This window comes from Peromyscus maniculatus, chromosome 3 (assembly GCF_049852395.1).
Source record: "Peromyscus maniculatus bairdii isolate BWxNUB_F1_BW_parent chromosome 3, HU_Pman_BW_mat_3.1, whole genome shotgun sequence".
Classification (NCBI taxonomy): Eukaryota; Metazoa; Chordata; class Mammalia; order Rodentia; family Cricetidae; genus Peromyscus; species Peromyscus maniculatus.
Window position 1 is genome coordinate 146,403,876 of NC_134854.1, and position 144,179 is coordinate 146,548,054.

General features: G+C 41.3%; 1 protein-coding gene, 2 long non-coding RNA genes and 1 pseudogene across 8 annotated transcripts; 2 read left to right on the forward strand and 2 right to left on the reverse strand.

Annotated features, from left to right (window-relative positions):
- The first annotated feature begins 48,932 nt into the window (after positions 1 to 48,932).
- Positions 48,933 to 76,411, forward strand: LOC121826220 (scavenger receptor cysteine-rich type 1 protein M130-like). Of its 5 annotated transcripts, none has more exons than XM_076567931.1 (17): positions 48,933 to 49,108; positions 50,175 to 50,258; positions 51,206 to 51,538; positions 53,290 to 53,613; positions 55,678 to 55,998; positions 56,727 to 57,047; positions 59,617 to 59,931; positions 60,022 to 60,336; positions 60,970 to 61,065; positions 61,149 to 61,463; positions 64,458 to 64,778; positions 69,648 to 69,959; positions 70,317 to 70,346; positions 70,522 to 70,629; positions 72,105 to 72,194; positions 73,217 to 73,353; positions 76,196 to 76,411. In XM_076567931.1, the coding sequence occupies exons 1-16, from the start codon at positions 49,078 to 49,080 to the stop codon at positions 73,342 to 73,344; spliced, it is 3,444 nt and encodes a 1,147-aa protein (XP_076424046.1). In that variant the 5' UTR covers positions 48,933 to 49,077; the 3' UTR covers positions 73,345 to 73,353; positions 76,196 to 76,411. The 5 variants fall into 5 exon arrangements, with proteins under 5 accessions (XP_076424046.1, XP_076424047.1, XP_076424048.1 ...); XM_076567932.1 differs by having other exon boundaries at positions 51,218 to 51,538; XM_076567933.1 differs by having other exon boundaries at positions 48,934 to 49,108; positions 73,300 to 73,353.
- Positions 76,412 to 95,462: 19,051 nt separating this feature from the next.
- LOC143272519 (uncharacterized) lies at positions 95,463 to 105,942 on the reverse strand. Of its 2 annotated transcripts, none has more exons than XR_013050159.1 (3): positions 105,233 to 105,942; positions 102,106 to 104,031; positions 95,463 to 100,727 (listed from the first exon to the last, which is right to left on the reverse strand). It is a non-coding gene; the product is annotated as an uncharacterized LOC143272519 (long non-coding RNA). The 2 variants fall into 2 exon arrangements; XR_013050157.1 differs by having other exon boundaries at positions 95,464 to 100,727; positions 103,912 to 104,031; positions 105,233 to 105,717.
- Positions 105,943 to 123,526: 17,584 nt separating this feature from the next.
- LOC143272522 (uncharacterized) lies at positions 123,527 to 125,336 on the reverse strand. Its single transcript, XR_013050161.1, has 2 exons — positions 125,228 to 125,336; positions 123,527 to 124,053 (listed from the first exon to the last, which is right to left on the reverse strand). It is a non-coding gene; the product is annotated as an uncharacterized LOC143272522 (long non-coding RNA).
- Positions 125,337 to 129,764: 4,428 nt separating this feature from the next.
- Positions 129,765 to 130,480, forward strand: LOC143272247 (TGF-beta receptor type-1 pseudogene; annotated as a pseudogene).
- Positions 130,481 to 144,179: the final 13,699 nt, after the last annotated feature.

Genomic DNA, 144,179 nt, shown 5'->3' on the forward strand with positions numbered 1-144,179 from the left:
GCCAAATAATACCTAAGCAGGTGGCTCTTTGGACTTCATTTTCCTAGAGAGTTTTTGCTAGTTTTAGGTGTTGGTAATACTGATCACTAAGCTTATTCTTAAGCTTATATTTTGGATAATTGAGAGAAAATGAATTTTCTTCTTGTCTAGAGAAAGACAACTGAAGTCTGTACTCACGTGTACTTACAGAATAGTTTGACTGGATAGTTTATAAACCCTTTTCTATTTGGAGCAAGTCACTAACTGGTTACATTCAACAGTCTGAACAGAGTGTGCCTAGTTTAGTTTAGTTTTTATTTTAAGCTGACTGACCACAGCCTGACTGAACTTTCTGAAGGAGTCCTTAGCTTTGGAAAGTTTCTGGCTTTCCCTGGGACTTTGTGACCTCCTGACCCAGTCAGCAAGGGCTTCCCGGCAGCAATCTGAAACTTAGGGCATCGCCCAGACAGGACAACAGCTGGGGAAGAGGCTGAATTCCCCACTCAGAGTTCTCCAAAGGCCTTCTGCTAAAGACAGTGCCTCCCCAAGAGCTTTGGAATATTCTAAACATATTTGTCATTCAAAGTTTTGATTCTAATTGGAGGCAGGTGGAGAACCACAGGGCACAAACTTTTTAAAGACTGTAATTTTCACTTGCTGTTGGGAATGAGAGAAAGTGAGGGTAAGAAAATAAAGCAATTAAAAGTTTTCTCAGTAGCTGTGAAGGGCGGCCCTGAAGGCAGGCAGCTTGCATCAGTTTGCAGAACAGGGACACTCCTGGGGAGCCCAGCCCAAGGCACAGTTAGAAAGTCGGAGTTTGCTTCAGAAGTTTACATCACGATGTCGTGCTCTACTCTGTTTCTTAAGAACTATTCTCCTGGCCCAGGGGAGACTTTCTAAGTCTGCTCCCTGCCTTTCCATAGCTCATGGAGGTGCAGGCCCTGCTTTGGGGGGCACATGCCATATTCTAGCCTTCCACATCACTGGTATGATCCTTAAATCAGAACCTAGTGGTTGCATGCTGTGGCCCTTCCAAGCCTGTGTCCACTGCCTCATCTGAGGTGTCCTTCTCTCTCCATATGCACAGAGTTACAGACACCCCACTTAGCATAGGCCCCAAAAGGTCAATCCTAGGAATTTCGGTATCTCATGTCAATTAGTTGGTAGGAAATACATTTTTCTAGTTAAATCTGCTTATTCCCAATATTTCTTTAAAGTCTGGTCCTCTTGTACAGAGTATTTCATGTTTCTTCATGTACCATGAACTGGACAAAATCTGCCTCTAAAAAACTGGTTTCCTATGAACTTGAATATCTGCTTCTAAAGGTATTTTTCTGTGAATAAAAGCTATTAAATCAGGGCTGGAGAGATGGCTTGGTGGTTAAGATCACTGACTGATGTTACAGAGGACCTGGGTTCAATTCCCAGCACCCACGTGGCAGTGCACAAATGTCTGAAACTCCAGTTCCTGGGGGATCTGATGCCCTCACACAGACATACATGCAGACAAAATGCCAATGCACATAAAATAAAAATAAATAAATCACAAGAAAGCCATTAAGTAAGATTAAAAAAAAAAACAGCCATGGATCGCGTGTGTCCCTTTATTCTTCTGTGGGAAGCAGTGATATTACTGCCATTTCTAATTGTGCTGCCTGCCACAGCTGCTGGGACTCGAGTTACCAGGAAGTGCCTCTGTAAACTGAGCAGGGCTGGAACAGAGACCTACCCCTAGCTGTAGATTTTCTGTGGACAAAACACAATAGGATGTTCACTTCCAGCACAGAACGTGCATTTCTCTTACACTTTTCAGTGTCCAGTGGAGGACGTATCTGCATGACACTTTGAAACCATGACACAGAGTGTTAACTTAGCAGAGGAGGATGCTCAGAGAAGGGAAGTAAATTTAAAATACAGAAGGGCACAGAGAAAACTCAAACGTGCTTCTCTTTGATCCATAAATTGAGGGGAGAGCAACAGTAGATACAGAAAAATCATGAAAACTAGGTTGTTTTCCGAGTCTTGTCGATAGTGCATGTGCAGGTGACAGATGTATGTAGCTTCCATATTAAATAAATACTTTAAGTGTGACTATTCATTGACAGACTTGGAAGTTGAAGTTGGGGATATAATTCAGTAGGTAGAGTGCTTGCTCGGCGTGCACAAGGCCCTGAGTTTGATGTCCAACACTGCATCAACCAGGCACCATAATCCCAACACTCAAACGTTCAGGCCAGAGAACCGTAAGTTCAAGGTCATCCTCGGCTATACAGTGAGTTTGGGGCCAGCTCCAGCTACACAAACCTTGTTTTAAAACAGAAGAGGTTGCAGTTCAAAGGACTTGATTTGTTTGACTGATGGCCGAGGTTATTTGGAATTATGTAGATTCAATTCAGGCAACACTTTCTCACAGGCCAGCCTGTCTCCAGTGAAAGCCAGGTAAGTGGCTCCATCCTGTCTCGAGGTCAAAGTTTCCCAGAGAAAATGAAGTTTTAGAAGCACTATTCCAGATTCCTTCCAGCTCTGTGTGTACTGACTATTCCTCTATAGAGAAAGGCTCTGCTTGCTCTGGATATATGAGACTGTAGAGCGCCGTCTCAACCCCCTGTCCAAACCCCTGCACAGTCACATATCCACTCTCCCCGTTTGCCCCCTCCCCCTACTTCCCTTTTTATTTATTTATTTATTTATTTTTGACATTTTCTCTGGCCTGTTTAGCCCCACTCACTCCCTTATTTGTAAAGGGCCGGCCTAGCCCTTTTCTGCAAGCACAGTGATGGGCACATCACCTCGGTGCAGGAGACGAGCTACTCTTCATTTTGTCCCCAGTATCTGAAATAGGGTGCAAACATTTGCCAGCTTAGGATGAGGAGGCAGCAGTATCAGTACTGTTTCTGCTTCTGCGCTCCAGGAATGCTACGGATTGGAGGTAGTACCCTATTGGTGAAATTATTTTGGCCACTCCACGTAGTTAAAAGGATATTTATTTAATGGTGTAACTCACAAATTAAGTGAAAGATAGGTCGCAGGGTCTGGGGAAGGTGTATCACAGTCCAGCGGTGTTCTCTGGAGCTCTGCTTGATTCACCTCCACGGCTCAGGGTCCCGGCACAGAGAGAGCACACAGAGAGAGCACTGGCCCATCCAGCTCTCTGGTCTCCAGGCGCCTCCCCTGGCCCCGCCTTGTAGGCGTGACAGTTGCCAGAGTCTCACTGGGGGTTGGAACTTCCAGATCCAAGCTGGAATGGCTACCCACTACAGTACCCCATGCCTGGATAATCAACACTGAACTGCAAAACTACCTTTTCTACCCAAGGAGTTTAAAGGGGAAGGAATCACTTATGCATAGGCCCATATTCTCTAGACCCTATGTTAACCTGTGGCTTTAAACTGGATAAAAGAAGTATCACTGTTTTCAAATTGGGAATCTATCTACCCAGCCAGCAGCTGAGGGGCTGATGCTAATCCAGAAGCCGGAGGGGGTGGGGAGGATAAATCACTGAAAGAACAACTCAGTAAATACTAACCTACAGTGCTTCCTGCCTACAAAGTCTAGAATTGGTATCAGAACAATGCCAAGCCTGCACTCCTTATTTATAAATAATACATGTAGAAAGAGCTTGGCAATAGGTTATGAACAACACCAGTTGTCTTTCTTCCATGGATTTCTATGAGGTCAACCAAAACATTGGTGATCAGTATTTTTAAATTTACAAAACAGTACTAAAGTAGCTCACTGCTAGGAATCCCACAAGAACAACAAGCCTCTCTACCATAACATGTATGCAGAGGAGCCAGGTCAGACCCCTACAGGCTCCCTGACCTCTGTGAGCCCTCATGAGTCCTAGTCAAGTGATTCTGTGGGCAGTGTTCTCGTGGTGTCCCTGACCCCTCTGGTTCCTCAGATCCTCCCCCCTCCTCCTCTGCAGGACTCCCTGACTAATGTTTGGCTGTGGGACTCTGCATCTGCTCCCATCAGTTGCTGGATGAAGTCTCTATGGTCTCTGCTAGGCTCCGGTCCCAGAACACTCCGCAGGCAGGACAAGCTGTAGATAGAAAGTTTTGTGTCCCAATCCCTCCATTGAGGCCTTGCCTGCTTACAGAAGATGACCAGTTCAGGCTCCAGACACACAGGAACTTTTGACATAATAAGACCAACTGCAAAAAGGTACTTCCCTGAGAAACATCACAAGCAAGACTGCTAACACTAGCAATGGGCCAGGACTGAAGTCCAGTGTATGTTTCCCACTATCTAGGCTTAGATGCAGATCAAGTTGATTGAAGGGATGTGGGATATTGTCATGATTGAGAAATACAGGAGTCCCAGCTCTGAGGTAGGTAGAGTGCTTGCCCCGCAGGCTCAACTCCTGGGTTCCCACCTGCCATTGCAGAAGTATTAAATAAAGACATTTCAACACTGTCATACATTGGACAACACTTGAGGTGGGTGTGCTGGGGGAAAGGGATTGAAACAGCAATCAAGGAAAAAAAGAAGCCACTTGAAGCTGACAGCACCCTGGGCACGCTGACCAAGGCCACCAGAAAACACAGCGGAAAGATAGTTAGGGGAAACTACAACAAAACAAACTGAAATGAGTAGTATATACACTTAAATGTGGAATAAAGCCCCCAAAAAGGGTGCGGAGAGTAGAAGCGCCCGGTGTGACTCTAACTCCCGCAGACAGACAAATAAGGAAAAGCAAAGCTTGAGAGGAACTAAAACAAGTTGTTTCCTATATGTTGGGATTGGAAAGATGCGTTAAACTTGTCAAATACACTCAAGCTTCCTTTCGTTATGTTAGCCTTGTTAGTTACGTTAAACATTCCTGAGTGTCAGCAGCGAAAAGTACAAACCAAGTCCTGCAGGTGACTGAAATCGGAAAGTTGGGAGGACAGAGAAGAGGAGACTTTAACAGTGACCTTTCGCTGATAATCACCTCCCTCCCAGCCCCCAGCATGCTCTTTGCCTCAGACCGCCCCGCTGTACCCCGCAGGCCCGACCCAGACCCCTCCTCTCAGCTGGCCACTGGGGGCTGCTAGTCTACCCAGCTGTTTGCAGTGGCTGTGTCCCATGCGAGGGGACTGGCATCCAGCGGAGCAGCTCAGCGGGGCACCTGGGCTTGCCTTGGCCTCACTGGACGGCCATCTGGGCAGCCCCCGTCTGGGAGTGTGGGAGGAGCTGCAGGACGTGGATCCTTCAGGCCTTCTAGGTTGTTCTAACACGATCTCAGCTGTAGTTCATACAGGAATCCAAAGCTCTGGGCTCTCCAGAGGCAGGAGGATCCAGCGAGTTCAAGCCGGCCCTAAGGGCTGTTGGGAGAAAACCAAGCAAACACTGACATTCTGTGTGGAGCCCCCACAGGCCAGTCTTCCTACACCAGCGGAAACAAAGCTCCATCTGGTGGAGGAATGGAGGACCAGACAGGAGCTTCTATACCTAGTATTTCTCCCCTTTCCTTCTCTAGCCTCCCTACTCCTCGCCATGGCTCAGGATCTAGCCTAGGGTCTTGCACGTACTAGGCAAGGGAGATTGAGAAAGGCAATCTCTAGCTCCAGGACAGCCTGGACTACATAGATTCTGTCTCAAAAATGGATAGATAGATAGATAGATAGATAGATAGATAGATAGATAGATAGATAGATAGATAGATAGATAGATAACATTAAAATCAGTGTTATTTTAATGACTCAAGGGCACAATCGCTGTATCTAAGTGAATCTTACAAAGAAACTCGTTGGCCCAATGTTTAAATTGGGGAAGGGGGACCCCAGTCTCCGGATGCAATTGATTATGAGAGAAATAATTATGTGATTAAAGGCAGTCCTAGGTAGGAGAGAAAGCCACGATAAGCTGACAGTTAGGGGTGTAATCATCATACATAGGTAATGAAGCCCCCATACAAAGTCCTCCTAAGTGTATGAGGATTCCTAGGTGGCTGAACATGTGAGCCTTCCTGAAAGTGGTATACCCAGAAGGCACAGAAGCTCCACCATCTCTCCCTTACGCACCTTTCACGTGGCTGTTTTTCTGAACCTTTGGAATATCCTGAAGTGTTTGCTTGAGTTGTGTGAGCTACTTCAAGCTGGTCAGCGGTATGTATAGACCACTACCTCGGGCTTTCGATCTGAAGAAATGCAACAGTTTTGCAAACCGGGCCTTCCACTGGTGGATCCAAGGCGATCTCAAGGGAGACATTTTCCGAAATGGTTTGAGTTAGGACAGCTAGTCGAGTAGGTATTTGCTGCAGAATCGCCTGGCATGAGGAAGCGCCCTTCCATACCAATCAGCAGATGCTTGACTCTGTCACCTTTCTAACACCTTCTCTTTGGGTACCTTCTGAGAAACTAATATGCTTTTGCTTTCACACCAAACTTGACGTTTCTTGCCTGTGATATAGTGTCACGAATAATCCGGTCTCATGACTTCACACTGCACAAATTGGGGTAAATTATTCTTTGAACAATAATAAAACGAAAAGGGGCAATTTTATAAATTGGGCACAATGGTGTTTCTCTACTCGAAAGGCTTCCCAGGGTGATGAAGGAGGGATGTGAGTTCAGGGATGGCTAGATTTACAAAAAAAAAAAAAACACCATCTCAAAACAAAGACCAGCCACCAATGGTAGTGATGATAAACCAACAGAAGTTTGAAAACAGAATTCCAAAGAAGTCAATTTTACCAGTTACTCCAGACACATTTGTTTGCTACTGAAAATTAAAACAACCCATCTAGATTTCTTTCTCTGGATAGCTGCTATAAAAATTGCAGGGTTTTTAAATGTTTTATTGTTTGAGAATTTCACGATAAATAAAAGGTTTTGATCAAATCTACCCACCAAACTCTCCTTAAAATTTTTCCCATAGTCTCCCTGTTAGGATTCGGCCATGCTCCAGGTGCATGACTGCACATGCGCAGTTCAGGAGTTAGACAAGGGGTCTTGCATCTTACGTCATCAGTGTGCGCTGGTGACTAGGTGCTCGTGGCATGGTCACGCAATCTGTGCATGTGTAGTGTAGCTCTGTAAGCCCACCTGCGCCTTCAAGAGCCGTGACTCAGACCCCACCCTCTCTCTCTGTTCTGTTCTGTCTCCCCCAGGCCTGGTTCTTCTCCCCCACCTTTCTTCCTCCTAATAAAGCTCTCTGCTACTAGGTAGTTGTGGCCGTGCCTCGTGACCTTTTCTCGAAGTAACCAGCGCCATTTATCATTCATTTCACTCTCCTCATCACTTTCCCACTCCCAACCTCCTGAATTCGCTTTAAAAACCCACTGAGCCCATTCAGTATGTGCATGAACATAGGGCTGTCCTCTGGAACATGGGCAGCCCATCAGAGGCAAGCATTTGAAAACAAAAAACTTACTGTCCCTCGCAGCAGCCATCCACTGCCTGTAATAGCTCCTCAGCTAGGGGCAGGACTTGGTGATCCCCTCCCCATCCAGGCTGGACTTTCACCTGGCTGGATCTTGTGTGTGCATCACAGCTGCTGTGAGTTTATGCATGTAATGGCCCAGTCGTGTCTAGGAAGCACTACTTAGAAGCAGCCCTCTACAACTCTTGCCTCTTACAATCTTTCTGCTTCCTCTCCTGTGATGATCCCTGGGCCTTGGGGACAGTAAGTGTAATGAATATGTCCCATTTAGGGCTGAGCAGGCCACAGTCTCTTATTCTCCTCACTTTAACCAGTTGTGGGTCTCTGTATTGATTGTCAGCTACTGCAAAAAGAAGCTTCTCTGACAAGGTGGAGAGATGCTCTCATCTATGGGTATAAACGTAAGTATTTAGAAGGCAGTTAAATACTGAGCCCATTTAGCAATCAGAAAATGGTTGGTTGCTCCTGTAACAATTCATGCTACTATCAAGCCAGTGGGCATATCTTGCCAGGCTGGCTGTTATTGTGCAACAAATTTTTTAAAAAGCGTTTATGGGTACATATTTTTCATTTCTCTTAAGGAGATAGGTAACAGTGCAACAGCAAAGTCAGACAGTAGACATTTCCTTTTAGTGTAATGTTTGAATACCAGAAAGCCTAGTTACCTTTCCTAATCATTACATCTGACCAAACCAGTCCACACTCTCTTTATGCACCTTCAGGTACTGTGTTTTACAGCAGACCCTGGGCTACTAGAGAAAATGTGAATACATAAGACATATCGGTGCTTTCATGGGTCAATGTAAAAAAAGATATCCATATTGTTCAGCTATACAGACTATGTTTAAGCTATTGATGACAAAGTAGGAGAGATGCTTAGGATTCATTACACCCCAAAAGTTAGGGACTCAAAAGGGAATTACATCAGCACTGGGTTGATTCACTTGTGTAGGTCACTCAGAACTGCCACCCTGTGGTGACAATCTTGCAATGACTTTCTTATCTGCAGCATGCAAGAAAGAATAGTGTAAAGTTTGGGCCGAAATCAACTGCTTATCACAATCACTCTCTATTTTCTCATTCTCAGAAAGATACCATTCATGATAAACTAAAAAACTACAGGTGCACACTTCTTTCTTAATAATGAAAGAAATGATGAGCTGAATTAATTGAGATATTGTACCCCAAAAAAGTACAGTAAATCCTCAAATCTACTGCTTAATCATATAGTCTTTGGAAAATGGTATGATAGTGCCTGTCTGTATGAGTGCCTGAGGCAGATGGACCACAAGATAGAGGCCTGCCTAAGCTCCTCAGTGAAGTCTTGCTTCAAAAGTCCAAAGAGGAAGAGATCAAAAGAAGTATTTGAGCGAGGTTTGGCTATGTAGCATAGTGCAGAGGGCTTGTCTAACATCCGAGGACCTGGCTTCCATCCTCAGCACTGAAGAAGCACATCCCAGGGGAGGAAAGGTGTATGGGAACCAAAGTGTACTGGCTTATGAGTTGTTTTACCGGGACAACCAATGCAGACACTCATTAAAAAAATCCAGTCTCCCTTCTCTGAGGGCCTTAAGTGGAACTTCCTCTGTTGGACACTGTGCTTGGTGAGTTTTTCTTACTGAAAGGCACAATTGCAGAGACTGTGGCTGCAAAGCACTTGAGGTTCATTCTGAGAGTGAGCCCCTGTGCCAAGTATGGACTGAGCGACGGCTTGTCACTGTAGGCGATCGTAGTGAATGTGCGCTCCGGCAGCGACAGCTCTGGAGGCCGGGGATTACAGTATTATACTGGCCCTGCTTCCAGCTCAGGTTTTCTGCAAACATGAAATTGCTCTAAAAATAAAGACCAGGGGGGAAAAGACAGAGCTTGCCTGCTGTGGGGGCACCTGCCTATAATCCCAGCACCCAAGAGGTGGAGGAGGCAGGAGCATCAGAAGTTCAAGGCCAACCTTGCCTACATAGTAAGCTTGAAGCCAGGCTGGCCTACAGAAGCGTCTCTCTCAAAATATAAATAGTAAATAAAATAAAAAGAAAGAAAGAAAAGGAAGAAAGGAAATAGGATACAGCCCGGCCCAGTCTAGATACGTGCTCACAATAGCAAAGGTCTAGATTCAGTCCTCAGCACCACCAACCCCCAAAAAGACATCCAGCAGTGGCTGATTTCTTGAGGATGAAAATAGAGAATGTTTCCTCTCCTCTAAACAGTAAATTCTAAAAATAAAAGAAACCGAAACAAAAAAAAAACCACAACCAAATCAGACACCTACCCACATGTTTAGCATTAAAAACTGTTGATTTGAATTCCTTTAAGACCACTGTCAAAGAAAGAAAGAAAGAAAGAAAGAAAGAGAGAGAGAGAGAGAGAGAGAGAGAGAGAGAGAGAGAGAGAAAGAAAGAAAGAAAGAAAGAAAGAAAGAAAGAAAGAAAGAAAGAAAGAAAGAAAGAAAGAAAGAAAGAAAGAAAGAAAAAGACCACTGTCTCCGTTTATCTTTTCCAAACTACGTGGAAATGAATGAAAAACCCACAAATTCACTTAAAACATTATCAAGTAAAACTTCTGTGGTGATAATGTGTTCTCCAATATATTGTGCATACTAATAATACTAATAAACTTATCTGAGGTCAGAGAACAGAACAGCCACTAGATATAGAGGTCAGAAAATTGTGGCACACAAGGCTCTTTGCTTTTACATATGGGATTCAGTCTTCATGGTGGCCTCTTGGAGGTCCCCGAGATCTGAGCATAACACTATTGATTGTGAGAGAAGCTGAAAAGTCTTGCACATGTGTTGCACAAGCATGTGTGACTGTCCCTCATGACAGATTCCATCTTGATTTGGTCAAGTGTCCTATGGGGTTGGTAGAGCCATGGACCAGCAGATGCCGCACTGGTCCTCATACAACTCACCTCATACAACTTACCGAGGGCACCTGTTGCTTAGGAGATACTTCAGTCTTGTCTGATCTTCGCTCCCTGCCAATGGCAACATCTGGATCCCTCTCTGGAGGGAAAGCTACCTCCGACCTCAGATAAAATCTTTTTACTTCTGTTCTGGGCCTGGGGTAGATCTTCTGGTAGGGGGAAGGGAGGTTAAGACCGGGGTTGAGTTCAGTTGTGAAGGTCCTTTATTAACTTCCTGCATGTGAACCCACTGAAAGAGACAATGGAGACTCACTGGCGAGGTGTGCACTGCCTCCAGGTCACTACCCAACACTCAAACAGGGCCTGCTCCCACGCATGGGTACAGAGAACCTGTGTCAAATGAGGACCTCCAAAGATTAGGCTTAACTTTTACATCATTTTACCCCTAAAAAACTTCCCATACCTCAACAGCAACGTTACCTATATTAATGTTTGTTGATGAATGAAAAATATTCAGTACTCATCAAATTTCATCACTTGCATACACATTTTAAGTAGATATCATGAAAAGGAGACTAAGTAGTGTTGAGACTGAGGTAGAATCAAGGTTATTGGATCTAAAGCAATTAGAGGTCTTATTTGTATCATATTTCTTGTTACAGAAGACAGAATAAAATTTAAAAATCAAATCAGGAGTGACTGAGATATTGTATTTTGGGTCACGAGAGGCAAGTCAGCGCTTGATGGGGTGGTCCAGGGTGTGTTTGCCTTCCTGACTGGAATAACTAACTTGCTCCCATCTCCTGCAACTTACGACCCAGAATCCCAAGTTAGTTACAGAATTCAATGTAGATCCCAACATCCAGGTTTCTTGCTATTTTGGGGTTTTGCTTCCTTGGGCCTTTAGAATTTCCCTGTAACTTAGTTCAATATGCAAATTCTACACTCAGTGTTCCTTGGTAACATTACTCGACAAACACCTGAAAATTTGTCCCTGATACTTTTCAGACAAGGTTGGGAAGAGAGATTTCTACTGAAAGGGCCAGGAGCTGGTGAGGAAATATCCGTGTAAGTCCAACACCCTGACACCACCCTCCTCAGAGGAGTCAGCTGCCAGCTCAGTGAAGGTCCACTGAGTGGCCATGGTCCTTATACGTAGAGGACGTTTATTTATGCTCCTCTTTAAGATGGCACCAGACATGGATAAAATTATTGATGCTATTTACAATAAAAATACATCTGGTTCCGGTGAGCCCAAATTTTGTTACCTCCTGTGGTAATAAAATCTATGGTGTAATTAAATTAATAAAACTTTACTTCCTGTAAAAATACAACGTTACGCAGATACAGTGACTCCTTGTTGCATATTATTTACTGTTAGTTGTCTTGACTGAGAGCACCTAAGCCACCTGTGGAAATCACTTGTGGTGCTGCTGTGAGGACCAGCCTTCAGCAGCTCAGCGACTGAGCCATGGTGTTGGTGGACTAATCATTCAACTTGACTTTTCTATCTGAGGGAGTGAAACTTAATTCTCTGGGGCTGGTGAAAAGGGAAAACACACACACACACACACACACACACACACACACACACACACACACCTTTAGGATCTCTCTATCTTCACTTTTTTATTACCTCTATCAAGATGTATCTCTTCTGTCTTTATTGATGTCTTCCTTCTAACTAACTTCATTTTTTTTCCCTTACAGCTCATATACCCCAGCAAAATCTTTAAAGCAATATAAAAAATCACAATGTGGTTACAATCTACTTTTTCAAGTAAATGATTACAATGAATACAAGTTAAAAACCAGAATATTTTCCATATCCCTTATATGATTAAACATTTTATGTATTACAGGTGTAAAACAAGTTGTCCCAAGAACCCACATACATTCATACTCAAGCAACTTGTTATAGATTAACAGAGTGTGAGCAAGCAAGGTGTTTTTCTCAGCCAGTTCTTTTGCTGGCAGGCTGCATTTCACAGTTACAAAGAAAGGATCAATCACTTTATTATTTATCTCAAGAAGTAATCTTATAAAAATCTTAAAAGAATCACAGATGTAAGCTCTTATACATGAAAAAGAATCAGTCAACTCTACTTTAGATCCATTCACCAACAGTCTCTTTCATTAAAGCATATCAAAGAGCTGAGGGCAGAAATGAGTACAAGGAATTAATCATCTCCTTTCCTCACCAATCCATCCTAGCAAAAAAGCACATCAGCCAGCAGTAGCCAGGCTACCATTGTTCCCACTCCCTGACCTCAATGAGTCCCTCACTCAGCTATTGAAAGTATGCCTTTAAATTGTTTTCCAAGATTTTTTTTTTTTTTGAGACAGGGTTTCTCTGTGTAACAGTCCTAGCTGTCCTGAAACTCACTTTGTAGACCAGGCTGTCCTCAAACTCATAGAGAACCACCTGCCTCTGCCTCCCAAGTGCTGGGTATAAGGCATGTGTCACCACCCCCACCCAGCTATTTTCCAAGGTTTTTTACCTCAAAACCATTAACAAAAAAACACCTTAACCTAACTTTAAGTCATTATTTAAAGCTTTGTTTCAGCTATGATGCACACTGAAACCTGTGAACACATCTCCCAACATTAAGATTAAAAGAAAAGAACTTGGACTAGCTGGGCTTCTGGGACTCGATTGCTTCTCTCTCTCTCTCTCTCTCTCTCTCTCTCTCTCTCTCTCTCTCTCTCTCTCTCTCTCTCTCCCTCTCTCTGTTTTTTGAGAGGGGGTTTCTCTGTGCTGTTTTAGTGCCTGTCCTGGATCTCACTCTGTAGACCAGGCTGGCCTCAAACTCACAGAGATCCGCCTGGCTCTGTGTTGGGATTAAAGGCACATGCCACCACTGCCCAGCCTCAATTGTTTCTCTTAATCATTAACCTAAGCCACAATCTATATGGCTCCTCAAGAGAAACTAGTTGTGTGACATTTTCCTGATCTTATCTTCTATCCTCTATAGCCCCTGCTTTAACAGGAGCAGGGGCAACACTATATCTTACCTTTACCTGTATTAATTATCCCACTAAACTAACCTCTATCATAATCCCTTACTACAATTGTTAAAAACCCTTAATCATTAAAATTCTATTTAAACTAACACTATTATTGTATAAAATCATTACTTCAGTTAAACAGTACAGCTTAAGAGGAAATCATCTTCATAATAACCCACAGGTAAAAATGCCCAGTAGAATAGGCTATTTCCATGAGATAAACACACTACATTAAAGGCAGTGGCAATCTCCCCATACCCATTCACACCAGGCCAGATACCAGAGAAAAATGGCAGAGGCAAACATGTGAAGGCACAGCAGCAGCAAGAGACGTTCTGGAGCGGAAGCCCTCGGGGCCTTGCCTATCCGAGATTCACCCATCAGTGCTTTGCTTCCTGGTGGACCAACCTCCCAAACTTCAAATGCCGCCTGCTGCTCCTCTGATATGGCCACCAGCATGCTTGTTTCTCCTTCCCATCAGTTTGTTCCTTGTATATGGAGGGCATGCAGACACAGATTTGTCCATCAACATTGACCCTGCTTTTTGTTCTTACTGTGGTATAAGTTTTTCTGGCCCTGTGGTGTGGTTCACATTGACATTTAGTTACATAGCCTCTGTGAGGTTTACAATGTAGAGAACAATATCAAATACCGGCCAGACTCCATTATTTTTAAACTATTTCTTAAGCTTGCAGAATAGACAAATCTATAATTTGTACCTATTCAAAGCATTGTTCTTATGTGTTAAATTTTTGTGTGCATGCATACATGTATATACATGAATATATAATGTCATTGAATCTATATTTATATTCTCTCTCATTCCAGTTACAGCCCATTGTTGTATAAGATCACAATCCTTTTCTCATTCTTTGGCTATCTCATACATACCTTATCCCCTGATAGTGTCTTTCTTCCTGATATTTCCTGAATCTTCACACAATGACTTCTTTGCTAAGAATAAAACTCATGAAAAGTAAAATAGTAATAATTTGGATATTGTTTGTGTTTCATTAAATGTGTATTTATTTGTTTAAAAGAAACTGAAAAGAGTTTACATTTATATTGAAAACAACATCTTTTAAGAACCTTCAAATAATCCCATAGCCACGTTTGCATGTATCTGCACATAACATATTCCTACTTTTGTAACATTGGTAGACTCATACTGACTTTCTACCAAGTGTCACCCCCTCTGGTGTCCAATCCCTCAGGAGCAGCACTGTGTCCACATGATGTGTTCTTTGCTTCTTTGCTCTCCTTGGTCAGATCAGTAGGTCACAACAGGTGGTCAACAGGAGTGCTTACCGTCAATGGCCTTCCTTCATCCAGCTGGCCCAAGTCCACAGTCTGTTGTGTGCAAAGGCATCCCTGTACTTTTTTTCTTACTACTGTTGTGTCTAATTTTTGTATGTTTTAGTGTGGGCATCATGGGCCCTGGCCCCCGACTGTGAGTGGCTGCCGCCTTGCTTGCTGACCTTGACCAGATGTCCTCCCTATTCAGATTCCCTGCCGGTCTCCTTCTCACCTAAGGATCACCAGAGAGCTTACTGGAGGTTCTTTGTTCCTACATCCTGTGTTTGGTGTAAACAACTTAGATGCATCCTGTATTTGGTGTAAACAACTTAGATGCAAGAATGTAGAACATTGGGTCTAGAATGTAGACCATTGGTAGCAAACTTCTGCCCTCCGGGGATCCTCCATTTGTGTTGTAAGCCTGTATTTAAGGTTTCTTCCCTCTTTCAATAAACGGCATTTGGCATTCAGCCATGGCAAATGACTGGCTGTCTCTTGTCTCTATTTTTAATCCGCAGCCCTTCACTCAGACATGGTGAACGGGTATCGGTAATGCGGGCATTACCGATACAAATGGAGGTCCCACCAAGATCTGAGAAAGAAGGAACGAGCTGATGGACACTCTTGGAAGGCTGGCCGGCATTTTACAGGTGAGAGTGAATTGAAATGGGTACAGCTAGCTCACAGTCAGTTAGTTGGACTGTTGAAGCAGGAAGGCACCAAAGTTAAGTAAGGGCAAGACAGCTAAAGATTTTAAATAAAAAAGGAAATCTTCCCAATAGAGAAGAGGGAAGGAAAGGAAATTTCCCGTTAGAAAAGGGAGAAAAAATTTTAATCAAGAAAAAAGAATTTTCCCTGTAAAAAGGGGAAAAATTTTTGAAACTAGGCCTAAAGATTGGGGCCCTGTAGAGGAAGGATGAATGAAAGCGAGAAGGCTCTTCCCAGTGGTAATGGAGGATGTAAAGACTTTTTCCAGCTGTAGAGTTTTCAGGATAGCTGAAAACTCTTTGAGTTTTTTCGTCCTGCAAGTACAGAGCGGCAGCATCTGAATTACAAAGAATCGGCAGGTAGGCCTCATTGCTGCTGACTGAACAGCAAGGGAGCCCAGAGGTTAGAAGTTTTGCTGTCTGTTTACTTAATTTGGGTTCAAATGTTTTTTATTTTTCCCTCAGAGTGGGAATAATTCAATATTTAGGATCCCTTCGTGGGAAATGTTTTTCTGTTTACCCTTATGGTGGGAATAACTCGTTATTAGGTAGTCCCTTCATGGGAGTAGGAAGTTTAAACGTGAGTTTGTGTGTGCGGGGCAAGCCCAGCGGCTGTGGCAGACAAAAACTGTGTCACTAGGGGTCCTGGGGATACTAGAGGATTAGGGTCTTTTCCATAAGGGTCACTGCACAGCAGCCTTCAAAAATACAACCGATAAAAATCACTTGGAAAAGTGATGACCCTGTATGGGTGGAGCAGTGGCCCCTTACTAAGGAAAAATTGGAGGCTGCGTATGCATTAGTTAAGGAGCAGTTAGATGCTGAACATATCATTCCTTCCACTTCACCTTGGAACTCACCTATATTTGTTATTAAAAAGAAATCAGGAAAATGGAGGCTATTACAGGATCTTAGAGCTGTAAATAAAACCATGCTTCTCATGGGAGCAACACAGCCTGGCTTGCCTGCCCCTGTGGCAATTCCTAAACATTGGCACTTAATTGTGGTTGACTTGAGGGATTGTTTCTTCACCATTCCTTTGCATCCCGAGGACAGTCCTCGCTTTGCTTTCAGTGTTCCTTCAGAAAATCTTAAGGAACCTTATCAGAGATATTAGTGGGTGGTATTGCCTCAAGGAATGGCCAATAGCCCTACTATATGTCAAATTTATGTGTCTTTGGCCCTAGCTCCAGTTCGAAAAGCTTTTCCAGGTGTTTATATAATTCACTACACGGATGATATATTAATGGCTGCTAAAGATAAAATCTTGTTTTTGATGCCTTTTCTAATTTACAAGAGGTTCTTAGCCTGGCTAATTTACAGATAGCCCCAGAAAAGGTACAGGTATCTTTTCCCTATCATTATTTAGGTCATGAATTGTTACGCACGGGCATATGCCCACAAAAGATTACTCTGCGTACAGATCAGCTACGCACACTTAATGATTTCCAAACCTTTCTGGGAGATATTCAATGGCTTCGGCCCACTTTAAAAATTCCAACAGGTCAGCTTCGCCCCTTGTATGATGTCTTAAAGGGCGACCCTGACCCTTCATCTCCCCGTAAATTAACAGCTGAAGGACGTGTAGCCCTACAACGTGTGCAAGAGGCCCTGGAACAGGCTCACATGCAGTATATAGATCTTAATTCTCCCTTATTGTATTTGATATTTTGTTTTACTCATTCACCTACTGGAGTGTTTTGGCAAACAGGTCCTATTTCTTGGGTACATCCCCCAGCTTCTCCAGCAAAAATCATCACTCCTTATCCACAGGCTATCGCTCAGATTATATTTAAGGGAATCAAGATCAGTGTTCAAACTTTCGGTAAGGAGCCAGATATTGTGGTGACCCCATACGCCCAGTCTCAAGTAGCATGGTTGCAAGCTAATGATAATGATTGGGCCATATTGACATGCTCCATGCAGGGTCGGTTTGATACTCACTACCCCTCCAATGATGTGTGTCAATTTTTTAAATTGCATCCTGTTATATTTCCCAAGATAGTACAAATGACTCCTATTCCTAAGGCCCATGTGGTATTTACTGATGGCACTTCACGTGGTTTTGCTGTGGTAGTTTCTGGTAACATAGTAAAGAGAATAAAAGTCCAGGGCACTTCTGCCCAGGTGGCAGAGGTACAGGCACTGTTGCTTGCTTTACAGATGTTTTCTGATGAGAATGTAAATATTTATACCGATAGTCAATATGTGACACATGCCATTATGCCTTTGGAGACAACAGCCTACAAACCATCCATTTCTTCCATTCATAAATATTTATTGCAAGTGCAAGGACTTATATGGTCCCGCTCACATAACCTTTATGTGGGCCATATTAGAGCTCATACTCAATTGCCTGGACCTCTAAGTGAAGGTAATCAGAGGGCTGACGTCATTACTCGTATGGCTGTCACATTAGTCTGTTCTGCCTTTGATAAGGCTACTCAGTTGCATCAACGTTATCATCTTAATGCTGGATCTCTCCATTATCATACAGGCATAACCAGGGAACAAGCCATCCAGATAGTTAAATCATGCCCTATTTGTGTGGAATTTTTACCTGTTCCTCATTTGGGAGTTAATCCTCGAGGACTTTTACCTAATCATGTGTGGCAGATGGATGTCACACATGTGCCTTCCTTTGGAAAATTACAATATGTCCATGTGTCTATTGATACATATTCTTCTCTAATTTTTGCTTCTGTCCATTCAGGGGAAAAGGTTAAGGATGTAAAGAATCATTGTCTTCATGCTTTTGCTTACATGGGAGTGCCAAAAAGCATAAAGACTGATAATGGTCCCGCCTACAGTAGTAAGGGATTTTCAAAATTCTGCCAAGATTTTTCTATTGTTAATAAGACTGGTATTCCTTATAATCCTCAAGGGCAGGCTATAGTAGAACGCTGCCATTGTACCTTAAAAACTTATATTGCTAAAGTAAAAAGGGGGGAGCTAAGGGCTCATCTCTCCTCTCCACATTCTATTCTTTCCCTTGTTTTATATATTAAAAATTTTTAATCGGTGGATTCTGCTGGAGTATCCGCTGTAGATAAGCACTGGAGGGCTCCTGTTGCAAATCATCCTCTGGTGCGATGGAAAGATCTTTCTACTGGCACTTGGAGGGGACCTGATCTGGTGTTGGTGTGGGCCCGGGGATCTGTTTGTGTCTTTCTGCAGGACAATGAAGTTCCTCTTTGGTTTCCTGAATGCTGTGTGCGCCCTGTGGCTGCTGCTGAATCCCAACATGGCAGAGACCTATTGGGCCTTCATAAAAAACTCTCCCCTTCTGATGCCAATGGAGATTGAGAGCCCAATACGGCCAGCCTTGGCAACATTATTGTAAGCTTAGGAACTGTAGCCATGTGGTTGGATTCTTCAGAAGGTAATGTATGGTAACTTTTTTCAAAAACGTTGAGAATGTATCACACCTTGGAGATTAAGGATAACTCTGAAGGTCAATGAACTTCATTTGCTAACAGTAGCATGCCAGCTAAGCCTTTTTCACATTTTGCAACCCCCCTCAAGCTTGTGTAGTACCTACTTTTCAGGAATGGCTCTGTGCAACATTTATTGGCTTCCTGAAATTCATCTAGCCTTTTTGAAGATACCTTAAAATTTGTGAGCCTGAATGTAGCCATTATTGAGACCATTAGTTCTACTCCTTGTTTGCTGTTTTTGTTTTTTGTTTTCTTTATGTTTCTCAGTTGTTCTCGTGCAGACCTGCCAGCCTAAGTAGTGCTAGGATCAAGAAAAATGGGCCTTGGTGGTTCATGTTCTTGGAGCTGTGTCCATGCCAGTGGACCGTGGCAGCTAGACACAGATGATGCTCACACACATCATCTGACATCGCTGTTGCCGTTGTTGCTGTTATAGCAGTGGTGGCCACTGCTGCTATTGTTTCTGGGATTGCTATTTCATAATTGGTTACTACAGCTAGCACAATGGAGACCCTGGCAGCAAAAGTAGCTACCACAGTTATTTAATCTTTCTTCTTTTTGGGCATGATAAATTTAATTCCACTATTATATATTAAAATTGGCTTTGAAAGTTGTAAAATTATTAAAACTCAAGTTCCATTTGCTTATGGGATACCACCTTACAAGGACTCCAATTTGCAGTAGTAAGGCTCGTTTAAGAAGGGAATGGTTCAATTGCCTTTAGCCTGCTGGCTATGGGTGGGTTAGGACTTCTGTTGGTCTTTTCTGTGTCGCACAGATTGCAAGCCCAGTGCCACTTTGAGATCTTTGGCAGCAGTCACTCTACAGCTCATGTGGTTGAGTCTGTATGATAATGAGTATTCAGAGACGGGTAATGCTTGGGGGGGTGGCCATCAACCTAAGACAGAGCACTTGTGTGGCCTGGGCAGGTGTCTCTATGACGGGTAAGGTGGTCTGCTGACGTCCCATGCAACCTAAGTCAGAAGCTCATTTAATAAAAAGGGGGGACCTGTGGGCGCCATGGGCCCTGGCCCCCGACTGTGAGTGGCTGCCGCCTTGCTTGCTGACCTTGACCAGATGTCCTCCCTATTCAGATTCCCTGCCGGTCTCCTTCTCACCTAAGGATCACCAGAGAGCTTACCGGAGGTTCTTTGTTCCTACATCCTGTATTTGGTGTAAACAACTTAGATGCAAGAATGTAGAACATTGGGTCTAGAATGTAGACCATTGGTAGCAAACTTCTGCCCTCCGGGGATCCTCCATTTGTGTTGTAAGCCTGTATTTAAGGTTTCTTCCCTCTTTCAATAAACGGCATTTGGCATTCAGCCATGGCGAATGACTGGCTGTCTCTTGTCTCTATTTTTAATCCGCAGCCCTTCACTCAGACATGGTGAACGGGTATCGGTAATGCGGGCGTTACCGCTACATTTTAGGTTGGTATAATATCGTGTTTATGATATACACTTGATGTTTTAATTCACATGTACATTGAGTGATCAACTCAGGGTGGTTAGCCATTCACTGCCTTCAATTTTACCATTTTTTTTTTTTGTGAACACACTCAAATTCATCTCTTCTGCTTCTGAAATATATAGTTTTGAGTATATATAGTTTTTCACTCATAGAAAAGCAAAACGTATTCTTCCCCACAAATAACCTTTGACCCTTCCACTATTCAGTGACTCTAATCTGCCCTTATTTCCTGAATAAGGGCAATGGCCAGTGGAAACAGACAGGAATTTTGGGAAAACAGAATGAGGAATGTCGTGGGAGCGCCAGAGCCTCACTCATTTTCCTTTAGAAGCTAGTTTGCTCAGGGAGCCCTATCAACACTGTGTATCAAACCTCTTTGAACTGGGTTCCTGTCACAGGCAAGGAGGAGCTTCACTAATGGGGAGGAACCTCACTAACAGGGAGAAGCCTCACTAAAGGGGAGGAGCCTCACTAATGGGGAGGAGCCTCACTAAAGGGGAGGAGCCTCACTAATGGGGAGGAGCCTCACTAAAGGGGAGGAGCCTCACTAAAGGGGAGGAGCCTCACTAATGGGGAGGAGCCTCACTAATGGGGAGGAGCCTCACTAATGGGGAGGAGCCTCACTAAAGGGGAGGAGCCTCACTAATGGGGAGGAGCCTCACTAACAGGGAGAAGCCTCAATAATGAGAAGCCTCACTAAAGGGGAGGGGCCTCACTAAAGGGGAGGGGCCTCACTAATGGGGAGGAGCCTCACTAATGGGGAGGAGCCTCACTAAAGGGGAGGAGCCTCACTAAAGGGGAGGAGCCTCACTAACAGGGAGAAGCCTCAATAATGAGAAGCCTCACTAAAGGGGAGGGGCCTCACTAAAGGGGAGGAGCCTCACTAATAGGGAGGAGCCTCACTAATGGACCCAGGACCGTGTACTGTATTTAATGATTTATGTGTCAACGAAAGCTTCAAGAAGTAGGTTTACCTTACATCATGTATTAGTTAGGGTTTCTATTGCTGTGATCAAACCACGACCAAAAGCAACTTGTGGAGAAAAGTTAACTTACAAATTCCAGTCACAGTCCACTGTGGGAATTCAGGGCAGAAATTCAAGGCAGCAACCCAGAGGTAGGAACTGAAGCAGAAGCCATGGAGGAACATTGCTTACTCTTCATGGCTTACTATTTGTTTTAACACCCCTGGACCATCTGCCTAGGGTTAGCCCCACCCACAATGGGCCAGGACCTCCCACATGGATCATTAAGAAAATGCCTCACAGGTCTGCCTACAGGTTAATCTTGTAGAGGCATTTTCTTTTTTCTTTCTTTCATTTTTCTTTATTAAGAAATTTTCTACTCGCTCCACATACTATCCACAGATCCCTCCTCCTCTATCCTCCCACCCCCCAGCCCTCTTTTCCAAGCCACCCCACATCCCCACATCCCCCAAATCGAGGTCTCCTATGGGGAGTCAACAGAGCCCAGCACACTGAGCCTAAGCAGGTCCAAGCCCCTTCCCTCTGCACCAAGGTTGTGCAAGGTGTCACACCACAGGCAACGGGTTCCAGAAGCCTGCCTGCCCTTAGACCAGGGACAGATCATGATCTCCCTGCATGGAAGCATTTTCTAATTGAAGTTCCCTACTTTAAGAGACTCTTAGTTTGTGTCAAATTGGCAAAAAAAAAAAAAAAAAAAAAAAAACCTAGTCAGCACATATTATGTCTCAAAACTTGCCAGAGATCTGCTCTGGCAGGGTTCAGGTCTCAAAGAGGAGATGTGGAGTCAAGAGAAGGGAGGGCGATGGTGGGATCTGAGGATGAAAAGGTATTGTCGCCCACGTGTTTATTGCAAAAAAGAATGCACATTTTATACTCTATAGTTGTACATAGGATTAAACGTGACTTTAAAAGGGACATGTGAACTGAGTGTGGCTCCTGATCAGGGATTTAGGAAGCTAGCACTGACCTTGACAAGTTAACAGGCACCAGTCACATGTTAATGAAAGGGCCACAAGTTCCCATTGCCAGAGTAAGTATTTGTCTCTTCTAGCAGGCAGGAAATTTCTTCAAGCCCTTGAGGGAATTCAGACTTTGTCCAAATGCCTGACCTTGGGAAAAGGACTTGGGGTGGGGAGGTGGGGGGGGGAGGAGGGGAGGGGCAGGAGACACTGCATTATAGAATATTGCAGTTTTTATATGGCTTCATTTATCCAAATAGCTAAAACCTAAAGTAAGCAAAGATGAAACTAGACAAATATTACTGTGAACCTGAGTAGACCTTAGGAATTTATAAATCTTGATTATCAAATACACCTTATCAAGCCTATGTTACTTATCATTTCCTAGCAGCTTGGTGTTAACCTGTATGGGAGTAGGTAGAGTTATCACTCTACAGTGGTGGGGATTTTTCCAAAAAATTATTTGTTTAAACAGGCTGCTGTTTTATACATTTTTGTCCTTCAAAGCCCCCACAGAATTTCCCAAAGGGAAAGGTATAAGGAAACTCTCATAACACACGGTGAGAATCACTAAAAATGAAAGTAAAAGGTGCTGGAGAATTGTGATCTACAAAGTTGAAATGCTGGAACTTTGTCAAGCAGCAATGGTCATCATGCGGTCCACAGTGAAAAACTCAAGCAACTTCCCACATATATGCTGTTTATAATTCAAAAGAAGTCACATACTAACCGTTTCAAGAAACTATGGAAAGTGACCATTCTGACCTTTTAAGTCATATGTAAACTGGGGGGGGCAAAACAGCTTGACCACACACCTGCCATGACAGGCCTAGGGGCCCAGACACAACAGCCATGACAGGCTTACTGGAAGGCAACACCCAGATCCAGGAAAAGCCATAAGCTGACACCACCCAGGGATCCACCCAGAGATGGGCCAGCTTCTAAGGGGAAGTCCCTGACATCCCAAACATTCCAACCTTTAGATAAGATTAGATAAGATCAATGGATGCCTCTGAGCCTAGCACACATATATTTTTCCTTTTTACCAATATATCCCTAGATAAATGTCAGCCAATCAAGGTCCTGACCCCTGGAAATGCTCTCACCTCAACCTCTGCTATGATAGAAACTCCACCCTGCCCGGCTTGGGGCTCTCTCCTCTCACCACTGCATCTGACAGATGGAGAGTCCATATGCGATTCAGTCTCCTTGGTGGTCTTTTGGGGGTCCCTGTAATCTGGGTATAACACAAGCCATGGCATATTCCATTCCCAGCATTCAAGAAAGGTTGTTCTGGGCTGGAGAGATGACTCAGAGGTTAAGAACCATGGCTGCTCTTCCAGAGGTCTTGAGTTCAATTCCGGGCAACCACATGGTGGCTCACAACCATCTGTAATGTGATCTGGTGCCCTCTTCTGGCATGCAGACAGAACGCTGTATACATAATAAAAAAATAAATCTTAAAAAAAAAGGGGGGGGACTGCTCTGACCAATTAATAAGGTAGCAACCTGGTATAGGCCAATATAAACCAACAATCCAACTCAGATGTACTGACTTAAATCTGGTACCCCATTTCTACACATGAATATATTCTTTTTTTTTGGGGGGGGGGCGGGGGTTCAGGACAGGGTTTCTCTATGTAGCTTTGTGCCTTTCCTGGAACTCACTCTGTAGACCACGCTGGCCTCAAACTCACAGAGATCCGCCTGCCTCTGCCTCCCGAGTGCTGGGATTAAAGGTGTGCTTGATCAAAGACAAGATAATGGAAGAATATACATTAAATTAGGGGATAATTTTCTCCCAGCCATTTGGTAATGTCCAAGAGGCTAAAGGATTCATTTTTTCCAGTTTCCTATGTACAACTGAAATATTACAAAACATATGAATTTTGCAGCTAAGAAAATGATGCTTTAAAAACATAAATGTGAGGAAATATCTGTGTAACTGAACACAGACGTGCTATCTACAGATAGTAGTGATGCCGTCTCACAGAATCAGGTGGTCTTGGCTGATGGAATAGATGTCAAGTCAGATCTCAATCACACTTGGAGTGTGTGTCTCTCTTGCTTCCTGGTTTTGAGTACAGAAGCACTGAAGGCATGATACTTGGTGTGGTCACACCATCTTAAAATCCTGAGTGGCAGCCCTGAGGACACAGGAGGAGGTTAGAGTGGACAAAAGTGACCCTCTCCTAAAAATATAGAATTGGAACTACAATGTTATCTCACAACTGTGAGAGCCAAAGTTACATTTTAAGTTTTAATTTACTATGCCTAAGAGATCCATGAAACAAAATGCCTCTGATCTGCAGGCCCGTTGCCCAAGGACAAATAGTTCCAGATATACTGGAAGCTGTTGTTTATGGGAGATAACAAGTCGCATGTTTTCACTCCCCTAAACAAGTTTGTTTGGCCCATCTGCACCACTAAAGCAGTAACTGTTTAAAAACAATATGGAATAATAAAAATAATAAAAATTTTGGCTTCCACGCTCACATTTGAATACTTAACATATATTTTTCACATTTTGTACAGGAAAGAATTTGGAACATTGAAGGGTTGCATCAGACCCTATATCCCACTCAACTCTGTCCTTGCAAATGAATATCAGTCCACAGTATGGTCGGAACCAGAATGAGTACCTTAGCCCAAAGTCATAGCTCTTAGATTATACAAGCCTTCCCCGAATCCTGGAATCCTCCACTGCCTAAATCTCAGTTCCATATTCATTTCTTTGACCTGTTTAGGAAGAAGTCACAGTCCTCATTTCCTCATTCCTTCAAAACATACTTCCCCCTCACGCCTACCTTCTTCTTCCCTCACTGAGGGAGAGACAGAGGCCAGGGAGGAAGGCCTGGGGAAGGAAGAGGAGCATGCAAGAGATGAAAATTCAACCACAGATTCTCCTAAACAATGCCTCAGCATTTCTTCTCATGCTCAGTCTTGCGGACTCCAACAGGACTTGCTTCAGCCTTGCTGACACACTTGCAGCTTTCTCCTACCTCCCAGGGCTCTCTTCCCTGCCCCCTGACTTCATCATTATGAAACAATGCCTGGAACCATGTGGGTTTGCATTCTCTGAAATTCACACATCTAGCTGTTGTGGCATTCTTGTGCCTAACAGACAAAGAGGTTGAGTAAAAGTTCCAGTCAGAAGCATTTCCTTTGAGCAGCCCACAGCTGCATAAAAGTTGACCATAAAAAAGCAACATTTGTTACTGAAAAAAGGATGTTTGGGGCCAGGGTAGTTTTGATACTTTAGATAGCAGGTTATCTATTCTTTAAATTTGTGTGTGTTTTTCTTCCAGAATTTTCCCTTTATACTCAAAAGATATTCAAATTTTATGTGTAGATATTCATTATTTATTTCCCAAAGTAAAAGGTTTCTTTCCAATTCACATATTTAAAGTATTTTTCTACACTAAGAAAACTTGTAGTATTTTAGTACATATTTGGCTTCTTATTTTATCCCATTTATTACATACTTAATAATTACATACAGCTTCTTTCTTAGGCTGTATCGTTAATCTGTGCCTCCACAGATCTTCCCGTCCTCTTCCATGGGTAACTGAAGTGCTCAGGCTTACCCCTCTTCATAGGCTAGTTTCCTCGGCTGTCAATTATCTTTTGGGTTTTCTGTAGTGAACATTTATTTTGCTTTTGCTACAGTGGTTCTAATGTTCAAAGTTTTCTACCTTCATAAAGCTCACATCCCAACTCTTGCTAGTGTGTCACCAACTTTCCATAATTGTTTATACTTCATTAAAGGCTAGGAATCTGGAAACCAATTTAGGATGACAAAACATCTAAATAAAATGCTCCCCCCCCCCCCCCCCCGCTTTCCCCATTTTGGGAGTTGCTTCATGCTGACATTCCTTTTCTTATGCATTGATAGCTCACACATATAATCTTATTCTTATTGTTCACTCAGTCAGGGTATGTGTGTGTTTGTGTACATATGCATACATGTGTGCATGTACATTCATGTGCATCTGTGTGTGTGTGTGTGTGTGTATATATGTGTGTGTGTGTGTGTGTGTGCTTACTTCACCATGTTTACAAATGAAGGACATTCTGATTAGCACTACTTCTGAAACTCTAAGTTTCCGAAAAAAAAAAAAAAATGCTTTTGCTGCAGCACAGTTACAGGTAAGTCCCAGCCATGATTTTTTGCATGTTCAACTTATGGAATATTTGGATATTTATAACTCATTTCTATTCTCTGAAGAAGATATGGTCACATTCAGTGTATTCTATACCCCTGATCAGTTATTGATATTATCCTCAGAGAGATTTCAAGGTGATTGCTTTTAAACAAGAGACAAAGAAATGTGGATTCTTCAGGCTTATTAGTAAGTGTAGGTACAGACACTTGTTTCTGAAGTTGAGGAGAGAGTGCCATTAAAGATTGCCATCAGTACCAAAAAGGATTCCTGAAAGACATGGCATTATGAAACAGTTACAGTAACACAGGAATACCACATAATCCTACAGGACAAGCAATTGTTGAAGGATCTAATCGCACTCTGAAAAAGATGATTATAAAATTAAAAGGGGATATGAAGGACTCCCAGAGATAGATTACATGCTTTGGTAACTTTAAATTTTTAAAATGTTAATGAGGCAGGGATAACAGCTGCTAAGAGGCATAGAAAAAAAAAAAAACTGCTGAATTGAGTCAGCCTGTGTACTACAAGGATGTTTTGACATCAGAGTGGAAATTAAGGAAGGTGTTATGTTGGAGCTGAAGTTATGCTTATGTTTCTCAGAGAAGCTGTGGACACCATGGAAATTAATAAAACTTAGACATGAGCAAGAGAAGTCTCTCAGATGCCTTGGTGCTGACATGGATAACACAAAGAAAGCCTTTGCAGCAGACAGCTGATGCTCCTGCATGGGGACAGCTTAAGAAATTGACTGAAGAAGGAGAAGCAGTAGTGGGCTGGCTAGGGAACCTTTGAGTGCTACAACTTTGTGCCTTGCTGTGCTGTCTGTGGTGACCGTACAGGTGACAGGGACCAATCATACTTACTGGACTTATATTCCCAGTCCTCCCATTAATAAAGGGATAAATTGGGGCAATATGGATATTCCTGTGGTGGTCAATGAATCAATCCTCTTGGCTACCCAGTCCTTATGACCACAGAGGACCTGCTAAGCCCAAGGAAGAGGGTAAGGAAATTATAAATTATACTGTTGGAGTGCAAGAAATTCCTATTTGTATGGGTAATGAAACTCACTGTCTAAATATAACTTTTCAAATTTGGCTATCTGTAGTTAAACATAATACTACCCAGGATTTTCTTAATAAATTTTATATGCTTCATGAATCTAGTTTTAGAAACAGGAGATTAATGTTACTAGTTCCATACATCTGTCATTTTGTGAGATGTTACCAACGAGGGGTCCTACTGGGTACATTGGCAGCAATGTAAATGTGAGAAACCTCGAGTGCTTGTTAATAATCTCCCACAGACACGTCATTGCTTGGGGCCCTCGTGGCTTCCCTGGAGGAAAATATTCTCACTCGGAATTAAGCTGGCAGCAGTATAGTTTGAATAGAACTATGGAAATTAGCTCCATTGTTAATGAACCTATCCAATGGCATGGAGTCGGGATGTCAGGTCCTATGTTACAGTTTGGCAATTCAGTTCATACTAGTTTGTGGAAATTAGCAAGTGTCTTACACCCTCTTAGTATGGAAAGGAAAGGAAAGTTAAGCATTAACGGTTGTAAGTACACTTTGTTCTTTAGATTAAAGCCACACATTATTTTATTTTATTTTACAATACCATTCAGTTCTACATAACAGTCACAGATTCCCTTGTTCTCCCCCTTTCTGCCCCCCTCCCCTTCCCCCCAGCCTACCTCCTATTTCCACCTTCTCCAGGGCAAAGCCTCCCCAGAGGACTAGATCGACCTGGTAGACTCAGTCCAGGCAGGTCCAGTCCTCTCCTCCCAGATTGAGCCAAGTGTCCCTGCATAAGTCCCAGGTTTCAAACAACTAACTCATGCAACGAGCCCAGGACCTGGTACCACTGCCTAGATGCCTCCCAAACAGATCAAGCCAATCAACTGTCTCACCTATTCAGAGGGCCTGATCCAGTTGGGGGCCCCTCAGCCTTTGGTTCATAGTTCATGTGTTTCCATTTGTTTGGCTATTTGTCCCTGTGCTTCATCCAACCTTGGTTTCAACAATTCTCACTCATATAAACCCTCCTCTTTCTCGCTAATTAGACTCCCGGCACTCCACCCGGGGCCTAGCCGTGGATGTCTGCATCCAGATTCCTCAGTCCTTGGATGGGGTTTCTGGCACAACTATTAGGGTGTTTGGCCATCCCATCACCAGAGTAGGTCAGTCCTGGCTGTCTCTCGACCATTGCCAGCAGTCTTTTGTGGGAGTATCTTTGTGGATTTCTGTGGGCCTCTTTAGCACTTTGTTTCTTCCTTTTCTCATGTGGTCTTCATTTACCATGGTCACCTATTCCTTGTTCTCCCTCTCTGTTCTTGATCCAGCTGGGATATCCCGCTCTCTTTCCCTCGACCTTCGCCCTTCATTGCTCCCACTCATGTCCAGGTTGTTCATGTAGATCTCAGCCATTTCTCCGTCATTGGGAGATCCTCGTGTCTTTCTTGGGTTCCTGTTTTCCAGGTAGCCTCACTGGTGATGTGCGTAGCAGTCCATTCATCCTTGTTCCACATCTAGTATCCTCCTATGAGTGAGTACATACCATATTTGTCTTTCTGAGTCTGGGTTACCTCACTCAGGATGATTTTTTCTAGATCCACCCATTTGCCTGCAAACCTCATGATGTCATTGTTTTTCTCTGCTGAGTAGTATTCCATTGTGTATATGTGCCACAATTTATTTATCCATTCTTCAGTTGAAGGGCATCTAGGTTGTTTCCAGGTTTTTAAAGCCACACTTTTGTAGCATGTTTACAATTACCTTATATATTATTGAAAGGGCCTATACAATGGCACCCTAATAACTATAGTATCACTTGTGAATGCTGTACTCTCTGTATTAAATCCAGTATATTATGGGATGTCACTTCTGAAAGCTTATATATTCTTAGAGCAAGGCCAATAGTCTGAATGCCAGTGAAGCTGTCGAGGCCATGGCAAGACTCATCTGTGCTGATTCTAGTTCAGAAACTTGCTGAAAGAATATTAAGAAGAACATGTCAGATGACTGGATTAATTATTGCTGTGGTTACGGGAATTATTGCATTGACTGTTATTGCTGCAACAGCTGGATTAGCCCTTCATGAAGAAATTCAAACTGCTGAATGTGTTAGTTTGACATCAGCATTCTGCAGAACTTTGGACTCAACAGTATAAAGTAGCTAGTGAGGTAGTTGACGAAATAGCTGACTTGAAAAGCTGTGTCACTTTCGGGAGAGAGAAACTTTGAAAGAACAAATCAAACTAAAATGTGATTGGAATATTACTTCTTATTGTATTAAGGTTTAATGAAAACAAGTACAACTGGGAAAGGTTAAAATGCATTTGTTGAGTCACCCTAATTCTTCTCAAGTGATTTATGATTTACAACAAGAAATTAAGTTGCCTGATGTATCTGGGATGGATATTATGGCAAGCCTTGCAGATACCATAGCTTCCTTTAACCCTGTGTTTTCTTATCCTCATGATTGTTATGCTTGTTTTTGCTGTGATAACTATACTGGCTTTGAAACATATTCTGGCTTATCCACATAAGAATATGGAACAACATGATAGAGAAAAGACTGTGTTCCATGTGACATGAACAATTATGTCAATAATAGCGGACGGGAGATACGTGTCCCACGGGACTAAGCTCCCTGGAGGTCCCTGACAGAGTGCCCGTGTTATGCCTCCTTCTCGAAGGAGACGTGCTTCACAGATCATGAGCTCCCTGGGCTATGTGTTCTGTATAACTGCTTTTCTGATAATGTTCTAATTAATCTATAAAACACAGCCAAAATTAATGAATGCTTGGGTTGTGAACTATGAAGGAAAGGGGAAGCTGGACATGGACCTTATTTAGATATAGCAGAATGAGCTATTCCTTAAAGACCTCAAGCCACTAGATAATAGAAAGTATAATAGTTCAGGCACTTCTAGGGAATGAACACTCATCCACTGGGAATCCTTTAGGAATCCCAACTAAAGTGATTTATGGCAGAAAACATTATCTCATAGGAGGCAGATGGTGAGCCCCTCTGTTGAGGAAGTTCAGCATGGAAAACTTAAGGACTACAGCAGAACCCCTTCCCCCTACAGGCATAAAAGTACAAGAGTCCATATTCCAGCAGGTAAAAAGATTTTATATTAGAAGAGATATATGGTAAAGAACTAAAGAAATACTTAGGGAGGATCTACAACATCCAAATTGGCTAAATGGGTCATGAGAACCAGAAAAGTAAAAATGAATTATAAACTAGCAAGCGGCTGAGATAAAGATGAAGGACACAGCTGCAAGAAGCCTACCCAAGTCTAGGGACCGTACTAAGTTTAAAAAACACAGACTGCTCTTTTGGGTATTAAAGTTCTTGTGGGTGAAGGGATATGTCTAGCACCGATTAATAACTGTGTTCTTGATGTTTTTTAAAGATGATGTAATTGAATTATTGCCAAGCTCTTGTTGTTCCTTGTATGACTTGATAGTTTTCTTTTCTGTATATAAACTACTGATTTGCAAAAGTAAAATTGCAGCAGATTCAAACCACTTCTGAGTGTGTTGTCTGTCTGTCATTCGCCGAATCCTTGCCTTCCTGACTACCCAAGCTCTCGTCCCCCTATGGTCGTGGTACCCCCGATGGGCCAGTCTGTGGCAACCGTGTGGCTGTATAATCCTCAATGTAATTGAAATAGCTTAAACAAAGGGGAAAAATCTAGAAGAAAAATTAGTAGAGTCATTGTATCTAGGGTAAACATTAGAATGAAATAGTTGTTTTCACTGTATCTAGAGTAAACATCAGAATGAATAGTTGCTTTCTGGAAGTACTTTGACCTTGAAGAAATCATTGTGGAAGACAGTTATGGTTTTCTGCTATCTGTAGACTTATTTTTTCTGAAGCAGCTTTACAGCCTTTGCATGACTTTGGTGATAAGACCATTCTGGCACACCTGGATATCTTGGATTGCTGGATGCTGCAAACAGTGCACAATAAGAACTAAAGTTGCAGAGGTGTGATGCTTTCCTTTCAGATTAGATCAAGGGCCTTGGAATTCGAAACTTGTTTTACCCCCAAAACAGCTTTAGCTAGAGTTTTTCTCTCCAGGTCCCGCCAAGCTCTGGCAGTCCTATAGCCCACTTATAAAATAAACATACAGCGCTTATATTATTTAAACTGCTTGGCCATTAGCTCAGGCCTACCACTGTCTAGCTCTTACTCTTATACTCAGCCCATTTTTGTTAATCTATATGTCACCACGTGTTCCATGGCTTTATCTGCTGCCTTAACATGATACTCCCTGGACGACAGGCTGGTGTCTCCTCCTCTCCGCCTTCCTGTTCTCTCAATTATCCTTTCTGCTTGTCCTGCCTATACTTCCTGTCCGGCTACTGGCCAATCAGTGTATTATTTATCAATCAATCATCCACAGCAAACAGCTTTTGTGTAACACTCGATAAAGAAGCCTCTGCACAGCTGTTAGGGGGTCAATTTGTAGAAACTCTTCCTCCCTGCTGCCAGAGACCCTAAAATTCATCTTGGAGTGACCCTTTCTTTGATCATCCTGTGCCACACAGAACCCCTGACAACTTTATCCTTAACCAGTTTAATATATGGAGACAATACATTTTAGGTAATTTTCTCATCCCCAGAATGGTAACTAAAATTATTTGAGTCAAAGACCTGAGCAGTGAGTATACACATAAGTTTATATAAGTGAACATTTTGTTGAATATCTAGATTTTGCTTAATCTCCCAATTCTCAGTTCACTTTACATCCCATCACAAGAATGAATAATAGATATGATAAAGGGGATAAGCTCGCTGTTACTCTTCTACATTTGCATTCTTATACCTGCCCAGGAATGGTACAACCCACAATGGGATGGACCTTTCTACATCAATAATTAATCAAGAAAATGCCCCTACAGGTTTGCCTACATCTTTAAGGGAATTTTTTTTATTTCCTCTTTAATGGAGTTTTTCATTTCCTCTTTAAGGGAAATTTTTATTTCCTCTTTAAGGGAGTTTTTCATTTCCTCTTTAAGGAAAGTTTTTATTTCCTCTTTAAGGTAGTTTTTCATTTCCTCTTTAAGGAAAGTTTTTATTTCCTCTTTAAGGGAATGTTTTATTTCTTCTTTAAGGGTCTCTATCATCTTCTTAAAGTCATTTTTAGGATTGATTTCTTCTGTTTCTTCTGTCTTGGTATGTTCAGGTCTTGCAGGTGTAGAATCACTAGATTCTGATGTTGTCATATAGGTCTTTATGTTGTTGCCTGTATTTTTGCACTGGCGTCTACTTATCTCTTCCTCTGCTCGGTGCAGGCAGTGTCTGTGTCTGAAGGTGCCTCTCTTGTTCTAATTTTTAGTCTTGGTTCACTAGGAGTTCTTGGTTAAATTGGTGCTGTTGGGCTCTGTTTCTTTGGGAGCAGCTTAGTCAAATCAAATCAGTGTTAGTGGGTTCTGTCTCAGGGAGCAGCTGTTCCCAGTTCGTACAGGGTGTGCTTATGGTTTTTAGTGGTTGTTAGGTTCGTATGTATAGGGTTAGGTTTTTTTGTTTTTGTTTTTAGTTTTTTTTTTTGGTGGGGGAGCAGGTAAAGGTAGCCGTCTGGTTGATGGGTAGGGCCTAGGGGCTAGAGACTCTTGAATACGTATAATGTGGACCAGTCCAGCCAAACGTAGTTGTTCCCTGTCTCTACAGCTAGGTCAGATAACCACATGCTTCTGATAAATGCCCCCATTGCCCAAATTCCCTCCTGACCTTTGACTAGTCAGGGTCCTGACCACCTGTGCCCAATTTCAGCTTGAAACAGCTATAGAAGAGCATCATCCCTGCCCCCCCCCCAAAAAAAAACAGGCTAAAGGGCTAAGTCCAAGAAAAGCCCCTGGCATAGGGGACAAATTGGCTACCTAATGCCCATTGATATACCAGGAAACTGGACCCAATATTGTCAATTGATATTTATTAACTAAAATGGCTCTGCAGTAGGATAAGACACTTGACCTTCTTTCTGCAGAACCAAAGAGGTATTGTATGGCCTTATTTCTATGTAAATCATTCAAGATTATAATCTGGCTGTACTTAGAGATCAGAACTACAACTTTAAAAATGATAATAGAGCTTTAAATTGGTAATAGATTCAGATATCACTGCCCATGGCTTAAAAAAAATGTCTCTCCTTACTCAGGGTCTATTTGGGCCTAGGCCTTACATTCCTAGGTAAATTTATCCTTGGTAAATTTATCTATTCAGATTAACAAAAGCTAACTTAGAGATTTAAACCTCTAGAAATTTTAAATAAATGATGACATATGTTTGATAAACAAGATGTATATCCCATGATGGAGTTTCTGGTTCCCCAAGAGAATCCTTTTCTCAAAGGAAACCTTTTCTCAGAGTTGGGCCACACCCTGACTCACAAGCCCCCTTTGTCTGGTTCCCATTTGGCCCTGGGAACTTTCCCTTGTCACTCTTCTTTGCCTTCTTGGGAGACAGTAAATCCTAGCCTTATGGAGGCTGCTAAGATATGGGAGACTTAGGGAATACTAGCTGATAGTCAGCCATTCATACCTAATAGACAGGTAGTCCTCAAATTCTCAGAGATCTGCAGAATATGGCATTTTAAATGTTGATCAAAAAGCTTATTATATCAGACAGAGACTCCCAGATCCTTACAGTGACCCAAGGTCTCTGAAGAAGATTATGAGGCATCATGATGTCTCCACCTGGATGATGGCAATGCTGACCTCTGGGCAAGATGCCCCAATGTGACACCTGCCACCAGGACCTGGCCCAGACTGTGGACAAACAGCAGGACATTGGAGAATTGACTGCACCCCTTTTGCCTAGACAAAATAAGATCGGCCTGCCCTATGTCCCTCTTCCATGGGAAAAACTCCCACCTTATGGATCTGGGGACTAAAGATTGATGCTGTTCTGATACTTCTACCTCAATGATGTAGAGACCTGGGTATGGACTGGTCCCTGGAGACCTGAGTATGGACTGGTCCCTGTCATTTTTAACAGATACAAAAGCTACTTGATCTGCACTCAGATATGATTTAATCCCTCTCAGATCTCTGATTCCATTTGATGACCAGGCTTTGCCTTGGCTGCCTTCTCAGTTCCCTATGTAAATTCACAGGTCCCCCTCTCCTAGGGCTACTATTAGATCTAGACATAATTTACCTTGTTACCAGATCAAATAAACTCACAGAACAGATTTCAGTGTAACTTTTTACTATTGACTGCTCTCAGTATATCCTGGTTTGTTTATATGTAGATAGGAAAGCTGTCTCACTTCTACTGACTCTGATGATGTTTAGGGAAACCTTCCTCCTCCTTTACTCACTCAACCACTTCCATTCAGTAAATATCTTCTGGTTATAGATTTTAAAACATGTTTCATTGGGCTTAAGCCCAGGAAATGTTCATACCTTTTAATCCAAAGCCATAAGCCTTTTGATAAATCTATTGCAGCTGTCTGACAGACACCTGCAGGTTCCTGGGGAAAGTTCTGCGACTATATCAAGAAATCTGATCTGATGAAAACGTAACAGTTTCCAGAGCCCATTTTGACCCCACCCATTTTCAAGCATATTTTGCAGTTTCCCTCCTCCTGCCTGGGCCAAGGCTGACCTGTAGCTAGAGTTTTCCTTCCTGGCCCACAGTCAGGACAAATCTCTCTCACTCGCCAGTCCCACAGCTGCTCAGACCTAACCAAGTAAAAACGGAGACTTATATTGCTTACAAACTGTATGACCATGGCAGGCTTCTTGCTAACTGTTCTTATCTCTTAAATTAACCCATTTCTATGAATCTATACCTTGCCACGTGGCTCGTGGCTTACCGGCATCTTCACATGCGACTTGTCATAGTGGCAGCTGGCAGTGTGTCTGACTCAGCCTTCCACTTCCCAGAATTCTTCTCCTCCTTGTCCCGCCTATACTTCCTCCTGCCTAACTACTGGCCAATCAGTGTTTTATTTACTAACCAATCAGAGCAACACATTTGCCATACAGAACATCCCACAGCACTGACCCATAGAGGGTCCTCCCGATATGCCAGCCCTTGCACCAGCTCCAAGAAAGCCAAACACCAACTGAGGATGCCAACTGGGATGGATGCACCCCCACCTCCAGAGAAACAGCAGATGTGATAGCTCCTATACTCCTGATTTGTTGTACCATTCCTCCAAGCTCCTGGAACATCACTGCTGCAACCCACCTTCTCATCTCCCTCAAGGAACAGACAGATCTCCACAATGAGAGCTAACTGAATGCTTCTTCACTCATGCCTCCAGCCATGCGTGACTCCCGGCTTCACCCTGCAGTTAGCAGGAAGCAGTCTTGAGAATTTGGTGCCCTCATCCCGCCCCCCACTTGCTATCAATAACTCATCTTTTTATAATAGTCAAAATGGAGGAATGCTAGCATTCTGACCCCACCCTTGGGGCCACCCTGTGTCCCGATGTAAAAGCCTCCTTTAAGGAAAAACCCCTCCCTCCTCTCTTCCATGCCCTTCCCCCTTCCCCACCATGAGGTGTACACACCTCTGGTTTCCTTCCCTTCTCTCTTTCTTTCTCCTTCTTTCTCTATCTTTCTATCTCTCTAGTATAATAAACTCTCTCCACATGGACGCAGTGCCTGGGGTGTGAGTGACATGCCACAGCCCTCCACATCTGCATGGCATGTTTCCCTCAACCATGGGACACCTTGGCCCAGCCAGCCAGGGCCTCCTGCGAGCCACATCATTACGGTGGTTTTCTGTGATGGTCTGTGTCTGCTGCAAAGGGAAGCTTCCTTGATGAGGGATGAGAGTTAAGCTTCCCAAGCAAAGATGGCTCACAAACCTGTTCCATGCTTGTCTAAATGTTCCAGGCTGCATCTTCTTTCCTTCTATACTGATGATTTAAGACCCTGAACCTCTAGGTGGCCATAGTCTGGCAGATCTGGACAGTGAACAACACTCTGGGTCTTGGTTTTACTGAAGACTTGTCTGAGGGTCTCTGAACACAAATTAACTTCCTGATCATCAAGTCCACAGGATTCTTGAAGTTTCTTTTTTTAATATCTACATTTTTGAAAAATATGGTTTTTATTGTGAATTAAAATATGACTACATCTTTCTCCCTCTTCCCATTATCCCTTCCACGTATTTTAATAGTATTCTGTTGAATGACCATCCTAGATTTTATGGGAAAAAAATCTTTTCTTTGATACACACTTGTTATAAATTTTTCACTGCTGTAAAAAAAAGTACATATTTATATTTTAACATATGCCTACTTGTTTCCTGAAAGTCTATACTTACGACAGATTCTTAAATATCTTTGGCTTGCACATGTAATAGTAAACACCTGGGGACATAATCTGTGGTCAACATTTTGTACTCATTTTTATCATGAGTGAGAAAAAAAAGGCTGAGCTTTTCAGAAGTGACTGGATGTGTTATTCCTGTGTTTTGCAAGCCTCAGCTGCTTTGGAAAAGGGGAAGAACATTATCCTTAAAATATCCTTTAAAGAAAATCTCTTTGTGAAAACACTCATCTCTATGCTGACAAAATATAAGGAAAAAAACTTAAGAATATGCATGAAGTTTATCTACCACTTTAGGAATTCAGTATAAGATTAAACATGCTTGTGACCTAACATATTGTCCCTTTCACTATAGAAAATATTATTTCCATAAGCAGGGCTTATTCCTCCAGAGCAGCCTTCTCGGGACCACACTGCTAAAGCCCGATGAGAAGGAAGTTGCACTTGCCCTTCAGGAGCCACATCCTCACCCCTCAAGCACTGGCAGCACAGTGGTCTCTGAACTCTGCCCAGTTATCTTTGCCCATTGTTACTGGGTCTTTGAGGATCCCAATATTGCTGGGTGTGTGGATTGTCCCTTCTTCCCGACTTCTTCATTCTAACCATGTGTTCTTCATGCCAGAAATCCATTGTGCAATTAGCCTCATCCAAGTTCCAAGCATCTTTATACACAGTTTTCTAGCGCTGACCTGGCCTGTTGAAACGGAAATGAAAATGGTGGTGCAATCAAACTGGCATGCTTCCAAAGCTCACTGTTCCACATAGCCCAGTGTTCAGGAAGACGTTCAACCTACTTTACCCTCGATGTTCCTATCTGCAGGAAGCACTTGATTAGCAACCTAACAGGGGGCCAGCAAGATTAAAAGAGGGCTCAAAAACACATGCCACAAACCCTGAGAGAAGAAGGGGTCCTCTGCGAGGACCAGTAGACAGGTTGACCTGAGTCCCACAAGAACCTTAGCTTCTTTCCTGCCCTCCTGTTTTTTATATGTGAGATGTAATCTTGGTTCCTGGGGCTATGATTTTTTGTTATTATTGTTGTTGTTTGTTTGTTTAGACAGGGTTTCTCTGTTTAACAATCCTGGCTGTCCTGGAACTCCCTTTGTAGACCAGGCTGGCCTTGAACTCACAGAAATCCGCCTGCCTCTGCCTCCCAGTACTGGGATTAAAAAATGTGTACCACCACCACCCTGCAGTCTGTTTTCTTATGCATTCAAACTCTGGTGTTTTGTTGTTGTTGTTGTTGTTGTTGCTAGGAGGGGAGGGATGGAAGTGTCCTGAAGTATTTATTTCACAGTTCAACAGGCTGATGGGTGACCCTCCCATGGGGCTGTCTCAGGGCCACCTTCCTGTTTCCCTGGCCTTTCTCTCTTCCCTAGGCTTCTTCCTACCTTCTCCCAGTCAAGCTGCTGAAGGCTGCAGACAAGAAAACTAAGGAAGCCACCACACTTGCACTTCAGCAACTATAGGCAGGAAGTAGTGGGTACAGGAGGTAGTGGGTGCGGGAGGTAGCGGTGCGGGAGGTAGTGAGTGCGGGAGGTACTGGGTGCGGGAGGTACTGGGTGCGAGAGATGGTGGGTGAGGGAGGTAGAGGGTGCGGGAGGTAGTGGTGCAGGAGGTACTGGGTGCAGAGGTGCTGCTCTGGCTTCAGCTGGGAGGCTCATCCCCTGCTGCCTGACCTCCACAGGCAGGAGGCTATGCATCCCCACAGTCAGGCTCCCGCTTGATTATGGCTGCTTTCCCACAGCCTCCTTGGGCAGCCAGGGTCACCTTGCTCCTACCTGGAAATGCTGCCCCTTGCAGAAGTTGACTTATTCTTAAAATTTTAAAGAAAAAGTCTTATGCTTTGTAATAGGTTTTCTGTATCCCAGTAATAGGTGTCTCCACTGACACAGTAAGCCAGATCAAGCCGAACTGAAAGAGTAGAACAGGTTTACGTGAGCAAAGCAACTCCCAGGTGGGTTTTCCAGTTCCAGAGATTAGGGCCAGAGAAGCCACACTCCGGAAACTAAAGCAGGGAGATTACATAGCCTGTAGCCGGGGTTGGTGATGTGTCCACCACAAGCTGGGTTTATGATATGGTCAAAAGCTGGAATGCTTAGGTGGGGACTAGGGCAGCTGGAAACAGGGGAGGAAGTTGCCATAGTCACTAGGGATGTGGAGCTGGGCTCTTTGGCGCCTTTTTGTTGTTGGAAATTCTCTGAGAGGGCGGGTTTGGAGAGAGAGAGAGAGAGAGAGAGAGAGAGAGAGAGAGAGAGAGAGAGAGAGAGAGAGAGAGAGAGAATGGGGCTTTCCACATCATGCAAGGGGAGAGCTGGAGGTTCCAACCAAACACTTTGCAATTTTTAGAACTGTTTTCCAGACTTAATTGCTTTTAAGGAGTAAGATGATCTCTGAAATGTCTCTTCCCCTCCTGCATTCTCTGTCCACACTGGTAATCTGCCTTCTTGAACAATTACAGCACCATCACGCTTTACTAAACCAAGATATGTGCCGTCTACTATGACGCTGCATTATTACTGCAGCTGGGTTCCTCTGTCCACATCTCATTTTGTTTTTAAAACTCAAAGCTACCCTCTATGATAGGCTCTAAACGGGTCCCTTGTCTACTCAGCTCACTGTGTCCACATTCTTCCGCCATTCTGTAATTCTTTCCCTATTTACTGGATCTCCTTTTTTGATGACATATTTTTATATCCAGCTCTTTTCTTCTTTTGATTTAAATCTTCAGTTCCTAAATTAAAAAAAGATTGAGCTGGGCCATGAGCATATACTTGTAATCCCAGTGCTCAGGGAGCTGGGGCAAGAGGGTGGTGAGTTTGAGACCAGGCTGGGCTGCATAGCAAGAACCTGCCACAAATAAACAAACTGAAAATTGAACGTTTGCTGTGTGCAGGTTGGACCATGGAGTAACCTCGTCGTTAAAGTCAACGTGTAGCTCCAAAAACTGTTTGGAAACGCGTTGAAAGTCCATCACTTTAGAGGAGTCTCATGATAATTTGTAATGTCCGTAGTTTAAACATATCTGAGTTGTTTATTGTTGTTGTTGTTGTTTGTTACTGTTATTATATCATTTATTTGTTCCTGGAATTGTTTAAAATGGGGTTCTATACCATTACTGAACTAGAATTTGTTTTGAATTCTGAGGAATATAGCAATATATTATGATATTATTTATGATCATCCAAGTTCCAAATAAGACATTCAACCCTTTGGTGGCAGAGGTCCTACATTTTACATTTCTCACAGTTGCTGGCATGAATTAACTAAACCATATTTACTCATCTGAAGAATGAATAGATGAATATATCCGTAAAGAAAATTTTGTTGTCTTCATACATATTTGGACATTATTTTAGAGCAAGATATATATATATATCTGTGTGTGTGTGTGTATGTGTGTGTGTGTATGTATGTATATATATATATATTACCTTTAAAATGAAAATTTGGAAATTAACATATTTCTTTTATTAATTAAAAATTTATTTAGAACTTAGTATTAATTATCAGCCTAAAAACCTATTGCTGTACTGAATGAGTGTTAGTTTTATATAAATTTTATTTTGATAACTTTATAAAACTTTTGGGGTTTATTTGTCTTTACATCCTGTGTGGTTCTCCTTAGGGACTTTCATGGTAAAGTCTTACCTTCCTCCATACCTATATCCTTTTTAAAAATTACATGCCTTTTTGCCTAACTTCTGAGGGTTTCATGGATTTTTAACTATTTATTTAATAAATAAATATCTGTCAAATTATTAATATATATAGAACTTACACATTAGTATTTGTGAACTATTTATATTTTGGCTTCAGAATTGGTATATTAGATTTTTCCTGTAATATTTTATAATTCAGATAGTTTTATATTTATATCAAATTGCCATGTCAGCATAAACACATAAAAAGTAATATTTGAACTATATTTAAAACAACATATCAATTACATTTTAAGTATACTTAAATATTAATATAATTTAATGTTTTAAATAAATAAATTCAGTTTTAAGTGAGTTTCGATACTTGAAAGAAATTCCACTTAAAATGATTAATAGTATGTTTTCATAGAGATGAAATAATATGTTCATACCTATAACCCCAGCATTCTGGATTTGGAGGCAGGAGGGTCAGGAATTCAAGGTCATCCACCCTTGACTCTATAGACCGTTCAAGGCCAGCCTGGACTATATGCCCCATCTCAAAGAAAACACAAAAGCAAGGCTGGGGTGGTGGCTCAGCACATAAGAGTGCTTACTGCACAAGCGTGTGGACCTGAGTTCACATCCCCAGCACCCACTACATGACCACTGCACCCATGAGCTCCCTGAAGCTATGGCAACCTGCAGAAGGTCAGTCAACAAGATCAATCAACATTCCAATAGACAGCACTTATTAGACTCAGTGGGTTACAGAGAGAGAAAGAGACAGAGATAGAACTAGAGACAGAGAGAGTGAGTGTGGCGCGTTCCTCGGCCAGCGAGGAAGAACGACCACCACTCGAGGATTCTTCTCAGATCACACTTTATTGGAGCGCCTCTTGATTAAGGGAGAGCGGGAGGTGAGGGTCCCTGAGGACTAAACTGCAGCTGCTTATATCGGGAATCAGGCAAACGTGCCATACTGTGATTGGGTCCCGCCAGAATGCAAGGACGGGGAGCCACGGGATAGGCTGAGGACATAAGGTCGATTACCATACCCGGGGAATGCGCAGGTCACAGGACACATAGTCCCGAGAGCATAGCCATATATGGAGTTGTTTACAACTAGGCTGTCAGGAAGTCAGCGCCATCTTAGAATGGCGGCTCCTTACAAGTGAGAGAGAAGAGAGGAAGGAAGGAAAGGAGAAAAGGGGGAGGATGTGAAGAGGGAGGGGCTCTGTTGGGGGTTCTTTGCAGCATTGGTAGGGGGAGTTAGGAGTGGATATGATCCCGATACATTGTTTACTTTTGTCAAAGGATAAATAAAGAGAAGTTTTAAGAAACAATGATTCTCCTTGTCTTAAATTTCTAATTTGGAACAAGTTAACGGTTAACATTGCTGTAAGACACATCCTACTTCCGGGAAACACCGACGACTTTCAGTTTACTCAAAGCTTCCTCTTTGCTCAGACTCTCACTGTCTCTAATCCTGGAAACTGCAGGGATTAGTTAAGAGTTCAACAACTTGTCCTCTACACCACTCCTGTTAGAATAGTTCTGAAGCCAGCAAAGAGGAGTCACATCTAAAACAAATATTGATGAATTAGAAAACGAGAAATAGTCATTTCTCATCAAGACTGCAGTATAATTGGAGTTAGTAAGAATGACAAACTGCTGAACAATGATGGGGAAGTTGTGTGATGGAGAGCTCTGTGCTGTGGGATGTTCTCTATGTCCTGTGGGAGCCCTTCTTGGGTTCTTTGTGGCGTTACCCAGCAGGTCCGCATAGAGGATGATTAGGACCATGGGCCTGAGTGCAGGTGTCTGAGATGGTCTGCACTTGGCTGTGCTGGGGGATGGTCTGTATGTCAAGTTGTTCTGATTGATCAATAAATAAAACCTGATCGGCTGTGGCTAGGCAGGAAGGATAGGCGGGACTAAGAGAGAGGAGAAATAAAAGGACAGGAAGGCAGAAGGACTGACTGCCAGATGCCGCCATGACCAGCAGCATGTGAAGATGCCGGTGGGCCACCAGCCACGTGGCAAGGTATAGATTTATGGAAATGGACTAATTTAAGCTATAAGCACAGTTAGCAAGAAGCCTGCCACGGCCATACAGTTTGTAAGCGATATAAGTCTCTGTGTTTACTTGGTTGGGTCTGAGCGGCTGTGGGACTGGCGGGTGACAAAGATTTGTCCTGACTGCGGGCAAGGCGGAAAACTCTAGCAACAGCTCTGCTCCTCTCTTTCTTGGGTAGTGATCAATACTGGGCAAAACAACACAAATAAGCAGATAGAAACCACACTAAATAATGAACCGGGTCCCTGCCTGTGCCTTCAGCCTACAATTCTGCTCTCATCTCCATTGTCACTACTATGTCATTTACACATAGTTCTTGGGAAGTGTATTTAAAAATCAATAGCAGAACTCTTCTTACCAAATTCACAAATCCTAAAGATTTTTCTGTCTTGATTTTACTCAATATATCAAAATCATCCAACACATTGACTATTGTCTTTCTTTTGTTTCTGTTTACTTTCTTGAATTTGGGCCTGGATCCTTCTGGATCTTATATATCTGGCTATTCTCTCCCAGAAGAGTGTCTGTAAACTCCAGTGATGCCTTATAGGCTCTTGGGGATATGGTCATGGATGCCTACAGTATGCTTACACTAAGTATGTCTCCATCCTGACAGGCAGACTTATGGCTCTCTGAACCCTAGCCAGGTCTATGTCACACAGGAAACTCCTTTGAACTGGGAAGTGTCTCTGTGATGACTAGCAACCCTTTCTAAGAAAACCCTGATGAGGAGGAGGGCTGAGTTCAAAAGTCCAGGTATGCTGATCAAGCTTGACACAAAGGAAGGCAGCATAGTAAAATATGCAAAATGCCAGAAGCAGAGTATTGGTTACATATTGTAGAGAGACAAGGCAGGTGCCTCCACAGTAGGGGAATTGCTGGGATACTCTCACTCAACAGATGGGCAGGAGCAAAAGAGAAAAACTTGCTTTTTGATTCCTGTAAGATGACTCAGACTTCCAACTCTCACATGACCAATTTTCTCATTTTGTTTTTTGAGATGGGGTCTCTCTATGTAACTTCAACCCATCCCAGAACTCACTACTTAGACCAGGCTGGCCTTGAACTCACAGAGATCTTCTTGCCTCTGCCTCCTGAGTGCTGAGATTAACGTCATACACCACCACACCTGGCTATCACATACCCAATTTAAACTCTATTTCTTTTTCATTTCCAGTTTGACCCCACTCTAAGGTTCCTGATCATAGTTAAAAACAACTCAGTTGTTCATTCTAAATTCTTGACTTCTCTTCACCAATAATGATGAATGACCATTAATTGGTGCCTTTTATACTACCAAGATATATTTTAAATTATCTACATATTCTGTTTTTATATTTCAAGTACATATAATTGAATCAGTTATAATTTGGGGGTGCAACATATTAGTCATTATTGACACATGCATATATTTTATTTATTTATTAAATAATTCATTTCCTATAACAAACATTGATGAAGCTATCTTTTAAGTATATCCCCTCATCTCTACCATATTTCATTTGTCACTAAACTCTATATATGAGTGGCTAATTGGTGGTAATATGTCTACATTTGAACATTTGCACTTTCCCACACTGCAGCCACAGTCACTATTGAAAGAACTTTGAGCATATCATATCATGTTTATTTTCAGTATCTTCATTGTGACCTTATGTTCTTAATTTATTCATTTTTATTTTATGTGCATTGGTGTTTTGCCATGGGTGTCAGATCCCCTGGAACTGGAATTACAGACAGTTATGAGGTGCCATGTGAGTGCTAGAAATTGAACTCGGGTCCTCTGGAAGAGCAGTTAGTGCTGTTAACCACTGAACCATCTTTCCAGCTCTATATTTTATTTTTTTATCTGCAAATAATTGTTAGAAAGTAAGGTCTCCTATCTTGAAGCAGGCATTGATAATGGAGAGATAATCAAGCCAGCAAATGAAATCCAAGCAAATCATATGGTAGAACAATTCCTGGAACTGGTACTTGACAAAAACTTTGTCATGAGTCACATGGACAAAGCAGAAGTCTAATTACTAGAATCAGGCAAAAACCATCAGTGAGTTTGGGAATCAAAGCCAATTCTCTTTCAGGAAGCAGACGATAACCAACAATTTATATGTAAAAAGCATATGTTACATAGGTCAACATCCACACTTACAGATTCTAGGTAAATAGCTGAATTTGCAAATGCACAGCCTAAATTTATCAAAATGCTAGAACAGGGAAATAACCTGAGATAAAAAGTCAATATTGAATTAACTATGGCTGAAGACATTGCTGAGGGTTGTTTTCTATGAGGAAATTAGATACAGGGATGAAAAAAATTTCAAAAATGATCAAGAAATAAGAGTTGACAAAGTTGAAACAAAGACACTCTAACATTCTACCACACAGCATAACCAGGTCTACACAAGCATTCTCCCTGGACTGCAACAGAACAGAACAATGGAGAGCTCCAGGGACTGTTCATCTAGGAATCGATCGAGCCTGAAAGAGAAAAGAGAAGAGAGAAATCACTGAGCTGGAGAGGGAACAATCCCATCACTCGAGAACCTGAGGTACAGGCACCCCGAGTCTGTTTGACTTTTAAAAATTATATCAGCCTCTATTAAATTTCTCTGATGAATTTCTGACTTGCTTGTGATTTCTTGAAGCTCACTGAGCTTTGCATAAGCAGTTAGTTTTGAATTGTCAGGCTGATCATTTATCCTCAAAGCTTTTGTGTTGGTCACTGTCATCTTATTCTGTTTTCTTAGGGACATTCTGGGTTTTGGTTTTTGTTTTTTGGTTTGGGGGTTCTTGGGTTTTGTTTTGTTTTTTGATGTTCTTGATCTTTGTGGTCATACAAGGACATTTGAACATGAAATGTGTAAGTATATATTCTATTCTGCACAGCTTGGCTTTTTCTGTAACCATACTTCTACAGAAAGCCTGTCTCAAAACCAAAGCAGACTGTGACCACTACATTCAGCAGAGCACTATGGCAGGCCGTAGCTCAGGACATTCCAGCTGACATATTTGTATAGAGTTGCTGGGAGCCTCACCTGCATTCTTTATTTGTAATTGACCCCTGGTAGGCCTACCCATATTTGTAATATTTTCTGACAAATAGGAACAAGTCAGCTAAGAAGTACTTCAGAATGCTGTGAGAGCCACTATAGAAATGATGGATTGAGGGACATCTCTAGATAGCTACACATGGCTTGTGGAATGATTCAAACAGAATCATTCATCTTGCTAGCTGAAGGAGCATCAAAGCTTACATCCAAAGTTTAGAGATATTTATGGTGGTGGCTTGCCTCTGTTTAGATTCAGGGCAGATTTCTGTTGATCTAGGAGACGCCAGAGCACTCCTACCCTGCCATTCTGCTGAAGTCACTCTTCTCTGATTATTTCTTTCTTCCTTTTCATTGAATTTAAATTTTTTGACTTTTTTCATATATTTACAAATGGCATATGTACATGGGCTCATGTGTGTGTAGGTGTACATGTACATGGGTTCATAGTCATGTGGACACCTGAGACTGATGCTGGGTGTCTTCCTCAATCACTCTCCACCTTAGGGCAGTCTCTTGACCTCGCTGCTTTGACTAGTCTGGATAACAGCTTACCTGGGGGTTTAACTGTGTCTGCTTACTGTGCTCTGATGACAGGTAGGGAGTTAATGTGTCAAGAAAAAGAAAACGTTACCAAACATTCAGTAAAATTTATCCTGTGCTGACTCAACTTCAACAATACTAGTTCAGATGGATAAAGTTTGTTACATGGTTTGGCCAGTGTTCAAGGCAAGTGAGACACTTTGGTTTGGCCATTTGAGGCCAATTTTGACAGTGGTAATAATGAGAAAAAGCCTTACTAGGCATGCATTGAGTGTTCAGAACCTGTTTCTCAACCAAGTACCTCACTATGTCAGCCGTAGACCCAAGGATAAGTGAGCTACCTCTGAATTTGAAAGGCTCTGTTGGAAGATATTGTTGACAAGAATCTCTGTGGTTGACTTATGTCTTACAGCTGTTCCTGTGTTTTTTCAGATTAACATATAGACAGTATGAGGTATCCTAGATAACACAAGCCCATCTTTCCATGGCTAGTAAAGAAGCAAGGATCCATTGTTACCCTTTACCATTTGGACTAGTTGTATGCTTGTTACATTAAAAATAACACATTACTAAGCCTTTGAAGACTACCTGAAAGGGCCACTGGGTGCTAGTGAGTAGCTGTGATTTCAGTGGAACAAAGGTTCCTGTACTAATGATAATGCTGCTAACTTCTAGGGCTGTGGGAAACTCTACTGATATGACTAAATACTATTCATTGGCCCAGAATCCTTGGGTTGACATAAATTGACAAGTCCCTGGTGGATTGCCAACTGTGAGAAATCCTGATATGAACAGTGTGAAACGGGGTATGGTTTCAGCAGAATAGACAAGCAGAGGAGGCAATAATGAAAGCTATATAAACTGCTTGTGGACATGTAGCTTGGGCCATTCTTTGGAGGTGAATGTCCTCATTATAAGGAGGCAGTGTATTTGACCAAGGTGAGTGCATGGCTGTGGAGATCATGGCAGAAAGCTGAAAGGAAACTAGGTCAGTATGAGACCAAAGAAGATTGCTTCTCCCAGGAGTCAAGGTACTGACTGATGTGAGGAGGGGACCCTCATGGACACCCATAATCTCCATTAATTTTAATAAATTCTATCAGATTTCCCTCTAAATATAGCAACATAAGGTGTATGCTTTATCAGTGAATAAGAAGTATGCCCAGGAAATTAAATAAATAGGATTACAAAATGTAGTAGAATTCTAATATCAAAGGAAGGGGGAGATGTTTTGTATCCAACATGTATGTTAGGAGAGAGTGTCTGTGGGTGACAGCTTTAGTGTCTGGGTAAAGTCATCTCTGACACGGAAGGAGAAGCGTTTTCAAGGATAATGCCTTTGGCTAGGGTAATGTTGCATAAGGAATTGTCATCACCCAGTAGTGACATCTATACCACTGTGATGCCATCTAGAATATGGGATTAAGGTACCACTTTCAAGGGGGAACCAACTTAAACTGATATGGGGCTCTAAATAATAAGCCAACAAAAGCCTCAAACCAGTTGTAATTGTCACCAGAATGGGGTACAGGTATAACTGAATGTTTGGAATAGTTTGTATTCAAATTGGATGCACATCAATGTTCTGGAGAGCAATCTGTGGTCAATCGGTCTCAGAGGAGTGTGGCCTCTGTGTGGTCATCAGCTCTTTTGGGATCAGATATAAGATTGAAAATGTGTCAAGAGCATGGTAAGGCCTAAGACAAGATGGAAAGTGTTCTAGAGACTTATTTGTTATACTGGAATTTGAAAAGGAGTGGGAAGAGATGGATCCAGTTCAACCACTGTGTAGAAACTATCATGAGATAGGAAAGTTCTACTGAATCCATCTTCTAAAGTTCCAGCCTGGGCTAGTCTTAGTAAAATGTGTGACTTGGGTTACTTCCAGTGCCATAGTTCAGCAGGGAATGGATGTCCTGGCAAGGCTTTTTGTTTTTTTCTAGAAGTGAGACTTCTAGAAGATTTTACCATGAAGACAGCTTTTAGGCAGTGGCTCAGTGATTTACAGTAGTGGAGAAGTTAGGATAGACCTAACATCTATAACTGACCAGCGTCTCCAGTGCCAATAATGACGGTCTTGAGGGTTGCAAAGCATGCAACTTCTTTGGTCTGGTCCTTTACTGGGGACATTTTGGGGGAAGGTAGAAGTCAACAGCTTCTACTAATTTAAATTTGTCAACAAAATTAATGAATGTAAAGCTGGGCATGGTGGCATGTGCCTGCAATCCCAGCACTGGAGAAGCTGAGGCAGGAATACTGCCTCAAGTTTAAGGTCAGCCTGGGATACCTAGTGAGTCCCAGGCCAGTCTGAGTGCTGCACTGCAAGTCCTTGACTCTTTCTTTACAGAGCCATTGCTACTCATGACCAATCTATTGGTGTGGAAGTGCAAAGGCCGCCTGTTGTACTACATTCTCATGATCACCCAACAGACATGTTCTGTTCTGGAAATAACGTCAAAAGTGCAAATACGACAAAACACCATGATTTGTGTGTTTTCGTGTTTTCACATAGTTAACTATGTCACCATTACTATTTCTTGTATGTGTTTAATATATTAGTCAAAAACAAAAGTTAAGGGCTGGAGAAATAGATCAAGAGTAGACACTTGCCTAGTATCTGCAAAGCTCCATGTTAGAACCCCAGAACTGAAAAAAGGTAATAAAATAAACTTCAAAAATTAAAAGTAGGGTCTGGAAAGATGGCTTAATGCTAAGAATACTTGATGCTCTTATAGAGGACTAAGTTCTGTTTCCAGTACCCACATGGTAGTTCCTATAACTCCAGGTCTAGGGGCTCCAAAGTCCTCTCCCAGACCAGACTTTGTGGGTACCTGTACACATGTGGTACATATATATACAAGCAGGTAAACATATATAGCATAAGTAAGAATTAATTGATCAATTAGTTAAAATATTCAATCAACAAGAGTGTGAATGAATACACTCCTTAGTTTTGTAAATCTATGGAAAGTGTTAAAATTTCCTTTGGTTGTTTTACATCCCAAAGTGGGAGGGGGAAGAGGGCGAAGGCAAAAAGGACTTCTCCTTTGGGCTTGACTCCTCCCTCATTCTGGAGCCTTTCTGTTCTTAAGAACAAGATGATTATTTTCATCCGTGGTCACTCACGTTCTACGGAGAACACTTCTATGCAATAGCACAAGGAGACAAAAGAGCCATCGAAATCATTAAGTTTGGAAGAGGCAAGCTCAGAATGGTTCTTCTTAAAGATGCTGGATCTCCTGGTAAATGTATCTCATTTATATTTATTCTTTAGTGGAGTTTAGAGATGTTCTGACAGCCAGTGAATGTGATTGGCACCGGAAAGCAAGGGAATATAAAGGGGCATCCTATGGAAGTGCTTCTCAGCCATAGATCCCAAACTGAAATAGTAAAGATGGAAGCATTGTTTTTACTGATTTCATAAAATTGATGAGGTGAAAAGTCAAGTCAGGGCCTGAAAGTAAGCAGAACTACCCTGAGTATAAAAACAGGAGTTGTCCGGAGAGAGAAAGTGTGGGAATCGATAATGATTAGAACTTGATTTCTGACTTTGGAGAACTTTGCAAGTTTAGAGAACCAACTCAGTGCAAAATTCTGCTTCTTGATGTGCATGGGCCAGCTAAAATCATTCCTCAGTTTTATATGAGTGCTGAAGTGTGGTCACTATGGAGCAGAGAGCTGCAACAGGACTAAACATGTTTGATGCTATGTGTGGAGAAGAAAGGTTAACTTTTGGGTATTTGGGATGCAAAGTAGACTGTCACACTGTAGAGAATGTTATTTAGCAAATACTGTTGGTGGAACTGTCATGACATTAGAAATATCATCCGTTCTCTCGGGAAACTTAATGTCTAACTGTGTGGACCAGGTAGACACGGAGGTGGAGGTGTGAATCAGTGGAGGTGTGAATCATTGATGCTGAGAAGGCAGAGGGACAGAAGTTCAGAACCCTGTCCTGCGATGTACAGAGAGCATGTTCCACATCCAGTTTCATGGATGCCTCTTTTAGCCGTGCAGCTTTAAGATCTGCCTTTAAAATTTGCTTCTACACCCACTGCTCTCGCAAATCCCCACTCCTGGGCTGCACATAAGCAAATGTATTTTCAAAGCTGTTCCACTGACACTGTGTTCTGGGTCTTTATCTTTCCTGTTTGCCTTCCATTTGGAAGAAAGGGGTTTTGGTTATTTATTATTATTATTATTATTATTATTATTATTATTGGTTTGGTCTTTGTCAGACCCCAAAGCAGGAACTTCTTCTCCAAAGTCTCTCATTAGTAAGCTTCAGCTCTGTGCTTTGTCTCACAGGTTATAGAGGACTTGTCCACTTAGGTTGCTTCATCATGGCCACAGTTTCCCTTCTCGGCGCCTCTCCTGTCACCGAATCTCCTGGTGAGTAGTTCATCAAGTTTGCTCATGGCCTTCGCCCACTCTCGTGTGAATCGTCACACAAAAATCACACAAAAATCACAATTCCCTGTGTGTTTTAGCATCTAAAAACCCATGCTCCACAGAGTTGAAGAGCCAGACATTAAAAGCACACAATAATATCCCAGGCAGGAGACACTGAATTCTTAGCATGGTCTTCCCGCACACAGAACAATCCCTGTTACCAAAAAGATTGAAAGCAGTGTGTGACTGACGAAAAGGGAAGAGGAAAAGAAAGAGCAGAGTTATTGGGACAAAAAGGAATTCTGGAAACACTTTAAGTCCAAAACCTAAATTTTACATTAAAAAATGTATTGCAGGAAGCCAGGCTGGTAGGACCACTGGGTTCCTCAGTTGAACCAAAATAACAGAAAAAAAAATCTGAGAAAAGGAGGGAGGGAAATGCTCATTTTGTCACAGAATATAAAAGGGAAACTATTCTCTCGATTTCTGTTTTAAAGGACTGGTTTTACTTGATTTCAGCTGGTCTGCAAAATTTTACATAAACGTGTGAAATTGATATTTCATTCCCTTTGGGTTTTCTTTCCATCCCCACATCGTCACCATCAACTTCATTTCTATTGCGTTTACGATAGGCAGAAACAAATGCAGCTCATCCTGTAACACTGTGCATCTTGTTTGAGAAAGTAGACATCGCCACTGTTAAGGGGACCCAGACGTACAATTAAAATCCCATATGTTACTGTGCTGTTAGCTCTCCCAGTTTTGCCATTGTCCTGCTTGAAGCCTGTGGTACTAATAATTCTATCGGGATACTATGAGATAGCATTCTCCTCTTGCACCACAGTGGGGTCAGGACGGTCTCAACTCCGACGCTAAGTCACGTGTAAGTAAGCTAAACACAGATCCTGCTCTCTGAGCTCCTGTTGAGCATCGTTTGCCGTGTTCAGCTGTTACTGCAGGAGGCATGAAAAAGGAACTGAGACTAACCGGTGGAGAAAACAAATGCAGCGGCAGAGTGGAACTGAAGATCCAGGAGAAGTGGGGAACAGTGTGCGGGAACGGCTGGAGCACAAAGGAGGTGTCCGTGGTTTGCCGGCAGCTGGGATGCCCAACTTCTATCCAAGCCCTTGGATGGGCTAACTCCAGTGCGGGCTCTGGACACATCTGGATGGATAAGGTTTCATGCACAGGGAATGAGTCAGCTCTTTGGGACTGCAAACATGAGGGCTGGGGAAAACATAACTGTACCCATGAGCAAGATGTTGGAGTGACCTGCTCAGGTAAGGCTTACCTACGCCAAAGCAAACGCCAAGCACATATTTCTGACTCAAGTCACAGTGTCCGTCTCTTGGGGAAAAAAAATGCTGAGTTGAATTCTAACACAATCATTCACTGATGCTGTGATTTCATGCAAATTATTTTAATCTTTCTAAGCTTCTGATAGCTCAATAATAAGGCACTTGCAGAGCTCATTGCACACTGATACATTGCAAGTGCTAAAAAGGTCAGTTTCTTCACAGACTCCCATATTTCATTACCATGTTGACTCAGCCATCTTCATCTCTTCCTCCACCTCCTCATTTATTTAATTATTCATCTTTATGATGGAAAACGAAAGTAGCATTTACAACAAATTACAAAACCCTAAGAAATCTTCCGAGGCTCTTACCTGTATAGAGAGCTGATATTCAGCTATGGCTTCAGTGTAGCACCCTCTGCTCTCCTTTCTTACATAACGAAGAGTGACCTTAAACTTGCTTTTCAAAGTTTATAAGCATAATAGTGCAACCAGAACCTAGTAAGAGAAAAGGAACCAAGAGCTGCTCAAGGACTCGGTGGTTTCTTGTGGCTCTGCTCTCCATATTTGTGAGATCCTTCACCCTGACTCCTGCTTTAGTCTGCAGCGTCCACCTCTTGGGAGATGGTGGCACACTAGTCAACAGTAAACTGGTGCCAGGCCACCCCCCAGCCTCTGGGCTACACACATCTTGGCTTCACAGTCTTTCTAGGTGATCAACGTTATGTCCAGCTACTGAGTCTCAGGTCACTGATCCATGATGGGCTAATGATGATAACATGTAGTGTTTCAATGTGCAAGAACTGAAGAACATGGCATGTGATGTGCTTATGTATACTTTGATTGTGACTTCTTATTCTTATTAATTATTATTACTAATTGCCCATAATGAGAACAAGCCTTGATGAGTTGAGTTCTTTGGTTGGAGCTTATAGCTCATAAAATTTAATTTCTTGTTCAAAAAAGTGCTTCTAAACATTCTGTTCAGCTGCAACTTCTCCAATGTCCCCAGAGTTCAAGCAAAGTCTACCTTCTTTATGTATCTTACATCTTATAGAAACTCATAGCATGACAAACACATTTCATTGCAAAAAAACAAAAACAAAACCTCCTCTTTGTGTTGAAAATGATAGTAAATGCCTTGGGGAAAACACAAACTTTAATTCAGAAAATGGAAATTATTTATTTTTCTATAATTTTTAAGAACTCGATAACACATAATGTTTTGCAAACTGTTGTGTTTATTTAGGCATTTTAACTAACTTTTTCGTATTTTTCAATTTCAAATTCAGCATCAACTGTTCATTCTCAGAACTCTTTTACTATGGAGAGGTTAAGATAAGGAATCTCCGTGTTCAGTAAAGGACCATTTTCTCATTTTCAACAACTGGATTAGAAAGCCAATTTCCTTTTTTCTGCGTGTGTGTGTGTGTGTGTGTGTGTGTGTGTGTGTGTGTGTGTGTGTGTGTGAATAATGAATCATATTGATCTTTTCTGTACCAAAGAGTATTTTGATCTCTACCACAATTTTCTTGGAAAGTGGATGTAGAGAAAAATGCTTATTGTTCATTGGATTTTAGTAGGTCAAAATTCTCTAGTATGTGAAAATGGGCAGTACCTAAAAGCCAAACACTATTTTTTAAGAATTGCATCAAATTCGAAGTATTCAGGAAACCCTAAAAGATGAATTGCTTATGAATGGACTTCACTTCCTAACCCCGGTCTTTTCTCTAGACGGATCCGATTTGGAGATGAAACTGGTGAATGACAGGGCTCAGCGATGTCTAGGAAGGGTAGAGGTGAAGTTCCAGGGAAAGTGGGGAACAGTGTGTGACGACAACTTCAGCAAAGACCATGCCTCTGTGATCTGCAAACAGCTCGGATGTGGAAGTGCCATTAGTTTCTCTGGCTCAGCTAAATTTGGACCTGGTTCTGGACCAATCTGGCTTGACGATCTGGCATGCAGTGGGAATGAGTCAGCTCTCTGGGACTGCAAACATGGAGCGTGGGGAAAGAATAACTGTAACCATGCTGAGGATGTTGGAGTGATCTGCTTAGGTAAGGACAACTCCAGCCTTTCTGTTCTCTGTGACAGACAGAAGGAAAAGGTACTGGGATTGTGAGCCCGAGTCCTTGAGAACATAATAAAGTCCAGTCAGCCTCCATGACCTCATGACTGTCTCATTTTGGGTCCCAGCTCTAACACTGGTGGGTTCAGTAACTGAAATCAGAAAACGGAAGTAATTGTAGGGGGCCAGAGAGGCGCTGAAGAGATGGCTTGGTGATTAAGAGAGTCCTTACTGCTCCTGCAATGAACTGGGGTACAGTTCTCAGCATCCATATGGTGACTCACAACTGCCTGTCACTCTAGTCCACAAGGTACGGCCTGTCACTCTAGTCTCCAAGGGTACTGCACACACATGGTGCATATACATATGTCCAGGCATACACATATACATGTAAAAATTTCAAAATAAATAAACAAGCAATTAAAATAGTTACAGGAAAAATAATAAATAATGAAATTTAGTCTCATCATAAGGAGAGTGTTTAGGAAAATCTTGATGGGGTTGAAGACAAGGTGAAAGAGGGCAGGGGGATAAGGAGCCAGCAGTAAATTTTGTGAATCTTTTGTACATGGGAATATTATATGCTGAGCACATTTTCCCCTCATAATCTCTTATCTTTTCCTTGTCTTTCTCCCTCCTGTTAGTACTCTGTCCTTTTAGACTGTTTTATTTCTACTTTCTTGACATTTATAGATAAGTAGGCACAAGATAGGTAGATGATAGATAGATAGATAGATAGATAGATAGATAGATAGATAGATAGATGATATATAAATAATAGATAGATAGATAGATAACAGATGATAGCTAGATGGTAGATAGAGAAATAATATAAATATAGAAATATCACAAATACATCATTTTATATATCTATTGTAAAAATCTATGAACCACAACTGAAATAACATTCACTATTTGTCTTTCTGAAATTGGTTTAAAACAAACCACCCTCTTCCTCATCTTCTATCATCATCTTTTTAGCCACCTTTCAATCTGCTCCTTCCCAAACCATTAGCTCAAACATAGAATTCAATAATAAAAACGTAAGTGCCAATACATCAATACCTCACAAAGGCTTGGGCTATCTCAAGTAGGCACAGCCTGTGCCTGGTGATGGTAATACTCCACATAGAGATCCAGGCTGTCGGCTGTGTTTACCATAGGATAGTCTTCAGAATTAACGATGGTTCTTTAAGGGGTATTGATTGTTGGAAATGAGAGGAGCAGCTCAGGCCCTTCCCACTCCACTCTGCACTTAAACTTAGAAATATCCGATTAGTTCCTTTTCTACTGCTGTGGTGAAACATCATGATCAAGGCAACTTAGAGAAGGGATGGTTTATTTGGGCTTAAGGGTCCAGAGGGCTAGGAGTCTGTCACCATCACAGTGGGGAAACATGACAAGGGGCGGACCTGGAGGCTGGAACAGCAAGCTCAGCACTCACATCTTGAAATGCCAACACAAAGCAGAGGGGGACTGCAGAGTGTGTTGCTTTCAAAACCCCAAAACCTTTCCCCAGTGGCATACTTCCTCCAGAAAGGCCACACCTCCTAAGCCTCCCAAACAGTGCCACTGACTTGGGACCAAGTGCTCAAACATCTGAGCTGGGGGGAAACAGTCTCATTCAGACCTCCACAGGTACTCACAAAATAGCCAGGTGCACAGCACAAGCAGGCTAGTGTAGACAGACCGTGTGGATAACAGTGAAAGCAGATGCCGAATATTTATACAAACTGGAGTACAACGTGAAAAACCTGAACACAGGCAGATGTATTTTAACAAGACAGAGTAAACAATTCTACCATCAGGTGTGGTGACCAAATGGGTAAAAACTGCCTCGGAACAAATCTCCGAGACGCTTCCCGAAGTAAGTACTGTGTGCTAAAGTCCTTACCCCATCCATGCACTTCTTCTATCTGCAGTGACTCACAATGGTGCTATGGAGTGGCTGCCTCTGTCCATGTCTGCCCCTTTCTCTAACTCAGCTAGAGCTCTTTCTAGTCACATTACCCTTACCTCCCTTCCACTAACTTGTTGTCTGTTGTTATTGTAGAGGGAGCAGACCTGAGCCTGAGAGTGACAGACGGAGTGTCCAAATGCTCAGGAAGATTGGAAGTGAAATTCCAAGGAGAATGGGGGACCGTGTGTGATGATGATTGGGATAGTCAAGATGCTTCTGTGGTGTGTAAGCAACTGGGATGTCCAACTGCTATCACTGCCATTGGTCGAGTTAATGCCAGTGAAGGATCTGGACCTATTTGGCTTGACGATATTTTCTGCAATGGAGATGAATCAGCTCTTTGGGAGTGTAGACATCGGGAATGGGGGAAGCACAACTGTCATCACAGAGAAGATACTGGTGTGACGTGCTCTGGTGAGTTAGAACAAAAAGCAAATCAAAGAGTGAAGAGCCTGCATTCATTAGAAATAGGAATAAGTGTGAGTTGTGAGTAATGGACATAATTAATTCAGTGTTGGGAATTGCTCCACAGCTGTGAAGACTCTGACACATTCTTCATAGGAGGGATACTTGCCTCGATTCTCTGTATTACTATGAGTAATTAATACACATAGAACCACATCTTAAATTCTAAATCTATGTGGAGCACAAAGAGTGAGCATTTTAAAGGACTATGATGAGCAGCAGGTGTGTGTGTGTGTGTGTGTGTGTGTTTAGCATTTTTAGTCTTTAGAACAATGTACCATTTATAATAGAATTCACAGTTTACATTTGTTTATTAAAACCTCGAGAAATAGGTAAGCCAAAATTGAGTATGGCAGTACACACCTATAATCCTAACCACTCAGGAGAGAGGCTAGGACAGAGGATGGCAAATTCAAACACCTTTCAGGCAACTTAATGAGACTCCATCTCAAAACTTAAACCAAAAGTATAAAATGGCATCAGGCATACAGTCCTCATCTAGTTTATGTAAGGACCAAAGTTTAATCCTCAGTAATGCCAAGAAATAAACAAGCAAACAATAGGAGGTAGGTAAGCCATAGTTTCTAGTGTCTTGGTATCTGGGAAAGAGAGGATGGTGTTTCAGGACATAGTGTCTCCCCAGGTTCCTTCAGCCTGTGCTCATATTTCTTCTGCAGATGGGTCAGATCTGGAACTGAGACTTGTAGGTGGAGGCGGTCGCTGTGCTGGGATTGTGGAGGTAGAGATTCAGAAGCTGGTAGGAAAGATGTGTAGCCGATCCTGGACCCTGAAAGAGGCTAATGTGGTCTGTAGACAGCTTGGATGTGGATCTGCACTCCAGACACAGTCTATAATCTACTCCAAAAGTAAGGCGACAGATACGTTTCTCTCCCCTGGCACTTGTAGTGGAAATGAAACCTCTCTTTGGCAATGCAAAAACTGGCAGTGGGGCGCCCTTTCCTGCGACCACTCAAAAGAAGCCCAAGTTACCTGTTCAGGTAAGACTTTCAATTCCTCTGTTAAGAAGCAGCTTAATTCCAAGGATGCTACAGCTATCGTGTCCATGACTTACTTTGTTTGTTTGTTTTGCGTTTGTTTTTTCAAGACAAGGTTTCTGTGTGTAGTCCTGGCTGTCCTGGAACTAGCTCTACAGATCAGGTTGGCCTCAAACTTCCAGAGATCCACCAGCGTTTGCCTCCCATGTGCTGGGATTAAAGGCATGAGTTATGGCTTACTTTTTATGCTTTTTTTCAACTTTATGAATCAAGATGTGCAGGTGCATTGCTTGTACTAATCACAGAATTGGGATTTATTTTAAAAATAAACATGACTGCACTATTTTTCTGAAAGAAATAATGTATTTGACACACACTGTTACGTGTCTGTATTATGCATATGGGATGTACTGACAGACTATGAATTATCCTTCAACTGAAAATGTAGTGGGGGGGGGTTGAGGGGAAGGCTTAGTAGGTAAAGTACTTACCACACTCATAAGGACCCGAGTTCAGATTGACAGCACACATAAAAAGCTAGATGCCACAGTGCACACTTGTAACCTCAGCACTTGAGGCTCATAGCAAACTCTTCTCAAAGTAAGCCAGAGAAGGCTCCCCAAACTTGACAGGCTTCTAGTCTAGCTGCCTCAATCTGTTGTCAAAAGGTACATTTACAAACGCTCACGGGCCCTGACGCAGCCTCTGCCTGCCTCTCCATTGTTGCTCTCTGAGTTAAGGCTGAATGAAACCTTGAGGCCGATGAAAGCAGAAGATTGGAGGGCCGCTTTGCGGGCAGGCTTGCTGCTTCTGTTCTGGAGGACCAATTTCATATTACACTTTGGCTGCATTTTATGACCACCTCAGCTGGGGGACAAGACACTCAGGTGTTTCAAATGGCAGTTATTTATCCTTCTTTGTGTATATTTACCATATACTTTGTTACTGCACAAAAGGAGGAAGTCCTAACTAGTTCTTACACTTGTTCTTCATTTTTTTTTTGAGAAAGCATAAATGCTGATTTAGTTAATTGGCAGATGGAAACTTAACTTGTTAATCAAAAGAACCAAATCCATGCACAAAGTATTATTTAATGACTCTTACCGAAAACTCAGTGCAGTCATATGTTTGTCGGGAAGATAAGTCCTTTAAAAAGCTAGGACTCCAATATTTTGACCATCTATACAGAATAAGTGATCTAAAGGAAACACCTGTGATGTGGATGAATGCATAGTAACAGAGTCACAAAATCAATGTTGAATAAAATGGAGTCCTCCAGGTAACTCATTTGGGTGCAAGAGTTTCCCTTTGGATTTAGATTCAAATGTTTTAGGATTGGACTGAGATTCAAATGTTTTAGGGTGACTGAACTGGCTTACCCCAGTAATGAGATTGGCAAACATCCTAACTGTTATCATAGAGCTTTCATCCAATAACTGATAGAAGCAGATGCAGAGATCCACAACCAAGCACCAGGTCGAGCTCTAGGAGTCCAGTTGAAGAGAGAGAGGAGGGATTCTATGAGCAAGAGGCATCAAGATCATGATGGGGAAACTTACAGAGAAAACCAAACCAAACTAGTTAGAACTCGTGACCTTTAGACCAATAGCTGGGGAGCCTCCATGAGACTGGACTAGGCCCTCTGCATAAGCAAGACAATTGTGTAGTTGGATCTGCTTAAGGGGTCCCCTGGCAGTAGGATCAGGATCCATCCCTGGTGCATGAGTTGGCTTTTTAGAGCCCACTTCCTGTTGGGGGGACACCTTGCATAGCCTTGATGCAGGAGGAGAGGCTTGGACCTGCCTCAGCTGAATGAACCAGGCACTATTGACTCCCTGTGGGTGGCCTTACCTTGTCTGAGGAGGGAATGAAGGGTAGGTTATGGGAGGGGAGGCTGGGTTCCTGATCTGAGTTCCATTTCTTGGTACTTGGCATCTCTTTTGTTAACATTTTAAAGCCCACCTACACTAGGTGACATACAGATTTGTTTCCTTTCTTGGTCCTGGAAGCACAGGTCTGGGAGCGTCACGTGGTGCTGCCCTACCTGCTGGCCAGGGATGAGACAGTGTTTTGTAGTGAGAGGCAGAGTAGACAGTTTGTCTATGAAGGATGTGATAAAGCCCTGTCAGAAAGGAATGGGAAGAGGACAGGAAAGTCACAGACAGCAAGAGCAGTGGGTTCTCTTAAACGTTTGGTGTTCATTCAGTGTTCAAAATGAAACTGTCGAAAATGTACTGGCAGGCAGTTGATAAGGCTGGTGTAGACTTCAGATTGCAGCAAGGGGCGGGCTGACCGACAGACAGGGAACAAACTGCGTGTTATGAATAAATGCAAGTGACGTACTAGAAGAAAAGAGCAGTTTGATCTTAGTTTTCTTCAAACACAAAAGCTCTAGAATTTTCTTAGGAGGACAGGTGAGAAATGTGAGATCCTCGATTTGCTATGCTCAGTCTAGACAGAAAATCCAGGAGCTGTGGTGTGGAAAATGGCAGAGAACATGCCAGGCACCTAGTCCCACCTTGAGTGAAAATGTGGAGATTGTGCCACTCACAGAAACACTACTATTTTTCAGGTCACAGGGAACCCAGACTGGTTGGAGGGGAAATTCCGTGCTCCGGTCGTGTGGAAGTGAAACATGGTGATGTGTGGGGCTCCGTCTGCGATTTTGACTTGTCTCTGGAAGCTGCCAGTGTGGTGTGCAGGGAGTTACAGTGTGGAACAGTCGTCTCCATCCTAGGGGGGGCACATTTTGGAGAAGGAAGTGGACAGATCTGGGCTGAAGAATTCCAGTGTAGTGGGGATGAGTCTCATCTTTCACTGTGCTCAGTGGCACCCCATCCAGAAGGAACTTGCAGCCACAGCAGGGATGTCAGCCTTGTCTGCTCACGTAAGTTGCAGAAACATGTCTTCAATTTACTCCTGTGTTATGAAGAAGAGAAGTCACAAATGTCTTTTCCAAACCCCCGTCTCCTTTCAGGATACACAGAAATCCGCCTGGCAGATGGCAAGTCCTCTTGTGAGGGTAGAGTAGAGATCAAGGTGCTCGGAGCCTGGGGACCCCTCTGCAACTCTCACTGGGACATCGAGGATGCCCACGTCTTATGTCAGCAGCTCAAATGTGGAGTTGCTCTTTCTACTCCAGGAGGAGCACATTTTGGGAAAGGAACTGGTCAGGTCTGGAGGCACATGTTCCACTGCACTGGGACTGAGCAGCATATAGGAGATTGCCCCGTGACCGCTCTGGGGGCACCAACCTGTTCTGAAGGACAAGTGGCTTCTGTAATATGCTCAGGTGAGAGAATGAAGGGCGGAGCCAATGATGAGCCTCTCCACAGTGATGTGCTTTAGAGTCAGATGGGCCAGAGGGGGGTGAAGCTAAAGAAAAGGAAACGGTCTATCTGGGCGTTCATAGGACATGTGCTAGAATAGTAACTTTATTTGTCTTATTAGAAAATAAGCGAACTTGATTTTCATCAACCCCATTGCTGTCCAGGGCTTACAGCAGTGGTTCTCAACCTTCCTAATGCTGCAACCCTTTAATGCAGTTCCTCAGGTTATGGTCACCCCCAGCCATAGCATTATTTCTTTGCTACTTCATAGCTATAACTTTGCTAATGTTACAAATCATAACGTAAATACCTGATGTGCAGGATATCTGATATGTGACCCCTGTGAAAGGGTTATTCAGTCCCCCAGAGGGGTCACAACCCACAGGTTGAGAAGCACTGGCTTCCTGTCTCTTAAGCTTTCTCAAAGCACCTGCTTCACTTCCAGATGGCCCATCCATCTCCCCTTTTCTCTGTGGCCATCCTCCTTCCTCTTTCTAAAGCTGTTTGTCCTCAAACCATCTGTAGGACTCTCCATGTGACCCTCATTCATCACCATGACCTTTTGCCTTACATGCCTGAAAATTTTGGTGTTTCAGGAAACCAGTCCCAGAATCTGCAGCCATGTACTTCATCGTCTTCAGTCCAGACAACAAACTCTAACATTCCAAATGAAAGTGATGTTCCCTGCATAGGTAAGAATTTGTGGCCGATCTATGAAAACGATCTGAATCCTTTACAAAATGAGCTTTACTGTTGTCTTCTTTTCTCTTTCCAGCAAGCAATCAACTTCGTTTAGTAGGTGGAGGCGGTCGCTGTGCTGGGAGAGTAGAGGTCTACCACGACGGCTCCTGGGGCACCATCTGTGATGACAGTTGGGATCTGATTGATGCCAGTGTGGTGTGCAAGCAGCTGGACTGTGGTGTGGCTATTAATGCCACGGGTTCTGCCTACTTTAAGGAAGGAACAGGGAATATCTGGCTAGATGAGATCAACTGCACTGGCAAAGAATCTCACATTTGGCAATGCCGCTCACATGGCTGGGGGCGCCATAACTGCAGGCACAAGGAGGATGCTGGTGTCATCTGCTCGGGTAAGTTCTGCACGTAGTTCCAGATCACAACTGCATTTTAAATGACTAAGGAGCAAATGGTAGTGAAGATCAACCTGAAATATGTCCTCAATAGTCTGTTCAGTTATTTCCAAAGTCAGGAGCCCTAAAGCATTTGCTTGACGTATTGTTACAACCTCATGTGTCGGCTAGTATACTGTAAAGAGTGAAATACAGAAATGAGTCTGAGTATCACAAAAATGCTAGCAGTGAAATGCTTTTATAAATCCATGTGGTATCAATGACTCATTTGATAGTTACAATATTAATAAGGCAGACTAGAAAGAACAGAAAGAACACTAATATAATATTTTCAAAGAAAAGAGATAATTACCATATTTAAATAAATCTTCAAAGCAGATAAATGAATTTTATTTGCTAACAGGGCAAATATTACCCTAAAGAACTCTCACTTTGTACACATAACAAGCTTCAGAGACTTTCACGAACCAGAAAAATGCCCCCAGTTGCAGTGTGTTGAGGAAGACAGTAAAGTAATAAAATGAAACAATTCTACATCAGAAGCAACTGATCCCTATTTAATAACAGAAATCTGCTAGAGGGCATCTGTAGCAAAGTAGTGTGTCAAAAAGGAAATATTTCCTCTTAAGATAAAGTACACAAAATGTTGGTTTTAGCACCTGCGTCCATTAAATGTTCAGTATCAAAGACATTGCCTCAAGCCCCATACCAACACTAAGAGTTTGAGATGATGCATACACCTAAGACCTGACTTGAACACAGAATGGAACATATAGGCACTGAGACTTCACAGCATATTCCTAAAATACACAGTTTATGTGTCAATTGAAAACAAACAAGAACTGAATAAGACTTCTCGGGTTAAAATTATAGTCGTTTAGGGAGAAAAATCCAAATTCTCTCATTGAAAAGAGCTCAAAGGAGGCTTTGAATCTCACAAGCATCTCAGAGCTCTGGTAGTCTTCAAAAGAGATTCCTAAGTACAAAACTCCAGATTAAAAAGACAGATGGTATATAGGAACTAATGCTTTATTTTACTAAGTGCAGCTGAAGTTATCCGGTTCCTGCCTGGCTCCTGCAGCCCTCAGACCCAAGCAAACACACAGAGGTTTACATTATTTACAAACTGTATGGCCTAATGGCTCAGCTTCTTGCTAGCTGTTCTTATATCTTAAATTAACCCATTTCTATTAATGTATAAGTTGCCATGTGGCTTGTGGCTTACTGGTATCTTGACATGTTGCTTCTCATCACAGTGGCTTGCCATGTCTCTCTGCCTCAACCTTCCACTTCCCACGCTTCTCCTCTCTCTGTCCCACCTATACTTCCTGCCTGGCTACTGGCCAACCAGCGTTTTATTTATCAATCAATGACCCACAGCACTTCCCCTTTTTCTTTTTTTTTAAAAAAGGGAGGTTTTAACTTTAACATAGTAAAATTACATATAACAAAACAATTATCAAGCAAGAATTACAGTTATAATATCTAGTCTATTTATATTATCTAGTCTATTTATAATATCTAGTCTATTTGTATTTGGCAAAATTAAAGAAGATATCCTATCTATTCTATATTTGTGAGTCTAATGTTTCATATCTAACTTATCTTTTATCATAACTAAGGAAATTATAACTATCTAGTCTTCAACTACATCAAACACCTCAGAAGGATATAATATTATCTGAGAAATGGGAGAAGGACTCAAGCAACTTTCAGGAGTCTTGTGAGAGTAGACAGAGACAGCTGGGCAGCCTGGACAGTCATCCAAAGTTCTTCTGTAAATTTGGAGCATCTGTCTTCTGCCCACAAGCCTAGAGTCTCTTTGTCACTTTTCTCTGTGTCCTGTAGAATATCTGGCAGTTTCCTCTGCGAAGCAGGAACCTGAAGGATCATTTTGCCCAGCAAAGTTCAGTGGTCACCTTCCTATGGGTCCTTCATGTCCACTCAATACATTTTTTTCAAGCAGTCCAGGCAGAAACAGTTTCTTGCCCAAATGGCTGTTTTTGCCAAGAATAAGATAAACTCCATACAGAGTGTCTTCAATGCCCATCCTTCTTTCTGAAGTAAATCGGTGCTGCCCGGAGCAGACATGTCTCACTGTCCAGAAATTTTAAATTGTTAAAATATTTTAAATGCCATATTCTGTAGGTCTTTGAAGTGTTTGAAGATTACCTACCTATCTGAAATACATCTATGTATACATAGAAAACTTAACTAATATGCTACAAGTTGGACTATCGTAGTAGACTAATTATTAATCTGTATTCCTTAATTATCCATTACATTCTAAATGAGTTACTTAAACATGATACCTCAAATGAGAGTAGAAATATATATACAGTACAACAAAATTAACTTCAAATTTGTATCAATAAACTAAAATCTACAGCAATGTAAAACATTTCAAACAAGTCATTGCTCTTTAAAAGTAGGTTCAACAATCTACTCTTTTATCCTATCATTATCTATACTATCCTTTTTTCTTCTTTAGAAAGAGATTGCATTTATAAAAATATTGATTTTTCTCTGTCCCACACCAGAGGGCTCTTCTGATATGGGACTGAAGAATCTTTCAACTTTTTTTTTTTTAACAAACTGTATAGCCTAATGGCTTAGGCTTTTTTCTAGCTGTTCTTATATCTTAAATTAACCCATTTCTATTCATCTATAAGTTGCCATGTGGCTCGTGGTTTATCGGTATCTTGACATGTTGCTTCTCATCATAGTGGCTGGCCATGTCTCTCTGCCTCAGCCTTCCACTACCCAGACTTCTCTTCTCTCTTTGTCCTGCCTATACTTCCTGCCTGGCTACTGGCCAACCAACATTTTATTTATCAATCAATCACAGCAACTAAGATCTACTTCTTTATCCAGAGGTTACGAATGAATTACTAGGAGTTGACACATTTTATCTGTTACAGCCATCTTTTCATTAGAAAAAGAGGAATCTTCTTCAGAGAAGTTGTGAAACCACCAAATCTTCTTTTCCCCCAGAGTTCATGTCTCTGAGGCTGGCCAATGAAGTTCCTAGCGAGACCTGCACAGGTCACCTGGAAGTGTTTTACAATGGTACATGGGGAAGTATCGGCAGCAGCAATATGTCTCCAACCACCGTTGGAGTGGTGTGCCATCACCTGGGCTGTGCAGACAAGGGGACCATGAAACCCACATCTTCAGACAAGACACCATCCAAGCTCATGTGGACAGATAATGTGCAGTGTCCGGAAGGAGTTGACACCTTGTGGCAGTGCCCCTCATCTCCGTGGAAACAGAGACAGGCCAGCCCTTCCGAGGAGTCCTGGATCATCTGTGACAGTGAGTATCCATTGTCAACAGGAAGTTCCCATTCTGCTACTCCACTGTCAGCTTCTGAGAAAACATGAAATTTTATTTCCCTGTTCACACCCTGGGTTGACTTTTTAGGTCTCATTAAATAAGAATGGCTAACTTCCAGACAGTAGTTAGGATTGGAATAGTTGGTTTTATGTGACTGTTACATTGTACATGTATATACACACATACAAGATCAGTAATCATTATTCCAGACGTTATCAGTAATCATTATTCCAGATGTTCACATTTCTGCACTTGAAAGTTCTATTTGATTGCTTTCTCTAAAAAAACCAAGAAGAAGAAGAGAATGCATGATTAATGATTAGATTGCTGAAAGCACTACTTTCCTTTCCCTACTATTCTTCCAAATATTATCTTGCTACATCAATATTAGAAAAAACTCAGAATGGTTGATCTTGAACTATTTTTTCATCATGCATCTTCTTAAGCTGTGAGACTGATATTTCTGTCCACATCACTTTTGTCTGTGTGAGAAAATTTAACTTTCCATGTTAATAGTGTTGACTTCATTCACTTGCAGTTTCTTGAGTTACACTATGCTTCTTTTTAAATAATATCTTTAATAATTCTTTGAGAATTTCATACAATGTATTTTGATCATATTCACCTCTCTCCCTCAACTCTCCGGGTCCACCTCTACCATTCTATGTTCCCAAATTCATGTCCTCTTTTCTTTTCCATGGAGTCCCATTTGTGCTACCCAGATACTCTTGGGTATGAGTCCTGCCTTAGACCTTGGTCTTACCAGGATTTATACCCTTAAAGATAATGACCTTCCCACTCCCAGAAGCTCCTCAGCTAGGAGTGGGGGCTTCACACCCACCTCTTTCCTTCATGCTGGGACTTTTGTCTGGCTTGAACTAGCACAGGTCTTGTGTGTGCTGTTACAAGTGCTATGAGTTCACATGCGCAAGTATGTTGTGTCTAAAAACTACTGTTTCCTTGGAGTCATTCAGCACCTCTGGATCTTATGATCTCTCCACCCCATCTTTGGCAAAGGTCCCTGAGCCTTGAGGAAGGGGTATAATACAGACATTCTATTTAAATCTTAGACTATGGATATTAAATCTCTTATTCTCTGCATATTGACAAGTTTTAGGTCATGGGGTTAACTGCCATCTACTGCAACACGTTTCTCTGATAAAGGTTGGGATATGTACTAGTCTACAGGTATATCAACAGGATATTAGGAGCTGGTTTATTGTCAATGTAGCAAAATAATAGTAGTAGATTTCCCCCTACCTATCTAGCCACAGGCTCTTGGCTCCAGTAATGGTGCTGGGTATGGGTCCTGTCTTGTGGAGCAGGCCTTAAGTCCAATCGAAAAGTGTTGGTTACTCCCTGAACATTTGTGCCACTGTTGCAGCAGTGGACATATCTCACCAGGCCAATTGTTACTGTAGCTAGTTATGATTGATGATTACCACCTCCTGCCCAGCCACAGTGTGCATAGTACCTGTACTAGCCAGGGCTCTCTAAAGGAACAGAACTTACAGAATGAGTGTGTGTGTGTGCGCGTGCGTGCGTGCGTGCGTGCGTGCGTGTGTGTGTGTGTGTGTGTGTGTGTGTGAAGGGCATCTGTTAGAATAGCTTACTATGGTCCAATTTGTCCAACAACGGCTGTCTGCCAATGGAAGGTCCAAGAATCCAGTATTTTGTTCAGTCCATGAGGCTGGATGTCTCAGCTGGACTTCAGAATGTGCCAGAAGCACAAAGAGGTAGGCTCTAATGCCAATGAGGAACGGACTTGCTAGTGAGAGGGAAAGGAAGCTGGCAAAGAGAGAGCAAGCTTCCTTCTTCCATGTCTTTTATACAGCCTGCAAAAATAAGGTGTGTTCCAAATTAAAGGTGGATCTCCCCACCCCAAAAGATCTATAGTAAAAGTTTGTTTCCACCTCCAAGATCCATATTAGAAGTGAGTTTTCCCAATTCAAATGACTAAATTAAAAAAAAAATCCTCACATGTGTGCCCAGTCATTTTGGTTTTAGTTAACTCCATATGTAGTCAACTTGACAACCAAGGATAGTCATCACAAGTCCACCCCTTGTGAACTTGACAATTATATCTCCTTATGCCATGCTTGATTTCCAGATGAAAACAATAACCAGTTCATAATTATGCCTAACATGATATAACTATCCCAATACAATCACAAATGCATTATAAATTTTGAATATGTGCAATGTTCCTTGAGGGACATTATTTTAGTATCTCAAACTTGAATATGATAACCACTGACAATCTTTTAACTGATGTTACATAATAAATATATCGAGGAAAGAAAACACAAATATCTGTACAAACACATTTTTAACAAAATAAAATAGAAAGTTACAATATCATATCTTATTATTATATCAGTTATAATCCTCATTTCTGTAACTGGTCACATGGCCTTAGCTGGTAATTGTAACTACCTTTCTCTACTACCCATTCTGTATTTTTTCCACCCTCTGAAAATACCTCAGAAAGTCTTGGGTCTTTTCCTAGAGGAGTGACCCACATCTTCATTCCTTAAAGTCTGTGCCCTGTGTCATCCTGCCTGGATCAGGCTGCTTTAGTTTCCCATTGACTTTAATCACAGGACATGGCAGCACCAAGAGATGCCCAAACAGGTCTCCTGCACTCCAGACATAACCTTTTTCAGTACCTGCCAGCACTATGAAAGCTAGCTAGTGGGTATGGAGCTTTTAGGTCAATACCAGCTTGATTTCTCCATGTCCATGACTTAAGTATGTAACATCTTCAGCAATAGGGTCCCACCATGAAATTCTGGAGAGGAACCAAGAGTAATGTCAATAACCTATAATGTAGGAGATCTATAGGACCCCACTGGCCAACCAATCAAAAAGAGATAACCCATTCCTGGTACTGGTGTTTTACTTGTTAGCTTGTGGTCTCTAGAAGGGGTATTATCTCCTCATTATAGTGTGACTCCGCTTACACTCATTATATATATGTGTGTGTGTGTGTGTGTGTGTGTGTGTGTGTGTGTGTGTGTATGTGTGTGTGTGTGTGTGTTTTAGAAAGCTTCCACAACTTTTCCAAAAGGATGTTAGTATCAGTTATGCTTCCCCACTCTTCCTCTACCCTGCCCTCCCATCTGCCATCACATTTAACCATTCTTTTTCCATATCCCTTTTCTCCTTCTATATCACTGCATTCTACCTCCCTTCCCATAAAATATCTTCCCCTCCCCCATAGTCCCATTCTAGTTTCCTGACCTCCATGAGTGTTTCAAATGAAACACACATGTCTAAAGATTCAAAGCTAGCATCCACATATGAGACCAAACATGTGGCATTTGTCTGTCTGGGTCTGGCTTACCTCACACAGAATGATTGTTTCCAGCTTCATCAATTTACCTGGAAATTTCATTTTTTCATAACGGCTGAAGAATGTTCTCTTGTGTAAATGTACCACATTTTCACTTTCTATTCATCAGTTGGTGGGCATATAGGTTGTTTCCATTTCCTGGTTATTGTGACTAGAGTAGCACTAAGTATCTCTGTAATAAGATATGGGGGTCCTGAAGGTATATGACCAAAAGCAGAATAGTTGTATCATCTGGTAGATCTACTTCCAGCTTTTTGAGGAACTGCCACACTGACTTCCTCAGTGACTGCTCAGTGTGCTCCCCCACCAGCAGTGAGTAAATGTCCCCTTTCCCCAAATCCACACCAGCATTTTTGTCATTTGTTTTGTTTTTTATTTTAGCTCTTCTGACTAGGGTAAGATGAAATATTAATGTAGTCTTTATTTACATTTTCCTGATAGCTCAGAGTGTTAAATACTTCTCAGCTATTTGCATTTCATCTTTTGAGAACCTTCTGTTTGGTTCTTTGCCCTGTTTTTCAAGTAGCTGGTTTTCTTGACATTTAGTTTCCTGAGTTCTTTCTGTATTCTAGATACCAGTCCCCTGTCAGAATTTATAGCTAGAAAAGATTGCTTCCTATGTTGTAGGCTGCATTTTCACCATAATAATGGTGTTCTTTGCTGTGCAGAAGCTTTCTGCTTCATGTGGTCGCTTTTGCCAAGCATTTGATGGGATATATCCAGTTTGATGAAAGGACATACACTTTTATTTAAAAAGTTATGAGCATATAATTTTTAATTCACATAGTTTTGATGTTTTATTAATTCTTTGAGACTTTCATGCATGTGTACAATACATTTTTGATCGTATTCACCCCTCTACTCCTCCTCCAACTCCTCTCAGATTCAACATTCTAGCTCTCCTTCTGACTTCCTGACCTCTTTCTTTCTTTCTTTCTTTCTTTCTTTCTTTCTTTCTTTCTTTCTTTCTTTCTTTCTTTCTTTCTTTCTTTCATAATGCTTGAGTCCAATCTGCTGCCCATATACTCGTGGGTATAGGACCATCTACTGAAGCGTCATCAACCTACGAGGAATCACATCCCTAAAGAAAACCGACTCACCAGCCTCCAAGAGCAACCAACTGTCAATAGTTCCTCAGTTAGAGGAACTATTCCCTCCCTTCTCCATGCTAGAATGTTGATCAGCTTGATCTTCTGCAGACAGCCACAGCTGCTGTGAATGCAATGGTCCTCCCATGTCCATAAAACATTGCTTTGCCTCAGTCTTTCCCAAACTCTGGTCCTTACAATCTTTCCGACTCTTCTCCCAAGGATGGTCCCTGAGCCTTAAAAGTGAGGAGTGTAATATAGATGTTTCATTTATGACTGTTAGTCTCTGAACCTTTGACAGTATACATTAGTTTTTAAAGCAATCAAATCTCTGTTCTCCTATAGCCTTTCAGATGTTTTCATCATTTCAGGAATAGCCCAGATGTCTCTGATTTTTTTTTTCAGACAAAATAAGACTACAGGGAGGACATACAGACTGTTCTGGACGTGTGGAGATCTGGCACAAAGGTTCCTGGGGGACAGTGTGTGATGACTCCTGGGATCTTAATGATGCTCAGGTTGTATGTCAGCAGTTGGACTGTGGTCAAGCTGTGGAGGCACTAAAAGAAGCAGCATTTGGTCCAGGAACTGGGCCGATATGGCTCAATGAAGTAAAGTGCAGAGGCAATGAGTCTTCCCTGTGGGATTGTCCTGCCAGACCATGGAATCACACTGACTGTGGGCACAAGGAAGACGCTTCTGTGAAGTGCCTCCTAGGTGAGTGTCAACAACCTGGATTGAGCAGGACTCTTTGGTAGCTAAGATAATCCAGGCATTAAAATATGATGCATTCATGCTTGATCTGGCAACACAGGGGTCTGATAGGTAGACAATCACGGTGTTTCTATTTAGAGGAAAGTTGAAAACATTTACTGTTACACAGTGGCCATCACACAGAACAGACATACAACTAATATATCTTTGTGCAAGAGACAAGTGACTGGGACCCCAAGCTTTGGTTTAGAAAATGCAGTTCACTTGTTTAAGAGGCAGTGAAGGTTCATACAAGGAAATATTGATGTTTGCTTTATCTGTGGCCCCTAGAAATGAGTCTCCTTCTCTTTTCTCCTGCAGAAACGCCTTCAAAATCAAAGCATGGCACAGGTATATCATGGAATTTATAAGCATGGGTCTGTATTATTTAGAATCCCTCTTGTTTAGAAGACCTTGGGTCAGAAGGAGTTCTGAGGGCTGGAGTTTTGCTCCAGGGCTCCTGTATGTGGCCAACGAAAGAGCAGCTGAGGACTTACTGTCTTTCATAATATTTCCCTTTGCTCAGGCCACCCGGTCCTCACTGCACTCTTGATCTGTGGGGCCGTTCTGCTGATCCTTCTCATCGCATTCCTCATGTGGGCTCTGAAGCGAAGACAGATACAGCGGCTTACAGGTCTGAGCCAAATTATGACCTCTCTAACTTATCCAAAGAATTAAGGAGTTCTTGGGCTGATTATCACTAAATAAACAAATTACTCAAGTGTCAAGTGACTGGAAAGCAGGGAGTTATAAGAGGTTTGAAGAGTTCCTCAGAATATAAGGAACAGAATTTCCTCAGAAGAAAAAAAAAGCTCTGGCTACCATAATGTGTTCTACGTTCGGTATGTTTAATTGGAGTAGTTAATTAATGGAACTGGTAGTTTAGAATTAATATACAATTTATGACTTAGAATGAAGGTTTGCTCATATTTGATTTTCTCTAACCATAATTACCTTAATGTAAAATTGCATTATTCTATCGAGCAATGTGCTAGGATCTACAAGTGAAGAAAAGGATAATAAAATAATGTTTTTGTTTAATGGACTTCAGGTTTAGTAGACTATAGATATATGGCAGTGTAGCATTTTATTAATATGAATGAGAAACAAGGTGACACAGAGAAGAGAGAGATTATCTGACATTAAAAAGGAGGGTGGAAGGCATCTAAGAAGGCTTTGACAGGGTTTTGATGATGGTGCAGATAACTGGACAAGACACATTCCAGGAAGAGGGCGTGCGCAAGTGCAGGGAAGTATAAAGGACGACACAGTTGTCGTCGAGTGAAGTGAGGATGGAAGAGAGAAGCAGCTTGCCAGGCTAGTGTAGAGGGAAGGAGCAACTTTTGAAAGCCTTGCATCTGAGGCTACAAGGATGCCTGGTCATTAGCCTAGCATGGGAGGGAAGGGAAGTGGTCAAGCTGTGCTTGAGAAGGACCTTTCAGCAAGAGCCTGCATGAGGCATGTTACAGCTGCATAGTTTGGTCCCCTGTGGGACTCCTGACAGCAGGAACAGGGGCTGTCTCTGACTCTTTTGCTGACTTTTGGGACCCTACTTCTCCTTCTGGCTTGACTTTCCCAGTCTTAATATATGAGGAGGTGCTTGGCCTTACTGAAACTTGATAGGCCATGTTTTGTTGATACTCATGGGACACCAGCCCTTTCCTGGATGGAGACAAAGGCAAAGGTGGTGATTGGGGAGTGGGAGGGAGGTAATAGAGGAAAGGGACAGGGAGGAGAAGGCGGGGGTGGAGCTACAGCCGGGATGTAAAATAAACAGGTGAATTTAAAAAAAGAAAGAAAAACAGCATGCATGAAGATTGGAGTGGGATCATATCCTTGACAGGAATAGCTGAGGTGAAAAATAAAAGGGTCTTTGCAGTGAGAACAGAAGGAGAGGATACACTTTCAGTCACTCACAGAGGAGTGTTGGCTTCCTTGGTAGGAAAATGGGTTGTTACATCGCTGGAGAGGATTGTCTGTCTCTTACAAGCATGCTGGTTGAAAACAACGCATAGGTAGAGATTGAGACTGTTCAAACCGCTGGTGAAAGGCTCAGATGAAGGAGGCTTGGTTTTCCACTGATCCGTAACCCAGAACCTCTGTTGTCAGTTTCCTCAAGAGGAGAGATTTTGGTACATCGAGTTCAATACCAGGAGATGAAGTCGAGGGCCGACAATCTGGACCTGCTGAAGTCCTCAGGTCAGTGGATTGTGTAAGGGTCTAAAGCTTGGAGCTTCAAACAAAGGGCCTGCAATCGAGGTTGAGCATCCTTCGTCGATTAATAGTTGAAAAAGTTCTAAAACCCTGTCATGGAAAGTTTGTAGTGCGTGGGAAGAAGAAATGAAGGACAGAGAGATGGCTCAGCCGTTAATGCCTGGGCTCACTCCCGAAACGTCAAGAAAGGCAGCCGTGAGCTGAAAATCATGTTTAGAGATCATAAATTGCAGCCACAAGGAAGTGTCTAGCCTCAGAGGCTGATCGCCGAAACGGGTGCACCGACCCAGCGGCATTGGACCTCATTTTCCTGAATCAGAACTCCATTTTCTAAAAGACAGTTATGGTGACAATTTAAATTTTCTTTGCTTTCTCTTTTTAAAAATAATTTGGCTGTGTATACTTAAGGCCTACAACATGGCGTTATGGTAAACACAGAGGTGCTATAAAAGTTACTAAACTGAAGCAAGTGAGCATTTCCACCTTCTCACGTAGAAATCCTGCCCACAGCATGGTGTTATCACTACTGCACATGTGCTGCATGGAGCGCCTAAATCCGCTCACCCAGCTCATCTTCTTTCATCCTCTCACCTGCGTCTTTACCGTCAAAGTTTTATCCACTCCCACTCCCTGTCATATCCGTCCTTCAGTTTGATTTTTATTATATTTTTCTGAAAGTCTAGAAGTTGAAGCTTTCCATACCCATCCAGTGGGACTCCGTTTTCCCTCCCCCTCCCCACCTGCATTATCTTTCTTTCTAGAGGAAACCCTGGCATTCACTGTCCTCGCTCCATGAAGGAGCCCTCTGAGAGGGACTCACCTCCATTCTACGGTCCTTTGCTGCTGCTCTGTCAGACACTTATTTAAGGAACAGGAACTGCGCTGGGCCCTTAGCTCACACCTTTTGCCTGCCTAGTTGTGGGAAGTTTTTAGATGCTTAAAGAACTTCTCAGATACTTGAGGCCAGGACTGACACATATTCCCAGTAATTACCTTCTTCCTTCCAGAAAATTCCAATGACTCAAATAATTTTAATGCTGCTGGACTAACGTCTCTGTCTAAATATCTTCCTGTTCCTGGAACAAAAAAGAGAGCCATGCAGAGGCACACTGAGAAGGAAAATGATAATTTATAATCCATTGAGGTGAGTGAATCAAAACAGTCACTCCTTTTGAGACAGGCAACTCCTCTTGTACTAGAGAGAAAAGATTGCATATACATATATGTTTCCAGATGAATATGCATATGTGTATGTTTTTATAAATATGTATCTATGTTCATATATAGATTAATGCTTGTAAATATGACTCAACTATTGCTAAGATATGTGTGTCTGTCTGTCTGTCTGTCTGCTTATCAAGAACAATGATTCATCTATAAGGCTAAGGAGAAACAGGGTAAATAAATATTTTGAAACATTACAGAGATCCTGTCAGGCAGCTAAAATATTTGTATAATTCATACAATGATAAAAATTGTACAAGACACTACAGATGGAAGAAAATTCATCTAGAAAGATTAGGGAGATTATAAGAAGGTGTGACATTTAAGTCAAATCTTGATCATAGTTGAAACATGAACCATCCGGGACAGGGTATAATATATACAAACTGTGGAGGTATAGGTGGTAGTCATGCCTTGAGGAAGCAGGCTTCCACTCAAATCATACATTACACACATTTATATCGATGCTTAAGCAAGGCATGTTTGGATTCACATTTTACAGTGGTCTTCCATGAAGAGAGTTCAACCAAAATTATAAAAACTTAAGAAGTGAGAAGGCAAGAAAGTTTGTTAAGTTACACATTTTTTAGAAAATGGTGAAATGAGTTTGTAGGTACATTTTTCTGTTTTTTTTAATTTAGTAATTAAAGAATAGAGTTTTATAGAAATATTATATATGATCTACGAGAAATATCAATGGAGACACAGAGCAGAAGATAGAACTCTTGGAAAGTCTATGAATGTAAAGTGTTGGGCTGGGGTGTAGCTTAGGGGTAGAGCACTTATCTAGTGTTTATCAGGTCCTGCGTTCAATCACCAACATTGTAGTGACAAGAAAGACAAATATTTATGCTGTGAAGTGATAATGTCCACAAAATATGAGGAATTAATTATATACACATATATATGCACACATATACATGAAGTTCTTAAAGTTTCTGCATTGCATGAACAGTGATTAGTGTTAATGTATATCTATATACATTATACATATATATATATACACATATACACACATATGTGTGTGCATAATGTCTACAGAACACTTGGGCAATGCTACAAAAAGACGTTTTGCACAAGATGAATTGAAATAAAACTTTAAAGGCACTGGAGAGATTGCTCAGGAGGTAATGTGCCTGCCACACAGCAATCAGATCCCCAGAACCCATGTAAAAAAGCCAGTGGTGGTAGTGCACTCCTCTAAGCCCAGCACTAGAGGAAACAGGTGGATCCCTGAAGCCCATTGGCTAACCAGCGTAGCCAAATCAATGAACTGAAGGTTCAGTGAGAGACCATGCCTCAAAAAACTTGAAGATCGAGAGACATTCAGTTTTGGGTTTACACATATATGTGCACCCACATGCACCCACCCAGACTAGCAAGTGCTCACACAACTAATAAAACATAAACAAATAAACAGAATAAATAGACAATTTTTAATGTTCAAATCCATTTGTAAGTCTAGAGAATTCAAATTATAGTTTGAAATGAGATATAAGTCAGACTAAGAAACCTTTAAAGCAACGCACTTATTACTGATGAGAATTAAGAGAAAGGGGCAATCTGAATCATTGCTGCTAGAAGAAGCCAGTGGTGTCTAGAGAACACAATCTACCAACCCTGCTAAGATGACCGTAAAATACCAAGAGCTTCGTAAGGCCTTTGACTCAGCCTGTGCACCTGTGAGGATTCTGTCCAAACAAATAAAGTCGCTACTGTAGGACCTTTGTCAGGGGCTGTCTGTGTCACATCATTGTTTGTTACTAATGGCCAAAAAATAAATGTCAACTGACATCTTCAGTGACTGGTAACCCTCTGGTTTAACTCTAAGAAGGATAATCCCTCACAAATGTTAACATGATTCTGCTCACCTGACCATGTTATTCACAACATTTAGTAAAATGTTTTTATCAATGACTGAATGCATTTCTGTGTAGGTAGAAATAATTACAATTCTAACTACGTTGTAGATTCTGGGAATTCTGAAAAACTTCTGACTTACACACTCGAGTACATTAGTGTTCCCTTAGGTCACAGGTCCTTAAGCATCAACCACTGTGTGACATCTACTGCGGGATGAGAGGAGGGTGGCTTTTTGGAAGTGGTATCTTTTTCTTTTCTTGGTTTTTTGTTTTGAATTGTTTTGGGTTTTTGAGGCAAGGTCTTACACTGTAGCCCAGGCTAGCTTCACACTCACTAGGTAGATCAGGTTGGCTTTAAACTCATTGCAATCCTCTTGTCTCGGCCTTGTGAATTCTAGACTCATGGGTGAGCACCACTGTGCCTGATTTTTTGAATGTCATTTCTTGATCTTACTGTGACAGCACGGAACAAACGTGGTTTTCACACACACTAAAGCTTAAAAATCTTTGCATTTAATTCTCTGCTCAGCAAAGATAGCATGTTTTTGGCTGGGCGGTGGTGGCGCACACCATTAATCCCAGCTCTCGGGAGGCAGAGCCAGGCAGATCTCTGTGAGTTTGAGGCCAGCCTGGTCTACAGAGCAAGATCCAGGACAAGCACCAAAGCTACATAGAGAAACGCTGTCAGAGAGAGAGAGAGAGAGAGAGAGAGAGAGAGAGAGAGAGAGAGAGAGAGAGAGAGGAGAGAGAGAGAGAGAGAGAGAGAGAGAGAGAGAGAGAGAGAGAGAGAGAGAGAGTATATTTTCTCATACAAATGAGTTTCGATATATATGGATATGTGTGGTATGATATGATGCATTCGTCTATGTAAAGACAGATATGACCCTTTTCTACTTATAGGTTAGGTTGTCGTTTAAGAGACCTTGACATGACAGCCCGCTATATGGAGCAAGAGCCCAGTCTACACCCAGATGGCCACAGCTGCATCTTCATACCAACCATCCTCTATTTCCTGCTATCTGCCAAATTCACAGAACCCCTATTTGTGAATGTGACCACTTAATAGAGATGGGGAATATTGAGGGGATTAAATAAACAATATTGTTAATGATTTAACTTCGCTTGCTTGTTTCTTTGTTTGTTTGTTTGCTTGTTTGAGATAAGGTCTCACTATGTAGTCCTGGCTAGCCTAGAGCTGGCTAAATAGACCAGGCTGGCCTAGAACTCACAGAGATCTGCTTGCCTTTGTCTCCCAAGTACTGGAATCAAAAACTTGTACCTCCACATCTAGTTTAACCTTTTTGTCTTGACTTTTATAAATTTCTGGTTGGAGATTTCTGACATTTTTAGGGTTTCGTGAATATAATACAATGTCTTTTCATTCAGCATGCTAAATTTAAAATATTATACATTTCCTTTTAGTTGAGTTTAAGTAATAACTTCCTATAACCAAATTTAAAAAGTCCATTTTCACTTTGGATTTTTTTATTAGAGGGATATAGTCAGCGAATCCATACAGAAGCTGCGACTGTCTGTGTGGAGTCTTTGAGAAGAAAGAAAATGGAGGAAATAAGAGGGACATGAGAGCAGGAGTAGGGACCAGTTGAGAAGAGGTTTCAGAAGGAGTGGAAGTCAGGGATTAGTGCAGTCACGATGTATCATACCCAAGTATGATATGTCTAAAAATGTAATTAGTGAAAAATGGAAGGCAGGTTGTACTGTGGTCAGTTCTTTTTGTTGCTATTATTCTGCTCACTGATAAGAAATGTATAAAGGTACTTGGTGAGGGAAAAAAGTCAGTGGTTTAGTTCCTCAGGCCTCAAGAAAGCATCATGGAAGCTAAAACCATGCATAAGCTATGGGGTTTCTATATAAATATAACTACTGTAAAGTAAGCTCATATGTTACAAAAATTATGATAATATTCATATGAGTGTAATGACAAATATTAACATAAAGACAATAATATTTGAATCAATTCAATACTAAGCTTAGCATTCACAAGCTGTTGACTATAGTCTTTTATGCAATTTTTTTAAATAATTATAATTAAAATTACAAACATATATTTATCATGGAAATATGATGCTTTGAAATAGCAACATGCAGTAGGATACCAAGATCAGGTTAATTAGTATACATTACTTTGCATGCATCTTTCTGTCCTGAGAACATGTTAAAACCTACTTCTCATCCATTTTCAAGGTGAAATAAGCCATTAAAAATCGCAGCCACATGTTAAAAAATATAGCTCTTGAATTTATTCCTTTTACCTAACTGAAATTTTGTGACTTTTTGCTTGACATCCCGTTCTAGATAGTTTTTATGTCAACTTGACACAAGCTAATGTCATCAAAGAGGAAGGAACTTCATTTTAGAAAATGCCTCCGTAAGATCCAGTTTTTTCCTAATTAGTGATTGAAAAGGGGCAGTTTCCTAATTAGTGATTGATGGAGGAGGGTCCCACCCATTATTGATGGAGCTGTCCCTGGGCTGGTGGTTCTGGATTCCATAAAGAAGCAGGCTGAGCAAGCCATGAGGAGCAAGCTGGTAAGCAGCACCCATACATGGCCTCCATATCAGCTCCTGCCTCCAGGCTTCTGCCCTGTTTCAGTTCCTGACCTGACTTCCTTCAGTGATGAACAATGATGTGGAAACATAAGCCAAATCAACCCTTTTCTCCCCAACTTGCTTTTGGTCATGATGTTTCATCACAGAACTAGTAATCCTAACTAGGACACGTGCCAACACATCTTAAAGACACTGGTAACCGTGTTTGATACAGCGTCATTCCTTGCCAAGTTTATTTCATATACTATATAATATCTTCTAGAGTCATCCATGTTGCATTGAAAAGATTCCATTCCTTTTGAAGACTGAATTGTATTGCACTGTGATTAGATATGACATTTTCTTAAATCCAGTCAGGTGACAAGGAATGTTTAGGTTCCCTTCTGGATCTGGGTGTTATGAGTAACATTGCAGGGACCAGAGGTGCAAAGCTATCTCTCTGTCATACTAAATCAGAAGAGGAATTGTGAGATCCAAGAGCCATTCCGAGGTTCAGAGGAAGCCCTGTGCATTTTCTTGTAAAGGCTACACAAATTCACTCTCTTGGGAACAGATCCTTTTCCCATACCTCCTCCAACACTTATTTTTATTTGGTTTATTTGCTTTTGTTTTTTACTTTAAATATTTTTTATTTTTGAAATTAAAATATAATTATGTCATTTCCCCCTCCCTATCCTCTTTCCAATCCTTCCTTTGTGGCTTTCCTTTCTCTCTCTCACATTCACAGCCTCTGTTTCTTTAATTGTTGTTACCTGTGCACGTGTGTGTGTGTGTGTGTGTGTGTGTGTGTGTGTGTGTGTGTGTGTTCCTAAATACATAAATACAACCTGCTCAGTCCAGATAAAGTTACCTGTTTGCATTTGCATTTGATTTCAGGTATTGGGTATCGATTTGGTATTAGATAAACATTTACAGGACTTTTCCTGGGGGAAGACAATTCCTCTAGCTCTCAGTATTCCTTAGCTGCTTGTAGGTCATTGTCTAGGTAGGGTTGAGGCCTCATAAGATTTCCCCTGCTCGAGTTCTCGTGTCTATTGGTGTCTCTTTGTTCAGATCTTGTTGACGCAGCCATGCCAATGAGACTTCATGTGTGTAGCTTCTCAAAATACAGCTAACAATTGACCATGTGGTTCCCAGTCCCAACTTATGTGTCTACATCACACAACTCCTATACCTGTGATTCGGAGATTAGAGCAGAAGAGGGAGCAGGAAGACTGTGGGAAGCAGGGGATCGGGAAGTTTGCTATGAGGATTTGTCTTCTGCCTACATTTCCAGCTACTTTTGCTATGTAAAGTCTTTCATCTTCCCATAATTTTAGACTTTTTTTTTTCACGAAAAGCAACATGAGGTTCTTTTGTAAAGATATTGCATTGACTCTGAAAGTCACTTTGAGTAATGAAGATATTTAAACAATGTGAACTCTTCCCAGCACCCATGTGGGATGACCCACACATGCCTATAATCCCAGTTCTAAGAGATCTTGCCTCCTTGAGAAACTGCACGGAGATATGTGCATACATAAATACACACACATAATAAAGTAAATCATTTTTAAACATTTATTTTTAAAGACTCTCATGGAAGCTGTAAACATGAAACATTCAGCTGCATGGTTACCTGGGCCCATCTTGATACTGTCAAAACTTTCATATATAAATCAAGCTGCTGAGCAATTCCTCTGATCACTTTAACACAGGCCGATGTCACAGGTTTGCTAATGAACCAAATCTGGTGACTCAATGTGTGTCCTTCAAATTTCCTTTTCCGGCAAGAAATTTATGGGACAAAATTCAAAACTAAAATGGGGAAGATACATTGAAAGTTCAAGACAGTACATACTTCCTTTTGGATTATAAGATTTATTTTTTTCCTGGAAGATTCTTTAACATCCTCTGACGTCCATATTCTAATTCCGTGTCTTTGTTTTCTCACATTCAATGAATAGGTCTGTTTTGACTCATGAGTGTACTTCTGGGACTCCACAGTTATTTAATAGTTTGGGATGAATCCCATGTTGAAAATACCTCAAGACTTATATAATACCTCATTTATATTAGTAAGGATTTGCTCTGATTTTGCTGTCCACATGAGAGATGGAGAATGTGGTTGAAATATGTGAAACAACAGATCATATAAATACTGTACAGTAAGAATGAACATAGGAAGAAATATTTTAGAAATTGAAAAACTCATGGAGTTTGTAAAAGCAGAAATACCACAAGAAAGTTTCAATTTCAAAAGCAGGAAAAAATGGTTAGTGGTCAACAAAGAAAAGATGGTGGTGTGGAGATGAGAAGTTCTACAAGGACACAGAGTCAGGAAAATGATGAGATGCTCAGTGATTATCCCTGAGTAGTTGGATGGCAGACAATGCTTTGCAGGTAAACACTGTGTCTTTTAATTTTTTTCCTTTATTTTTATATATACATATGGGTGTTTCATCTGCATGTATGATGAACCAGCCTGCCTCCATCATAAGCTTAAAAGCCATTTTATAGTAAAGACAAATGAGGCTTATTACTGTTTATGGATTAAACTTCTGATTCTCAAGGATTAGGCTATGCTGTCTGTAACCTTAACTACATATAGTTCTGTACTGCATATTCCAGGAAACAGCAACCATGCCTTTGTTTCAAAAAGTTATAGCCATCTTGCAACCCTGCCTTTGTTTCAGAAGAGTTGTTATGACTACCTGGTGTTATGACTCTCTTGCTATGACCACCTTTGGTCATAGTCTTTGGTCTTGTCTTTGTTTTAGAAGGTCTTTATGACTAACTAGTTATGCTTAAGTTCTGTTCCTGTAAACCCACCTATTTTCTCCCATTTGGAAACCCTCTATCCCTGAGCTATAACAATCTTGTCTTTCTCACATCTAATGGTGACCCTTCAAACCCCACCTTAAGTAGAGGCAATCTGTATATGTGAATTTAAAAGCCCTTTTAATTAATTTCTTGCTTTAATTAATTTGGTCATGATGGTGTGGGTCAGTGGTCTTTCTCCTCCCATCTTTGGGATCAACAGTATTTCTGTGCACCACATGTGTGTCTGATGTCAATGCAGGTCATTGTATCCTCTGGGACTGAAGTGATGGACAGTTGTGAGCCAACATGTGGTGCTGGGAATTGAACTAGGGTCCTCTGAAAGAGCAGCCAGTGCTCTTGTGCTTTTTAATGAACAGAACATGGACATTTACAAAGACTAGTTGATATATGTAGGGTTATATAATAAATTCTTTTTTTTTTTTTTTTTTTTTTGGTTTTTCAAGACAGGGTTTCTCTGTGTAGCTTTGTGCCTTTCCTGGGACTCACTTGGTAGTCCAGGCTGGCCTCGAACTCACAGAGATCCGCCTGCCTCTACCTCCCGAGTGCTGGGATTAAAGGCGTGCGCCACCACCGCCCGGCATAATAAATTCTTAAAAGCAACTTCATAAGAGCAGCTAAACCCCAAAGGGGGTGAAATAGACACTCGCGAGTTTGGAGCACCCACTTCTCAAATCTAAACAGTGAGGATGGATGAAGTTGTTCCTGTTAAGAGTCAACTGGGCACACATCTGAAATCAGCAGTGACTTTAAACTTATAGCACATAAACAGTGGGAAACGAGATGGGACAGACTGCGGGACGGGAGGAGGTTCTGCTGCCTGAACAGGGTTGAGGTATGGAAACCATGCCTCTATTTCTCTTGGCATCATCTCTGTCTCACACCTAGGGCAGCATTAAGGGAAACCAACTTTGCGTTTACTGCTGTGAATGAGGACAAGCGAATTTTTACAAACTCAGAGCAGATGTTCTGAGGGCTTTCAAGGGCTCCTTTTGGAGAAAGGCTTTCCACAGCTTGAGAGGTATGACTTAGTTTTATCTAATAAGGTTAAATTTCATGCATGAGTCCCTCAAGTGCCTGCAAGCTCCATGAAAGATAATTGTTTTTAACTTCGAGCACATTGTCATCTTTTTATCCAATTAGAAAAGGTTCAAGAAAGCTAGACTAAATTCAACGACATTGTATTAACTGTAGAGATTCCCACATGCTGCCACTCACACCTTGGTTAGTTTCCTGCCCCTTAAACTGCACTACTGCTTTGTTTCCTGAGATTATCAGTCCTGGACTGTGTTGGTGACAGATCTTGCTTAATTTATCTCCTTATAGCTCATCTGGCCTCTGACCATTCCTATAGATGGTTTCCCAAAATGTCCTAGGGTAATTTGGGCAAATCAATGACCTCTAGGGATTAACCAATGAGGTTAGATGTAACTAAGTAATCGTTTATTGGTAATAAAATGTAAGAGGAAAAGAAGATTAACTGAAGAGTTTTAGATGATGATAGAAAGGGGAAGCAGAGTGAAAATTTCCCATTCTACCTTTGTTTTTTTCGTATTTAGTTCTGTAGGGAAAGTTCCCTAGGGCTTTGGGTATTTTTTTAAGTATACTACGTATGGGCATGGTAGTGATTATAGAACTGTCAGCTCTATTTCTGATGTAATAGAAAATGTAGCAATCAAATATGATGATGCAACAGAGTCAATAAAACAAAACATTTAGGATCCTCATTCTTACAGTGTCTGGGGTGAATTACATGTCCACCAAAGCAGCCAAGTCTAGCATGGTGGCTTGATGCTCCCTGACCCTCCCCTGCACAGGTAAGGCAAGGCTGGCCTGGCCTCACAGCCTCTTCTCCGTGCTTCCTTTGGGGCTTCTGCTTTCACTGTCTGGAATTAAGCACATTCTGTCTAACTTGAACTTCATCTAACCTGCAAAATACAAATAAAAGTACAATTAACATAGTTCTCTTGCAATTAGTAGATTTCCCAGAGGTTGTGTTATTTCCAAATATCCCATACACATTTACCCATGCAAATTCCCCTAAAAATTGTGTAAAGAAAAAGAAAAACCCCTCTATGAATCCCTAAGAATTAACCTTCCCACTTGTTTCCAAAGTCATCTTTATGAAACATGAATTTTCTCCATCAGGTCCAGCTTCCTCGGAGTCTCCACATCCCCCTTGGAATGCATTCTCGCTCACTTTGCTGGAGGTGCTGCCTCTGCCTATCCACCCACTCTTCTCCCACACACGTAGCATAAGGTTTCCTGGACTCGGAGCTGGGAACAAGTTACAAAAGTGTAGAAGAAGGGGTTGTCAGGGGGGCTGAAGAAAAGTGGGTGGTTTTGGCAAACCATCAGGAACTCAATCAGCAGCATTCATTACCACAGCCAATGCCAGGGAGCGCTTTGCTTGGTAATCAGTCACTGCCTCTTGGCAGAACTGGGGAAGGACACATTGTTCATTCCTCTGTTGCCAGACAAAACACCAGACCTGCTACACATCTCTCACTGAGTAGATGAATAAATGAAAGAGCAAAGGGAGGTGATAAAGTAGGGACAGGAAAAACTGAGTAGGAGAGTGTGAACCAAAGACAGAGAAACGAGATATCCCCAAAAAATTAAACTACCCCAAATACCCACAAAAATCTGATCAAGGTATGGTTCCCTCCATCACCCTCCCCTGGGCTCTGTTCTCACCTGAAAAGGGTGTCAGGATAGCGTTAAGTCTCTTTCCAAGAACCCAAGTCCCCTGGATGGTACCAGCCATCAGCCCTTTTCTTTTCCCAGCACGAGATTCCTGGCAGAAATCAAAGTATTCTAAAGAGACAGGTGTGTCCCTCCTTTGGCCCTCAAACTGCTGAAATAATGGATCTAAAGAAACTGAAATTTCCACAGGCATCTCATACTGGGAGAAGAAAAAGCCTGGCACCCTGGCACTGGCAAAGAAAGAACTTGTGTGCCAACAAGAGATCTCACCATTCTGACATGCATCAGAGCCACCTGTTAGCCTGGAGCTGAAGCCATGGGCTGTAGAAGGAAGCAAGCTGAGAAAGCCATTCAGAACAAGCCAGTGAGCAGCTTTTCCCCAAGGCCTCTGCTTCAGTTCACCCCTCCATGTTTCTGTCTCCAGCTCATTTTCTGATTTCCTTCCATGTTAGTTTGTGACTGGGAGTTGTAAGATGAAATAAACCCTTCCCTCCCCAGTTCACTTTTCATCATTGTGTTCATTATAGTAACCGATGTTGTATTTTAAAGATGGCCAGAGACCTACCTTGATGGATTGGAGTCATGGGGCCTCACAGTGAGGGAGGGAGAGATATGCCATGCAGGCAGCACTCATGTGGAGAGTTTTATTAGTGGTATGGGAAGAGAGAGGGGAGAGGGAGTGCAGAGGGCCCGAGAGAGAGAGAGAGAGAGAGAGAGAGAGAGAGAGAGAGAGAGAAGAAAGAGTGGGTGGGGGCTATGAAGGGAAGAAGAAAGAGAAGGCAGGCAGGACCACACCTTCTGAAGGGACATAATGATACAGGCTATGTAGGACCACCTTGCAGGAACCTGAGTGGCCCATGGTATTGCCTGATTGTTGGCCAGGTTCCCAAGGGGTGGGCCTGGATGCTAATTGTCTTCCCTTTTGTTCATTATAAAAAAAGTTAGTTATGGGTAACAAGTGGGGTAGAAATGAGGGTGCTGAATTCCTGCTGACTTGGGATGAAGTGGGGAGGAGGAAGTTGGGAGTCAGGGTCACACACAGCAGGAAGTGTGAGTAAATAATCATTTGGTTAGCTGTCATCATGGAGACATCAGGCATTTGATCCTTGCTGAGCTGAGAAGGCAGGTTGCTACGAGAAAATATAGATTGTTATCATCAGCCCCTTGAGTGGTGCTAGCCATGGGAAGAGTGGTAACTGCCAGAAAGAATGGAATGGAAGAGTGCCCTGGTTGTACAGATGAGGCAAGTGTGAATGAGCGAGACATAAAAGCAGATATGCCCTTCATTGGGACATCTTGGAAAACCAGGTTCCAGTTGCCAGGCAGGTGCCCACTTGAGCCTGGAGAAGTGGTACCAGCAGTGAGGTCCTAGGAGCTTGGGGGATGGTATGCCAAATTGAGGGATGATGTGTTAATCAGGAGTACCTGAGCCATCACATCTGCTGTTTCTCTGGAAATGAGAAATGCCTCTCTCTATCCATCCTGTAAAAGTTCAACAAGCTAGGCAATATCAGAGTTTTTTTAAGTAGGTATGTTGGTGAAGTAAACCTGCCAGTATTTGCCCAGTTGAAATCCTCAGAGCTGGTACACGGACTGGTGTATCTGGAAGGCCCCTGCAGGTTTGACCTTGGCATGAGTCTGGCAGGAGTGGTGGACCTGTGCAGGAACCTGCAGGTGTTTGTGAAACAACTGGAATAGATTTATATCTTGGTGCCATAGCAAAGGGCTAGAAATTCACAATGAAGTCTGTGAATGAGGCACACCTACCTGTACTTTTAACAGGAAACTTATTAATGAGCTACCAAGGTGTTTGTAGCCTTGGGGTTGGGGGAAAAGTTGTAAAACTGGCAAATCTATTAATACCCTGGTCAACAAACACCATCAGATCTGAGAAGAGTAAGTAAAGAGCAGAGGTGAGACAGCTTTCCTATCTTTTTTTTTTTTTTTTTTTTTTTTTTTGGTTTTTCGAGACAGGGTTTCTCGGGGTAGCTTTGCGCCTTTCCTGGAACTCACTCTGTAGCCCAGGCTGGCCTCGAACTCACAGAAGCTTTCCTATCTTTACATAAATAAACTTTAAAGATAAACTAATTCACCAAGAGATATAGGTGGCTGACCACTGAGGGCAGCCACTGCAAAATGAGTTGTGTCTAGACCTAGTATTAGCTCTAAGAGAGTGAGGCCTGTGAATTTCACAGAGAACTGGGAATGCAGCTGAAGCCTTATTTGCTGCTGTTGAACTGACAGAGCCTGGTCATCGAACGGCATCAGAGATCTGAGAAATATGGCTGGACATGACTGTATAGTGGTTAGTAATCTGCATTGTGGCTGCAGCAACCTCAGCTCAAATCCCAGTCACAGCACCAAATGTTGTATTTTTAAAACAGCAGGAGAGACACACCTTGGTGGGTTGGATTCAAGGGGCCCCACAGTGAGTGAGAGAGAGACATGCCATGCAGACAGCGCTCATGTGGAGAGTTTTATTAATGGGAGGGGCCAGAGGGCAGAAAAAGGAGTGCAGAGCAGCCTCATGGGAGAGAGAGAAATGAAGAGAGAGAGAGAGAGAGAGAGAGAGAGAGAGAGAGAGAGAGAGAGAGAGAGAGAAGGTGGGGCCTGAGAGGAGAAGAAGAGAGAGAAGGCAGGTAGGATCCAGCCTTTTAAGGGGACATAGAGATATGGGATACATAGGATGTCAGGATCCTGGGCAGGCCAAGGTATTGCCTGCTTATTGGCCAGGTCCCCGGTCTGAATGCTAACAACAGAGATGCAAACTAGGACATACTAGAACTCGGCCTCTGGGCAGTGAGAAGGGAAACACGGAGTTCTTCCCCGGGATCTGCAGCTTTAAGATCAGCAAAGCATGTAAGAAGCAAAAGCAAAAGGGGTTATGGATGTGTAATATACCCAAGCTTTTGTATAATATTTAAGGGTCCAGCCTTAATATTGCACAGTTCCAGGGTGTTAGTTATTTAGCTGCGTTGTGTTTTTACCCTGCAAGGAAGCATCATGAAACACGACAGAATCTGCTTATAAGAGTTTTATTAGAGATAAAGGGATAGAGAGTGCACAGGCCTGTGGGAGAGACACATGCATGGAGAAGAGAGAACTGGGAACATGGCGCTCTGCTTTAAAACCGGCTGGGGGCGTGGCCAGGTCACGTCACTACTCCACACATGTGCGTAGATCACATGGTCACGTTGCGCACTTACGTGACCATGTAACGTCACGGATCCGGGTTATGCGAGACGCCTTGACCCGGAACTTGCTAGGCGGAGGTGTCCAGGTCCGCCGGGTATCCTGGTTACGAGAGACGCCCTGACCCGGAAATACCTATCCTGACCTGGAATTGGCTAGGCGGAAGTGTTTGCCTGGTAAATGCGACCGTGGGGGCATGTTGTGAACCCTTCATTCCTGACTCTTTCCTTTTTAAAAAAGAAAAAAAATTGTGACTGACTGGGTACGGGGGCGACGTTTCTCTCAAAGACTGCTTCCAGCTGAATAGTGGGCATTGGTTGGCTCTTGGGGGGATGAGGGGTATCTTGTGAAGTCCTGGGATGATTGTGGAGGTCCTGGAATGATGTTCTGTCATCCCCTCGTTCTGCAGCTGTCCATCCGTGCTGTGGTTGGGGACCTCCTGTGCTGTGGCTGGGGACCTTCTGTTTGACAAGATACTGTTGACATAGGAAGAGCTTAGAGAGAAAGAATCATTATTATTTTATTTTGGAGTTGGCATTTGTCTGAGGTAGATCTGGCCTGCCCAGATAGAGACATGTGACATTTACCTGAGGTAATTCTGGTCTTAGTACTCTGCCTAATTTCTGTCTGAGACAAGCCTCATTAGAGGTGGTTTATTTAAGGCACCTGTTTTCCTTAGGCAAGCCTTGCTGGAGGTAGTTTATTTAAGGCACCTGTTTCCCTTATTAAGTTAGCACTTAGGAAACACAGGTGATCAGTTGCTGAGTATTGAACAATGATAAATTGTTGTATTACATTATTCCTTACCACCTGGATATTTTTGATGATCCTTTTTGTCTCCAGCTCTGTGTGGCCCTGGTTGGGAAAGGAGGGGGTGATACCTTATTCCTCTGGAATTGGTGACAAGGCAGTGGACCTTGATGTCCTCTGGAGCTTGAGAGTGAGAGGCCCTGTTTGTTTCACTGTATATGAAGAGAGATTTTTCTGGGATGGAGGTGAGATAAAAGGTTTTAGGTGAGACAGGTGGACCCAGTGAGGAAAGTCCTCGAGTTTAGTAGCTGTGGGGGTTACAAGAATTACCTTGAAGGGTCCCTGCCACTTAGGGGAAAGGGGTAAAGGGCGCTGGCATGGAGGAAAGAGAAGAACCTGATCCCCAATGTGTATTGGAGATGGGCAAGGATTGTCACACGGCTGAGGCAGTGAACAGTCCGCATAGCTCCATAGAATAGACCTTAGGTGACATAAAAGAGGAGTTAACAGGCTATCTGGAACAGTTGGAGGCTTGGAAAAAAGACCTGGTGTTAGAACTGGCCTTCCATACATTAGTTCAAATGGAGAGATTGAAAGAGGCTTTTTAGGAAGAGCCCTGAGCCTGAGGAGAGCAAGAGGCAATAATCTTACCCAGTCAAGATGAAGTTCCTGTGACATCTTGGTAAGAATAGTTTTTAAAGACCGGTTGGTATGCTCCACCTTAGCTAGGAGATCCCTCCCCATTAAAGGTACAGGGCAACTTGGCACCATTAAGAATGTGTGTGTTAGAGGGATGCCTCTGAAAATACAATTGAGTGGTGTCTGATGAGGCAGGTAAGGCTGTCCTCTGTACCCGACAATAAAGGAGGTGGCATCCCAAAACTCCCAGGACTGAGTCAATGGCTCTGGTGTCCAGAAGGAAAGAAACAGATCACTTCCCTGCTGCGTTCTGGGTTCCCTGCCATGTCTGTAGCCAAACCTAGGTCTGTTGGAGATCTTAGCTTGATGTACCCATGCATCTTGGTGCCTGGGGGCAGTCAGCTGACTCTTTGTCTTTCTAGGCGGCACTTTTAACAAGACTGTTGATGACCTGGCAGGGCATTCGGTAGCCCGTGGCCTTTTCCTCATTTAAAACAGGGACCCAACAGCTTTTGGGAGTCAGTGAGTGCCAGCACTTGGCAATTTTGTTTTTGGGCTTTTATCTCTTCCCTGGCACACCTTAAATGCCACAGATGACTCTTTTGCCCGTGGGGTCAGGAGCCTTGCTCTCCAGATGCTTAAGTTTTAGTCGGGAAGGTCTGGGGAACAAGAGAAGGATTTTCGTCCGTATCCTGAATCATTTACTGGTTTTAGGGCAGCCTTACGGAGACCTGTCAGGAGACAGGTCATAAACCTATTTCTGGCTAGACAGCCACCCTGGGTGTTATAGTCCCAGTGTGGTTCTCAGTCAGGAACTGCTTCAGCTCCTGGGGGGTGTGAAAGGTTAGTTTGATGAATTTCGTCTGTATGAGTCCTAGCCTGCTCCCATACACACCTGAGCTCCTCAGGAAGTCATGAAAGGTGAGACTATAAGATTGAGTTATATATTGAAACTGTTTAATAAAGGAAGGAGAATTACACGTATAAGAACCCAGCTTACTTTCTATCTGAGAGAGTTCTGTTAGAGAGAGAGGATGGAACATGAATTTTAATTATTGGTTCCTTAGCAAGATCTAGAGTCAGAGATTCCGGAGTCAGAGAATCCTCTGGTTTACGTATAGCTAGGAGCATATGGGCAGGAGAGAAGGAAACGAGAAGAGACAGTTTAGCATTGAGAAAGAAGAAAGCAACTCTTTCCATTTGCCTGAACGCCGACAGTGATTAGAGAGCTCCCGTAAAATATCAGGACCCAAGGAGCCGCTCGGCGGCCATTTTTTTGTTATTTTATAAAGCATACTTTGGCCACTTCTTTGAACATAGATGAGTTAGCTTAGAAATCTTTATGTAAGGCATTAAACTGAGAGGTTTTAAAGCTTCAACAAGACAGCCTCACGGAGAGGAAGGACTAACAGGGTTGGAAGCCTTGTTTCCCATGTCCGCAGTGGAGAGGCAGAAAAATAATAAAAATAAAAAAATGAAAAATAAACGTGATCCGGAGCCAAGACCCCAGGCATCCCCAAGGTCAAGGGCGGATACCGGGAGCAAGCTGCTCCTCACTTGTCAGCCAGAAGCAGTGTCCCCCTCCACGGTGAGGGAAAGGATTCTCCGGGAATCCGGACAGCATTTGCCCCTCCGTCGAGGGGATGAACCCGTCGACCCCATGTGGCTCCCAGGACGCACCACAACGGTGGCCCCAACGCGAGAAATATCTCAGGCTGCAGACATGGGAGACGGCTAGAAAAGTTAGGCCTGCGATAGGGGCCGACCGTAGCCAATGAAGACCGTGGTCGGGGGTTCCCCCGGTCTCAAGAATACCTGTGAGGCACTGGACCATCAACAGTCGTTCTCACAGATTCAGGAAACCGTTTACCCTGGCCGAAAAATGGGGGAACTCACCAATCAAAGAATGCGGTGTTGGATGCAATTAGGATGCGGTTCAGGCGAATAGAGAGCGGTCTGTCGCGTACAGAGCAGATTCCCCAATTCGCGGGCTTCCAGGCACAGGGCTCCCGGAAGCGCCTGCTTGGTTTTGGCACCAAAATGTTAGTTATTTAGCTGTGTTGTGTTCTTCCCCTGCAAGGAAGCGTCACGAAACACGACAGAATCCGCTTATAAGAGTTTTATTAGAGATAAGGGATAGAAAGTGCGCAGTCCTGTGGGAGAGACACGTGCGTGGAGAAGAGAGAACTGGGAACATGGCGCTCCGCTTTAAAACTGGCTGGGGGCGTGGCCAGGTCACGTCACTACTCCACACATGTGCGTAGATCACATGGTCACGTTGCGCACTTACGTGACCATGTAACGTCACGGATCCTGGTTATGCGAGACGCCTTGACCCGGAACTTGCTAGGCGGAGGTGTCCAGGTCCGCCGGGTATCCTGGTTACGAGAGACGCCCTGACCCGGAAATGCCTATCCTGACCTGGAATTGGCTAGGCGGAAGTGTCGGCCTGGTATATGCGACCATGGGGGTGTATTGTGAACCCTTCACAGGGGCCCAGGAGAGACGCTACCATCGGAGAGGGAATGAATCCAGATGCATGAAGTTCTTTGGTCTAATTCGTTTATTCATCTGCCCCACCATCATTGAGTCACCTATTCCACTCTCTCAGTTCTCTTAATTCCCTTAAATCCAAGTCCCCTCTCCTTCTCTGGTCTACATCCTATCCCAAGCAGCAACACCTCATGTTTTGTATACAATACAAGGTGGTAGGGGTCCCTGCTAGAGGCTTCCTGGCAATTAAGAGTGGAGTCAGTTAATGGTTGGAATAAATCAGAAAAGAAATTTATGCACTAGAAATATATCCTTACTGTGGTTAGGTGAAGGCGTTACAAGTCTACCATAAATGTGTTCAACTATAAACTTACAGGTGATAGGGTAGCGAAAGTCTGTAGGTCACTAAAAGTTAAAACTGTCACTTTTTTCATCTGCTGCCAGTTTCCTGACAGGGTGGGGGAGGAGTACTGATAGCTAGTCAGTCTGCATCACAGCTTGAAATGCCTGGTAAAAGGAAAACTCTTCTGATCTAAGAGGTTCTCTGGGGCAGTGTGAGAGAGAGGGGGAGGCCTTGATTGGCACAAGAAACAAAGCTTGTTGGTCTAGTGGGCAGGAGCTTGGCCTGTGAGACAGGATGTCTCAGAAAGGACATTTTATCTTAGTTTGGGGGGTTTTCAGGTGTCTAACAGACAGCCTGGTAGCTATCTGTTTCTTGATGGTCTTTTAAGCCTGAAAGGTTGCTTCAGCCTTGGCATTCTACACCTTGATGCATGAGCTGGCTTCTTGGAACCTAGGGCCTATGCTAAGACACTTTGCTCAGCCTTGGTGCAGGGAGGAGGGGACTGGACCTGCCTCTGCTGAGTCTACCAGGCTGGGCTGACTCCCCAGGGGAGACCTTGCCTTGGAGGAGGTGGGAATGGGGGTTGGGTTGAGGGGGGAGGTTGAGGAGTAGGATGGTTGGAGGACAGGGGAATCCATGGTTGATATGTAAAATGAATAGAAAATCTCTTAATAAAAAGAAAACAAAGAAATTTAATTAAATAACAGAGACAAAACAGAAAACAATTAATTAATTAAAATAATTAATTAATAAAAATACAGTCTCCCATCATGATCCTTAACTGCCTATACCAAATAAGAGATAGATAATATATACAAACAATAAAGCAAAGAATTGAGAAACACATTGTGGCAGATACACAGAGTTATATTCACACACTCATATATATCCCTATGTGCATGTATGGATACCAAGAATGTCAGAGATGAGAAATCAGTCACAGACAAGAGGAGATAGAAAACGAATGGCCAGATCATGCAGTGTTAAGTGAAGAACTTAGAAATTACATTTTTAGTGGTAAACGTAAACAAGGCTCAGACGACAAAGACTATTGTGCACCATTATGAAGAACTTGGATAGATATAGACAGATACATTATTCTGTCTCTTGAGAAACCTAACCCAATATTCCACCATAGTGTGGGCTATGTGTAGCAACATCCTTTCAAAATTATAATGTGGAAAATGGATAAAAAAGATCTTTTTTTACATTTAATCAAAATATTATTATATTATTTTCCCTCCAATCCCTGCCATGTTCCCTCCTCCCTCTCAAATTCATGGCCTATTTTTATTGTTCTAAGAGCTATGGGCAATTAATAACTGCTGGGAGAAGGAGAATTAATCTCCAGGGATGAGTCTCCTAATTGGTTGTCCAATACCAAATAGTTAGCCTTAAAAAGGTAGACTTTTATCAACCGAACATGGCATAGCAATATCTAATAAAATAGGCATAATCTCTCATATGAGGGCTGGAGCAGGCAACCCAGTAGAGGGAAAAAGTTCCCATCATCAGAGGAGGGCCGCTCTTTTCTGAAGGGAAATGGAGGAGCAGAGAATCTGAGGGATAGAGGAGATAGAGAGGGCTGGGAGGAGAGGAGAGACAGGAGGCTGCAACTTGGATGTATTGTATGAGAGAAGAACAATTTTTAAAAAAGAAATAAAAGATTCAGATGATGAAAAAAGGCACACTTTTAAATGGCCTACATTAAGTGGACCATCAGGTGATAATAATGGTCTATAATAGTTGTATAGTTTAGACCCTGTGTACTATATAATTAAACTAGCATTTCACACCTCCAATCCCTCTAAAAAATACTCAAACATTAATATAGGAATATCCTATAATATACCAGATCAGTCATCCTCAAAACTGGTAGTCAGATCATTTAAAACAAGTATCTTCTGAAAACTCATCCCAACCAAGAGAAAACTAACAAGATGTGACAGCTAAATACAGGGTTGCCATCCCAAATGGGAGTATAGTAATCATGAAATTCAATCAGTAATGACATCAGTATTCACTCGCTAGCTGTAGCAACCACTTTTGCCTATAAAGATGTTCATATAGGGGACAGTGTATGTATATGTGGGATTAGAATGATATCTTTATATCACATGAAATCGTCTATAAATTTTAAAATGTTCTGAAGGAGTCTATTGAAGCTTTAAGTAATTTGTATCCATGATACAAGGTTTCATCATTTTCTTCAGATTATAAGTGTGTATGTGTTTTAAGATTTCTTTATTTATTATATATATAGCGCTCTGCCTGCATGTATGTCTGCATGCCAGAAGAGGGCACCATATCTCATTACAGATGGTTGTGAAACACCATGTGGTTTCTGGGAATTGAACTCGGACCTCTGGAAGAGCAGCTAGTGCTCTTAACCCCTGAGCCATCTCTCCAGCCCCATATATACATACACATATATACATACATATAAATATATATGGTTGATATATTGAGCACCCCAATAAACTTATCTGAGGGTCAGAGGACAGAACAGCCACCATATTAAAATTAGGTTTAGGCAGTGGTAGCACGTGCCTTTAATCCTAGTATTCTGGAGGCAGAGATCCATCTGCATCTCTGTGAGTTCAAGGCCACACTGGAAACAGCTAGGCATGATGACACACACCTTTAATCCCAGGAAATGATAGCAGGAAGCAGAAGGGTATATAAGGCATGAGGACTAGGAATTAGAGGCTTTTAAGCTTTTAGGGTTTTAGCAGCAATTGAGCTGAGGTCAATTCTGATGAGAATTCAGAGGATTTAAATCTGAGGAAACAGGATTGGCTGAGAAGTTAGTGAGGTGAGGTGGTCAGCTTTGGTTTGTTCTGCTTCTCTTATCTTTTAAAACTCACCCTAATACCTGGTTTCCGGGTTTGTTTTTATTAATAAGACCTTTTAAGATTTGTAATATATATATATATATATATATATATATATATATATATATATATATATATTCTAAGTGAGAAACAGCAAGTGTGCAGAGATGGTTCAGGAAGAAGCAGAAGCTGGAAAAATCTAATACAATAGAAACTTTTCACAAACAAGACTTGTGTAGACAAAGGAGGCATATATATCAGACTCTCTTGTCTGATATAGATGTGCATGTGGACTCCACGTCTCAGTATGTGCCACCAGGGAATCTATTAGAAATATCACATTTCAGGCAGACATCTCCTACTCAAGTGCAGGCCACAGCAGCCAGAAGAACTAGAAGGCATATTCAGACAGAGACTCAACTGCTGGACCAGAGGACACTAGGCCACCAGAACTCCAGCTAGACCTCCCACCTGAGGACTTCCTCCCCTCTCTTAGTGCACCCCAGACACTACCCCCAATCGCCCCTCCCCTAATCACAATGTCCCAGCCCCCAATGCAGATGGAGATCCCATGCTCAACAAGAGGCCAAGCCAGCTGCCAGAAGTCTAGTCCTCAGCTTGGGAGAAGAACCTCTGTTCAAACATAGGCCACACAGACCAAAAGACCAAAAAGGAAAGAGAAACCAAGAAATAAAACACCCACCAAAGATAAACTTGACACCTAATCGTAAGATCACCTCAAACCCAGATGCCTGGATGCCAGGCTAAGAATGCAATCAACAACAGCCATGGTGATATGTCACCACCAGAGCCCAGTTGTCCTACTAGAGCAAGCCCTGAATATCCCAACACAGACAAAGTACAAGAAAAAGACCTTAGAACCAACTTTATAGAGGTGATAGAGGTCCTTAAAGAGGGAAATGATAAACCCCTTAAAGAAATCAAGAAAAACACAAACAAAAAATTGGAGGAAATGAATAAATCTCATGAAGAAAGTCAAGAAAAAGCAGAGAGTTGAAGAAAATGAATAAAACCACTCAAGACCTGAAAATGGAAATAGAAGCAATAAAGAAAACACAAAATGAAGGAATTCTGGAAATGGAAAATCTAGGTAAGTGAATGGGAACTACAGATACAACCAAGAGAATACAAGAGAGGGAAGGGAGAATCTCAGGCATTCAAGATACAATAGAAGAAATAGATATTTCAGCCAAAAAAAATATTAAATCTAAAAAATTTCTGACACAAAACAGCCAGGAAATCTTGGACTGTATAAGGAGATCAACCCTAAATATAATAGGAATATAACAAGGTGAAGAATCTCATCTCAAAGGCCCAGAAAATATTTTCAACAAAATCATACAAGAAAATTGTCCTAATCTAAAGAAGGAGATGCTTATAAAGGTACAAGAAGCATACAAAACACTAAATAAATTGAACCAGAAAAGAAAGTCCCCTCACCACATAATAACTAAAACACTAAGTATATTAAACAAATAAAAAATATTAAAAACTAAAAGGGGAAAAGATCAAGTAACATATAAAGGCATACCTATTAAAATTACACCTGACTTCTCAGTGGAAACTATAAAAGCCAGAAGGATATGGACAGATGCACTGCAGAGTGTAAGAGACCACAGATGACAGCCCATACTACTATAGCAAAACTTTAAATCAGCCAGGTGGTGGTCCCAGCACTCAGGAGGCAGAGCCAGGCGGATCTCTGTGAGTTCAAGGCCAGCCTGGGCTACAGAGAGAGCTCCAGGAAAGGCGCAAAGCTACGCAGAGAAACCCTGTCTCGAAAAACCGAAAAAAAAAAAAAAACTTTAAATCAACATAGATAAAAATATGATATTTCATGATAAGTTCCATTTCAAACAGTATCTATCCACAAATCTAGCCATACAGAAGGTACTAGAAAGAAAACTCCAACCCAAGGATGTTAACAACACCTATGAAAACACAGGAAATAAATAATCTCACATCAGCAAACCCAAAACAAGGGAAGCATACACTTATACACATACCACCAGCACTATACCACCACCAATAATAACACCAACAAAAAAATAAACAGGAATTAAAAATCTTTGGTCATTGATATCTCTCAATATCAATGGATTCTATTCCCTAAGAAAAAACACACAGAATAACGAAATGGAAGCAAAACCAGGATCCATCCTTCTGCTGCATATAAAAAACACATCAAAGATAGACATTACCTCAGAGTAAAGGGTTGGAAAAAGATATTCCAAGCAAATGAACATACGAAACATCCTAGAGTAAGCATTCTAATGTCTAACAAAATAGATTTCAAAGTGAAATTAATCAAAAGAGACTGGGAGGGGCACTTCATACTCATCAAAGGAAAATCCACCAAGATGACATTTCAATTCTTAACATCTATGCTCCAAATGCAAGGGCACCCAAGTTTCTAACAGAAACACTACTAAAGCATAAATCACACATCTACCCTCACACATTGATAGTGAGAGGCTGCAATACCCCACTCTTACCAACAAATAGGTCATCCAGACAAAAACTAAACAGAGAAATACTGAAGCTAACAGACATTATGAACCAAATGGAGCTAACAGACATTTATAGAACATTTTCTCCCAAACACAAAAACAATAAACCTTCTTGTCAGAGCATCACAGAACTTTCTCCAAAGTTGACCACATACTGGGTTACAAAGCAAGTTTCAACAGATACAAAAAAAATATGGAATAACACCCTGCATCCTATCAGACCACCACAGATTAAAACTGTATTCCAACAACAACAGAAATAAAGCTTACAAACTCATAGAAACTGAACAACTCTCTACTGAGTGACTGATGGATCAAGGCAGAAATAAAGTAAGAAATTAAAGACTTCCTAGAATTCAATTATAATGAATATACAACATACCTAAACCTATGGAACACAATGAAAGCAGGGCTAAGAGGAAAGTTCCTAGTACTAAGTGCCTACATTAAAAAATTGAGGAGATCTTATGGTGATATTTTAATTGTACTGAAATGTGATTTTATTTGTATGTTAATAAATAAAGTTGCCTGGGGGTCAGAGCTAATAGCAAGCCATAGCACAAGCTGGGTGGTGGTTTGCAGACCTTTAATCCCAGCACTTGGGAGGCAGAGCTAGGCAGATCTCTGTGTGTTCAAGGATACAGCCAGCATGGAGACACACGCCTTTAATCTCAATACCAACCATAGAAGACCTGGAGGTCTGTACAGACAGGCAGTGTTGCTGGAGGGCTTCTCTCCAGCTTTCACCAAACCCTGCAGTCCCACAATCCACATATAAAATAATCACTCAGACACTTATAATACTTATAAACTGTATGGCCTTGGCAGGCTTCTTGCTAACTGTTCTTTTATCTTAAATTAACCCATTTCTATAAATCTATACCTTGCCACGTGGCTGGTGGCTTACCGGCGTCTTTACATGCTGCTTGTCCTGGCGGTGGCTGCAATGTCTCTCCCTCCTTCTTCCTGTTTCCCCAATTCTCCTCTCTCCTTGTCCCGCCTTTACTTCCTGCCTGGTCACTGGCCATCAGTGTTTTATTTATATAGAGTGATATCCACAGGACTTCCCCTTTTCTTCTTTTTTTAAAAAGGAAGGTTTTAATTTTAACATAGTAAAATTACATATAACAAAACAATTATTGAACAAGGATTACAGTTACAATATTTAAGAAGATGTCCTATCTATCTTATATTTGTGAGTTAAAGGTTTTATATCTAACTTATCTTTTATCATAACTGAGGAAATTACAACTATCTAGTTTTTAACCACATCAAAGACCTAAGAAGGATATAATGGTACCTGAGAAATGGTAGATGGATACAAGCAACTTTTGGGAATCTTGCAAGAGTAGACCAAGACAGCTGGCAGCCTGGACAGTCACCTAATGTTTCTCAGCATTGTTGGTGCATTCAAATTGGCTAAAGGCCTAGAGTATATGACAGACCATTTTCATAAGCAGGAATTCTGAAAGACCATCTTACCCTGTCTTGGCAGAGTACAGTGGTCGCTTTCCTTGTGTCCCGCTTGTCAAGAAAGGACAGCATTGTATTCGTACTGTCAGCCATCAAGGCAAGGGCAGTTCTTTGCCCAGTAGGCTATTTTGTGCCAAGAAGACAAACTTCCAAATGGAAATGTCTTAGAAACCCAATATTCTCTCCGGATCAAATTGGTGCAGCCAGGAGCAATTGTGTCTCACGTCAACAGAATTCTAAGTTATTTAAATGCCATATTCTCTAGGTCTATGAAGTGTTTGAAGATTACCTATCTATCTGAAATATATCTATGTATACCTAGAAGACTTAACTAACATGGCTACAAATATGATTATCATAGATGACTAATTATTAATTTATTTTTAATTATCCATTACAATTTTAAATGAGTTACATAAACATAATACCTCAAACAAGAATAGAAATATATATATAGTATAACAAAATTAACTTCAAGTTTGTATCAATAAACTAAAATTTATACCAATGTAAAACATTTTAAACATAAACTAAAATCTATACCAATGTAAAACATTTTAAACAAGTTGTTCTTTAAAAGTAGGTTCATTAATCTACCCTTTTATCTTATCATCTCTATATCCTCCTATATATCTATATCATATCCCCTTTTCTTTTTTAGAAAGAGATCACATTTATAATCAACCTGTTTTAAATAAAAATATTGGTTTTTCTCTGTCCCACACCAGAGGGCTCTTCTGATTTGGGACACAAGAATCTCTTAACCATTTTTTTAAAGCAATATATCTGGGTTTAGAGGGGGAGTAAGCCAATTCCACCTCTAAAGCCAGCTTAGTATATTTGGGAATTTGGGCATAGCATCTCTTACTACTTCCTGCTGGAGGGGGGCGCTGTATCTTATGGGGACGCAAAGAAAATTTTAGGGCTATGGGGTAGTCTGTGAGGCTGTATTGTATGAACCAGTTGCCTTGAAACTGTTCTGGATGTTGGATCATTTGGGCCATGGTGTCATCGGAGATCTTTCAGGGGGTCTTGGCTGGTCAAACCTGATATATCTTAATATGGAACAAATCCATAGCCTCTGGCTTTCTGTGAAAACAAAGCAGAACCTCTTTTCCAAAGTAACATATCCTTATATCCAAATTTTGAAGTCAAGGTACCTTTAAAATATACATTTTGGCATAACTAAACAGCTTTTGAAATCAAATGTTTTTCTTTAGTTACGAATATTAAAGAGAACATAATCCAGATTCTCTGTGTGGTAGCCATCTTTACGTGGCTTATTTTTTATATTACCTTGAGCCTATTGCTTTAAACTGCACCATTCTAAGACTGAACCAGTGCTGCGGCTGTTGGCTCTGCCCACTTCAGCTTCCCAACATGGCGGTGGTGCGTTTTCCGCCAGCTCTGGAAGTCATCAAGTCTCAGACATAGTGGGTCTATGCTTCTTATCAAAGCAGCGTGTAGCCCAGAAACCTCTTTTTTTTTTTTTTTTAAATACTAGTAAAGACTAAATCTATGACACAGCATAATGTGTGGTGGCAGACGCCTCATTACCACCATACTGCCGGTCAAACACAAACGCCAGGAACAGGCCAATGTTTAAACCTGTGTTTTGTGGTGTCTAGCTGCCTGTATGAGACAAGAAGCAGGAACCTGGTTTTGGCTCTGTTTAGAATTGGTTATTAAACATTCTCAGGTTTAAGGTGGAAACTCGAGACATTGGGCGCCATTTGTTGCTGGAGAGCTTCTCTCCAGCTTCCACCAAACCCCGCAGTCCCACAATCCACATATAAAATAATCACTCAGATGCTTATAATACTTATAAACTGTATGGCCTTGGCAGGCTTCTTGCTAACTGTTCTTTTATCTTAAATTAACCCATTTCTATAAATCTATACCTTGCCACGTGGCTGGTGGCTTACCGGCGTCTTTACATGCTGCTTGTCCTGGTGGTGGCTGCAGTCTCTCTCTTCCTTCTTCCTGTTTCCCCAATTCTTCTCTCTCTTTGTCCCACCTATATTTCCTGCCTGGTCACTGGCCATCAGTGTTTTATTTATATAGAGTGATATCCACAGCAAGGCAGTGACGAGGAGGTCATGTGGTTGGGTTTACAACTGATGAGAAGGCAGAACAGAAAGTCAATAAAAGGACAGACACACAGGAAGTAGGTCCTTGCTGAGGGGAAGGACAGCACTGGCAGTGAAGGGTAAAAAAAGATTTTTATCTCTTAGCTATTGTTCTGAACTCTTGGGCTTTTAACTCTGCAATTGGCTCTGTGTTTCTTATTTAATAAGACTGTTCATCTATAAGACTCATACTAGGAACTTAATAGCACACCTGAAAGCTCTAGAACAAAATGAAGCAAATGTACCCAAGGGAAGTAGACAACAGGAAATAATCAAACTGGGGGTTAAAGTCAATAAAATAGAAACAGAGAATAATCAAAGAGTCAATGAAACAGCCAAATGTTAGATGAATCTTTTGGAACCCCGCAGAAGAGGGGAAGGAAGGATCGTAGGAGCCAGAGAGGTTGAGGATACCAGACTGTATACATGTTATAGTTGTGTAGCTTGATGTTCTTGTGGGATTCCTAACAGTGGGAGTGGGGGTGTCTCTGACTCTTTCACCTGCCCTTGGGACCTTTTCCTCCTGCTGGGTTGCCTTGGTCAGCCTTGACATGAGGGATTGTATCTAGTCTTACTATAACTTGTCATGCTATGTTCAGTTGATATGCCTGAGAGACATGATCATTTTTGGAAGGAAATGGAGGAGTTGATCTGATGGGTAGGGGAGGTGGAGAAGAGAACTGGAGGAATGCAGAGGGAAAGCTGCAGATGTGATGCAATGCATGCGGGAAGAAAAACAGAAGGAAAGGAGGGAAGATGGGAGGGAGGAAGAGCAGGAGGAAGGAAGATCTATGTGGAACCATTACACTCTATAGCCAGCAACCAGACTCTTAGGCACATTAATTCCTACCTTCTATGGGTGAATCATCTTTTGTGCAGTTCAATTCTGTGTAAGTTAGATCGTTTTTAGCTTTTTTTTCTTCAAGAAGTTGAGAGTATTTTGATAATAAACTGTAAAACAAACAACAAATAGACAAAAAACAGAACCCAAACCACTAAATTTCATGAAAGAATCATGGCTTTCTACTTTCTCCTTACTGATACACAGATCTACTAAGTCCTGATTACTTATATTTTTGGTTGTGAGCCTAGCCTTTAATGGCTGAGCCATCTCTCCAGCCCAAGTCCCAATTACCTAAGTAGACAGAGCCTGTCTACAATTCCCATCACCCCACAGTCAAAGCAGTCCTTAACCTCCTATTTTGAAACTACAGGTACTTCCAGGACTCCAGAAAGACCAGTGATTTAAAAGGCAGGCAGGCCCACTGCCATGACTCTAAAGGGAGTGAGCCATACCCTTCCATGTTAACATGAGATGAAAACAGTAACTCCTGGGGGAGATGAAGCAGACAGAGATATTTGTATTCAAGAAATGTAAACTGCCTTGGCTTTGGGAGGAAAGGGGGTTAACTAATTCTGAGAAGCTCTAGATTCTTTTAGAATGTGAAATGAAAAAGAACTCAACATGCATCTGTGGAGCATTGTTTTGTTTCTCAAACCCTCTTCCTTTCAACCAGATTACTCCTCCACGCACATGCTCACTCTCTCCTGGTTTACAGCTGACTGGCTTCTCTCTAGAACTGAATTTCTTCTCTTTCCTCCCTGAGTCTTTTCCTCCTTACCCCACTACTTTGGCTTTCCCCATTTAATTCACACCAAGTTTGAAATGGATCATCAATAATACCCCAGGATTATTAGTTAGCCATCTTGCTATTGGACTCGATCTAGTTCTCCTCCTCAGCTCTTAACACATTTCTCTGTCCTGCATTTGCATCACCGTTTTTTGCCATCACTTCTTGTTGTTTTTTATAATCTCTTCTCCCTCCATCCACCCTTTAAAATGTAACACTTCCTACAGTCTTGTCACAATGCTTCCTCCTCATACAAAATCTTCCCCAGTGATGCCATGTATTGCTATGGTCTTGCCTTCTGCCTGTATGTGTTGGAATTTGTGCTCACTAAACACAAACATATTAGATTCAACTCAGTATGCCTAAAACTGAAATCAACACGTGCCAACTTAAACCTATAACTTATCCTAGATTGTCTACCTCTTTGAATAACTTCATGGTTGCTGAATTTACATCATCAGAATATGAAAGTCACAATGTACTTCTTGGACCCCTTAATCCCTGGATCTCTACATTCATCAGCATCTACTTCCTTGGTGTTGTGCTCTTTACCATTCAAAGTCACCTCATCTCATGTTCTTCAGACACTTATCTCATTATCAAATTAGAAATAGACCTTCTCATTTTTCTCTTATTGTCTTAGTGACTCTGTTTTCTGAGTCCTGCAAAAGCACCATCTATAATCTAAATTCACCTACATTAATTCTCTATTTGAAATGTTGCAATGGTTCTCCATGGCTGTGATGCCTTACAAAAATAACCACAACTTTTAACTTCTGTATCCACATACCACTGCAATGAGATTTTGAAACTTCCCTGGTTAACAAAAGGAAAAAGAAAAACAGTGAAGTCTTCTGTGTGAGCTGCCTCCTAGACTTCCTTTGGCAAAGAGAATGTACAAAATCAACTCTGATCTACTATTAAGTTAATTTTTTAAAAACATTTATATATTTATTATATATACAGTGTTCTGGCTAAGTGTTTACCTGGAGGCCAGAAGAGGGCACCAGATCTCATTACAGATGTTTGTGAGCCACCATGTGGCTTATGGGAATTGAACTCAGGCCCTCTGGAAGAATAGCCAGTGCTCTTAACCTTTGAGCTATCTCTCCAGTCCTCGAGTTAAATATTTCAAGAGAACTGGCTCATGGTCACCCTCAATCTTGGAAGTCTGCAAGCTGCTATGTAAACAAGCCAGGACATTCTAAGGTATTATATGAAGGTGGGTCATACTGTTAGTCATTCTAGCTGGCTGCCTCTTCTCGGAAGCTGAGGTGCCTGAACTGGTAACTGACCACATACACACGTCTATGTTTAGCTAGGACCAGAGAAGTCACTTAGTGGAGATCAGCCTAAACTGACAAACCACAGAAGCTTAAGATAAGTAAGACATTGTCTTAGCTTCTTAAGTTTATGCTTGTTTACTAAACAGACAATCATACTTGATTAATAAAATAATATTTAGAAGAAAGAACTAAATTTTTCATAATGGGGCACAACACAAGCTCTGCATCCCCCTATGTCTACCTAGGGAAATATCATTTCTTCTTCACTTAGAACTGTGTACTTCAGCCATTCACGCTTCTGTCTCCCACCTCTGTGACATTCTTGGTACACACAGTTCTAGACATAGTCTCTTCTAGGAAATCTGTGTCAACACGAGACTTTCTGGACAATGTTGTAGACACTAGTCCATTTTTCTTCATTTTTTTAGACATAGATTTTTACATACTCCAGGCTAGCTCCACACTTGCTGTCCTCCTGTCTTAACATCCTGCATAGCTGGGATAGTAGGGGTGTGCCACTGTACCTGGCCAACACTGATTTGTTCACTCTCCTCTAAGATTCTGGAAAACAGAGTCCATGTTCTTCCTGGACTCTGTCTGACACATTGTATGACATACAGTAAATGGCTACTACTTGGTTAAAATGAATGAGTAAAACACCCTAAATACACTAGTTTGCATGCATTTTAAATTTTTCAGAAATTCTCGAAACTTTGATGAGCAGAAATCCACACATTTGCTCATTTGGCTTCTATATTTCACGTAATCCTGGCATGACAGAAGCAATTAGGAATTAGCTGAAGAACACTTCTTGGATAATTTCTTCTTAACTCCTCTTATCCACAAGCTTATCCCAAGATGAAGGAGCCCTATACACATACAGCATGTATACACATATAGCTTGATTTCTCAATGCGAATGAAAAAAAATAGAAAAAAGAATAGATTTGACCTCCTAATCTAACAAAGACAACACTCTCCAGAGTTCACTCCACAAGTCCACATAAATACACTTCAGTTTCTCTAATGAGAATGGATTTCATTTTTTCCAAGACAATAGCTAAATCCAAGGACAAAGTAAAAGCCACAATGTAAGCCCATGGTTTATTTTCCCCCAAATAATATTTCTTCTTTATACTCTGTTAAATGCCAGGTGCTACAGTGGAAACTCTCTTCACCTGAGGCAGACATTGTCTTTTGATTCATCTGGGATACTTACAGATAAAAGCAACCAAGAATGAGATTGCCAACAGGAGGAAAAGTGTCATCAGTGATATAAACAACAGTGAGGGGCAACCACCAGGCTTACTTAGATGAGGGGTGGGCTTCATTTTGGGAGCTGGAAAGAGAACCATATTCATTTCATGAGTATTAAGTTTCATCCTTGTTTCTGCTTTTCCTCCCTCCCCATCTCCGTATTCTCTATGTCACATAATTACTAATAGTTTAAACATTTAAAATAATAAGAAAATAATGTCCATTGGAAAATCTGTACAAAATCCATAAAAATACACATAGTATTGAAATAACTGGTATTAATATTTTGAGATATGAAAAATAATTTGAATATATATCCACAAAAACTCTTTGATCAAATCCTTTCAGCAAGTTCTCTTTGGTGATGGGAGATGTAATGGACTAGGATCTCACTATGTAGATCAGGCTGGTCTGCAACTCAATATGTAGACCAGGCTGGCCCCAAATCCTCGGTGATCCTCCTGCCTCTGCCTCTCGAGTGCTGGAATTACACCACACTGGCCCTTTCAGCAAATTTTAAAGGATGTACATATAGTATGTTTTCCCACATGAGGACACAACATAAGTACTATCATCTGCTGTGGCTTTCCTTTTACACTGTCTTGTAGGTACATTTTCATGTCACCTTGTTTTCTTGGTGTTCTTTACTGTGGTTGCAGCAGGATATATTCTAATACCTTCCAGACTGTCTGAACATTAAAGACACATATACAATAAAAGGTAAATATTTCTAATCATATTCGACTTCTTTAGCATATGGTCAGTCTGCTGGTCACTGACTCATGACTGGCAACCGTTTGCTAGATGAAGATAAAATTTAGTGGAGGGCAACTGCCTACCGAGGGAGAGGCTCTGCTTTGATCTATAGTATAAAAGAAAAAGTTCCTTCAGGATAAAAGCTCCACACAGAAACAGTTTTCATGAAGTTGCAATATACTATCAAGTATAGAGGGGGAAAGCTCAATATTGAAAAGTATGATTTCAGTTATGTTCATTTTTATAAAGCAGGAAATGCTATATACAATATATATTTACAAGTGTGCAAGATATAAGGTATAGTTTCTGTAAATGGCAAGAGCAAAAACCATGCCAAGCAAGCTTTTCTTTCCCACTAGAAAACTCTACAACCCTTAAAGTCACTCTAAAAACAGTTCAATCCCCTGCAACTCCAGTAAAATCCCAGACATGAGCACTGAGAGGATTAGTAACCAACATCACCCAAAGTTTATTATTGACTCTTCCTTTATCCTTTCCCCTACATTAAGTCCAGAATTTTTTTTTACCTGTAGCAGAATCTGAGTAGGTGCCTGAGGAGTTGGATTCATTCTTGAATTTCACTTCTGCATAGGTGATTTCGGAAGCCATATCAAGAAGAGACCTACCTAACTCAGAAAATGCACCTCGTCTCCGGCCTAAAACTCGTGGTATGTGAGAACCAAACACAGCGATAAATTGTCATATCACACAATTATATATGAGAAGAGGTATTTCCAGATGGGATATCCCATATGAGAATAAGAAACCACAACACGGAATCACTCAGGTCACATACAGAGATGCAACATCTTCAAACACCAAATTAAGAATTGTAGCATTCAACCCTACTCAGCACGATATGCAAACACTATAAAATGGGAACTCAAAGGGGGAAGGAAAGAATTAGGAAGGAGGGGAGAAGAGCCATGCTGTGAGAAAACTCTGTCCTAAGACACTCTGCAGCAAACATAAGTTCATGTGCATCTGTATGCAAACATGGTTTCTGGCAAACTGGACAACATGAGCAAACACTTAAGACACGACAACATCCATTTTGACTGAACAGCCAAGTTCTGACACCACATTCTAGATGACCATTGGCCCCTCACCATTGTGTGGGCTCCCACTTCCCACTCAGCTGCCTCCAGCAGGGGGAAGGCAAAGCTCACATCCTGGTTCTTCTGAAGCTGCTCCTCTGAGCTCTCTGCTTCCCACTGTCTTCATAACTCAGTCATGGGCACTCACCACTCACTGTGCCACTGGCCACATCCTGACACAGCTCTGGTTAACAGCTGTGGGAGGAGGCTGTCTCTCTCCTCATGCCTCTCTTCCCTTGATCCCTGCACTGCTCAGCACCAGCCTTGATCCTTTTGGTTTCACAGCACTGTTGCAAACAGTTGGGAGAATTAATCGATCACACTGTACCAGAGGGGAAACTTAAACTAGTTGCTAAAAATGGGATCATTTGAGTTCCTCCTGTAGACATTGTCCAGCTCATACCCACATGCTCATCCTCCAACTCTTCCAAACACTTCACTTCTTGAAATCTCCTCTAGCCACTCCCATGTTCATATACATAACACTGCCCCCACACACACATATTTTACCCATGCTTAGTCTACCCTATTCAACATTATGAGCCTCTGAATCCTAACTCACTATGGAGCCAATACTCTGCACAGGTGCCCTCTTAACCCTTCCAAATGCCCAGTTCCTCCATCAGAACCCTCTCCTAACCTATTTGCAGTTCTGACTACCCACAGGAAGTGACCTAATTGTGGGAGCCTGTTCTCGGGTTCCTGGGTTCCTCGTGGCTTTACCCAGCAGGTCCATATAGAGGATGATTAGGACCACGGGCCTGAGTGCAGGTGTCTGAGATGGTCTGCACTTGGCTGTGCTGGGGGAGGAGATCTTTTGCTCACCCCTTGGCATCTCTATAAAAACCCTGGGGCAGAGACAGTCGGGGCCCATTGGAAAAGGTTTCAGGCCCTCTCGAGGCTATCCTTTATTTTCTATCTGTTTATCTCCACAAGATTCTCCACTATAAATCCTTCTGTCTAATATTTCCTGCTGCTCACACTCAAGAAAACTCTGGGGAGCTGTAGAGTTGGTGGGTAAATGCCCCACACCTAATGAGTTGATACTCTCCTCACCATGCTGGAGCACAGACTCCCTACAAGTGACCATTCCATAGCATAGCTGCCCTCCTCACCTCTCAGACTCTGAGGTCTCACACCAGACTGCTGCTTGGAGACTCTCTCTTGAATCCAGACACTTCCTCACCTGCATGCTCACATTCCCCTCACTGCTTGGGCTCCAGTTCTACTGTCAAGCCAGCCCTTAGCATGGTCACCCAGACCCTGGGGCAGACCATTGCTGCCCCACACCTGACCCTTCCACAGACACTTCCTTGCCCTCCCTACACCATTCTTTATTCAGTAAGTTACTAAGTAACTGAGGTACCGCAAGGAGGGAAATCAGATATGATAGAAAATGAAGTCCTGTGTAATTATTGAATCTATCAAGTATTTCCATAGTGATAAATATGCCTACACACCACTTCACTCCAATCACAGATGCTCAGCGATTTTACCCTCTCAGCAAAATATATTTCTAAAGTTATCATATCTCTCACACACACTACAATAAGCGATGCATAATTTTCAAGTGGCTTACAACAACAAATATTTCTCATTTGTGTATGTGTGGTGATATTTGCATGTTAATAAAGTTGCCTGGAGATCAGAGATCAAATAGCCATTAAGCAGAAGTCTGGTAGTGGTAGCACACGCCCTTAATCTGATCACATGGCAGCAGTGTCTCCCTGTAGTCAAGGACACAGCCAAGTGTGGTGACACCAGCCTTTAATCCCAGTACCAACCAGAGACCTGGAGGTCTGTATAGACAGGCAGTGATAAGGAAGTCATGTGGGTGGGCTTAGAGCCAATGAGAAGGCAGAACAGAAAGGCAGTAAAGATACAAATCAGACAGGAAGAAGCTCTCTCTGGGGAAGCTACTGCTGGTGGTAAGCTAAAGCTAGTCGTGGCTGTTGTTGTGATCTCTTTGTCTATTTCTTCTGTATTTGGCTCTGTTTCTTATTTACTAAGACTGTTTAGCATTTCATCCATATTTGGCACCTATGTGACAAGAATTCATTAATAAAACCATTGGTGGCCTCACAGGCCAGGGGTTACATTCCCAGGCCTGGCCGGAGCTATAAGCGATCCAGCTGCATGCAATCAGAGCTGCACTTGACTGTAGCCACAAGTGGTTATACACAGCTAGAGCTGCTTGTGGCCAGATTGCCAACTCACGTGGTTGGAGCTTAAGGGAACTGGAGCTCAAGCCGGAATTGGCTCAAGCAGGAGCACATGGCTGGACTTTTAGCTTTTAGCCAGAAAACATGGCTGGACATGGCTTTTAGCTTTTTTCTCCTCTCCTGGTAAATAGTAGGCTCTGGCGCTCTCTCTCTCTCTCTCTCTCTCTCTCTCTCTCTCTCTCTCTCTCTCTCTCTCTGCAACCAGGCTAGGTAGCTCTTTTGAAATTCCCTCAGACTTCTACTGTTCTACAAAGATTTGGTAAGTCAATTAAGATATCAGATATCTTAAAGGGAGACATTACTTAAAACAGAAAATTTTTTCCCACGTTAAAAAAATGGGAAATATTTTTACAATGGAGGGATATTCATCTTTATCTGATAAAACATTAGGCAGTCTGAAAAATGGAACAATTACATGAAAAGATTAATGTTGATGGGATGTATGTAACATCAATTATGCATATTATTTCTTTACTTATTAAATTGTAAATTTTACAATTTAAAAAGATAGTCAATTTAAGTGCCAAGACAAAAGCTTTAGAAAAACCTGTTAAAATGAATTATAGAGAAACTCAGACTCAGACAAAAGAATTTAAGGGTGAAATTATTTCTTGATTGAATTATAAGGTTACAGAAAGACAACCTGTTTTCAAACAATCAAACTTAATTTATCCAGTAACCATACAGCAACTACCTAATCAAGGGCATGTACAAACTAATTGGACTCCAGTTGAAATGTTAGATTTAAGGAGGTTGAAGGAGGCTAGGTATCTTATGGCATACATTCTCCATTTGTAAAGCAAATGTTAAACTTCTGGTCAACTTGTGATAGGATTAATCCTCAAGATTGGAAAGAACTAGTAACTGCTGTCCTGGAAACCAGAGCACATCTGCAGTGGCAGATGTGGTACAGAAATGAGGCTGAGACCATAGAAAGTCAATGGAGAGCTAAAGGTGTGGAAATTTCCCAGGATCAGCTTCTTGGAGAAGGCCAATATATTGAAATACAAAGACAATGTTTATATGATAACCAAACCTTAATTCTATGCTGCAGGGCAGCCATGAATGCATGGGACATAATTGAGGAAGCAGGAAAGAAAATTGAGTCATTCACAAAAGTTATACAGGGCCTGAAACAATCCTTCATGAATTTCCTACAAAGGCTATCTTTAGCAGTAAAGAGAATGGTCCCAAATTCAGAAGCTAGACGGATAATAATTGAATCTTTGGCTTTCAAGAACACGAATGCAGCATGCAAAAGAACATTTAGGCTGTTAAAGGCAAGATCTGCTCCCTTGTAGGATTGGATAATGGACACAATTAATTCTGAGTCTCATGACCATGATGATATGTGGATAGGAGAAGCAATTTTAAAAGTTTTGAAGAATGTCAGATGTTTTGGGTATGGAAAGCAAGGTCATTTGAAAAAGGAATGTAAACAGGGGGTTCCTAGAAAGAATTTTTATTCCAGGAACAGCAACAGAATTTCCCTCCTTTCTGGAGTATACAGAAGGTGTGGAAATGGTAAACAATGGACCAATGAATATAGATCAACAAGGGACAGACAAAGTAATCCTTTGCCTCTGTCCTCAGGAAACTCCCACAGGGGGCTCAGGCAGGCCCCCACAGCAAATCCAGTTCAGACCTTTCCTGCCATCATAGAAGAAATTACACCCTACTCAGTGCAATTAAATAACCAAATGCCCATTGGAATAAACCAGGCTGCTTGGGGTGATAGAACAGCTGAGGTAGAGAGAACAGAAAATTAAGGAGAAACTATAAAGCAATTTTTTTTGCAAACTTCTATAAATGAACAAAGACTAAAATTAAAAATACTAATAAATGATGTTTTGTTGTCTGGTTTAGTAGACACAGGTGCAGATGTGACAATAATTGCACCAGAACTTTGTCATCCAACTTGGCCTCTTCAGGTGGTAAACGTTCAGCGGTTAGGGACTGGAACATTATCTCAAGTGAAACAGAGTGCAAGTTCGCTCAAATGTATAGGTCCAGAAGGACAGAAAGGAAAATTAAAGCCATATGTGGCTAACATAGCTATGATTTTATGGGGACGAGATCTATTACAATGGAATACTCAGATTAACATCCCTCCAACCTCAGAAACAAATCATAAATTAACACATGTTTCTGAGAGAAATATTAGAAGGTATTATTCTAATGAATGGTCACCAGCCATCCAGATTGCACAAGAATAGGGCACAACAACTGACGATCTTTCAAAGACATCAACAGCTCTGCCTTTAAAATAGTTAACAGACAAGCCTGTATGGGTTCAACAATGGCCTTTAACAGAGAAACTACAGTCTTTAGAAGAGCTGGTACAGTAGCAGTTGAATGCTCAGCATATTGAAGAATCAACCAGCCCTTAGAATTCTGTATTTGTTAATAAAAAGAAATGCGGTAAATGGGGAATGGTAACAGACCTTACAGCAATTAATGAAGTATTTGAGCCAATGGGCTCTATACAATCTGGAATTCCTTTGCCTACTCTATTACCTAAAGAATGGCCTCTTATAGGTATCAATTTAAAAGGTTGTTTCTTTTCAATACTCTTACAAGAAAAAGACAGAGAAAGATTTGCCTTCACAGTACCTACTTATAATAATTCTCAACCAGTTAAGAGATATCAATGAAGGGTTCTCCCACAGGGAATGTTGAATAGCCTAACACTGTGCCAATATTTTGTACAACAGCCATTGGAAGTGATATGTAAAAAATTTCCTAAATCTATAATTTATCATTATATGGATGATATTTTACTAGCTGACTCAAATGCAGCTACTTTAAAAAGAATGTTTGAAGAAGTAAAGAAAATTTTGCCTTGTTGAGGATTACAAATTGCTCCTGAAAAGATACTAAGAGGAGATTCTATCAATTATTTAAGATATAAAATAGAGCTATAAAAAATTAGACCCCAAAAGGTGCAAATTAGGAAAGATCGATTACAGACTCTTAATGACTTTCAAAGATTATTTGGAGACATATCTCATATACAATCAATTGCTGGGGTAAAAAATGATGAACTGAGTAATTTGTTCAAAACCTTAGAAGGTGTCAAGGACTTAAATAGTCCAAGAGAATTATCACCTGAAGCTGAGAAAGAATTGGCCTTCATAGGAAAGAAGTACAGGAAGGATTTGGGGATCTTGTCAATCCAAAGCTGGATTGCATTTTGATTGTTTTACCCTCTAGGGATTCTCCTACAGGAATTTTAATGCAGAGTGAAGATATTATATTGGAATGGATTTTTATACCAAATGAACAGAGTAAAAATTAAAAACTTATGTGGAAAAGATCTCTGACTTTATTTTAAAAGGAAAATTGAGACTTCATCAATTAGCAGGAATAGACCCAGCAGAAATTGTTGTACCTTTAACTAAGGAGGACATTGAAAAATTATGGGCAGAAAGTGAATCTTGGCAAAGAGCTTGTGTAGTGGGTAGCCATTTCAGCTTTGGTCTGGAAGTTCTAACCCCCATTGAGGCTTCGGTACAAGGTAGGGCCAACAGAGGGCCCTGAAGACCCGAGCTCCAGATGTACCTCCTTCTCTTGGTTCCCTGAACCCTGGACGCTAGAGGTAGACTGAACAGAGTTCTCCAGAGAACACCACCGGACTGCGCTATGTCTTCCCCAGACCCTGTAGCCTATCCCTTCATTTGTGAGTTACCCCACAAAGTAAACCTCCTTTTTAACTATGTGCAGTGGCCTTAATAATTTCACCAATATCTGGCGCTCATGTGGAGCAAATTCCAAAGGCCTGGGTGGCTCCCACCCTCAGCTTCCTCCCCGGCTGGTGGGTACCTAAACTCACCTGCAAAGTTCCATATTACCAGGGAATGCCTACACGGTTCTATTCCCAAAAAAAGGAACAGCTAGTCCAGTCTCAGTTCCCTAGCTTAGCCCCCAGACCAGCAAAAAACCACTGTGAGTGAGGCATTCCCCTTCTCCCTGAGTGCTGGCTCCAGCTCCCCACCATCTCCTCCTTCAGCTGCTGGCCAGCCAAAGTCTCCAGCAGGCCCTGCTTTGGAGCTGTACCAATACCTCCTGCTGGCTGAACAGTGCTACTACAGCCCCCCCAAACCATGAAAGGTAAGCTAGGAAACAAGAGTATGGATGGCCAAATACCCTAATAGTAGTGCCAGAAACCCCATCCAACAACTGATGGATCTGGATGCAGAGATCCACGGCTAGGCCCCAGGTGGAGCGCTGGGAGTCTAATTAGTGAGAAAGAGGAGGGTTTATATGAGCGAGAATTGTTGAAACCAAGGTTGGATAAAGCACAGGGACAAATAGCCAAACGAATGGAAACACATGAACTATGAACCAAAGGCTGAGGGGCCCCCAACTGGATCAGGCCCTCTGAATAGGTGAGAGAGTTGATTGGCTTGATCTGTTTGGGAGGCATCTAGGCAGTGGTACTAGGTCCTGGGCCCATTGCATGAGTTAGCTGTTTGAAACCTGGGGCTTATTCAGGGACACTTGGCTCAGTCTGGGAGGAGAGGACTGGACCTACCTGGACTGAGTCTACCAGGTCGATCTCAGTCCTCGGGGGAGGCTTTGCCCTGGAGGAGATGGGAATGGGGGATGGACTGGGGGGAAGTGGAGGGGGGCAGGAGGGGGGAGAACAAGGGAATCCGTGGCTGATATGTAGAACTGAATGGTATTGTAAAATAAAATAAAAGGAAAAAAAAAGTACTTGATAATTTTACACCTTAAAATTGACTAACAAATGTGTTTCATTTTGCAGAATTTAGAAGATTAAAGTATGCACATCATACCATTGACACCTATTCAGGATTTCAATGGGCAACTCCTATGAGTTATGAAAAGGCTGATTCTGTGATTACACACCTATTAGAAGTTATGGCCATCATGGGAATACATGTACAAATTAAGATAGACAATGCGCAGCATATGTCTCCAATAAAATGAGACAATTCTTTGCTTATTACAACATAAAGCATGTTACAGGTATACCACACAATCCCACAGGCCAAACAGTTATAGAAAGATCCAATCGAACTTTAAAGGAGATGCTAAATAAACAGCAACAGGTAACATTGACTCCTAGAAATAGATTGCATGGTGCTTTATTAACCTTAAATTTTCTCAATGCTGATGAGAAAGGAACAACAGCTGCAGAGAGACATTGGATGACAGACAAAACTCCTGAGCTAAACCAACCGGTTTATTTCAAGGATGTGATGACCTCAGAATGGAAACCTGGATATCTTCTATGTTGGGGAAGGGGTTTTGCTTTTGTTTCTGCAGGAGAACAAAAGCTATGGATACCAACAAATTTAATAAAAATTCGATTCAAAGAGGAGAAAACCCTTGATGAGAAGTAAAAGATCATCCACCAATGTGACATCTCTGTAAGTTGTAAGAAAAATTTAACAATCAAAGGTTGGGGTAGGGTTCTGTTTTTGTCTTTCCAGGATAATGAAAATACCCATCTTCCAAAAATCATAAGGCCTTAGATATCTGGATGTTTACAGCAGAAAAAGAATCTATTGGTGCCAATCTACACAGGGTAAAATCTCACTGTCTAACATCTATATCTCTATTAATCTAGAAAAGTTGTGGTTCCAATTCAATTATAAACCAAGCTGGCTTTGGAAATGGAATTGGCTCACTCCTTCTCCGAACCCAAGCATATTGCTAAAAGAAAAGGTTGAGAGATTCTTCAGTCCCATATCAGAAGATCCCTCTGGTGTGGGACAGAAGAAAACCAATAAAAAGGGACCATTTTTCTTCAAGATTCTAATTCTCTCCATGCTCATCTTGATTTCTCAGAGTCCTTTCTTACATGTTATGTCCTCTTTATATCCAAACTTTCCATTTTGATAAAAAAAAGTTTTTCGAATAACAATCTCGGAATTCTCCAGAAGGAAGATGGGGTCCCAACAACAACTACTCTACCCAATCCAGAGTGATGCCATGGTAATCATCATCATACTACACTTCTTGCTAGAATTTCAGACAATTTTACCCATGACTCTAAGACTTGCTGCAGAATTTATAGTTAGTCTAACTGAGATTCAACTATCTGAGCTTTCTCACAATACCCAACAGAGATACCATCACCCTCAAAACAACAGGAAACAATTCTAAGAAAACGATGCCCCTTCTCCCTAAGGTTTCATATTTCTCAGGGTTATGGATGATGGTTATGGGGTTGGGGGTGGAAGAAAATATTAAACTCAGTATTCACCTAAAAAAAGGGGGAAAGAAGAAATGGAATGGATAGGTATAAGATATTATGGTAGATTATTGTATATACTAGTAAACAAATTTAGTAAATTAGCAGCCTTAGATAATTTGCACTGCTATGGATTCTTATATGTTGATACAAGTGTAAACTATTTTTATATTCCTGTTTAAGACAATTTGTATATTGATACAAATACAGAACTATATTTGTTATAATGTACATATATTTCTACTCTTATTTGAAATATTTGTATATTGATGCAAATGTAAATTTATATCTGTCATACTTTATATATGTTCTACTTCTGTTTAGGATATTCTGTATATTGATATATATTTAAGATGATTGTCATATTGCATATTACACTATATATTCCTACCTCTGTTATAAATATCTTGTGTATGGTCACAATTTTGAAGTCATTGTTCTTTACTGTACATTTGCTTATAGACTGTTTACCTTATTTACACGAAGCCTTAGTCCTTAGGTTATTTCGGTAGATAAGGCTTATAGATTTATAGTCACCTATGCTTGTCATTTCTATAATTATGTTAGTTAGGTTATCCAGATTTACAGATACATAGGTCAGATGGACAGGTAATCAATCTTCAAACACTTCATAGACCTAGAGAATATGGCATTTAAATAACTTAGAATTCTGTTGACATGAGACACAATTGCTCCTGGCAGCACCAATTTGATCCTGAGAGAATGTTGGGCTTCTAAGACATTTCCATTTGGAAGTTTATCTTCTTGACACAAAATGGCCTACTGGGCAATGAACTGCCCTTGCCTCAACTGCTGACAGTACAAATGCAATGCTGTCCTTTCTGGACAAGCGGGACACAAGGAACGCGACCACTGTACTCTGCCAAGACAGGGTAAAATGGTCTTTCAGAATTCCTGCTTATGAAAATGGTCTGTCAGATACTCTAGGCCTGTAGCCAATTTGAATGCACCAACAATTCTGAGAAACATTAGGTGACTGTCCAGGCTGCCAGCTGTCTCGGTCTACTCTTGTAAGATTCCTGAAAGTTGGGGCTGGAGAGATGGCTCAGAGGTTAAGAGCACTGACTGCTCTTCCAGAGGTCCTGAGTTCAATTCCCAGCACCCACATGGTGGCTCACAACCATCTGTAATGAGATCTGGCACCCTCTCCTGTCTACATAATAAATAAATAAATCTTTAAAAAAAAAAAAAAAAAAAAAAAAAAAAAAAGATTCCTGAAAGTTGCTTGCATCCATCTACCATTCTCAGGTACCATGATATTCCTTCTCAAGTCTTTGATGGGATTGAAGACTAGCAGTTATAGTTACAACTTAGCATATATATGTAATATCTTAGATAGAACATATTAAGTATTAGATTCAGGTTCTTTAGGACAGGATACCTTTTGGAATGATCTTTGTAACATACCATTTACCTACGTTCTGGACTCCTCTGGATTTTAGTATGTGTTTCTTGCTTGATATTGTTCGCATTGATTGTAGTTCCATCTTATCTAGGTCATTATCTTTCCTTACTCCTGGACAATATTTGATAACCATTCCTTTGTATATAATCTTGTATCAAGTTAGAACCTTCTTATTTAGACAAAAGGGGGAGATGTAGTGGGTAGCAATTCCAACTTTGGTCTGGAAGTTCCAACACCCATTGAGGCTTCGGTAACTATCACGCCTACAAGGTGGGGCCAAGAGAGGGCCCTGAAAACCCAAGATCCAGATGCACCGCCTTCTCTTGGTTCCTGGACCCTGGACGCTAGAGGTAGACTGAACAGAGTTCTCCAGAGAACACTGCCGGACTGCGCTATGTCTTCCCCAGACCCTGTAGCCTATCCCTTCATTTGGGAGTTACCCCACAAAATAAACCTCCTTTTTAATGACATGGAGTGCCCTTAATAATTTCACCAATAAGCTTGCAGTAATTTTTTGGGAGAGATTAACAGCAAATATCCCAAAAGTGATAGAATTGAACTTATAAAGACAGCTGATTGGATTTTTGCCTCGCATTGTATGGGAAACACTCATATCTGGAGCTCTTACATTTTATACAGATGCAAACAAACAGGGAAAGGCAGGTTACAAATCAGAAAATTTAAGGAAAGTGGTTCAAAGTCCTTATAATTCAATTCAAAAAATCTGAATTGTATGCTATTCTGTTGGTATTAAAGAATTTTTCGGAACCTCTCATCATAGTTACTGACTCTCAGTATGTGGAAAGAGAGGTGTTACATACTGAGACTGCAGAATTTATCCCTGATAAGTCAGAATTAACTTCACTATTTATTCAGTTACAAGATATAATCAGGAATAGGAATCATCCCTTATATATAACTCCCATCTGATCCCATACGGGTCTGCCAGACCCCCTAGCACAAGGTAATGATTAGATTGATAAATTATCGATAGGAAATGTGCTGGACACCTCAGAATTTCATAAAAAAAAATCATGTCAATAGTAAAGGTTTAAAAAAGGATTTTTCCATAACCTGACAACAAGGCAAAGAAATTGTAAGGCAATGTCCTATTTGTTCCTTTTACAATCAGACTCCATTACCAGCAGGATGTAACCCAAAGGGTACTCAGAGGAATGAAATCTGGCAGATGGGTGTGTTTCACTTTGCAGAATTTGGAAAACTGAAATATGTACACCATATCATTGATACTTATTCAGGATTTCAATGGGCAACTGCTTTGAGTTCTGAAAAGGCTGATTCTGTAATCTCTCATTTGCTAGGAGTTATGGCCATCATGGGTATATCTACACAAATTAAAACTGACAATGCTCCAGTATATGTCTCCGTTAAAATGAAACAGTTTTTTGCTTATTACAACATAAGGCATATTACAGATATACCACATAACCCTACAGCTAAGCAGTTATAGAAAGATCAAACAGAACTCTAAAGGATATGCTAAATAAACAGAAAGGGGTAACAAAACCCCACAGAAATAGACTGCATAATGCTCTATTAGCTTTGAAATTTCTCAGTGCTAATGAGAAAGGAACAACAGCTGCAGAGAGACACTGGAAAATAGAAAAAAAACTACAGAATTAAATCAGCCTATATACTTTAAGGATGTGCTGATCTCAGAATGGAATCCAGGATATGTGTTACATTGGGGACGAGGTTTTGCTTTTGTTTCTATAGGAGAAGGTATGCTGTGGATACCATCAAAATTGATATAGGTTAGATTTGAAAAAGAGAGCCCTCTTAATTAGAAGAGGTGATCATTCATCAACCAGCATGACCATCCAATTTAAACTAACTTATACCAGTAACACATGCCTTTTCATTTAATCAGATATAACTTGTCAAAAGGGAACCTCCCCAAAGTTAGTCTTGGGGAAATGTTTTTGTTTTTGTCTGTTAGAAGAATGAAGGCTAAGGAATCTGAAGAACACTGGACAAATGAGACATCTGAAGAAAAAGGACAAATCATCTAGAAAAAAAATGTCCCAAGAAAAAGAGTAAATTGGCCTATTGGTATATCATCTACAAAATTTCATTAGTCTTCCTAAATGTTTGTTTCTGCTCTTCCCTAAAAACACCTAACACAAATTGTCTTCTTATAGTCCCAGTTCAATTAAAAATTAAAGCTGGCTTTGGAGTTGGAGAATGGCTCTATTTTTCTTTAAACCCAAGCATGTTGTTAAAAGGAAAATGCAAAATCTCTGGTCATGCCAGAAGAAAGAGCCATCTTCTGATATGAGACAGGAGAAAACAAACAAAAAAAATTAAGGGATTATTCTATTGCTACAAATCTCAATTCTTTGATTCTGTTCTGATTCTTTAAACTTTTCGTAAAGTATGAATTTTATATCAAAATTTATAAGATTAATATATATTTTAAACATTTGTTATGATATTAATACTAATGGTCATATAGAGTACTAACTAATTCTAGAAAAAAGGCTCCAATTAGCTACCTATACATGTTTTTGCGTTTGAGTCTCTATCAGTCTTTTGCAGGAAATCATGACCAGGCCTAACATCAAATTTGAAGTCTCCAGGAAAAAGATGGGGGCCCACAACAACAATTCAATGTGGACAATAATAATATCACTAAGCTGACAAACATCATCTACAGATCAGCTTTGGATTATAAACTGCTCAGAACAGTTTTGAGATGGCTAGCTGAGTTGATCCACTTTCACAGACTACTTGAATAAGAACTTGAGGTAAGCCCTGAACTTTGGCATTATGCAGAGACTGGACAACAAATTATATAGCTACCTTTCCTAGAATTTGACAATTAATCCAAAATTTTTCTTTTCAGAATAAAGATGCCTTCACCCACAACCAGCAGGAAGCAATTTTAAGAACACGATTCCCACATTCCCAAAGAGGTGGTGTGGGGCGGGTGGTTTTTGGTCTTTCAGTGGGTTTTTGAATCTGGGATAATTTTCATTGTTTAGGAGGACTGGTTACAAGTTGTTGTTAATGGTTAAAAAATGGGATAAGGAAAGGAGATTATATTTAAGGTTCTTCTTTGAAATATATATATATAGAAATGATAGAATAGAGGGTAGATTATTGAATCTACTCTGAAAAGTAAAGAGAAGATATAGATACAATATAGGTAAAAAGATAGATTATTGAATCTACTTTTAAAAAAAAATTACTAGTTTTAAATACTTTACATTGGATTGGATTTTTGTATATTATATACAAATTATATATATTGAGATTGAGATTGTTAGAAAAGGTTATACATATATTTCTAATCTTATTCCAGATATGTACTTACACAGTTCATTTAACAATGTAATGCAATTTGCTAATCCTTGAAGGTTATTATTACCAACTATTAGGATATAGAGAAATGAAAGTTAGTAGTTAGACATTACAATTGAACTTGTGCACATATTAGGTATGTTTTCAAGGTCAAGCAGATATATTTTAGATAGACAGGTCATCTTCAAACCTTTCAGAGATCTACAGAATATGGCACTTAAAATGTCTTAATAACTTAGTTTTTTTTTTTATGGCCGTGAGACATGTCAGCTCCTGGCAGCACCAATCTACTTCAGAGAAGATATGGTCAATTGAAGAAACTGTATATGGAGTTAACTTTCTTTCTTTCTTTCTTTCTTTCTTTCTTTCTTTCTTTCTTTCTTTCTTTCTTTCTTTTTTTGTTTTGGTTTTTAAAGACAGGGTTTCTGTGTGTAGCTTTGTGCCTTTCCTGGAACTCACTCTGTAGCCCAGGCTAGCCCCGAACTCACAGAGATTCAACTGGCTCTGCCTTGGGAGTGCTGGGATTAAAGGCATGCACCACCATAGCCCAGCCCTGGAGTTAACTTTCATTGTGGCAAAAGTTAGCCACTGGACAAAAAAGTGTCCTCAAATAAACTGCTGACAAACAGGACAAAATGGACAGACAGGACACAAAATAAAGGACTACTGATTCTTGCCAAGACAAGTGTGTTGTGGCTTTTGCAACAGGCATCCTCTGAGGCCAGGACAATATGGTATCATCTCTGAAGTGGCCTTTGCAATCCAGAAAAAGTACAGTGCCCTTTTCTTCAACAGGCAGTGAACTGATAGCTTCTGGTGTGCAGTGGAACAGTAGCTGGAACAGTTATTCTTGAAAAAGTAACTAGGCTGATGGAGCCTAACCTCTCAATGGTAGACTGGCATTTAATAAAAGAGATGATGCCACCCACAAGCCTAGAAGAATGGGATGCAGAGAAGAACAGGATGCTGAGATGAAGCCACACACAAGCCAAGAAGAATGGATAGCTGAAATAAAAAACATCAACAATTTCCAGAATTTAAAATCCAGAATTATGACAGGATACTAGTGGAATTCAGGTGTTTCTGGTACATGGACTGCTCTCATAGAAAGTGAGGTCGATCTGTAGGCCTTGTGCACATTCTACTTCACAAATGAGTCTGTCAGATACTCTAAGCCTATAGGCTGAAGATGATGCCCCAATAATGCAAATATTGTGGAGAAACCTCGGGTGACTGTCCAGGCAGCTGGCTGTTTCTGTCAACTCACATTTTTTTGGGAAGGCACTTGCTTGCACTTCCTATTTTATTAGGTAATATTATTTCCTTCTTGGGTCTCTGAGGGAGTTGAAGATTAGATAGTTATGGTTATAGTTATAGTTATCTGAAGATTAGATAATTCTAGTTATAGTTTTCCTTGTTAAGAATTTCAGAAAAGAAACTCACTAAAGAGGTGTAAGTGTATAAATTTAAAAAACATTATAAGATAGTTCTCTGTTAGTAATACAAGATAGGATATAAAGTAAATCAGGTACATTTTACACTTACCAAAATAGGATAGATAATGGAATTATTTTCTCTGAGTTTGTCAAATGTCAGTGTCAAATAGACTAGACATTGTTGAGGTATTTATTGCTTGCATATACTGTATATAGTCATTGTACTTACTGTATATAGTTTTTCTTACATTAGTTAGAGCTTTTTTCTTTTAATTAGAATAAAAGTGGGAAATGTGGTGATATTTTATTTGTGATGAAATGTGATATTTTATTTGTATATTAATAAAGTTGCCTGGAGATCAGAGGTCAAATAGCCATTAAGCAGAAGTCAGGCAGTGGTAGCATATGCCCTTAATCTGGTCACTTGGCAGGCAGAGTCTCTGTGTGATCAAGGACACCGCCAAGCATGGTGACATGAGCCTTTAATCCCAGTACCAACCATAGAGACGTGGAGGTCTGTATAGACAGGCAGTGATGAGGAAGTCATATGGCTGGGCTTAGAGCCAATGAGAAGGCAGAACAGAAAGGCAATAAAAACACAAATCAGACAGGAAGAATCTCTCTCTGGGGAAGCTACTGCTGGTGGTAAGCTAAAGCTAGTCGTGGCCATTACTCTGATCTCTTTAGCTATTTCCTCTGTATTTGGCTCTGTGTTTATTTACTAAGTGTCTGACTATAGGTCACTGTAATTCTGTTCTGCTTCTTTCCACCTTTATCTTTGGAAGCGAGGATCATAGAGAATAGTAGTTTCTTATAAGTTGAACATGTAATAGCCTCCTGTATTTAGAGAATCCGATTCATTCTCATTCTTTGGTCAAACCACCTGAACAAACCAGCCAATTGGGATTGAAAGCATACTCTATATGAAGGAAGATGAATCAAAGGCATTGAAACAGTCTTTTACAGAAGAGTATGTAACCACCTGGGAACCAGCATAACATCTACACCTAATCCCTTTACTGTTTACTCAGGAGATGACTTGTTATTTTGTCAAAAGGAAACTTTAGTCCCAACAGCAGAAAAGAGGAACCATTGCAACAAAAGCATGAAATACTAAAACTTGCTGGAGAGATGGCTCAGTGGTTAAGAGCACTGGTTGCTCTTCCAAAGGTCCTCAGTTCAATCCCCAGCAACCACATGGTGACTCACGACCATCTTCAGTGGAATCTGCTGCCCTTTTCTGGCATAAAGTCATACGTGCAGATAGAGCACTTCATATACATAAAATAAATAATAAACCACTCATACTTGTGCTTTACTTCTCTCTGATATTGAAGCAAACTAGTGTCATGTGGGTTGAGTGTTTGGGGATCTGTCATGTGCACCATGGGGTCTGTCATGAATCAGTGTGGGAGTACCTGGGACAGTGATGGTGCACATTTTCCTGTTCACCTACATCTGCAGTCATATCATTTTTACCTGACCTGTCGAAGAAAGACTTTCTCTAGACTTCTAACCAGGTTATGGGAGGTGGGTGACCTCTCTAGTTCTTTGGAATTCCTGGAGCTACTGGGAAGTCTGCTTTATCATGGTAGGCCAAGAAGCCTTATGCTGCTCAGTTCTTTCATAGTTCATGCTAACAAGACGATTCATGTTGGGGGCTCACTATTTCAGAAACAGTGACCTTGTGATTAAAGTGTGGAACTTTGAGCCATGAGATGCTCACCCTGGAAGGAAAGTGATGCTGAAGACAGAGTTCACTCTCTTATCAGCCAAACACTCTCACCTATATAATGAACCCTGGTCAATCTCTGAACATCAGAGCTCAGATGAATGCCCCCTGATTGACCTATTCTATATACTGCCACTCATTAACATTCTGGGAAGGAGATGTATACATGGGGTCCATGGAAGTTTTCTTTATGGGGCCCTCCCTGACCTCACCTGATATGTCCCTCACTTTAGTTCTGCTTTGTATCGCTCTACATAACAAAACTACAATACTAATAAAACAGAATTGTTAGTTCAGTGTGTCTTCCTAACAGCTTATAAATCTTCAGGTATCATGGGGACCTGGGACTCTACAGACAGTTAACTTGAAGTAATGACATCATTGGGAACTCCTGAACTTGAAGCTTGAGTCTGAAATGAGAACAGTCTTATAGAGGCATGGCCTGAACTTGTAGAATAATTTAATTAGTAAATGAAATGTTTTTGGCTATGGTTTACTAGAACAGCCATAAGAAACATTTTGGGGATGGCTGAGGAAATACAGGCAAGATCACACATCATCTGAGAAAAGAATTGTTAAATTTTCTAAGAGTGATAATGGTAGTTTTGTTTTGCACTGACAATTTCAGATGGTATATACTAAAATATTGACTGAAGTGTTATGTATCAAACTAGCTCTCAAGTGACCTATCAAGTAACATGTGCATATACACACATATATATGAAATTATCAAAATGTCAACCATCATTACTATAGATGGTAATTCTAAGAGTATTGATGAGACCATCCAGCCAATTGTGTTTCAACATGTTCATGATAAGAAATTGAATAGGCCTCCAAGGTGTTAAGCAGCATGCAGGCTTCCATGAAACATATGGGTCTCTTGGATGTCCATCCACAGGGCAGAGGCTGTCCGGACCAACATGAGACACAAAAAAATCACTAGGGGGGACAGTAGAAGGTTGGCTAACATCTTCTTAAACTTGCTGTTCATAAAGGTCACACAGCCCAGGATTAGCCATCCATTAGAGGCCCACATCAGCTACACAGCACCCACAGCACCTGATGCACTAGCCATGGGGACCAAGTTCCTTAAGGTCCCTGGCAGTGCAGGTATTGGGGGACACAAGAAAATGCTGATGGAAGGGCACAAACTGCCAGAGAATATGTGAGTAAGCGCTGAGGATCAAAGTGACAGTAGGTAACAATGTCACCCTGTGTGTCTAATTACTTAAGAAGATCTTAAATGTTCTAACACCACACACACACAAAACAGACAACTATGTTAGTAATAGAGGGTGCTGTTAACCTGATTGTGGTAGCCACTGCCCAATGCATTTACATATCAAGTCAAGACAGTGTAACGTGAAAATATAATTTACTTGTCAATTACACATGAATAAATCCAAAGACAGGAACAAAGAAAGAGAAAAATGGCTAGAAGGACCACACCATACAATTCTATCATCAAATAAGGTATTAGGAATCTAAGGATGGACAGAGAAGCTGGTGTGCTACTACATATGCACAAAGGGATCCCATGGAGTCTCTGGTATATGGGTAATTCTCATTATGTAAAGGGTATAGAATGAATGAATGAGTATGTATGTGGACCTGCATTAGCATATGGATAACTATTGGCTGCCTACCTAAATTTTTATGGTCATCTCTTCCACAAGAAGGTCTTTCCAGGTGTCTGTGTAATGCTGGATAAAAATTCAATCTATGTCCATGGAGAATGCTTGATTCATAAGCATATTTTCTTCATCTGGCAAACTGACTTCTGTTGACCACTACAAGGACGTCATTCCAACCCCAACCCCTACTTCGATAATTTATTGTGACACATTGTTCATCACCATAGTTGGGCTCACCTGGGTGCCAGAACCTGGAAGGGAGGACAGAGCATCAGGGTGTTTCCCACAGTAATGCTGGGAAAGAGAAAACAAGAGTAAACAAGCCTCAGGATGCGGTGGGAATTTGCGGAAAGCAGATTCAGGTGTGTACAAAACAACCGTTCTCCACCACGCGTGTCTGACGTGTCCCTGAAAACTGGGTCCACCGCATTCAATATTCTCTTAGCTTGTTACTCAACTGTTCTCCCAGAACTCATCCCTAAGCCTACTTCATCCTTAGGTCTTGGTACCCAGGGACTGTCATTCCATGTGCTTATTTATTGCTGAAAGGTCTCTCATTCTCATGTTTTATTAAAGTTTGTTTTCCACTTTACAACAGTCTTATTTTAGAGACTGGAGAACTACTTAAAATATCAAGATAATCCACTTATTTCTGTCATCTAGGACAAGTAATTTACTGTCCTGGACTCCTACTTGTCTCCTCTGAAGACTGAGAAGGACAGTAGCATCACTACCTGTTTCTCACAACAAAAATCAGGATAGAATGTGGGAACACGCTAAGACATTAGAGTTTTTAATAATTACATTAATACAACACGCAACAATGTCAGAATGTGGGTTTTGATTTAAGAGAAATAATCAGTTATGGTCTTGACATTAATTATTATTATAAAAATATAAATGAGAGTTGGGGAGATGACTCTGAAATTAAAAGTGCATGTGGTTTTCCAGAAAATGGGAGAGTTCTGATCCCAGCACACATATTGGTGCAGTCACACCACCTGTGACCTCAGCTCTGGAGACTCCAACACCCTCTCCTGGGCTCCATGAGCGCCCACATATACATAACAGACACTCAAGAGAGACACAGATATACACACAAATGAAAATAAATTAAATCCTATTGTTAAATATATAGATGAAAGACTGAAACATAATAAAACCCACTATGGTGTAGCAGCTTGGTTGGGTGCCCTGGATACTTATCATCCTACACTCTTCAAACCCAATTTCCTCATCTCTCCTGGAGTATCAGTGACTTGTGTCTCACAGGACTCCTTGATGAGGAAATGGGGATAAAGTAACTCCATCCCCAGCACTCACACCAGGGGTGAGCTGTTTTAGTTTCATAACCAACAGCTGTAACACCCTAAAGTCTTCTCATGCTACAGGACCCAGGACTCCTTTAGGTAACTCTGGACTCACGTGGCACTTTCATTGTATGGTGTCTGGTCAACCCATTGCCACTGTCGGTGACCTGGATCCGAAAGCCCGATACAATAAGCAGCTTGAGAATCCAGGATCTTGGTGATGAAATCCTAAGACGAAAGAAAGATACAGCATTCAGCCTGGATGCAGTGGTTCTTTTTCTGTTATAGAACTTTTATAAAGATCTTTTAAAAGTTATTTTAACCATACAAAATTATAGGTCCAATATGATGTACCTATGCAAATACATAATAATCAAATCCTAGTTCATTTCTCTAGGCTCTTAAATAGTTCTCAAATTATAGATTAACACACATTAATTATACATTTGAGAGGTACACTGTGATATTTTGATTGACTTTCTTCTGGTCACACAGAGATGAGAAGACAAAGAAAGGATCAAGGAATAGAAGAGCCACCCCCACGCCCAGGAGTACCATCTTCTCTGGCTGACCAGGACACAAAGTCATCACTCAGAGGCCTGATTTCCATGACACTGGAAACAATCTCTGTCCGTGATCATAATGAATTCTCATCTCAGACTCACTCCATCTTTTCTTCCCCAGCATCATTCTTGAAAGTTGTGCATGAGAGAATTTAGCAGATTAAATCATTCTCCATTCATAACCTCGGATATTTCATTTCTGATGGTTGGCTGTGACTCTCCTGATTTGATCTCCTTTCCCTAGTCAGCTCTGCGCCCTCCTCTGTTAGGCAATGGGTACTACAGGAAGCATTAGAGTGCTGAAATCACAAACTGGTCTTTCAAGCAGAAACACTTCATCCTTCCCTCCACCCTCAGGCATTGCATTTCTGTTGCCATGGTTCCTTGTGGGTTGTTTAGCTTCACTGAAGCAGGGACAAGGTGTAGAAAGCCAGGGCTGAAGCAACCTTTCCAGCTTCCTGATGCAAAGCCTTCTGCCACATCAGCAACACCCATGTCAACAAAACTCCCTCTTAGTAAAAAGAGACAGAGAGCAGGCCAGGCCCAGGCCCCACTCTCTCCCAGGATGCACCTGTTATTTCTGGCTGTGGATCACCATCAGATGAGCACCCATGCTGGAGCACTTCTCACTCTCTCTCCAAGATGCTGAGTCATTCGAAGTGAAGTAGCAGTGGGAACTAAATGGTTTCCAATCCTTTGGGCAACAGCTCCAGACTTTGTCTTTGGGGGAATAAGTAAATGTAAGTGCAATGTCATAGAGTCATTTTAAAACCTGCATGATGTGGAGACCACATGGAACCTGGGACTCCCCCCCTTCTCCAGATACAACAAGGAATCCTTGCCCCCTCGCAGATACCAAGCACCCCAAGTCTACCTCTGTTGACACCAATGTCAAGGCTCCTTTGTCCTACTGGGACGTTGTCAGGGAAAGAGAGTGTAAGGGACATTCAGACACTGAGGACATAATGCCAAACTGTCTGGGAATCAAAATAACAGTTTAGTTCTTGGTATAACGAGTTATACCAAGAACCAGAAAATTTTTATGATTTTAAATTATATTTTACAATATTATATGTCGTATTTAAATAATACATGTCAATAATCATGGCAGCATAATTCTGACAGGGATTTTTAAGTTAGTGATGAAAAATACTTCATAAAAAATACTACAAAGATTCTAGATATAAGTGTAAAATAAAATGTCTAAGGAAGTAAAAAAATATAAAAATCCAATGTGTTTAAATACAATTTTTAAAAAATTTTTGAAAGCATCATTTTAATCATTGCATAGTTTTTTATTACAACCATATATGAATATATTTTTAACAGATCCATTTTGCCAATTACTTAGGGTATTGCTTTTCTTTACACCACTATTAAGAATAATAGCAGCAGATCAACTTTGTCTACACTAGTTAATTGTGTCCTCAGAAGAATTTTAGAGAATAAATTGCTGAGTCAAAGAATCAAATGTGTTGTAAATATAACTCTTGATATCTGTAATAATGTGTTTTTCCATTTTATAATTGAAAAAATGATAGAATAATCTTTTTTAAATGCAGTGGTTATAGTAGAATGGAGGTGACAGAAAAATCAGGAGAAACAAAAATCATAGAAATTGAATTGAATAACAGAGAAAAAACAGAAATAAACAAATACATACATACATAAAGTACAAAAATAAATAAAGTCTCCCACCATGATCCTTAGGTGCTTATACAAAGTAAAGTGAGGTGTAAAACACATGAAAAATAAAGCGAAGAATTGAGAAGCACATTGTGGCAGATACACAGAGTTATATTCACACACTCATATATATTGCTATGTGCTTGTACAGATCCAAAGAATGTCAGAGATGAGAAAATAATCACAGAACAGAAGGGGACAGAAGAATGAACATCCAGAGCATGCAGTGTTCAGTGAAGAAATAAGAAATTACATTTTTAGTGGTAAATGTAAACAAGGCTCAGACGACAAAGACTATTTTGCACCATTATGAAGAACTTGGATAGATATAGACAGACACATTATTCTGTCTCTTGAGAAACCTAGCCCATATGTAGCAACATCCTTTCAAAATTATAATGTGGAAAATGGATTTTAAAAAAGATCATTTTTTTACATTTAATTAAAATATAATTATATCATTTTCCTTCTAATCTCTGCCATGTTTCCTCCTCCCTCTCAAATTCATGGCCTATTTTTATTGTTCTAAGAGCTATGGGCAATTAATACCTGATGAGAGAGGGAGAATTAATCTCCAGGGATGAGCCTCCTAATTGGTTATCCAATACCAAGTGGTTAGTCTTAAAAAGGTACACTTTTATCAGCCAGAACACAACATAGCAAGATGCAGTCAGACTAGGCGTAATCCCTCATATCAAGCCTGGATGAGGCAACCCAGTAGGAAGAAAAAGGTCCCATGAGCAGAGGAGGGCCACTCTTTTCTGAAAGGAAATGGAGAAGCAGTGGATCTGGGGCTTGGGGGAGGTGGAGGGACCTGGGAGGAGGGAGGACAGGAGGCTGCAGCTGGGATGCATTGTATGAAAGGAGAACAATTTTTTAAAAAGAAATAAAGAATCAGATGATGAAAAAAAAAAAAGGTACACTTTTAAATGTTCTACCTTAAGTGGACCATCAGGCAATAATAGTGGTCTATAATAATTTGTATAGTTTAGATCCTGTGTACTATATAATTAAACTAGCATTTCACACCTGTCATTTCCTCTCCAAAAATAATTACTCAAATTTTAGTATAGGAATATCCTGTAATATATCAGATCAGTCATCCTAAGAACTAATATTCAGATCATTTAAAACAAGTATCTTCTGAAAACTCATCCCAACCAAGAGAAAACTAATGAGATGTGACAGCTAAATACAGTGTTGCCATCCCAGATGAGAGTCTAGTAATCGTGAACTTCAATCAGTGATGATGTCATTATTCACTCGCTAGTTATAGCAACCACGTGCTTATAAAGATGTTCATATAGGGGACAGTGTGTGTATAGGTGGGGTTAGAATGATATCTTTATATCACATGAAATTGTCTATAAATTTTAAAATGTTCTGAAGGAGTCTATTGAAGCTTTAAGTAATTTGTATTCATGATACAAGGTTTCATCATTTTCTTCAAATTATATGTGTGTATGTGTTTTAAGATTTCTTTATTATATATATATAAAATCGCTCTGCCTGCATGTATGCCTGCATGCCAGAAGAGGGCACCATATCTCATTACAGATGGTTGTGAAACATGTGGTTACTGAGAATTGAATTCAAGACCTCTGGAAGAGCAGCCAGTGCTCTTAACCCCTGAGCCATCTCTCCAGCCCCATATACATATACACATACACATACACATACACATACACATACACATACACATACACATACACATACACATACACATACACATACACATATATATATGTGTGTGTGTGTGTGTGTGTGTGTGTGTGTGTGTGTGTGTGTGTGTGTTTGATATATTTTTCACCCCAATAATCTTATCTAGGGGTCAGAGAACAGAACAGCCACTATATTAGACATTAGACATAGATTTAGGTAGTGGTAGCACGTGCCTTTAATCCTAGCTCTCTGGATGCAGAGATCCATCTGCATCTCTGTGAGTTCAAGGCCACACTGGAAATAGCCAGCATCGTGACACACATCTTTAATCTCAGGAAGTGATGGCAGGAAGCAGAAAGGTATATAAGGCATGAAGACTAGGAACTAGAGGCTTTTAAGCTTTTAGGCTTTTAGCAGCAATTGAGCTGAGGTCAATTCGGATGAGTATTCAGAGGCTTCTAGTTTGAGGAAACAGGATTGGCTAAGCAGTTAGCCAGGTGAGGTTGGATGTGGCTTGTTCTGCTTCTCTGATCTTTCAGAATTCACCCCAATACCTGGCTCCCGAGTTTGTTTTTATTAATAAGACCTTTTAAGCTTCGTCTTACATCTGGCATCCTACTTGTGGGGTACCAATTCCCGAAAAAGTCACTTGCCTGTGGCCTTGCAGTCCCCAGCTCAGGCCCAAGCTGCACTTTGCTGCTTGTATGCCAGTAGGATTTGCTGAAAGAGGCAGAGGCAGGAGGATCCCAAGTTCAAGGCCAGCCTGGGAGGCTTTCTGAGGAGAAGCTATGGCCAGGGCCAGACCATGCCACGAATGGTGGTAGCGGGACCATGGAGGCAGCGACTGCTGCTCCACATTGCTGGCTGCTTCTCATCGTATTGATCGTGGTAGTGATGCTGTTACTGGGGATGAAAGGTTTACCACTGCTTGTTCAGAAAACAATTGCCAGGACCATTGTGTTACAAGAAAGCATCGTCAAAGGTAGGTTTGGAGAAGTTTGGAGAGGCAAGTGGTGGGGAGAGGTTGTTGTGAAGATACTCTCTTCTAGGGAAGAACGTTCATGGTTCTGAGAGGCAGAGATTTATCAGACCGTGGTGTTATGCCATGAAAACATCCTAGGATTTATAGCAGCAGATAACAAAGACAATGGCACATGGACTCAGCTGTGACTGGTGTCTCATTACCCTGACCATGGATCCCTTTTGATTTCACTCTGTCTACAGCAAGCCGTCCTGCCCATCTTCATATGGAGATTGTTGGTACCCAAGGAAAGTCAGATATTTCTCACAGAGACTTGAAATCAAAGAATATCTTGATGAAGAAGAATGGAACCTGTTGTGTTGCACACTTGGGACTGGCTGTGAGACAGGATTCTGCCACAGACACAATTGATATTGCTCCAAACCACAGAGGAGTCACCAAAAAAAAAAAAAAAAAAATCTGCAGTGAACCATGACTACGCCTAACAACAACTTTAAAATCTCCAAAAAGAGGATGAGACCCCACAACAATGATTTGATTAGGACAATGATAACACCATTAAGCTGACAAAAATCACCCAAAGATCAGCTTTGGACTACAAACTGCTCAGGACAATTTCAAGATGGCTAGCTGAGACGATCCAGCTGCACAGACTACTCAAGCAAGGACTTGAGACAATTAACCGAAAAATATTCTTTTCAAGACTCCCTAAAGATGTCTTCACCCCTAGAAAGCAAGAAGTAATTTTAAGAAAACAAGGCCCACATTCCCAAGAGGTGGGGTGGGTGGTTTTTGGTCATTCAATGACTTATGGATAATTGTCATTGTTTAGGATAGTTGGTTACAAGTTGTTATTGTTAATGGTCAGGGGGAAAAAAGGTTAAAAAAGGAGATTAGACTCAGGATTCTTGTTTAAAAGAAAAAAAAAGAAAAAAGAGGATACAAATAAGAGGTAGATTTGAATCTACTCTGAATAAATAAAAGAGATAGAAATAATAGGATAAAAGCGTTGATTATTGAATCTACTCTGAAAAGAAAAAAGGGTAGATGTTGAAATGATAAGAGGTAGATTAGATGTTGAAATGATAAGAGGTAGATTTTTTAAATCTACTCAGAAAAGAAAAATGAGAGAATATGGATATGATAAGATAAAAAGGTACATTATTGAATCTACTTTTAAGGAACTACTTGTTTTAAATATTTTACATTGGATTGGATTTTTTCTATATTGTATATAAATTTGGTATTGGACTCACCAAATTAGGATAAATAATGAAATTTTTTGTCTGAATTTGTCAAATGTTAATGGACTGGACATTGTTGATGTATATAATGGAGTTTTTTGTCTGAGTCAAATGTTAATGGACTAGACATTGTTAATGTAATTCTTGACTGTATATATTGTATATACTTATTGTATATACTTTTTCTTATATTAGTTATAATTTTTTATTTTAAACAAAAAAGGGAAATGCAGTTGATATATTGTGCACCCCAATAAACTTATCTGGGGGTCAGAGAACAAAATAGCCACTATATTAAACATAGAGGTTAGGCAGTGGTAGCACATGCCATTAATCCTAGCATTTCGAAGGCAGAGATCCTTCTGGATCTCTGTGAGTTCAAGGCCATAATGCAAACCACCAGGCATAGTGCCACAGACCTTGAATCCCAGCACTTGAGAGCTCATGTCTTGCTTGGGAAAGACACACGCCTTTAATCTCAGGAAGTGATGGCAGGACGCAGAAAGGTATATAAGGCAAGAGGACCAGGAATTAGAGGCTTTTAAGCTTTTAGGCTTTTAGCAGCAATTCAGCTGAGATCAATTCAGATGAGGATTTAGAGACTTCAAGTTTGAGGAAACAGAATCAGCTGAGAAGTTGGCAAGGTGAGGTCAGCTGTGGCTTGTTCTACTTCTCTGATCTTTCAGATTTCACCCCAATACCTGGCTTTTCTGGGTTTGTTTTTATTAATAAGACCTTTTAAGATTTGTGCTACATATGTGTACATATATATATATATATATGATTTTATGTGTGTGTGTGTGTGTGTGTGTGTGTGTGTGTGTGTGTGTACTGAGGTAGGAAACAGCAAGTGTGTAGAGACAGTTCAGAAAGAAGCAGAAGCTAGAAAAACTAATACAATAGAACCTTTCCACAAACAAGACTTGTGTAGACAAATGGAGGCATACATATCAGACTTTCTGGTCTGATATAGATGTACATGGGGACTCTACGTCTCAGTACAAGACACTTGGGAATCTATTAGAAATATTGCACAACTCAGGCAGACATCCTCTACTCAAGTGCAGGCCACAGCAGCCAGAAGAACTAGAAGGCATATTCAGACAGAGACTCAACTGCTGGACCAGAGGACACTAGGCCACCAGAACTCCAGCTAGACCTCCCACCTGAGGACTTCCTCCCCTCTCTTAGTGCACCCCAGACACTACCCCCAATCGCCCCTCCCCTAATCACAATGTCCCAGCCCCCAATGCAGATGGAGAGCCCATGCTCAACAAGAGGCCAGGCCAGCTGCCAGAAGTCTAGTCCTCAGCTTGGGAGAAGAACCTCTGTTCAAGCACAGATCTCACAGAATTAAAGACCAAAAATGAAAGAGAAACCAAGAAATTAAACACCCACCAAAGATAAACTTGACACCTAGTCGTAAAATCTCCTCAAACCCAGATGCCTGGATGCCAGACTAAGAATGCAATCAACAACAGCCATGGTGATATGTCACCACCAGAGCCCAGTTGTCCTACTACAGCAAGCCCTGAATATCCCAACACAGACAAAGTACAAGAAAAAGACCTTAGAACCAACTTTATGGAGATGATAAAGGTCCTTAAGGAGGAAAAATGAATAAACCCCTTAAAGAAATCAAGAAAACCACAAACAAAAAATTGGAGGAAATGAATGAATCCCATGAAGAAAGCCAAGAAAAAGCAGACAGTTGAAGGAAATGAATAAAACCACTCAAGACCTGAAAATGGAAATAGAAGCAATAAAGAAAACACAAAATGAAGGAATTCTGGAAATGGAAAATCTAGGTAAGTGAATGGGAACTACAGATACAACCAAGAGAATACAAGAGAGGGAAGGGAGAATCTCAGGCATTCAAGATACAATAGAAGAAATAGATACTTCAGCCAAAAAATACTAAATCTAAAAAATTTCTGACACAAAACAGCCAGGAAATCTTGCACTCTATAAAGAGATCAAAGCTAAATATAATGGGAATAAAACAAGGAGAGAATCTCAGCTCAAAGGCCCAAGAAAATTTTCTTAATCTAAAGAAGGAGATGCCTGTACATCACGATCCCTGACTTCAAGCTCTACTATAGAGCTACAGTAGTAAAAACAGCTTGGTATTGGCATAAAAACCGACATGTGGACCAATGGAATCGAATTGTAGACCCTGACATTAATCCGCACACCTGTGAACATACAGTTTTTGACAAAGAAGCCAAAAGTGTACAAGGGAAAAAAGAAAGCATCTTCAACAAATGGTGCTGGCATAACTGGATATCAACATGTAGAAGGCTGCAAATAGATCCATATCTGTCACTGTGCACAAAACTTAAGTCCAAATGGATCAAGGACCTCAACATAAATCCAGCTACTCTGAACCCGCTAGAAGAGAAAGTAGGAAGTAATCTTGAACGCATTGGCATAGGAGATCACTTCCTATCATATAACACCAGTAGCACAGACACTGAGAGAAACAATCAATCAATGGGACTTCTTGAAACTGAGAAGCTTTTGTAGAGCAAAGGATAAAGTCAACAAGGCAAAGCGACAGCCTACAGAATGAGAAAAGGTCTTCACCAACCCCACATCTGACAGAGGACTGATATCCAGAATATATAAGGAACTCAAGAAATTAGACATCAAAATGACCAACAGTCCAATTAAGAAATGGGATATAGAACTAAACAGAGAATTCTCAACAGAGGAAACTCAAATGGCTGAAAGACATTTAAGGAATTGCTCAACATCCCTAATCAGGGAAATGCAAATCAAAACGACTCTGAGATACCACCTTACACCTGTCAGAATGGCTAAGATCAAAAACACTGAAGACACTTTATGCTGGAGAGGATGTGAAACTAGGAAAACTCTCCTCCACTGCTGGTGGAAATGCAAACTTGTACAACCACTTTGGGAATCAATATGGTGCTTTCTTAGAAAATTGGGAATCAATCTCCCCCAAGATCCAGCTATACCATTCTTGGACATATACCCAAGAAATGCTCAATCATACTACAAGAGCACTTGTTCAGCGATGTTCATATCAGCATTGTTTATAATAGCCAAAACCTGGAAACAACCTAGATGCCCTTCAACTGAAGAATGGATAAATAAATTGTGGTACATATACACAATGGAATACTACTCAGCAGAGAAAAACAATGACATCATGAGGTTTGCAGGCAAATGAGTGGATCTAGAAAAAATCATCCTGAGTGAGGTAACCCAGACTCAGAAAAACAAATATGGTATGTACTCTCTCATAGGAGGATACTAGATGTGGAACAAGGATGACTGGACTGCTACTCACATCACCAGTGAGGCTACCTGGAAAACAGGACCCTAAGAAAGACATGGGGATCGCCCAATGACGGAGAAATGAATGAGATCTACATGAACAACCTGGACATGAGTGGGAGTAATGAAGGGCAAGGGCTGAGGGAAAGAGAGCCTGTGGGAGCGAGAGATCCCAGCTGGATCAAGAACAGAGAGGGAGAACAAGGAATAGGAGACCATAGTAAATGAAGACCACATGAGAAAAGGAAGAAACAAAGTGCTAGAGAGGCCCACAGAAATCCACAAAGATAGCCTCACAATAGACTGCTGGCAATGGTGGGGAGACAGCCGGAACTGACCTACTCTGGTGATGGGATGGCCAAACACCCTAATAGTTGTGCTGGAAACCCCATCCAACGAGTGAGGGATCCGGATGCAGAGATCCATGGCTAGGCCCTGGGTGGAGCTCCGGGAGTCTAATTAGCAAGAAAAAGGAGGGTTTATATGAGCGAGAATTGTTGAAACTAAGGTTGAATAAAGCACAGGGACAAATAGCCAAACGAATGGAAACACATGAACTATGAACCAATGGCTGAGGGGCCCCCAACTGGATCAGGCCCTCTGAATAGGTGAGACAGTTGATTGGCTTGATCTGTTTGGGAGGCGTCTAGGCAGTGGTACCAGGTCCTGGGCTCATTGCATGAGTTGGCTGTTTGAAAACTGAGGCTTATGCAGGGACGCTTGGTTCAGTCTGGGAGGATGGGACTGGACCTGCCTGGACTGAGTCTATCAGGTCGATCTAGTCCTCAGGGGAGGATTTGCCCTGGAGGAGGTGGGAATGGGGGTGGGATGGGGAAGGGGAGTTGGGCAGGAGAGGGGAGAACAAGAGAATCTGTGGCTGATATGTAGAACTGAATGGTATTGTAAAATAAAATAAAGGAAAAAAAATAAAGAAGATGCCTATAAAGGTACAAGAAGCATACAGAACACTAAATAAATTGAACAAGAAAAGAAAGTCCCCTCACCACATAATAATGAAAACACTAAGCATATAGAACAAATAAAAATTATTAAAGACTGCAAGGGGAAAAGACCAAGTAACATATAAAGGCATTCCTATTAGAATTATACCTGACTTCTCAGTGGAAACTATAAAAGCCAGAAGGACATGGACAGATGCACTGCAGACTGTAAGAGACTATAGATGACAGCCCATACTACGATAGCAAAATTTTTATACAACATAGATAAAGATATGATATTTCATGATAAATTCTAATTCAAACAGCATCTATTCACAAATCCAGCCCTACAGAAGGTAATAGAAAGAAAATGCCAACCCAAAGATGTTAACAATGCCTATAAAAACACAGGAAATAAATATCTCACTCAAGCAAAACCAAAAGAAGGGAAGCATACACTTATACACACACCACCACCAATAATAACAATAACAAAATAACAAGAATTAAAAGTCATTGGTCAATGATATCTCTCAGTATCAATGGACTCTATTTCCTAAGGAAAAACACACAGAATAACGAAATGGAAGCAAAACCAGGATCCATCCCTCTGCTGCATACAAAAAACACACCTCAATATCAAAGATAGACATTACCTCAGAGTAAAGGGTTGTAAAAAGATATTCCAAGCAAATGAACCTAAGAAGCAACCTTGAGTAGGCATTCTAATATTTAACAAAATAGGCTTCAAACCAAAATTAATCAAAAGAGACTGGGAGGGACACTTCATACTCATCAAAGGAAAAATCCACCAAGATGACATTTCAATTCTTAGCATCTATTCTCCAAATTCAAGGACACCCATGTTTGTAAAGAAACACTACTAAAACATAAATCACACATCTACCCTCACACGTTGATAGTGAGACGCTGCAATACCCAACTCTTACCAACAAATAGGTCATCCAGACAAAAGCTAAACAGACAAATAATGGACCTAACAGACATTATGAACCAAATGGAGCTAACAGTTATCTACAGAGCATTTTCACCCAAACACAAAAGAATAAACCTTCTTCTCAAAGCATCACAGAGCCTTCTCCAAAGTTGACCACATACTGGGTAACAAAGCAGTTTCAACAGATACAAAAAAAATATGGAATAACCCCCTGCATCCTATCAGACCACCACAGATTAAAACTGGATTTCAACAGCAACAGAAATAAAAGAAAACTTACAAACTCATAGAAACTGCACAACTCTTTGTTGAATGACTGATGGATCAAGGCAGAAATAAAGTAAGAAATTAAAGACTTTGTAGAATTCAATTATAATGAATACACAACATACCTAAACCTATGGAACCCAATGAAAGCAGGGCTAAAAGGAAAACTCATAGCACTAAGTGCCTACATTAAAAAATTGGAGAGATCTCATACTAGGAACTTAACAGCACACCTGAAAACTCTAAAACAAAAAGAAGTGAACACACAAAAGAGGAGGAAACAACAGGAAATTATCAAACTGGGGGCTGAAATCAATAAAATAGAAACAGAGAATAATTGAAGAGTCAATGAAAGAGCCAAACATTAGACAGATCTTTTGGAACCCCACAGAAGTGGGGAAGGAAGGATCATAGGAGCCAGAGAGGTTGAGGATACCAGACTGTATACATGTTATGGTTGTGTAGATTGATATTCTTGTGGGACTCCCAACAGTGGGAGTGGGGGTGTCTCTGACTCTTTCACCTGTTCTTGGGACCTTTTCCTCCTACTGGATTGCCTGGGTCAGCCTTGATATGAGGGTATTATGGTGATATTTTATTTGTACTGAAATGTGATTTTATTTGTATGTTAATAAATAAAGTTGCCTGGGGGTCAGAGCTAATAGCAAGCCATTTTTTGTCTCTTAGGAGAATGAAGGTTAAGGAATCTGAAGAAAACTGGACAAATGAGATAACTGAAGAAAAGGGACAAATCATCTATCCCAGGAAACAGAGTGAAATGGCCTATGGGTATATCATCTAAAAAAATTTTATAAGTCTTCCTAAATGTTTATTTGTGCTCTTCTCTAAAGAAATTTAACACTATTAGTCTTTTAATACTCCCAGTTCAATTAAAATTTAAAGCTGACTTTGGAGTTGGAGAATGGCTCTCTCCTTCTTTAAACTCAAGCATGTTGTTAAAAGGAAAATGTAAACTCCCTGTATCATGCCAGAAGAAAGAGCCATCTTCTGCTATGAGACAGGAGAAAAACCAAATTAATTAAGGCACTATTCTATTACTAATCTCAACTCTTTAATTCTATTCTGATTCTTTAAACTTTACTTAAAGTATGAATTTTATATCAAAATTTACAAGATTAATTTATATATACAGATATATATATATATTTTAAACTTTGTTAAGATATGAATGGTCATATAGAGTACTAACTAATTCTAGAAAACAAAGGCTTCAATTAGCTGCATATATATGTCTTTGTGTTCAAGTCTCTTATCAGTTTTCTGCAGGAAATCACGGCCAGGACTAACATTAACTGACGTCTCCAGGAAGAAGATGGGGCCCCACAATAACAACAATTCCACAAGGACAATAATGATATCACTAAGCTGAAAAACATCATCTACAGATCAGCTTTAGCCTGCAAAGTGCTCAGAGCAATTTTTAGAGGGCTAGCTGAGATGATCCAGTTTCAAATACTACTTGAGTAAGGACTTGAGATAAACTCTGAACTTTGGCATTATACACAGACTGGATAATAATGAAAGATATAGTTACCTTTCCTAGAAATTGACAATTAACCTAAAATTTTTCTTTTCAGGATAGAGATACGTTCACCCATACCCAGCAGGAAGCAATTTTAAGAATACAACACTCACATTCCCAAAGAGGTGGTGTGGGGCAGGTGGTTTTTTAGTCTTTTAATGGGTTTTGGGTCTGGGATAATTTTCATTGTTTAGGGGGGTTGGTTACAAGTTGTTGTCAAGGTTTAGGAAAAGGGCTAAGCAAAGGAGATTATATTTAACATTCTTGTTTTTAAAAAAAGAAAGAAAAGAAAAAGACAATTTCTAGTTCTAAATACTTTACATTGGACTGAATTATTTTATATTACATGCAAATTATATATATTGGAATTGATATTGTTAGAAAATGCTATATGTATATTTCTAATTGTACTTATACCGTTCATTTAACAATGTAATGCAATTACATTTACTATTTAAATTATTCTACAAGTTCAGGCCATGCCTCCACGAGACTGTCCTCATTTCAGACTCGAGCTTCAAGTTCAGGAGTTCCCAAGGATGCCATTACTTCAAGTCAGCTGTCTGCACAGTCCCAGGATCCCATGATACCTGCAGATTTATGAGCTGCTAGGATGACATACTGAACTAATGATTCTGTTCTATTAGAATTATAGTTTTTTTTTCTCTTTCACAACTGAGACTTCATTGGTTGAGTACAGAGATATTTCCATTCTTAAAACATGGACCCAAACTCTAAGAGTCAGACATCGTGTTCACGTACCCAAAAGAGCCATGTGTTGTTTCTCTTTGAACTTACTCCAGTGACGTTCCATCCTAAACTTGGCAAATTTTCCCTAAGACCTCACATAACAATCAAATGCTCACAATCCTTAATTCCACCGACTCACAATTTTATGCCACATACAGTACATATTCAAAATTTTATTCTTTCATAGCACATTATCACAATTGTTAGGAAAATGGACTGCCATGACCAGAGACAGTTCTGACAGGGCAAGAACTGAGGAGTGGTTTTTTAGGATACAGTTCTACTAGAAAAAGGAGACCAGAAATAACTGAAAATATTCCAGACACAAATGCACGACCAAGACTCCAAATTACCATTTAGTATGTTTTGTGTTGTAGGATATAAAACTAGCCCCCTCTAGGGAATGTTATGGTGACCCCTGAGACAGTCACAGACTCTCCTGATTCAGTATCCTGCTATTTTCTGGTTGTACCAAAAAAATAAACAACCAGCAAGTGATTTAACCTTTAAAAAATGGGATGAGGTGGGACTTCCTCCCACCTTTTAAAAACATTTCTAGAGCTACTAAAAAACTCGAATTTACAAAATAGTTGATAAAAATATTCCTCTGGATTGTACAAGAAGGGAGGCGGAGACACTGACAGACACGATGGATGGTTAGTCGGACTTGGCTTCTTCTCTTCTACTTCAGAGGCTGCACTCTGGTTTTCAGCCTCTCCATTTTCTGCAGGCACATCTGTGGTTTGCTGGTCAGCCACCTCCGCCTGTTTGCCCTTTGCTCCCCTCTTCCCTTTTGTTTGCACGTTTTTGTCTGATGATTTATCCTTTCCTGAGGCCGCCTTCCACCTTGGCAGGGGCGGGCTTGGCTGACAGCCTCTAGCAGTGGAGCACCACTTGGGCTCTGCCTTTGCCTCTCTGTCAGCACTAACCTTCCTCTTGGGCATCCTGGCTGCGGTGGGTGGGAAGTACGTGGGAGGCCGAACCTGTCAGGGAGTTATACCGCCTCTGAGCTCTGATGTTCAGAGATTTACCAGGGTCCATTATAAAGGTATGAGTGTTTGGTTGATACGAGAGTGAACTCTGTCTTCAGCATCACTTTCCTGCCAGGGTGAGCATCTCATGGCTCAAAGGCTTCACACTTTGATCACATGGTCAGTGTTTCTGAAATGGTGAGCTCCCACCATGAATCATCTTGTTAGCATGAACTATGAAAGAACTGAGCAGCATAAGGCTTCATGGCCTACCATGGTAAAATAGATTTCCCAATAGCTCCAGGAATTCCAAAGAACTAGAGAGATCACCTCCCATGACCGGGTTGAAGTCCAGAGAAAGTCTTTCTTGGAGGGGTCAGGTGTAAAATGATATGACTACAGATGTGGGTAAACAGGAGAATGTGCACCATCACTGTCCCAGACACTGCCTCACTGCTTCCTGACAGACCCCATGGTGTACATGACAGACACCTAACACTCAACCCATATGATACTAATCTAGTTCAATACCAAAGATAAGTAAAGCACAAGTTTGAGTATTTTATTTTTATATGTGAAGTGCTCTATCTGCATGTATGACTTCCTGCCACAACAGGGCTTCAGATCCCACAAGAGATGGCTGTGAGCCACCATGTGGTTGCTGGAAATTGAACCCAGGACTTTTGGATGAGCAGCCAGTGTTCTTAACCACTGAGACATCTCTCCTGCAAGTTTTCATATTTCATGCTTGTGTTGCAATGGTACCTCTTTTCTACTGACAGGACTAAAGTTCCATTTTGAAATCCAAAACAAAACATCTCCTGAGCAAACAGGAAAAGGGTTAGGTGTAGATGCTATGCTGGTCTCAGTGATTTCAAACTCCTCTATAGAAGGGCTGTTTCAACGCCTTTGATCCATCTTCCTTTATACAGAGTATGCTTTCAACCTCAATTGGCTGGTTTGTCCAGGTGACTTTCAGTGGCCATAGAATGAGAATGAATCTGATTCTCTAAATACGGGAGGCTACTACACATTCAATTTACAAGAAGGTGCCATTCTTGATGATCCTGGCTCCCAAATAATAAATGTGGAAAGAAGCTGAACTGTAGCAGTAATGCCCGCATTACCAATACCCGTTCACCATGTCCGAGCGAAGGGCTGCGGATTAAAAAATAGAGACAAGAGACAGCGGGTCATTCGTACGACTGGATGTCGAATGCCATTTATTGAAAGAGGGAAGAAACATTAAATACAGGCTTACAACACAAATAGAGGATCCCCTGAGGGCAGAAGTTCGCTACCAATGGTCTACAATCTAGACCCAATGTTCTGCATTCTTGCATCTAAGTTGTTTACACCAAATACAGGATGCACCTAAGTTGTTTACACCATAAGCAGGATGTAGGAACAAAGAACCTCCGGTAAGCTCTCCGATGATCCTAAGGTGAGAAGGACACCAGCAGGGAATCTGAATAGGGAGGACACCTGGAAAAGGGCAGGCAAGCAAGGCTGCAGCCACTCACAGTCGGGGGCCAGGGCCCATGGCGCCCACAGGTCCCCCCTTTTTATTAAATGAGCTTCTGACTTAGGTTGCGTGGGACCAGCAGACCACCTTACCCGTCATAGAGACACCTGCCCAGGCCACACAAGTGCTCTGTCTTAGGTTGATGGCAGCCCCCCAAGCATTACCCGTCTCTGAATACTCATTATCATACAGACTCAACCACATGAGCTGTAGAGTGACTGCTGCCAAAGATCTCAAAGTGGCACTGGGCTTGCAATCTGTGCGACACAGAAAAGACCAACAGAAGTCCTAACCCACACATAGCCAGAAGGCTACAGGCAATTGAACCATTCCCTATTTAAACGAGCCTTACCGCAAATAGGAGTCCTGTAAGGTGGTATCCCGAGCAAATGGAACTTGAGTTTTAAAATAATTTACAACTTACAAAGCCAATTATAATGTATAAAAGTGGAATTAAATTTATCATGTCCAATAAGAAGAAAGATTAACTAACTGTGGTAGCTACTTTTGCTGCCAGGGTCTCCATTGTGCTAGCTGTAGTAACCAATTATGAAATAGCAATCCCAGAAACAATAGCAGCAGTGGCCACCACTGCTATAACAGCAACAACGGCAACAGCGATGTCAGAGTCTCTTCTGGAGCGTGTGAGCATCATCTGTGTCTAGCTGCCACGGTCCACTGGCATGGACACGGCTCCAGGAACACGAACCACCAAGGCCCATTTTTCTTGATCCCAGCACTACTTAGGCTGGCAGGTCTGCAAGAGAACAACTGAGAAACATAAAGAAAACAGAAAACAAAACAGCAAACAAGGAGCAGAACTAATGGCCTCAATAATGGCTACATTCAGGCTCACAAATTTTGAGGTATCTTCAGAAAGGCTAGATGAATTTCAGGAGGCAAATAAATGTTGCACAGAGCCATTCCTGAAAAGTAGGTACTACACCAGCTTGAGGGGGGTTGCAAAATGTGAAAAAGGCTTAGCTGGCATGCTACTGTTAGCAAATGAAGTTTATTGACCTTCAGAGTTATCCTTAATCTCCAAGGTGTGATACATTCTCAATGTTTTTGAAAAAAGTTACCATACATTACCTTCTGAAGAATCCAACCACATGGCTACAGTTCCTAGGCTTACAATAATGTTTGCCAAGGCTGGCCATATTGGGCTCTCAATCCCCATTGACATCAGAAGGGGAGAGTTTTTTACGAAGGCCCAATAGGTCTCTGCCATGTTGGGATTCAGCAGCAGCCACAGGGCACACACAGCGTTCAGGAACCCACAGAGGAATTTCATTGTCCTGCGGAAAGACACAAACAGATCCCCGGGCCCACACCAACACCGGATTGGGTCCCCTCCAAGTGCCAGTAGAAAGATCTTTCCATCGCACCAGAGGATGATTTGCAACAGGAGCCCTCCAGTGCTTATCTGCAGCAGATACTCCAGCAGAATCCACCGATAAAAAATTTAAAATATATAAAACAAGGGAAAGAATAGAATGTGGAGAGGAGAGATGAGCCCCTAACTCCCCCCTTTTTACTTTAGCAATATAAGTTTTTAAGGTACGATGGCAGCGTTCTACTATAGCCTGCCCTTGAGGATTATAAGGAATACCAGTCTTATTAACAACAGAAAAATCTTGGCAGAATTTTGAAAATCCCGTACTACTGTAGGCAGGACCATTATCAGTCTTTATGCATTTTGGCACTTCCATGTAAGCAAAAGCATGAAGACAATGGTTCTTTACATCCTTAACCTTTTCCCCTGAATGGACAGAAGCAAAAATTAGAGAAGAATATGTATCAATAGACACATGGACATATTGTAATTTTCCAAAGGAAGGCACGTGTGTGACGTCCATCTGCCACACATGATTAGGTAAAAGTCCTCGAGGATTAACTCCCAAATGAGGAACAGGTAAAAATTCCACACAAGTAGGGCATGATTTAACTATCTGGATGGCTTGTTCCCGGGTTATGCCTGTATGATAACGGAGAGATCCAGCATTAAGATGATAACGCTGATGCAACTGAGTAGCCTTATCAAAGGCAGAACAGACTAATGTGACAGCCATATGAGTAATGGCGTCAACCCTCTGATTACCTTCACTTAGAGGTCCAGGCAATTGAGTATGAGCTCTAATATGGCCCACATAAAGGTTATGTGAGCGAGACCATATAAGCCCTTGCACTTGCAATAAGTATTCATGAATGGAAGAAATGGATGGTATGTAGGCTGCTGTTTCCAAAGGCATAATGGCATGTGCCACATATTGACTATCGGTATAAATATTTACACTCTCATCAGAAAACATCTGTAAAGCAAGCAACAGCGCCTGTACCTCTGCCACCTGGGCAGAAGTGCCCTGGACTTTTATTCTCTTTACTATGTTACCAGAAACCACCACAGCAAAACCACATGAAGTGCCATCAGTAAATACCACACGGGCCTGAGGAATAGGAGTCATTTGTACTATCTTGGGAAATATAACAGGATGCAATTTAAAAAATTGACACACATCATTGGAGGGGTAGTGAGTATCAAACTGACCCTGCATGGAGCATGTCAATATGGCCCAATCATTATCATTAGCTTGCAACCATGCTACTTGAGACTGGGTGTATGGGGTCACCACAATATCTGGCTCCTTACCGAAAGTTTGAACACTGAT

Excerpts from the sequence above, each read along its gene's own strand:
- LOC121826220 (XM_076567931.1), top strand. The coding sequence starts at position 49,078 with ATGGTTCTTCTTAAAGATGCTGGATCTCCTG. Across the intron at positions 50,259-51,205 it reads TCCTGTCACCGAATCTCCTG|CTGTTACTGCAGGAGGCATG; the intron begins GTGAGTAGTTCA and ends TGCCGTGTTCAG. Across the intron at positions 53,614-55,677 it reads TGTTGGAGTGATCTGCTTAG|AGGGAGCAGACCTGAGCCTG; the intron begins GTAAGGACAACT and ends TTGTTATTGTAG.